This window comes from Ascaphus truei, chromosome 8 (genome assembly GCF_040206685.1).
Source record: "Ascaphus truei isolate aAscTru1 chromosome 8, aAscTru1.hap1, whole genome shotgun sequence".
In the NCBI taxonomy this organism is placed as follows: domain Eukaryota; kingdom Metazoa; phylum Chordata; class Amphibia; order Anura; family Ascaphidae; genus Ascaphus; species Ascaphus truei.
The window spans coordinates 43613814-43721313 of record NC_134490.1 but is presented as its reverse complement, the minus strand read 5'-3'; the positions used below and the strand labels follow the sequence as shown (position 1 = coordinate 43721313).

The 107500-nt window shown below is 44.0% G+C and overlaps 1 protein-coding gene and 1 long non-coding RNA gene across 3 annotated transcripts in view; both read right to left on the bottom strand.

Annotated features, from left to right (window-relative positions):
* Positions 1 to 27512: 27512 nt before the first annotated feature.
* Positions 27513 to 100125, bottom strand: LOC142501622 (alpha-2-macroglobulin-like). 2 transcript variants are annotated; one of them, XM_075611747.1, is made up of 36 exons: positions 99976 to 100125; positions 90030 to 90213; positions 87509 to 87665; positions 85401 to 85453; positions 84400 to 84420; positions 82845 to 83013; positions 80438 to 80522; positions 78942 to 79062; positions 78686 to 78800; positions 78317 to 78426; positions 77935 to 78096; positions 75769 to 76002; positions 75212 to 75275; positions 71174 to 71319; positions 70243 to 70392; positions 69925 to 70095; positions 63178 to 63316; positions 62369 to 62498; positions 59750 to 59978; positions 59542 to 59668; positions 56111 to 56229; positions 55103 to 55154; positions 54288 to 54371; positions 48770 to 48946; positions 48042 to 48123; positions 44566 to 44722; positions 43608 to 43682; positions 43341 to 43503; positions 42243 to 42466; positions 41465 to 41680; positions 40810 to 40934; positions 36123 to 36213; positions 35965 to 36033; positions 35437 to 35539; positions 32767 to 32811; positions 27513 to 28855 (listed from the first exon to the last, which is right to left on the bottom strand). In XM_075611747.1, exons 1-36 carry the CDS (start codon positions 100047 to 100049, stop codon positions 28836 to 28838), a joined length of 4443 nt encoding a protein of 1480 aa, XP_075467862.1. In that variant the 5' UTR covers positions 100050 to 100125; the 3' UTR covers positions 27513 to 28835. The 2 variants fall into 2 exon arrangements, with proteins under 2 accessions (XP_075467862.1, XP_075467863.1); XM_075611748.1 differs by having other exon boundaries at positions 63229 to 63316.
* A 4761-nt stretch (positions 100126 to 104886) lies between these two features.
* Positions 104887 to 107500, bottom strand: part of LOC142500928 (uncharacterized) — a 17927-nt gene continuing 15313 nt past the window's right edge. The window contains exon 3 of the long non-coding RNA XR_012803358.1: positions 104887 to 105135. This is a non-coding gene — a long non-coding RNA (uncharacterized LOC142500928). The remainder of the gene's footprint in view (positions 105136 to 107500) is intronic.

Here is a 107500-nt window from a genome sequence, read left to right as displayed (position 1 = left end):
CTCTACCTAGGACTTGTTCCTACCATGCGAGCTTAAACCTTGCTGTATGTAAGTAGGGCTCCAATTTTTGTGCTCCGGATGACCTGCGGTTCCTTGTATTTGCCATTGTCGGTCTTGGCATAGTTCTTTTTAATAAATAATTATTTTAATAATCGCTAGGATTCTTAACTGTTTGTGTGTATTAGTGCAGTACTGCTTACCCTACAGTGTTGCGCTATGATTTTTGTTTGTTTGTGTTCTTTTCTTTGCATGGTCTGTCGAGCAAGTGTGCGGATCCCTTGAGGAGTACAGGACATTCCACTGACTATTTGGCGCCAGGTTTTTCTTTATTTTGGTTTATTCTGTTAGTACTGGCAGTATCACCGGGCAGCCATCCTTTATTATAAGTTTTTTAATATAACACTGTGTATTACACTTTAGCGCTAGTTCACATTTTTTTTCTTCACCACAGGTTCTCTATTGCTTCACAGCCTTTGCACACCCCACACTTCCCTTGTTTGTCTATGCAGTTTTGGTTTCTTCATATGACTTTGTTCTGGCACCTTGAATAACCTCCCTCTGTTGGCTCTGTTTGTGAAACATGATGAGCCAATAGCTGTCTGACATCTCTCTGCCTTGTACCACTGCCAGGATGGTGGGTGTCGTTGTCAGTACCAGAGTTAAGTAGTGCGCAGGCTGCTTGCCGGCGTCTTACGTTGCCAGGGATACGTTGTATGCTCCCGTGTACTAATGCAGTGTGCGGTGCCCTATCCTGATTGGCGTTCCGGCTCCCGGCGCTTGTAGACTTACTGCGCATGCCTGACAAGCGACGCGACGCCTGATCGATGCTGGTAACTTGGGCGCGAGTGCCAGAGTGGACTACTATGATTGTAGGATTGGCTGCTCCCTGTTCGTGGTTGCAGACGACAAATTGCCTCACAGGTATTGGTTCATGTGGTTCAGAGCACAGCTATGTTGAATGCCATTCCTGATTGTGTGTTGATTAGTTTTCTCTGTAGTAGTGCATCATGGGAGGGGGTATATATGTACGGCCACTATCACTTGTCGGTTGCACGGCCCTGAAGAAGGTCTCCTTGTGGGACCGAAACGTCGACTTACGTGTGTCTGTTTTGAATACAGACTTTTTTTGGATTAACCCCGTACAGTTTGCTGTCTCTTTACTGGTCCTTGGATTGGTTCGTACTGCTGCGGCCGAGTTTATTCGAGCATTTGCCCGTTCTCGGCCGCAGCAGTAACCTGGCGCACGCCGGAGGGTGCCGGGCGCACGCCGAAGACACGGAGGAGCGCCCTACGATCGGGGCTTTCTCCCTCCCGCTGCCAGGTCCGCCGGGTCCCCCGGAACCCCCTGCCGCCGTCCCCCACATCGCGGGACACCAGGGCTCCCTCGGGGAGCCCTGGACGCGCGTGCAGGGGGCGCAGGCCCCCGATGACGCGTGACCGCGCGTCGATGACGCGCGGCACGCCGAGGGAGTGCGGCTAGCATGCCGGGGCATCCCCCAGCTTGCGGAGCTAGCCGCACTCAAATAAAATGTGCCGCCTCTGTATGCTGTATGTAAATATATATCACACACACACACACACACATACACATGTAGTTGTATATTTTTTAATTGCCACCTTTGGCTAGTAGGGCTAATGTCCAGTAATGTAGAGGGGGGCTAGGTTTGTTGGGGGATAGGGGTAGGTGTGGCGGGCTGTAGGGTTAGTTGCCCGGGGAGGGAGGTTAGGTCACCAAGAGGATTATGGGGTGGTGCTTAGTCCCATGTATGCCATGGCAGATATACCGCTATGACATAACCTGGGTAGTAGAGTAGTTAGGCTATTTGTATTAGTTCCTTGGTTACTTTAGTGACAATGAAGGCATGCACAATGCATGCCCTCATGGTTACTATGGCTTCCAAAGGGGTTAATAAATATTTTTTGTTGGTGCTGTCTCATGATGGGAATCTGCAACCATCTGTGAAAATTAGCTACTTGTCCTGACCTGTGGTGTACCTGTTGAACTTGTATAGGGAGCACTTTCTGTGCTACCAGCTCCAACATGTATGAGATTGATTTCCTAATGAGGAACTACTTATCTGTTATTACTTGAATGGCTGGGAAAGTTTATCCTTCTGTCCTCTACTGTATGTTAACCCATTTCGACAGAGTCCAAATAAACCCTTCTTTGCTTAACAAGCCTTTGCTCAGACTGAAATCGGTGATTTTTAATTGTGGGGAAAAAGTAACCTTCACTTAAAAATTAACGTTTGTTTAAGGAGGTACCTGGGCGCTATCTCTGTGGGGCTTGTTGTAGATGTGGAAATGTGAAAAAGAGGGGTGTAATACTGCCTGAAAGTAGTATTCGTTGAATGTCCTCCTGTGACTCGGAACCCCAGCAGGATCTATCCAGGACCCTTGTTGGCAATGAATACAAAAAAGGATGGGGGAGCACAGTTATAGGAAACGGGCAGTGTAATATATCTAGTAATCTATATGAATAGAGTGGTTAGCCCCTCAGCAGAAGTGATGGTTTAGGTGGCTAATACCAAACTTGAAAGGTATACATACATTGATGTGTATGTGTGGGTGGTGAGGTAAAAAGATAATATATAACTTACACGGCCTTGTGTAAGTTCAGTCACATCAAGGTATCTTTGGATTTCCCGTGGTCTTGAAGTGATGTTTTTTTCAGCGATTTGGGCTTTTCTCCTTGATGTGTATTCAGCTTTTGTCGTTCATTCGATGTGCCACTCCAGGGGGATTTCCTCTCATATAAACAAAAAAGAGGGTAGGGTTAGGTCACATATATGTAGAGGCGACAATGAAGGGAAGGATAATGTATTGGTAGACCATTAAAATATAATGGTATGATCTAGCACTCACACGGGCTAATGTGAGTCTACTCCTATCTTGGTATCTTGTTGCTGCCCGTTTAGGGATAATTTTCGATTAGTTGCAGGTGGTGATGAAGGGGGGGGGACAATATTGGAAAATGTATAATAACACAATACTCCCACGGGCCAGTGTGAGTACACACTCCTAGTGGTTTCTTTATACTTCTGTTCCTGGTCTATGTGTGCCTCTGAAGCTGAAGATGGGGTTAACACAGATATATGACACTATGGTCTGCAGGGTAAAAACTAGTATTTATTAAAAAACATGAAAATAAAAATGGTATAAAATACAGAAACCAAAGGCTTCTATGGGGATATAAAAGCAAGGTGAGTAGTGTGGTGAATAGTGGTAGGGGGTCTCGCCTTCCGCGTCCGGATGGGGAGCTACAACTACACCTCTGCCTCCTCTGTGATGTGCTTTAAAATGTCCCAACTGAAAGAAAGAGAGTTAATCCGATGGGTCATTACAGCCTGCTCTGGACTGTGCTGCGGAGTATCCATGATGTTCTCTAGAATTTCCCGTGGACGCTGGGCTATAAGGAAAGGTTACATCTTTAGCTTCCTTTTTAAAAATCCTCCAACGAATTGTGGAATCCATCAGATATTACGCTTACAATCCGCCACTTGATTCCACGGATTGTCCTCTTAGAATTCTTCTGCGGATTGTGGAATACGCGGATTAGATTGGCAGAATCAAAGCAGATTGTATCCAATGGAACTTTTGGAATAATCCGCACGGATTGAAACTGGAACAATCCGCTAACGGAACATTGTGGAACGGTTTTTAAATGGAGAAAGGAAATTTATTTTAAATGGATTTTGTCTGTTTCGCCCATCTCTACTGCTAACAGTCAAGCCCCTTTCTCTGCTGCTACAATCCACTTTTAACTTGCCATGCTGTTACAATGTTGTACACTTAAAGGTACGAGAACCAGGTAGGACACACTGCTCATACATTAAGTGTCATGATTAGAAAATCTTTTCAACAAAATATTTATTTATATTCAGTTGAAGCTTTGAGCAAATTGAGGCAAAATCTTAAATAGTAGCACTCTGAGTGATGCCAGAATATCATTAGAATGCCCTTTCCCTTGTTCATTTGGTTTACAGTATGTAGCATGTTATCCTGTGTGAGACACACCTATTAAGTGCAGTCAATAACCGGTCCCATGGTGTGTTTCCTATCTCTAAGCCTAAAAGATGGATTGGTTTTATTAGAGATGTTGTCATACTGTGGGCGGTAGCCTGGGTGCTACACTATGCACATGTAGCGACATGAGGGAAGCCACGGGGCAGCGGGCACGCTGTCTCCAGTTATCGCACCCTGTTATACATATGTGGATTGTTTATGTATACTGTATATCATTTAAAAAACTAAACTAAACATGAGCGATTAAATCTCTGAGTATATCTCAAATTTCCCTCAGGCGTGGGTACACGGGCAGGGTTATAACAATTGAAATGAATGTGGGCTTTGATTTAGCTCACGGTTATCTTTTGTTTGAAGATTCATGGAGATATGCCAAATTTGAGCTGTGGGATCAGCATGGGTGTGGAGCGGGGTAATTAGAATCACGTTAACAAGTATCTGGGAAGTGGCAATGGGTTCCTCTCAGAAAGGAAGTAAAGAATGCAGTCCCTTAGTTGTAATGTTCTGTGCGTATTCTTACATCTGAATGCTTATATTAATCTAATTCTGCCCGAGGGTCAGCGGTACCAGTGTGCACTACTCATTATTCTCTCCACCTTGCAGGTTTGGAGTTACAGATACAGAGATTGCAATGTGCAATCACGACCCTAGGAGAAACGTCTAACCAGTTTATGGTTCCAGTTGTTAAATGGGAACAGAGAGGAGGAGACTGGTTAGATAGTTACATAGTATTTTCTTGACAATATTATGCTACTGTATGTGTGTTTTTCACCTTTTTCTGATGTTACACATGAGGAATGTAACGCTTAGCTCACCACAAACGAAGCGCGACCGCGGTGCTGAGGTAGGGAATTGGTTAACACCGACCCACAGCCACGCGGGCGCGCCTAGGATGTAGAGTAGTCGTTCAAGCCAGGTCAGGGTTATAGATTGGAGAATAGTATAAGTACTTGCCAGGTCTGGAGTGGAGAGTAGTGGATCGTCGGGGTACGTAGCCAGGTTCAGGATAGGAGAGTATCGGATCGGTTGAGTACTTAGCCAAGGTCAGGACTGGAGACAGGAGAATGGTCGTACAAAGCCGGATCAGGAGAGGAGAGAAGCGGAGTCCAAGAGACAAGCAGAGTCAGGCAACAAGAGGTTAAACAAGCAAGGCAAGGTCACAGGAACTAGAATGCAGCAAGGCACGACGTCACACTAGACTATGCTCAGCAAAGACTGAATTCAGCATGAAGGTATGTATAGGAGGAGAAAAGAGTGATAGTGCGCAGCTAATAACTAGTGACAACAAATATCAAGTGAACAGTGCACTGTGATTAAACAAACAATGTTGTGGACCTTAAGTGTGGATCTGGCACTAATCGTGGGTCTGCAGCCTTTCTTGGGGGTGGCTCGACACCCCAGGAACTAAACAAAAAACAAAAGAACAAGGCGCACAACGCACATAGTGTATTAAAGTATAAAATGTGACTTTATGGTTAAAAGTAAATAGTTCTGCGTACATCAAGTGAGAATAAACAAGCAGTTGGTATATAGGTTTACCACACCAGGAGATGACACTGTGCGACACCCTCGGATGGATCTCAGCATGCAATGGGTCTGGAGTCGTCTCATCTGTCCCTTACAGCGTTCTCCGTTTAGGGGTGGTAGGTGGATAAGTCCCTTGTATGGAAAGCCACACAGCACACAGCTCACAGGGTGGTAAAAAAGCCGCAGGAATCAGCGTTCGTGGATCACTGCACCGTTTGCCGCCACTCCTCGTTATGTGCTCGGCGATGACGTCACAAGTCGCTCCTCCGCTTCCGCAATGCCTCTCGTGGAACGCACAGCGTGCGTGTCAGTCCAGTACTGTTCAGCAGCGGGGAGGAATAAAGCGCTAGGTAGGCGGCTTACAGATAGTGTCCAAAATCACACAAGAAGGGGGGAGAAGAGCATAGACACCTCTCTTCTAACGCGTTTCGTAACACTGGGTTACTTCTTCAGGGAATGTACAAGGTCACTGCTCAAACTTGATCTGAAGACCTTCCTCCTGCTTGTGTTATTTGGGGCTGTGACATGATCTTACCGTTTCTGCACAAGTGATCATGTGGTCAGTTTTGAGAAGGCCTGTGTACTCTGGCACGCAAAAGGCTGAGTGAAAGCTTTAATTGATCTATGATACAATAATTTCAATATCATCTTTTATGGGCTTTTCACTTTGCATCGTCACTAATCTTTATACTGCACCGACACACTTTATTCGAGCAAATACCCGGTATGTACCTGGCAGATACCTGGAATGCGCCGCTCCTAACCTCTGACAAGCCCCGTTGCATTTGCCTTCCCAGCCTGGGTTCATGCCTGGCTGATGGGCGGCTGATCTGTTAAATGATAATGATTAGGATTTAATAGGCTGCAATGCTTCGCGTGTCTACCAGATGGCATAAATTCATGAATTGTAATGCAGTTTATATATATATACTGTGCAGTATTGCAGCCAGCGGGAATAAAATGCTTCAATCCCTGCTTGGAAAATAACTCAATGCACTCGGGCAGAAAACAGTCACAAACCTCAATACACCCGGGTATACCCGAATTCGTGGGACTAGCCAAGCTCGAATAAAGTGTGTCGCCAGTGTATTGGTCCAATAACATTTACTGTATCTCAATCTCTAGCACCAATTGGGTAATTGAATCATGGTATTGATAAACAATGCACTAGTGTCTGTGTTGTTATTTATGATAATTTTGGAAACATTAAAGCATTTTGCTGTGATAGTATCGCTGATATATTTGGACTTGTGTGAAGGTGATAGGACGCCCTGCGGCAAATTCATCAAGCTCTATTATAGGTCAATGCACCCGATGCAAAGTGAACACCCATTGACTTCAACGCTGAATAAAGTGTATTAGCCGTAACAGAGCTTGATGAATCTGGGGGCTCCCAAGTGCCAGCCTTTTCACATGAAACAAAGTAGCCAATCTCAGTTGAATTATTATCACATATTTATCACAATGGCGCAACAGCAGTCCTAGTAGCCTGAGGTTAAAAGTGTTCTCTGTGAGGAGAAGCAGGAAGAAGGGAGGAGACAGCTGCATATGGAATGCAGCCATTCATAATAATATGGTTCCAGCAGTAGCAATTAAATGACAATAAAATAATAGTATGTTTTGTACCTTTCATCTCCGGAGCATTCTGGAGCAACCCTAACCCTCTTTTTTTAACTTTTAGTGGAAAAGCTACAGGGAGCTGATATGGTAGAATAGTGGACCCAATGTTTGGATTATTTATTTATTTATAAAATATTTTACCAGGAAGTAATACATTGAGAGTTACCTCTCGTTTTCAAGTATGTCCTGGGCACAGAGTTAAGACAAATAATACATGTTTACAAATACAGTTACATAATGAGCAGGATATACATTATATACAAGACATTGCATGCACAGTTAAGGATAATTTGTATTATGGGCGTATGAAACAGTTACAGACCAGATTAAAATGTGAGACAGCCTTAGATTTGAAAGAACTTAGACTGGTGGGGGATGTAAGAGTCTCTGGTAGGTTGTTCCAGTTTTGGGGTGCACGGTAAGAGAAGGAAGAGCGGCCGGATACTTTGTTGAGCCTTTGGACCATGAACAGTCTTTTGGAGTCTGATCTTAGGTGATAGGTGCTGCAAGTGGTAGGGGTGAGGAGCTTGTTCAGGTAGCTGGGTAGCTTGCTATAAAGAATTTGAAGGCAAGACATGAAAGGTGAACTTTGCGCCTAGACTCGAGTGATGACCAATCTAGTTCTTTGAGCATTTTGCAGTGATGTGTGTTATAGTTGCATTGGAGAACAAAATGTTGATTCATTTCTGACTTGTTCATTGTTTTAAATTGTATTCTAATATGTTTTTGCTTACAGGACACCATTAATGTTTTTGAAGTGAAACTTCTTTAGTGGCACCTCATTTGTAATGGGACAAAAATGGATTGTGGGGACAGAAAATGAAACGGATGTGACGTCAAAGTGCTGACGTCACTGTGCTGGCAATTGAGGCCAGGCTGTTCTGGTAAATCACATGCGGCGGCGGCGATTGCCGCCGGCGCCGCTCCTAACCGTCTTTGTTCCCCCCCACATGGCTGCTTACACGCTCCCCCCCACCCGCTCAACATTTACTCGCCGCCACAGCTCCTAACGAACGCCGCTCCCCCCACCAGCTGACATGCGGCAGCGCCGCTCCCCCTCAAAATGTAATCGCTGCCGCTCCCCCACATCGGACGCCACGGCTCGGAGACCCGGTGCCGGACCGCATCCCGAGGAGATACAGCCACTCCTAACTGCCGCCATTCCCCGCCCATTGGCATGCCGTACTGACACGGTAGTCATGGCGACGCTCAAGACGCCATGGCTCTCCTCACAGGGACACTGCAGCCCACACTGCTCCCCGGGGCCCTATGCAGGCCCTGATCTCCCGCGGCCTCTCCTCCCGGTGCATGCCCGTGTCCCTGCAGGCCTTCCCCGGCTGAGGCATGGAACGGCTCCTGCTCCGGTAACGTGGGGGGGGGTTTGAGTCCGCTGCGTCCCCCACAGCACCATCAGAAGGGGCATCGCTGCAGCGCTCCCCTCCGAGCCGGCTCCAGCTGACGATGACGCGCTGCCCCCCTCCCCCCGCCACTGCCTCCATCGTCTCTGTGCCGCGATCTGGTAGGAATGATGGGGGGGGGGGCGGACTGCTACAAGGGTGCCGGGGGCAGGAAAAGGGTGCTGGGGACAGGATAAGGGTGCTGCAGGGAAAGGACAAGTGTGCTGGGGGGAGTCAGGAGAGAGGGGGGCAGGACACACGCACACACACACACACACACACACTGACACACACTGACTGACACACATACACACACACACTGACTGACACACACATACACACTGACACACACACACACACTGACTGACACACATACACACATACACACACACACACTGACTGACACACACACACACACACATACTGACTGACACACATACACACACTGACACACATACACACACACACACACACACTGACTGACTGACTGACACACACACATACACACATACTGAGACACTGACACACACACACTGACACGCACACACACACTGACACGCACGCACACTCTGACACACGCACGCACACTGACACACGCACGCACACTCTGACACACGCACGCACACTCTACAACAGGGGTGGGCAACCAATTTTTCAATGTAGCCACAGGTGTGGCGAATTAGATGTGAAAATAGCCACACCATGTAAGAATTGAGGTATTATGTTGCGCATGCGAAAATTTAAAACACACATTGTTTGAACAAGTTTATTGAAAACATGAACACACGGTGGGGTGGTATGTTATTTATATATTCTCGGTACCCCCCACCCCCCATCATCTCATTTCACCCCCCTCATCTCATTCCCTCCCAAATCCATGATCAGGGGCACAGCCAGGACGTTACTGGGTACATAACAAAGATACAAGCATCCATTGCCAGCTGCCCGCACGCAGCCACACACACCCAGCCAGTCACACACACGCCCAGCCAGCCACACACACACCCAGCCAGCCACACACACGCCCAGCCAGCCACGCACATGCCCAGCCAGCCACGCACACGCACAACCAGCCACGCACACGCCCAGCCAGCCACACACACGCCCAGCCAGCCACGCACACGCACACACCCAGCCATACATACACACACACACCCAGCCACACATACACACACCCAGCCCTTCATCTCCCCCCTGCACCCTTCATCTCCCCTCAGCACCCTTCATCTCCCCTCAGCACCCTTCATCTCCCCCAGGACCCTTCATCTCCCCTCAGCACCCTTCATCTCCCCCCTGCACCCTTCATATCCCCTCAGCACCCTTCATCTCCCATCAGCACCCTTCATCTCCCATCAGCACCCTTCATCTCCCCCCTGCACCCTTCATATCCCCCCTGCACCCTTCATATCCCCCCCTGCACTCTTCATCTCCCCCCTGCACCCTTCATCTCCCCTCAGCACCCTTCATCTCTCCCCTGCACCCTTCATCTCCCCCGTGCACCCTTCATATCCCCCCTGCACTCTTCATCTCCCCTCAGCACCCTTCATCTCCCCTCAGCACCCTTCAACTCCCCTCAGCACCCTTCAACTCCCCTCAGCACCCGTCATCTCCCCCCAGCACCCTTCATCTCCCCTCAGCACCCTTCATCTCCCCCCTGCACCCTTCATCTCCCCACTACACCCTTCATCTCCCCTCAGCACGCTTCATCTCCCACCTGCACCCTTCATCTCCCCCCTGCACCCTTCATCTCCCCTCAGCACCCTTCATCTCCCCTCAGCACCCTTCATCTCCCCTCAGCACCCTTCATCTCCCCTCAGCACCCTTCATCTCCCATCAGCACCCTTCATCTCCCATCAGCAACCTTCATCTCCCATCAGCAACCTTCATCTCCCATCAGCAACCTTCATCTCCCCTCATCTCCCCCCAAAATCTCCTCCCAGCACCCTTCATCTCCCCTCAGCACCCTTCATCTCCCCCCAGAATCTCCCCCCCAGCACCCTTGAAAGCACCCCCCGTCCCCCACCAATGCCTACCAGATCGCGACGGCAGCAGTGGTGGCGAGCGGGCAGTGGTTGCAGGCGGACAGGGGGCAGTGGTGGTGAGCGGGCAGTGGTGGCAGGCGGATGGGGGGCAGTGGTGGCGAGCGGGTAGTGGTGGCAGGCGGACAGGGGCAGAGGTGGAGAGCGGGCAGTGGTGGCGAGAGCGGGTAGTGGTGGCAGGCGGACGGGGGGAAGTGGTGGCGAGCGGGCAGTGGTGGCAGGTGGACAGGGGGCAGTGGTGGCATGCGGACGGGGGGCAGTGGTGACGGGCGGCAGTGGTGGCGGGCGGCCGTCAGCGCGTCACGCTGGAGCGTGCTCGGGGGGAGGGAGGAGCACGTCATGGAGCGGCCTCGCAGGGGAGGGAGCGCGTGTCACGCGCCTGCTGGAGCGGGCTGGGGTGTTGGAGGGAGAGGAGCGCGTCAACACACCGCTGAAGCGCGCTCCTTACCACGGAAGGGGAAAGGGGGGGTTGAGTGTCCCGGCGGCCCTGTTCGCCACAGTTTTACTGCCAATTCGCCACAAGTGGCGAATGGCGACAGGGTTGCCCACCCTGGCTCTACAACAACAAAAAAAGGTAGCGCTAATCTGAAACACCTGGAAAAGGCCAGAAGCCTGGGATATAACTCTGACACCCAAGGTCAGATATGGAAAGAAGGAAAGTTATATCTATGGCGCTTGGCCCAAAAGTACACTAAATAAAAAAAAGGATATATACAACCAGATGGAGGGTGAAATCCACTTGGGTTCTCCTTGTGTCAACGATCAATCATGTAAAAGATATAAAAAAAACATAGTGTAATACAGTAACTAACAAAAACATAAAACACCACTAACAAATGCTGAGACAAACAAATGTTGAGACAAACAGATGACTGGAATAAGTAAAAGGCATTTAATACAACAACTAATTGTTCAATAAAAATGAAAACACACAATAATGAAAGTCACAAGTGCACTCCAGCAAAGGCTGGACTGTCTGCTTACCAGACACTAAAAGGTTGAAGGCGGTGGATAATTCAGAGAGTATATCCCCTCTCGTGATGGTATTGATCAGCTCCAGAGCGTCTCGTATTGTCAGCAGGAGCACACACTGACACGCACGCACACTCTGACACACGCACGCACACTCTGACACACGCACGCACACTCTGACACACGCACGCACATTCTGACACACGCACGCACATTCTGACACACGCACGCACATTCTGACACGCACACTCTGACACACGCACACTGACTGACACACACACACCCCAGTGATGTGCCGAACACCGCCCCTGAATGATGTGCCTATTCCCCTCCACCCCCCCCCTGTGAGCTCCCGCCCTCCCCCCCCCCGTGAGCTCCCCCACCCGCTCAACATCCATGATGCTCGTACTGCTGCTGCCAATAAACATAACCCCGCCAATCAAATTTACTCATGCTCTAAGCAGTAATAATATTATTGTTGCTGACAACACACAAAGAAGTTTCACTTACTATGCGCGAGCACAGCACACACAGCTTTTTTTTTTTACTTACAGTACTCCACCAATAAAAATAATGTTGATTGTTGTAGATTGTATTCATACTGTCAATGTTTTTACTTACTGGACACCATTAATGTTTTTTTACTGACTGCGCCCACCAATAAACAAAATTGCTGCTTGTTTTAAATATACCTGTATGTTTTTACTTACTGGACACCATTAATGTTTTTTTACTTACCGCACCCACCAGTAAAAATGGAGTGTACTGTACTATACAGTTCCATGAGGCATACTGCACAGTAGTGTACTGTACAGTATACTGTAGGCATGCGCATTACAGTACATCAAAACAGTATTGAAACGCATTATCGGCATTAGTATTATTATTAGAACACACTTACTGTACTGTAATACATGTACAGAATAAATGCATATTTTTTATTTTTGGGGTTTATTATACAGTACAGTATGTAAAAAAGTATTGTATACTTTATGAAACGCAAAAAAAAGACGGTGCAAAAACAGCGCTAAAATTATATGATACCCCTAATGGGACACACGTGTGAAATATAACAGTAAAGGCAGCCAGACAAATACTGACAGTACAGTCAGTTGGAAAGCATGGGAGAAAAAGAAAAATGTCGGCGCCAAATGTGACAATAATATATAGTCCAAACCATATAAGTGAAAGTCCAAATGTAGTCCTTAGATGATCAATGGATGTGCAGACGGACTGTGAATTCTCTCCAAGGTTTGGTGCAATATATGGAAATAAAAGAAAATAAATTATAGTGCAGTATGTCAGTCAATGCAGACATAAAAACATATAACACTAACAAAACAATACAGACATGACAGACATGACAAACTAACAACAACACAAGCCAGACTAGAAAATAATAAAAAAGCTATTTATTGACAACTATTGTAGGGTTCTGGAGTATGGCTAGCAGACATCAATCCGGGGGGGGGGGGTAAAATCGTTGCCCTACTCACACGATACAGGATAAAATCAGGCAGTAAGGCTGGAGACACTGAAAGTTTTCTCAAAATGGCGACCGGAGCTCTCTTACTAGCGTCCCCACGTGAAGAAGATGCTGTGTGGAGCTGCACGGGTCACAGGAGCTGAAGCACCTCCAAGCGGATGTAGCATCACGCTCTGTCTTCCTCCCGATGCTGTTGTTCTCTCACGTATCTCGTCCCCCACACCTCAGACCGGATGGTTAGCTTCTACTTCCAGGAACCAAAAATTCACTCTAAAATCAAATCTTTCCGACACGTTTCATGCGCATGTGCGCACTTCTTCAAGGGATGTCACTACCCCTGGATCTGGATGGTTTAAATACCCATAGTCCATACTTCTAATTGGCTAATGGCACAAATGGTGATATTAACCACATGTTTAGCAGGGTTGGGGTAGCATACAAGAAAGCCTGGCTGACATACATATATACATAAAAAATGACAAACCTACACAACGTGCAGTCAGCAACTTCCTGCTTTTTAAAGCACTTGTTTCACTGATAGTTCAGCCCCTGTTTAATTAGGCGCAGGTGTGCTTCTTTCTGTCTGAGGAAACACTCTGAGAACTGGCTGCAGCGTCTCTCCATTCACTATTCCAGCCTACTGAGTTAGTGACTCTGTCACAACCTCTATTAGGATTCAAATTCTCATTTACCTCTATTAGGAGGGAGAAAGACCACAGTGGGTCTATATCAAGCAGAATGAGGCACTTGCAAACTAGGGAAGTGGGGAGGGGCGGGCTTAAAACCTGGGAAGGAGGAGCCACCAACCTCCACCAGCTGGAACAGCTGAGAATGGGTTAACAAAACACAGAACCCCAGTAAGCTCTTTTTGGGAACCCCTGAGCCCCCACAAAATATATATATATGTATATGTGTCAAAATGGAGTGCTATTGAGCGTGGCATATGTATACAACAGACGACAGAGAAGCCCAATGCTACATCCAACATGACAGAAATACACAGTAAAATACTTATATATTCTCTTGAAATAGGGTCATTTAGTTTAACCCTTTGGCCAAAGCGTTGTAAGCTTGCGAGCCACGTCAAGGCAGACACCTGTTCGCAAGTCCTAACACTACCAGATAAAATACTAATATACCTCTATTAGGATTAAAATTCTCATTTACCTCTATTAGGAGGGAGAAAGACCACAGTGGGTCTATATCCAGCAGAATGAGGAACTTGCAAACTAGGTAAGTGGGGAGGGGCGGGCTTAAAACCTGGGAAGGAGGAGCCACCAACCTCCACCAGCTGGAACAGCTGAGAATGGGTTAACAAAACACAGAACCCCAGTAAGCTCTTTTTGGGAACCCCTGAGCCCCCACAAAATATATGTATACAACAGACGACAGAGAAGCCCAATGCTACATCCAACATGACAGAAATACACAGTAAAATACTTATATTTACTGTGAATTTCTGTCATGTTGGATGTAGCATTGGGCTTCTCTGTCATATGCCACGCTCAATAGCACTCCATTTTGACACATATACATATATATATTTTGTGGGGGCTCAGGGGTTCCCAAAAAAAGCTTACTGGGGTTCTGTGTTTTGTTAACCCATTCTCAGCTGTTCCAGCTGGTGGACGTTGGTGTCTCCTCCTTCCCAGGTTTTAAGCCCGCCCCTCCCCACTTCCCTAGTTTGCAAGTGCCTCATTCTGCTGGATATAGACCCACTGTGGTCTTTCTCCCTCCTAATAGAGGTAAATGAGAATTTTAATCCTAATAGAGGTATATTAGTATTTTATCTGGTAGTGTTAGGACTTGCGAACAGGTGTCTGCCTTGACGTGGCTCGCAAGCTTACAACGCTTTGGCCAAAGGGTTAAACTAAATGACCCTATTTCAAGAGAATATATAAGTATTTTACTGTGTATTTCTGTCATGTTGGATGTAGCATTGGGCTTCTCTGTCGTCTGTTGTATATGCATTTGGGATGCAAGAATAAAAAGGCGACTTACAAATTAAATGGAGATATATTGGGGGAATCCTTGATGGAGAAGGATTTAGGAGTGCTTGTAGACAGCAGGCTTAGCAATAGTGCCCAATGTCATGCAGTAGCTGCAAAGGCAAACAAGATCTTATCTTGCATCAAACGGGCAATGTATGGAAGGGAAGTAAACATAATTATGCCCCTTTACAAAGCATTAGTAAGACCACACCTTGAATATGGAGTACAATTTTGGGCACCAATCCTAAGAAAAGATATTATGGAACTAGAGAGAGTGCAGAGAAGAGCCACCAAATTAATAAAGGGGATGGACATTCTAACTTATGAGGAGAGGCTAGCTAAATTAGATTTATTTACATTAGAAAAGAGGCGTCTAAGAGGGGATATGATAACTATATACAAATATATTCAGGGACAATACAAGGAGCTTTCAAAAGAACTATTCATCCCACGGGCAGTACAAAAGACTCGGGCCATCCCTAAAGGTTGGAGGAAAGGAAATTTCACCAGCAACAAAGGAAAGGATTCTTTACAGTAAGGGCAGTTAAAATGTGGAATTCATTACCCATGGAGACTGTGATGGCAGATACAATAGATTTGTTTAAAAAAGGTTGGACATCTTTGTAGATGAGAAAGGTATACAGGGATATACCAAATAAGTATACATGGGAAGGATGTTGATCCAGGGATTAATCCGACTGCCAATTCTTGGAGTCGGGAAGGAATTAATTTTTCCCTTAATGGGGTTTTTTGTTTGCCTTCCTCTGGATCAATAAGTAAGTATAGATATAGAATAAAGTATCTGTTGTCGAAATTTAGCATAGGTTGAACTTGATGGACGTACGTCTTTTTTCAACCTCCTCTATTATGTAACTATGTACTATGTAACTATGTAACTATGTAACTATGATACATAACTTTTTTCTTATTGCACGCTTCCACACACAAGCATCTGGTGAAAATTTGTAAAAGTCATAATTGTCGATAAAATATTGATAAATTTGACCAGCTGTGGCCATCTTATCTGTTGCATTAATTGCAGCCCAAATTAAATAAGCGTACGTTATGTCGGGTTTTTTGAACACGGACTGCAGTGGTGCACTCATCTCTGAACTCTCAGGACAATAGAACACCAGACACTGTGCATCTAGTTTTTAATATGAAAAGCCTAAATTGATACATTATTGTAACTTCTTCAGTACAAAGGTCAATTCACAATGGATCACTGTTTTTAAACACCTACAAGTCGACACATTACTGAAGCACATGTACTGTACTGTACACATTAGAATTCATTACAATTCATGAATATCTGCCACCTGGTGGATATGTGAAAAATTGCAACAAATTAAATCCGAACCATTATTATTAAACAGATCAAGCGCGGGTGACGCCGGCATGAATGCGACATGAATACGGCACGAATATCGCATGGACGCCGCATGAACGCGGTGAAGCGCATGGCATTCGGAAAAAGTCATTTCGTTAGCCACAGAACGGTATCGTCTATCTGTTTTTTATTTTATATATATACGATCCCCCCCTCTGATATGGGGCGGGATGTGTTCAATACACTTAAATGTAAACAATTCTGGTTTGCCGTGGGACAAGTAGGAGCATGTTTGGAAACGGGATGATTAAGATCTCCTTTTTTAATTAATCTAAAGTGTTATTGAATCCGTTGTTTGAGAAACCGTATAGTCCTTCCCACATATTGCTTACCACAGCCACAGGTCAGCAGATAAATGACAAACTTTGTTTCACAATCAATAAATGATTGAATACCATAACTTCTGCCTGTGACTGTGCAAGCAAAACGGGCGGATACTTGCATAGCAGGACATGTGATGCAATGATTGCATCGAAAAGTACCTTTCTGTTTGTTAACACCCAACTGATCGATTTGAAACAGACCGGGAGACAAATGGTTGGCCAACGTCTTGGCTTTACGGAAGACAAACCTGGGGCCCGCACTGACAAGAGAAATAATGGGGAATCAAGATGAAGAGTCCTCCAATGCTTCCTCACAATTGTTTTGATTTGTTCTGATTGAGTACTGAACTGTGTGATGAAAAGAGGGAGATCTCCTCCAACCCGGTCCCTTTTCTTTCTCTTCAGGGTACTCACTCTATCAATAGATTGTACTTCCTTAAAGGCTCAATTAAGGTCACCGGAGTTATATCCCCTGGCTAGGAATCTGTCCAAAAATTTGTGGGATTGTAAAAGGAAATCATCCAACTGACAAGCTGACAGCTGCCACCCAAAAAATCCTGTGAGAGGTATTGTAAGGGACAGTTCCTTAGAGCAAAAAGGAACTGTTCCAATCAGGATGATTTCCTTTTACAATACTGTGAACTTTTTGACAGATTCCCATTTCCCCTACCTTTCCCCCTTCCCCCTTCCCCCCCCCCCCGTTCCCTCCGTCCCCTTTTCCTCCCCTCCCCCCTTCCCTTCCCTTTTTTTTATGCATCTCCTTCTATCACTTTCAAGTATATGTAATTTTTGGAACATATATTTTTCTGATCCATAGATTGTTGTATTATGGGTACATTGGTTCTTGACAGTTTGGGTCATTTGTGCATTGTGCGAATTGTCATATGTTTTCTATGGAATTATGGTAAAAGGTGTGATAAATAAAATTACAGCTCAACCTCCTTATAACGCTGTGCTTGAGGTCCATAGCTATAAGCGGATCGCGTTAGAAATAATGTACAATTGTATGCATTGTACAATAAAGTATTTAAGATACCAATAATGGTGTTGTAAAGTTTTCATAAATACGAAAAATGGGAGCCGCGCATGCATCACGTTATAGGCGGTTTCGCGTTGTAATGGATCGCGTTGTAACGGGGTTGATCTGTATTTGGATTACATTCTCCATGTAGGTTTTGTCACACATTTGGACAATCTTTTTTATAGATCATCATAGAAATAGTAGACATGTACAGTTTGCACAATTTCATATATTGACTACATATTGTTCTGAGATGGTTTATGAATTAAAATTTAGATTGTGAATTATTAAGGAATTATTCATATATCATTAATTATAAAAATGTATACATATGTTTTTCAATATTTCAACTGTCCTTCAGGTTAGGGTATGTTTACTCTGGGAATTAGTGTGTATATATGTGTATGTGTATACATATGGATGTGTATATACAGATTTGTATACATGAATCTGGGCATGTACACATGTCTGTTTAACATTATGAAAATTAATTGTTTATGGAATACACACATTCTTGCTTATCTCAGTATAAACAGAGATAATACTCATACTAACATTATCTATAATGTAAACAACATCAGTATATGTTATCGTTTTACTAGGAGTATAAAAAGGTCCAAGTAAGTACAGAAAAATATGAAACCCTCTATAACATCTTTTTTTATTTAGATTTTTACATCAATGCTGTGTGGATAATATTTTTCTTTTCTGTATATGCTAATGTTAGAATCCACATTGACCATTATGATTGTTATTGTTGTTTTGTATAATGTAAGTTTTGTAAGTATAATAAAGTTTGTTTTTAATTACACAGGATAACGAGATGACGCTTTTGACGTCATCACGTCGGTTTGTATGGCGCAAAATCACGGAGTTACTTCCGGGTTCGGCGACAATACAAAAACCTGCCTAGGAGGTAAGATTCTTATACACTTTGATAAAGCTCCACGGAGCGAAACATGTCAGTGTAATTTTCTCCTGTTTTTGCTCTAATAAATCGTTTTATTTTCACCCTCTTCGCTGAATTATTTTAGTGGTGCGGCGTTGTTTTGGCTTCATGACAGTTTTTTCCTTCATTTTCATTCACTCTCAGTGCATCGCACACAGGATTATACCCGACAAGTGAAGACTCCTATTGCATGTGGATTCCACTAAGGAGAGAGAATATTCATTCATTTGTGAGTACTATTCCATTCATTATTGGACTGTCTTGGTTCTAGGAGGTTTGCCCTTAGATGTTTGGACATTTATGGCTTTATTTGCACTCTAAAGTGAGTGGGACCTCTGTTCCATGCTATAACCCTCCACAAGACAATACTCTAGAATTTAATTCGCTATAAGACTTGCCTAGGGTTTATTCCACATTGCACTTATTTGTTATTAAAGGGAACATATTGGAATATTATCCAATCCAGACTGTTTCCCTTTTCAACTAGTGTATCCCATACCTTTGAGTCCATTTATCCCCTTTTGGGGATGATCTATTGTTATCTAGATTAACACTGTATAAGAAACACAATGCTGATAATCAAGTGATGTTAACTAAATTTATGTCACTGTATTATGTTAACAAGTACCAGATACACTGCGGGAGGTTCATGGTCATTAAACAAGAAACAGTAGTTTTTCCTTAGTAGCTCGTAAATGTTTTAAACTGTTTTAATCTAATCTGAAACACTAAGATTAGTATAAATTTTGATTTGAAAGTACAGATGCAGCCACCAGTATCCGATCACTTGCCTGGGTAAAAACGGAGGCATCTCACAGTAAATGCCTCGACATGCCTCAACATTTCTGTGAGATTCCTAATGGCCCATCGGATTAACACAACAGGGGTCCCTGCAGCCCCGTCGGATACAGACTGCATGCTGTAACCACGGAGTCACTCACGGGTTACTGCCTTCCCATCAGAACAGGAGGATTTCATCCCCACTCAGAGGACTACTGAACTGTGAGTCTATATACAACACGATTGGTGCTTAATCCTAAACCAGTTGTCGGTTACTCCAGCAGTTTAAGACCTCCTTCCGGGTTGTCCTTCTATTTACCCCTTCCCCTCTACCTATGGAGTTTAAGGAAGTCATATATGTCTATCAGAGGAACTTACAGCTAATACTTCAGCATTGTATTTTCTTCTGAGCACTGGAATAGGTGACTGGTTTACGGTTCACCATACACTTGCCTGAGTTAAGCAACAGTGTCTTATGTAATCCTGGCATTGTGTTAGGGAGTTGAAGGTGTGGAATCAATGAGGCAATCAGGACTTTGTTTGGATAGATGAAGGAATGGGAGCCAAGAACTAGAGTGCCTGTCATAATTGGACACTGACACCATTTTCATAATTTTGGCTCTGTACGCCACCACAATGGATTTGAAATGAAATAACTGAGATGCAATAGAAGTGCAGACTTTCAGATTTAATTCAAGGAATTGAACAAAAATATTGTATGAAACGTTTAGGAATTGTAACCATTTTCATACACAGTCCCCTTATTTCAGGGGCTCAAATGTAATTGGACAAATTAACACAATCATAAATAAAATGTTAATTTTTAATACTTTGTTGAGAATCCTTTGCAGGCAATGACTGCTTGAAGTCTGGAACGCATGGACATCACCAAATGCTGGGTTTCCTCCTTTGTGATGCTTTGCCAGGCCTTTACTGCAGCTGTCTTCAGTTGTTGTTTGTTCGTGGGTCTTTCTGCCTTAAGTTTTGTCTTCAGCAAGTGAAATGCATGCTCCATCGTGTTGAGATCAGGTGATTGACTCAGCCATTGCAGAATATTCCACTTCTTTGCCTTAAAAAACTCCTGGGTTGCTTTCGCAGTATGTTTTGGGTCATTGTCCATCTGTAAAGTGAAGCGCCGTCCAATCAACGTCGCTGAATTTGAGCAAACAATATATCCCTATACACTTCAGAATTCATCCGGCTGCTTCTGTCTTCTGTCACATCATCAATAATCACTAGTGACCAGTGCCATTGTAAGCCATGCATGCCCATGCCATCACACTACCTCCACCGTGTTTTACAGATGATGTAGTATGCTTCGGATCATGAGCCGTTCTAAGCATTCTCCATACTTTTTTCTTCCCATCATTCTGGTACAGGTTGATCTTGGCCACAGGATTGGTACCACATGCAAGTGGGGACCCGCGGGGACGACCCGAGGGCCCCCAGACACCTGCAGGGTAACTGAGGACCCCCGGATACCCTCGGGGACCACCCGACGGCCCCCAGACACCCAAGGGGACCACCTGTGAGCCCCCAGACACCTGTGGGGACCACCCGAGGAACCCCGGACACCCGCGGGGACCACCTGAGGACCCCCAGACACCCGCGGCCTCTAGTATCAATCATGTGAGGTAGAGGAGGTTGGTATTAGTGTTGTTGTGTTTTTAATGTTTATTGTGGGTAGTGGGGCTGGGTGAAGGGGTGGGCCAAATACCACATTCACCCACCTCCACTACCCACAATAAAGATGGCAGTGGTAGTTAACTCCTTCATTGCCTTAGCGTTTAGCCGCTAAGGTAATCAAGTTGACTGTACTGTAAATGCCTTTATATTGCATGGGATTCATGCCGGGGCCTCCGGTGCTGATTAAAATGGATTTCAGCTCCGGAGACCCCCGGCATCAATCCGATGCAGGAAAAATGCATTTGTTTTTCTATGTCCTGTCTCGCTGCTTCTTAGCAGCTTCTCACCACCTTCACGCCAACTTTTCCTGGCATCAGGATTTTGGGAGAAACTCACCATTCTAGAGCAGCGATTAGCCTCGATAACCTAATCGTGGCTACTAGAATTGCACGAAATTCAGAACCTGCCGATAAGTGGCTTATCGTCGCTCACCCGGGTGAAAAATTTGTCGATTCATGACTTTATCGCCCACTTATCGAGGCTTACTGAATAGCAGTAGGCATTTTGGCCGATATGTGCTCGATAAGTGGCTTATGAATGCTTATCGCATAGGCTCCTCTGTCACTTCACCGCCAGGTTAGGCCACTCACTTGGAGATTATTATTCCAAACATAATACAGGCATACCCCGCTTTAAGTACACTCACTTTAAGTACACTCGCGAGTAAGTACATATCGCCCAATAGGCAAACGGCAGCTCGCGCATGCGCCTGTCATCACGTCCTGAACAGCAATACCGGCTCCCTACCTGTACCGAAGCTGTGCGCAAGCAGGGAGACTATAGAGCCTGTTACAAATGCGTTATTTACATCAGTTAGGCACGTATATATAGATTGCCGTACAGTACATGCATCGATAAGTGGGAAAAGGTAGTGCTTCACTTTAAGTACATTTTCGCTTTACATACATGCTCCGGTCCCATTGCGTACGTTAATGCGGGGTATGCCTGTACTGTAAAAGAAGGAGCAAAATGAATTGTGATGGTTTGCAACACTTAAAGGTGCAGTCCCTCTTAGAACCAATATAAATCAATTACATAATGAGATTTTATATAGGTGACCCAACAGACAAACAGTACAGATCCTAAAATATTATTCTCTTAGTCCTACAGAAAAACACAGCTGCTGCTGCAGTACTAATTATTTTTTGCTGAAAATGAGTTTGTAAGCTTCATACTGTATGCTGAAACATTAGTTCCTCTTTTTCCTGTTCTGCCTTCCCTGTCCTAGGAAAATGTTCTTAATTTGCAAAGAAAACAGGAACTGTGACATCTTTACTTTGTGAGGATATAAAATACACCATGTTGCATGTTCCAGAACTCTTCACTAATTCCCATTTAAATTAGTATAAATGTGTATTGAGACCTTTGCATTCAAACAGGTGTAGCCCCCTGTAAACAGCATGGGCTACTAAACCTTCCTCCTACTGTGGTAAGCCCTGTTAATGACAGGCTCCAGTAGTAATCATGGGTTTTCCCCCTTGAAAGCCCTGCCTGTTTGATTGATGCAAGCCTGTCTCTGCTGTAGGCCTATGCAGAGGGGAGGTCTTGCTGATGTCATGAGGGGCAGGGCTGACCAAACTGAGTTGCAGTTCCTGTGTGCTCTGAGTCAGTTGCTCAGGAGTGAGAGTGTGTTCAGGAGGTCAGAGGAGTGAGTCTAGTTTTGGAGTTGGAGAGTGCTGGAGTGTCTGACTGGAGAATCAGACAGAGAGAGAGAGTTAGCTAGGTTCCTGAGGAGTAGGGCCTAGTGAGTTATAGGTGGACCAAATGCCTCTCAGCCTGCTTAGGGGGTGAGGGAAGAGCTAGCCCCACCCTTAGCGCACTGGGCTGAGGGTGGAGGCAGGGAGCAAAGACATCCTTCAGACCATCCTGAGGAGAATGATCTGGTGGGAGAGGAGAAGGAGGCATATTGTGTACTCTGTACCTGAACTGTGTGCTTTATACTGCTGCTATTGATCGCTGCACGGCTACGAGTGAGTACAATAAAGACCCTGTTGCTTTTACTACCGCCTGTGTGATTCTGGAGCATTCACCCCGGGACCAAGGGGGTTCTTCTATAAGGGTCCTTTCCCATATCCCTGGGAATTATAGGAGATGGAGGCGCTGCACCGACACTAAGATATCATGGAGGCCAATACCCCAGAAGCCTGGTCCTGTCTCCCCAATAACACGCGGGAATCTCCGGCCCTCCTGTTCCTCACAGGTACGCACCACCCACAAGCATGTAATCTGCCCTCACGCACCCTATATACACCAGTTGAGTCTGGGGGGGGGGGAACAAGGGTTACATTTGGAGGCGCTGCTGAGATGCCAGAACAGGTCAGGCTTACAGCGAGGCGGAACGGGAAGAGTGAGATGCACTCTCCGTGCAAGTGCTGGAGAAGGAAGGGCGCAATTGCACAAACCGGGGGTAGTCAGGGGAGCGTAGACTCTCGCACAGTACGCCTTGGGCGCCCTTAGGAGGTGGCATAGGAGGGGTGATTAGTTATAGCTGTCCGAGTCCCTTGAGGCAGATAGCATGAGGCAACTGGGGGGGTCAGCCTGTTAACTAGTCCACACAAACGCACCACAGAGCACTTGCACAGTAGACATCGAGTACAGTGCATGGGAGGAGAGGAGTTCCGCTGAGCCTGGGATAGAAGCCACCTCATATTAGTGGGATACAGTAAGAGAAAGCAGAGCACACATTTGGAGGGCATTCAGTGTCTAGGTACGAGATACGCAGTAGACACGGAGGATAGGGCACATGTACATTTGGCGGGCTTCTCAAAGATGGCGGCCGTCCCTACATGTACTCCGCGGAGCAAGAAAGCCGAGCTAAAATGGCGGTTCCCGCCAAGCCTGGAGCGAGCACATGAGTTGTGCAAAGAGACAGTGAGAGACATGTGTCGGGAAATGTGTAAGAATCTGGCGCCAAGCCCAGATTCCTTGCAAGAGGAGCGGAGCGGCGCGAAAGCCGAAAGCCCACCCACCTGTGCCGTGACTGGTCAGAAAGCCAGGCCACGTCACCGTGAAGGAGAGAAGGCCCTGCCTCTGGATTTTACCAATCAGGAGAGTCCTCCCCAGCGAAGGGAGGGACCGGAAGCCAGAGCGAAGAGCTTCACTTTTGTCATACATTCGAGGAGCAAGGAGCTGAAACACTGAGCTGTTCCAACCCTGAGCGAACTATGTCTGAGATGAATACTTTGATTTTCCAAGTACCAGGTGGCCTGCTGGTAATCGAGATAGCGGAGCAAGAGTACCTGAGGTGCCTGTGCGTCCACTGCGGGGTACCCGGCGAGGTACCCAGCACCAAGGCATGATGTTCCCAGTGTGGCACATTCTACTTGTGGCCTATCGAGCCGGGACCAATGACCGAGACCCCACGGGGTGCCTCTCCGGGAACGATAGCGGAGGTGGCGGAAAGCACAGAGAGAATGGCCCTGGTTCCCCGTTACCAACGGACGGGAAGAACCCAGGCCCCACCGGCTGTCGAGCCGAAAGAACCGTTGAAAGAGAAGAGCGCGACCGCAGTGGAGGTACCGGATCACGCCAGCTTCGTACCTATACCCACTGGTTGTATCGCAGAAGAACCCGGTGACTCCCGAGCGGAGGAGCCGATCGTGATTTCCTCGGAGGAAGAGGTTGGCGTACCATGAGTGGCGATGCGCCTACCGGCGAACCACCCACGCGGCATCAAGGAGGAGAAGCCGAGCGCGGACACCGTCCGACAGCGAGCGCTGGTGCGGCCCGAGGCCCGTAGCAGTCCCACAGCCGTGGTGACTACCAGTGCGGAGGAGATGGCGATCGATGCGACCCTCGAGGAGCCCGATCTCATCAAGCAGCAGCGGAGTGGTAAGGAGACTCCACCACCCCCTTATCCCCGCCAGGAGGAAGCCGTAACCACGGAGGACGAGAAGGAGAGGCTTGAGGCCTACTTGTTCGGCCGTGCACCGGATGCTCTGCCAACGCACATGCCGGTCCTTGACGCACTTCCGGTGCATGACCACGGAGTGGATGGAGATTCTGCGGGCACTAAAGATGACGTTGTTTCCGGTTCCACCGTGAGCGCTGTTCTCCTCACGGAGCATAGATACGGCCCTTGCCCGGGCTAACCTACAGAGTCGAGGCCCATCAAGAGAAGCGAGAAACATGGCGGAGAGAGAGTCAAAGAAAGCGTCCATTGGTCGCGGGATTGCCCGCTTGCTGGACATTGAGTTGGACGTTCCCCCAGCCCCAGCCCATAGCTCCATTGCCCCGGCCACTGCCCCTGCCCGTCACGCGTGGTGCCACCGGGACCTACCAGGGATAAGTTATGTAAATTCCCCAAATACTCCAAGGACTTGCGGGATTGGGAATTGAGTGAGGAGGGATCTGATGGGGAGATACCGTATTCAAGTGTTATACCTGTGCCTAACCCTGTACCGTTTTCTCCTGCAGCTAGAGGGAGGGCCTGTGGGTCACACACTCCAGTAGAGGCTGGGCCTTCCAGAAAGGTGGTTCACAAGATGAACCCTACAGTGTACGTAAATGCCAAGGGAAGGAGAGATTGCTCACGATCTACTGATGCGGATACGTCCGGTGTATCATCTCAGGTAGAGTCAGAGGTAGAACGCACTAGTCATTCCACAGAGTACGAGCACCGTGACAAGTGGTGGGCACCCCTATTCACCGGATACCACGAGGGGATGGACCGTACGCGGTTCCTATTAATTAAGAATAACATTGTTGACAATTGGTGGGCGGCTGGTTCTTTCAATCAACAGGAGGTGGAGGATGCATTAGACCATAGGTACAGGGAGATAGAGCAGAAACTCATTTTACCAAGAGGCCCCAGTATTTTGTATGATGAAGTAGCTCCGGAAGAGCCTGTGTGTTGGGTACTGCCAAGCAGGGCGGGTAACAGAACGCTCACTAAATTGAGTAGAGCCGCCAGGGCTATCGTGGCTAGATACAGACAGTCACATGGCTATGAGTACCCTTATGTGCCTGAGCCTCTCATGAGGGAGATTGAAGAGAACCGAGACAGTTGGCTTAGGGAGGCGGTTCAGGAATATCTTCGAACCAAGTTTGGTAAGGCGGGTTACCATAATGAAGACAAGATCAGTGAACTGGTGCGCATATGGAGCATAGGTAGATGTATCTACATGCATGGTGTAAGCTATCGACCAGAACATGGGTCGGTCCAGTCCTTTGCTGTAACGATCACGGATCACAATGGCAGGAGAGTGAGGAAGCCAGATCCCAAGCATTATTACTAGGTTCTCCACGTTGGGAGTAACTGGTATTCAGTTGTGTAACAATACTACCTCGTAAGATGTTATGATAAGATGTGTGTAACCTGTGTTTGTTCCCCAGGTTGTTCACTGCAGGATGGTACTGCCAAAGCTAGGTCCAAGTGGGGACCATTGGATTCCACCATAGAGAGAATGTAGCCCCCTGTAAACAGCATGGGCTACTAAACCTTCCTCCTACTGTGGTAAGCCCTGTTAATGACAGACTCCAGTAGTAATCATGGGTTTTCCCCCTTGAAAGCCCTGCCTGATTGATTGATGCAAGCCTGTCTCTGCTGTAGGCCTATGCAGAGGGGAGGTCTTGCTGATGTCATGAGGGGCGGGGCTGACCAAACTGAGTTGCAGTTCCTGTGTGCTCTGAGTCAGTTGCTCAGGAGTGAGAGTGTGTTCAGGAGGTCAGAGGAGTGAGTCTAGTTTTGGAGTTGGAGAGTGCTGGAGTGTCTGACTGGAGAATCAGACAGAGAGAGAGTTAGTTAGGTTCCTGAGGAGTAGGGCCTAGTGAGTTATAGGTGGACCAAATGCCTCTCACCCTGCTTAGGGGGTGAGGGAAGAGCTAGCCCCACCCTTAGCGCCCTGGGCTGAGGGTGGAGGCAGGGAGCAAAGACATCATTCAGACCATCCTGAGGAGAATGATCTGGTGGGAGAGGAGAAGGAGGCATATCGTGTACTCTGTACCTGAACTGTGTGCTTTGTACTGCTGCTACAGGCAAATGATATTGTGAAAGTTACATTATAAAATGAGTTTGTGGGAAAATGCAATAAAATTATTTTATTTGTAAAATGTAAGCACAGAGAGACAAGCATTTAGAGCAACAGGGTATTTTGAAAGGGCGAAACCCTAATAAAATAAATTGAGATCTAATTTCCACTCAGATTTTTAAATTAGACATTGCTACAATACTTTAAGGACTGTCACTTTTGTTTAAGAAAGCCAATTATCTTTTAGGCTCTTTACATAATGTTTAGTGTTGATTAGGTTCCGTCTTTGAGTAGCTGTCAGCCTTGGTATGAGTGTTAATGAGTAAACAACACACCTTGTAATGAGTCACAGCGAATTTTATTGTGGCCAAAAAAAAACAGAGAGGAGGTGACACACAGATACAATGACACAAACACACAGTAGCATACACATACACACAAACATGAAAACCTACTTACACATACATTTATGTATTGTATTTGTGGACACATTGATACCTCCACAGACACACACATTAACCAATCCCACTCTCTCCCAGACACACACACAGTTAGGTTTGCCAGATGTCCCATATATACGGGATTGTCCCTTATTTCATTGGCTTGTCCCATTGTCCTGGAAAGGTCTGTCTGTCCCATTGTCCGGGAAAGGTCTGTCTGTCCTGTATTTTAGCACCTTGACATGAAATGCCTGAACTTAACATTATTGTAATAAAATCAGTAATAAAAACATAATGGATTTCTACTTGAGTGTAATAGTTACCTTTTATGATAAATGTTGCTTAATTAAATTATTAAAATAATAACGTTCGGACACTGCCTGGTCATCTCCTAATACCATGACACCCATACCTAGAGGGGTTACTAAGTGCACATCTGTCCCCGAACCGCCAAGCGCTGAGATGATAAAAACCAAACAATATAGCGGTCATGTGGGAGATAGCATGCTTGAAGCATTTGCAAATCATTCATCACTCTTTATGACATCACACTTTCATGTGGGATTTCGGCATCCATTTTATAAAAACTTAAATGTGGTAATCCTACTACATACAGTAACAAACTTTCTCTCAGACACACACAGTAACAAACACCGCTCTCTCTCATACACAGTCACATACACCACTCTCTCCCAGACACAGTAACAAACACCACTCTCTCCCAGACACAGTAACAAACACCACTCTCTCAGACACAGTCACATACACCACTCTCTCCCAGACACAGTCACATACACCACTCTCTCCCAGACACAGTCACTTACACTACTCTCTCTCGGACACAATAACAAACACCACTCTCTCCCAGACACAATAACAAACACCACTCTCTCCCAGACACCGTCACATACACCACTCTCTCCCAGACACAGTCACATACACCACTCTCTCCCAGTCACAATAACAAACACCACTCTCTCCAGACACAGTCACATACACCACTCTCTCCAAGACACAGTAACAAACACCACTCTCTCCAAGACACCGTCACATACACCACTCTCTCCCAGACACAGTCACATACACCACTCTCTCCCAGACACCGTCACATACACCACTCTCTCCCAGACACCGTCACATACACCTCTCTCTCCAGGGTCACAACACTGCTTGCAGGTCCTCCGACTGCTATCAGCTGCAGGAATCCAGCACTGGTTCGTTAGGTGCTCTTACTGTCATCTGGGGATGAAGGAAAGCAGGAGAATCAGAACAGGGCCCAGAAGCTGAGTAACTGACTACCATCCCAGGCAAACTGGCAGTGACAGGATTGGAATATTTGGCAGTGTGGGGGGTTATCTGGGTTAATGGCTTTCAGGGGTATTGAATCAAATAGAATCTGAGATCCCACATTAATCTATGCGATTTGTTATTTATTAAATCTGGTGCTATATTGGGCTATTCGTCAGGGGGTCAGCACGAAATGCATAGAGGTCACGTGAGGGTGTTCAGCGCACCTACCCATTGGCTGGTGCCAGATCCCCGGGAAGTTTGAGAGGACGGGAGATCAGCTGTGAGTTTGTGCAGTCCAGACTGTAGTATCGCACACCCCACGGCAGCTCCGCTCAGAGCCTGACGGTTAGTATCTGTGCACCCCCTACTGTGGTTTTGTTTTGTTTTACAATTGATTTATTGTCCAGTTGCTTGCTCTCACTCACTGTAGTTGTCATTTTATTTTGTGTTGATGTGTCAGTGGCATCACCATCTGACACACTTAAGTGTTGTTATTTAAAAAACAGTTTATATTTAATACATTTTCTTATATATTTTTATTATTGTCACACTTGAGCCTTATTTAATACATAGTTATTTTATTTTCCCTGACATTAGTTCACATTTGGATTTTTATTCCATGTCAACTGCTGCCTAGCATCAATGGTGTTTCTTTTTATTATTAACCCCCGGTGCGCTGTGTGCATTCTCCTTCTTTTCGAACTTTGCCACAGAATTAATGGGGTCTATGTATGAAGGCAAAATTGCAAAAATTCTGTTGCAAACCATCTGCACCATATTTATCAAAGAAAAAACTCCCAGTATGTTGTGATAGTGCCGATCTGGCGCTACTGCATGGAAAGGTAAATTGAAATCAATAGGGCTTTGTGATCTTGTGGTATCGCAGCTTACTAAATACGCCCAATATTTTTACATCGCAAGGTGTTCTTCTTCTGTCTCATAATGGAGACAGAGCTCTAAATGCTGATGAAATAAAGCTCCCCATGATGGTTTAAAATGCCTTGTAGAACAGTATGTAATTATTTCATCCACTGTGACAGAACATTACTTGGTTGTAACAGCAACATTGTTATAATGTAAATCCTTTAATCTCTTGATATATTGTATAAGGTGGATAAACTAGTAAAGAACTGAAAAGCCAACTGGCCGGGATGTTTGTTTTGCATAGTTTAAAACCACATGATTCCCTGCACTATTTATTATTTTTTTTATACTGTTTCTGACTTCACAAAATTCTCTTTCTGGATGATATAGGGACGGTGTTATCTGCCTGGGACTTTTACTTCTCTTTGTCCAAGAGGTTAGACCAAGTGAGATACCTCTGAATAAGAAAATTAAAAAAAACGTATTTCTATGTTTTCTTGGGGTGGAGGTTGTTGTTTTATCTCTTTGGGTGCCCAATATGTAGTCAGAGCCGCAGACAGCTTTCCTAGGGCCCAGAACTACAGTTCATATTGCCCTCCCCTCCCCCCCCTCCCCCACTCCAAACCCCCAACCACCTCCAGTGTTGGCGGCCTTGCGAGACTCCTCGTCTATGTCTCACACCCCCATCTCTTCTCTCTCCCACACCCCCACCAACCCCTTGTGTCGTGGCCTTGCGAGACCCCCCTCGATCTCTACCACCACCTCTCTCTCCCCTATACCTCTATCCCACACGTCCCTCTCTCCATCTTGCCTCAACTCTTTCCCACACCCCACTACCATACACAAAATACTCCCTCCTCCACATCACATACGTCACCCCCACACCCTGCACATCACACACACACACATCAACCCCCCCCCCCCTTCACATCACACACATACTTCTCCCCCCCCCCCCCCCCGGCACATCACACACATCACCCCTCCCTGTACATCACAGACATCATTCCCCCCCCAGCACATAACACACATCATTGCCCCCTCCCCCCCACTGCACATCACACACATCACCCCTCCCCCGCACATCACACACATCACCCCCCTGCACATAACACACATCACCCCCTGTACATATCACACACATCACCCCCCTGCACATAACACACATCACCCCCTGTACATATCACACACATCACCCCCCTGCACATAACACACATCACCCCCTGTACATATCACACACATCACCCCCCTGCACATTACACATATCATCTGCCCCCTGCACATCCCACACATCAGCCCCCCCCCCCCCCCCACACACACACATCACCCCCTGCATATCCCACACATAATACTCCCCTGTACATCACAGACATCACCCCCCCAGCACATAACACACATCATTGCCCCCTCCCCCCACTACACATCACACACATCACCCCCCCCCACACACACACACATCACACACATCACCCCCTTTACATATCACACACATCAACCCCCTGCACATTACACACATAATCTGCCCCCTGCACATCCCACACATCACCCCCCTCCCCCTGCACATCACACACATCACCCCCCTGCACATCACACACACACACACACACACACACATACACACATCACCCCCCCCCCCCCACCCTACACATCACCACCCCCTGCACATCTAGGGTTGCCAGGTGGTTTTTCCAAAAATACTGGACCCAATGATGAAAGGTGTGACATGCTTGAGACAGATACACACACACACCCTTTCTCACCTCTCTCCACTCCTTGCTGTTTCCTCCTCTCCTTGGCCCCACTCCCAGGTTCCCGACACCTCCTCCTGATGGTTGCTGCTAGGTAGTGCTGCCAATCAGGATGGAGGAAGCTGCCCAGCCCCCTAGCAGCAGCCCTGCTCTCTCCTTGCTTGGGGATATCCCACGGCCCTCCAAGCCAGTCAGCTCACTATGCCGGAGAGGTAATACCAGACCCATACATGTCCAGTATTACCTGTAATATTTTACTGGACAGTGTCCAAATACAGGACGGTCAGGTTCAATACTGGACACTATCACATCACCCACATAACCCCCCCCCCCTGCAAATCACACACATCACCCCCCCTGCAAATCACACACATCACCCCCACCCCCTGAACATCACAGACCATATTCCCCTGCACACCCCCTCCTCTCCACACACGCGCACGGGGGAGGAGCCTACATGGGAGGCCGAAACAGCAGCGGAGAGAGGCCTGCGGCAGGGGCTGAGAAGCTTGGGCCCGGCAACCAAACGCGGAACTGCCGGCCATGGGCAGCTGGGGCCCGGCCAGAGGTAAGAGCCAGCCGACCTGGCCCCTGCAGCCCCCAGGCCCGGGACAATTGTCCTGTCTCTCCCCCCCTGTCAGCGGCCCTGGATGTAGTGACTACATTATGGGGTCTGGCACTTCAGGGGCTACGTCATGCCAATGGAGGTTTGTTTTTTAAGCTTAGACCAGGTCCTGCGCTCCATGGGTGCCATGTAGAAAAACAGAAGAGAAGAACTCCCCCTTTTCTGTTTCTGGGATAATGACTGCCGCGGTCATGTGACCACACTATGTCATCACAGTCTGCTACAGGGGGCCGCTACATCTCTCAAATGGTTAATCATAGTGATATGTTTCCCAAATAGCATTGACAATGCATGCTGCACTGTATATAACATGATGCAGGCACAATGATTCGAATGACATAAGATAACTTTGTAATTCTGGTGCCAGAAGCACAGGGAGATAGTGACATGTGAAAGGTCACATGGAGATCTGAAACGGAGTTGAACAAGGATCCCTCAGATCAAAGGCAGTGATGTTACCACTAAGCTGCTGTAGTTCTTCAGCACAGGCTGCGAACGGTAACGTGTTGTAGTTGATGTGTCCTTTATCACCGTTCAGTTAATATCTCGTGGATAAGGCCGCTGTTATGTTGTAGGAGCACCCACCACTACAATAGTTGTCACATGGTCACAATGCGCTGTACCTTTTGAGCTGCAGGGGGCGCTGTACTTGGTCACTGCAAATTCATCTGGAGAGATGAGAGAAATACTTTTACACACAATGCCTGGGTCAGAGCAGTACTTAGTATGTATATACAGTACTGTACATATATTAATATATGTAAATATATATTGCACGTGTATTGCTTTGCAAATGTTTCAACAGACTTTTTTTTTTTAAGCGGCAAAGGTACAACATTTTACTCTGTGCTAAATAGAGAACAACTGCAAACTTTTGTAACATTTATTGAAATGGTACAAAAATGTGTAGAAGTTGCAAAAACGAAGAAGATCTGCTCTGTCTGAAAAATCTCATTATTTTCCAGATAGGTGCAAAAGAGGGAATATTGGACCAAAATGAAAACAAAAAAGAGAAGGAAAGGTCCCTCAAATGACTGCTCTCTTATCCTAATTAAAATAGAAATATAAAACATCATTTTTAGTAAGGGTTAAAAATCTTGTCACGTACTATGCTTAAAAGAAATCTTAACTGGGCAACCCATTTCATACGGTGACCATGATGGACTTGTCTTATAATTAACTGAGGGGAGGTAAGTATAGATATAAATGGGTAGAGCTTACATTGATTTAATTATATAAATGTCTCTCTTTTGTTGATATTTCAGTTTATACTATTTGAAATACGCACACGCAGTCTGCATATCCTGGTGCCCCTATGTAGGAAGGACAGGCACATGCGGTCTGCATATCCTGGTGCCCCTATGTAGGAAGGACAGGCACATGCGGTCTGCATATCCTGGTGCCCCTATGTAGGAAGGACAGGCACATGCGGTCTGCATATCCTGGTGCCCCTATGTAGGAAGGACAGGCACATGCGGTCTGCATGCCCTGGCATTACTTTGTATCAAGGACATACACATAAGGTCTACACACCCCGGTGTCCCCATGTATCAATAATATGTACGTGTGGTCTGCACACCTTGATGTCCCCATGTATCAAAATCACGCACATGTGGTCTGCACACCCTGGTGACATTATGTAGCAAGGACACGCACATTAAGTCTGTACCTAGACCAGGGGAGAGGGACAAACAATTCCCTTTACTGCCTTTTAAATCCTTGCTACACTCAGCTAGGCTCATTAGTAGCCCAGCCATCCTCAAGACAGGGATTAACCATTATTAAGATTACTATACGTCCGTATTTTCCCGGACATATTTTTAATCTAAAGTCGCCATCCGGGAGGAATTTTATAAATAACTAAAAATGTCTGTGATTTCTGGCTCGCACATGTGGTTGGTTTTCATTCGCGCATGCGCAGCCGGTATGACCGCAAGTGCATTTGCGAACAAAATCCGACAGCGCATAGGAGAGCCATCTGCACCGCGCATGCGCAATCAGCACTCATCGCTCTCACATGCACGTTCGGCTTTCTTTCGCACAAGCGCATGGCGAATGTGACTGCACATGCACGCATGAAAGCAAAACACGCATGTGTGAGCGATAAACACCGACTGCCAATGCACAAGCATGGTGCTCATCGCTCACACATGTGCAGTCGGCTTTTGTTCACAAATGTGCTTGCGCGCGATGGGTATTCTGGCTTGGTGTTCTCTTCTTTGAATGGTGAATTATGGTAACTGTAAGAGACATGTGCAGAGATACAACCAGGGAGACAGATTTGGTGGAAATTAAACCATAGCTTTAATTCAGCCCATCACTTTTAACAATGCAGAACCCGCAAAAATAAATCATCGTTCTTTTTGTTTTTCTATATGTAAGGCCTATCTTTTACCTGCAGCAAACTTCTATAGGGAGGTGTGCGGTATTATGTACAGTTTCCTACCCATTTGTAAGGGCTAACTCACTTTCCCAGTCCCTATCTGCAGGGCTGGGAGGATGAGCCTCTTTCCAACCTGTCACACCAAAGTCTAAAGAAGTACTTTTAAGCAGGGGCTCTTTGTGTCAGGCTCTGGGTCTGGGTTGGTGTCCGTTAAGGGGCCAGCCTCTGGCGGGTTCCCGTATCCTCTGTGCTTAGGAATAGGGGTTTGGTTCCTGGGGTCTTGTTAGCCTTGTGCTCAAGACATAATCTCCGTAGGCAGCACAGTTGTGACTGGGCACATACTGTATGAGACCGCAGGAGTCTCATCAAAAGCGGCAGCCAAAGGGTGTCAGGGGTTTGCTGCTATTACTGATGTTAGGGATGCTTTGTTACAATTCCCATAAACATATATTATCTCTTAGTGCCCATGAAATGTCTGAATTGAATGTTTAACCTCTTTTTATTTAATGAAGCCATGTATTGTCACCATAACTCTGTGCCCAGGACATGCTCGAAAATGAGAGAACTTCCTGGTAAAACATTCTATAAATAAATTAAATAAATCTGATTGACATTGTTTTTTTTTGCTCCTCTGTTAAACTTGATTTGCAAATGTAGCACGTGGGTTATTTGTTTGTCTTTTATCACTAGATCAATATAGTTCCAGGGAGAAATCTAATATATTTGTATTATCTCTCCTATAGAAGTATTTTTCTCAGCTTAGCAATAAAGGAAATGTGGAATCCAATCAACATTTGTCTTGTTCAACCTCGGTTATGATGTTATATCATTGTTACTGTGTATAAGGCTGTAAGCCACTCCATCCGTTAGAGGGCCTCTAAGGCACAGCCGGAGCTGGGGAGAAGGTTACCTGTTTCATAGTAGTCGTATACGATGGCGGTGGCCGGCTGCAGGTTGCTGACTGGAATGTCTTGTTCTACCAAGAACCTGAAACTCCGAACTTCTTTGGCCAACTGGGAACAGTGAAAGGAGGAGTAACCATTACACAAGCCATAGAGAAGCCGTGATTCGTACATTGTCACCTGTCCCTGCACAATCTCTGTGTCTTTGAACTCTTCTAGTCCTGTATATGTTAAGATCAGTACAGTATATCTTTTGAGCTATCCAGTTCTATAGACGTGAAGCTCTTTGAGTCACCTTTCACTAAGATATTCAGTCCGAGGAGTACTGAATTTATATATGCCCGACCCAGTCAGCTGCCACATAGTCTTAGAGGGTAATTCCTGATCCATGCAGCCCAATAGGTGCCATCTTCTGTGCACTTAACCCATTCCGAGAGCTGCCTCATATATGTGTCCTAGAGGTAGAAGTCTTTTCATGCCCTACCGTGTGCTGTCATGTCCTAGAGGTATCAGGCCGTAGAAGGTATAAGACTCACCGACTCAAAGTATACAATGACTTTGTTAGTGAGAGTCTCCGTTCTCTTAATTAAATTGTGATTGGTCAGCTGGAAGAGAAGAAACAAATATAGAGTGGGTATCAGGAAGTCTCTGCAGGGTGGGGACTCCAGCGTCAAACTAAGGGGGTGGTTATTACCTGTCTGACCGAAGCTTTTACCGGAATGTACCCTGATGGCAGCTTTATATCCACGATCGCCATGTTTGAGTTCTGTCGCTTGCCAACATAACTGAGAAAAGAGAATAAGCCCCCGTGTCACCGTGCATATATTTCCTGCATTACTGTGTCATTTTGTGTCCGAAAAAACAGACTTAGGCCAATATTTATTAAGCAATGTTAAGTCATTCAATTGAATGGTCTATAAGGTGCTTTACTGCTTAGCACTGTTTAGTACATTTGGTCCTTAATAGGCAATTAATCCCTTCTATTTCTGTCACTGACACTGTACAGTCAGAGAGATGGGTTTAAAAGACCATGGGGCCTTTTCTAGTAGGTTTGATAACCAACTCATCAAGAATTTTGAGCAGCTATCGCCAAATTTAGTTAGGTAGCTATTCAGAAAGCATCGGTGAGTTGGTTAAATAGCGCCGGGCCCCTCTGATGTCAGCGTGCCTCAGCTCCCAGTGCGCGCTGGCTGGAAGCTCGGTGTGGGACACAGACTGAGGAGATTCGGGGCCCGGCCGCCGGACCCCGCAGCCACCGGTCCCGACCATCTCCAAGGTATGTCTACTTTTTTTTATATGTATTGGGGGGGAGTGGGGTCTTTTTATATGTATTGGGGGGAGTGGGGGTCTTTTTATATGTTTTGAGGGGAGTGGGGATCTTGTTATATGTATTGGGGGGAGTGGGGGTCTTTTTATTTGTATTTGGGGGCAGTGGGGGTGTTTTTATTTGTATTTGGGGGTCTTTTATATGTATTGGGAGGGAGTGGGGGCTTCTTTATATGTCGGGGATTTTTTATATGCATTGGGGCTTTTTATATATGCATTGGATTTTTTTTATATATGTACAGTATTGTTTTGTTTTGTTTTTAAATATGTATTGGTGGTCTTTTTTATATGTATTGGGGAGGTGGGGTTTTTTTGTATGAATTTGTGGATGTGAAGTTTTTTTTGCATTAGGAGTGGGTTTTTTGGTATATATTTTATGGGGGGGAATTATGTGAGGGGAGGGAATTGAGTGAGAGTGGTGTAATTGACGGAAGGGGAGAGGAGAGAGGGGGGAGAGGGAGGAAAGAGAGAGTAGGGGAGAGAAATACACGGGAGGTGGGGGGCAGGGATTGAGGGAGAGTGGGGTAATTGATGGAGGGGGGAGAGTGAGAGGTGAGACGAGGGGAGAGAAATACATGGGAAAAGGGAGGGAAATAGAGGGGGCTTGTGAGGTGTAAAATGGAGGGGCTAGCGATGTGTAAAATGGGGGTGCTCGCGAAGTTTGAAATAGGGCTCGCAACATTCCCATCTAAGTAAAAGTTGTGCCCTAAAAAAAATGGCATGGATGTGTGCTATGGGTAGGGGGGGGGCTGCTCCTTGCATTTGTCCTGTGCCCCAAGATTTCTGTTGGCGGCCCTGGGTAAGGTAATGAAGGGGTTAATCCCTCCTGCTACCCACCCAGTAGGCATAAACACCCACCGTGGGCCAAATGTCACCTCCACCCACCCCTGCTGCTCACAATAAACATTACAACAGAATACAAACACAATAATAAACAATACACCCATTCATTGTCTGTGTGGTTATCTATGCCCCCAATGGGAGAAACGATAACCCTAATAAGAATGAATGGGCACCCCTTCTACCCCAAACAATCATAGCATTACAGTACAATAATGAGCAAAATTACAATTATCCAGATATGGATAATAGTGCATTTGCCCATTCAAAATAAAACATTATCCAGTCAGCATAAAGTAAATAAAACTTCTACTTACCCCTGCCAGGATGAAGGCCATCCTCATCACCATCCTCCTCGTCCATGTCCTCCAAGGGCAGCAACAGTACAATAAAAATACAATCTAATGGCCCCAAACCCCTTAATCACCTTAGCGATTAGTAACCGCTATAGTAATTAAGGGGTTAGCCCTCCTCCCCTGCTAGTCAGCCTGGCGGACAACATCCCACCCTGGGACAATGACCCCCACCCTCCACCCATTGATTGACACAGTAGTACACCATGCCCATATGATATGGGCATGATTAGTCACTCTAGCAGTCAATGGTCAACCCAAAAAAAGCAACTGCACCAAAAAGATACAGTAACAACAAAAAATACACAAGCACCTAAACACCACAACATTATAAGAAATCAAAGCTCTAAACAACACAACATTAAAAGAAATTAAACGCCAAAACACCAGAAGAATATAATTAATCAAATGCCTAAACAATCCAAACATTAAATAAAAACAAGCCCTACAAATACATAACAATTAACGCAAAACAATAAACAGAAATACAAAACATAACAATTAATTAAAAACATCTATATGCCAAAAGATGCATTGCCTGTCACTGTATTTATCTATATCCTAAAGGGGCCCATATAAATACATTGGCAGTCAATGGGCAAGCAAAAAAATAAAAATGTAGAAATACCATTAAAAAAAACAGAAAAACATAAATTACATACATTCAATATTTCTCTTACCTTTAAATGTATTCACCCTGCAAATCCCGGTGTATCAGGAAGCTCACTATCCGCGACGGTCCTCCTCCATTCTCCGCATCAGGTAAAATTTTCTTTCTTGAATCTTCTTTCGTTGTAATCCATTGTAATCCATCGGGACATAAAATGTGACATCACACTCCTTATGTAAGGCCTGTTCCATCTCATTTTGTCTTAAGAAGCCGATGAGACAACATCTCCCGATGGATTACAATGGATTACAACGAAAGAAAGAAGATTCAAGAAAGAAGATTTTACATGATGCGGAGGATGGTGTCGCGGATGGTGAGTTTACTGATACACCGGGATTCGGAGGGTGAAGACATCAAAAAGGTAAGAAAAATATTGAATTTATGTAAGTTTTGTTTTTCAGGTTTTTTTATTGCATTTTTACATTTTTATTTTTTTGCTTGCCCATTGACTGCTAATGTATTTATCTGTGCCCCTTTAGGGTACAGGCAGTCCTCGGTTATCCAACGGAATCCGTTCTGGAAGTAGCGTTGGATAGTGAAACCGTTGTAAAGTGAGTCCCATGTTAAACAGTGGCGGTGAGCGTTGGATAACTCATTCCGGTGTCATAAAACGGCCCATAGGGTTGCATCATAAAGCGTTGGATATGCCATTCGTTGTAAAATGAAACGTTGGATAGCGAGGACTACCGGTATAGATAAATACAATGACAGGCAATGCATTGTTTGGCAAATGGTTGTTTTTAATTAATTGTTATGTTTTGTATTTCTGTTGATAGTTTTGAGTTAATTGTTATGTATTTGTAGGGCTTGTTTTTATGAAATGTTTGGATTGTTTAGGCATTTGATTTCTTTTATTGATGTGTTGTTAAGGCTTTTGATTAATTTTATTATTCTTGTGTTTAGATGCTTTTATTGTTGTGTCCTTTTGGTACTGTTGTTTTTTTAGGTTGCCCATTGGCAGCTTTAGTTGCTTATCACACCCATATTATATGGGAATGATCTACCACAGTGACAATAAATGGGTACCGGGTGGGGATAGTTGCCCCAGGGTGGGTGGTTAGGCTGCCCAGGTAGATAGCAGGGGAGGGGGGTTAACCCCTTAATTACTTTAGCGGTTACTAACTGCCAAGGTGATTAAAGGGTTAGGGGCCATTAGATTGTATTTTTTATTGTTCTGTTCCTGCCAAAGGAGGACATGGACGCGGAGGATGGTGATGAGGCTGACCTTCCTCCTGGCAGGGGTAAGTGCAAGTTTTATTTACTTTATGCTGGCTGGATAATGTTTTATTTTGAATGGGCAAATGAGCTATAATCCAGATCTGGATAATAGTAAATTTGCCCATTACTGTACTGTATGTGTTAGGGGGGTTGTTGGGGGTAGAGGAGGTGGGTATTAGGGTTGTTATATTTTTTTTAATGTTTGTTGGGGGTAGAGGGTTTGGGTGAGGGGGGTAGTTTCCCTAAGGGTGGGGGGTAAGGCCTACCAGATGGGTAGTGAGACCCTTCATTACCATAGCAGTTCCCACCACTATGGTAGTGAAGGTGTTAACCACTCCTTCAACCGTCGCGGCAGGCTTTACCACCCACCCTAACCACCCCTTTATCCACCCCGTCTGCCCCCCAATAAACAGGCTATTCAAGTTTAACCTCTTCCTTGCCTTAGCGGCTAGCCGATCGCCATCGAGAGCTGTGCAGGGAGAGGCGGGGCTCCCTGTGCAGCTCAAATTGCGATAAAATCGCAGGTGGGAGAACTTGGAAAAAATCTCAGATGACTTTGCTGCTTCGCCGTACGGTTTGGGCATTTTCCTATCGCACGGCTTGAGAGTGGTTCAGATTCTTTCTGAATACCGTGATAACTCAAATGACAAACCGTCCGGAGGGAGAATGACAAACCTTGTGAGATAGCAGCAAACTCATCGAAGCTACTAGAATAGATCCCCATATGTCTCTTCCAGCTTCTTGTCATGATGTCATCCTGCAGTGGGAGGAAAAGATTTGATGGGGCTATGTGTACTGCTCTTCTGTGAGCCTGTGGACAAACTCAATGGGCTATCGGTTTGTTCTGTATTTGCCAGTTTGCAGTGGGAGGGACAGGCTAAATTGGTCCTTGATCTCTTGTGTCTATTTCTAAGTGTCACCCTCAAGGTCACTGTTGTCACTGGAGTGAGGAAAATAATTTGTGGCGGTCTCACCTTACATTGACTGCAATACCAAATGTTTTTAGGGACCTGTGGTCACAGGTTTCAGGTTCAGGAGTTACAGAGATGAAGAAGGCAGCGTCTCCCTCTGGGTGGGGTATATTATATCGCAGGGTTGTCTGTAACAAATACATTGGGTTATAGCTCCTGCCCTTTGTAGAAACGGCAGCTTTGCAGAGAAGACCTTGTGCCTGACCATTTCATCCAGGAAAAAGAGAGAGAGGGAATGTGACAGAATTGCAGATATCCAAAGATTATCAAAAAGGTACCTGTACTGAAGGGGAGTTCAGAGTAACAAAGACAGCAGAACACTAAATATATAGAGTGGCAGCCTTGGTAGAAATGCAAGCTAGTCCACTGTCACTAGTAGTATATTCATGGAACAGCCTCCCAGCACAGGAGGTGGAGGTGGAAGCATATACAGTATATTAGACAATTTTGAATAAAATAGGGGGGGGGGGACCTTAGGATTCAGTACAGTATAGAGCAAAGAAGAGAGATAACCATAATTGCTATTCATATGGTTCATGTTTCCCAACATATTTACATGTATTGCTTATATTTTATGATATAGTGTGCTCATTTGTAATATGCACTGCAGGTCCTCCACCACTGAATGGGATACAGACCAGGTTCCTTTCTGTCTCACCTGCAGGTACAGACACCCAGCCCCACTGATGCTAGCTGTATAGTCCCCAGGGATCTTGGTCAGAGAGACACGCTGCAGGAGGAGACGGTTAGAGTCCTGCACGTTGAGCGTTGCGATTGGATTACTGTCCAGGGAGAGCGATACAGTGCGCTGACCTTCATGGCTGACAGTGTGGGAGCCAAACACAGAGAGAGCTTGCAGGGCAACCACTGTATCCTGATAGAGGAAGATAATTTAATTAAGAGATGGGAAAAAGAGGGAGTGAGTTAGGACAAGATAGGAAAATAGATAAAGAAAGAAAATAGACATGAGTGGAGAGAAGAGAAACGATGGAAGGACAGAAATAAAGAGAGGTGCGCAATGAAAAGTTCTGCATAAAGATAAAACTAAAGATGAAGAGGAGGAGGAGAGAGAGAGAGAGCAAGAGAGAGAGAGCAGAACAAAGGATTATAAAGAAACAGAGCAAGAGAAGTCTGAGGGGAAAATGAGAAAGAGAGAATAAAGTGAATAAATAAAAGAGAAATAAAAATATAAATGGGGAGTAAGCCAGAAACATTAAAAGAGGGCAAAAGATTGAACAAAAAGATGGAAGAGAGTGACCAGGAGGAAAATGATGCAGGGATTAGGAAAAAGAGAAAGAAAAGATAGAAGGTAGAGGAGAAGCATGTTATGAAGAGAGACGGAAAATGAGGGAAGGAAAGTACCATGTGATTCGGGTGACAAATGGTAAAAAACACTCTTTGCTGGTTGGGGAAGCAGTGTAAGTAGAGTATAGTACCTGCGTGGAGGAGAAGCCACCACTTGGATTCTGCTGTCTTATGATCCAGATGACAATCTTGGTGGCTAAGGTCATTTCTTCATTGGAGATCTTGGGTGTCGACAGAAGGGCAAGCAGCACGTAGGAGGTCATCTCGACTTCCACAGAGGGAGCCCGGCTGTGAGGGAACCTGCTCTGTTTGGACTCATCTGAAAACTCGGGGCGGTGCCAATGGACTGCACTGTCTGGAAGAGGGAGTGGGGATGAGTTGGCCACTGAGGTGTTACTGGGTTCTGAGGGGAAAAAAAAGAGAGATCCAGCGCTCCACGGATTTCAAGATAAATGAATTTATTGTGCCACACGACGTTTCGACCAACAGGTCTTTTTCAAGTGATTAGGCACTGCCTAATCACTTGAAAAAGACCTGTTGGTCGAAACGTCGTGTGGCACAATAAATTCATTTATCTTGAAATCCGTGGAGCGCTGGATCTCTCTTTTTTTTTTCCCTCAGTGTACATTGGAATTTGCCTGGCAGGTACTTCCTTGAACCAGCAGCACCGGTAAACTGTATGTATTTATTATATTGTGGTGTGCAGCCAAAACCCCTTTACATTGGTGTTACTGGGCTCAGCAGCTGAGCTATCTCTAATCCCATATCCACGGAGAGTGAGGAGGTCATGGGATATGAATAGAAAACTCATTGATGTATGAGTATAATGTATCCTTGCAAACACACAAACAGAGATGTCCCTGCTCAGTCTCCCGAAATAGTTAATGTATCCATCCCAAAAAAACAGAGGTTTGATTTACAGTAGTTGATGTTAAAGTGCAGGCATTCAAAAGGGGTCCTACGAAAGTCTATGGGGTATATGGTAGAATTTCTTTATAGAGGACAATCTCATGAGTCTGTGGGGACAAATAATTATAGACTTGAATTTACCATTACCATTCTAAGAGACCAAATCATTAACTTTAGAACTGTATTGCCTATGGAGGCAAATCATTTTGTACATATTTTTCACAGGGCAAGCGGTGAGTGAATGGGTTAAACAGCTATCAATCATTCTGCTATCACTTGAACAAAGTGTGGTCTAATAAGGTAGCTCAGCTATCTCTCACCATCCTTAATGGACTGCTCATCCAGTGACTGAAGAAGTTGGCTGCGCTTGTCCAGCTTTTCAGCGAGAGTAAAAGCATAAGCCATTAATGTCTGTGTGTAGACCCCATTCTGACCCTTCATGGCACTCTCTAAGCAGAACAGAGCATTTCGGACCACTGGATGCTGGGGTAAGAAAGAGAGGGGGGGAGTGAGTAAGGTTATATGTCTGATGTATGTGTATTCATGTGTATATATATATATATATATATATAGCTGTGTATACATACAGTGACCGGCAGGGGATATTCCAGCAGAGCGATGGTTATGTAAGCAGTCAATGCTACTTCGTCATCCACTCCTCCCTAAAGCAAAAGTTAGAGATTAATAAAGAGCTCCTCAGATTTCACTGGACTAAACTGCCTGCTGAAAAACATAGGACATCTGCATCTCCATCCCCCTAGCCCCATATCCTGCTCCTCAAAACATTTCACTATCACTCTCCTCATCTGTATCAACCCAGCCACCTCATCCTCATTTACTTTCTTCACCTTCTCTTCCCATTTCTCTCCTTCTATCAGGAGTATGGAATCCTCTGAGGTAACACGGAACCCCAAAAACAACAAGAGACTGGAATAAAGTAAATTAAATTCATAGTATTTAATGCTCACACCAACGTAGTTACACAAAAAGCAAAACACAAAGGTGTCTGCAAAGTCAGCAGAGCTACATGCAAAAGCAATTGGTAGCCAGGGAAAGACAAAAGAGCAGTGGGCAAGAGAATAGCCATACTGCTGCTCAGAAACCAAACGTTGACAAGCAACCACAAGCAGGCTGGGTGGGGTTTAGTCACACTAAGCTAAGATGGTCACTGACCTCAAGTGAGATGCTAGTTCATACCAGCCCTGGGCCGGCACTTGACTCCTCTGCGCTCCTTCAGGACTATGAAAGGTACTGTAGGAGGGAATCTTGACACCTTCTCTATTTCCTCTGTCTCTGTTTCTTTTTCTCTCATTGCGGTTTTCCTCCACTCCCCTGTCTTTCTTCCCTATTTTTTCTCTCTCTGCCATCTTCTTTCTCATTTCCATATATCCTCCATTTGGTCCTCTATCCTTCCTTCTCTACTCATGTCTTACCCTTTTTCCCTTCCCTCCATTCCCCTTTCTCCTCAATTAAGTTCTTTCTTTACAATGCCCTTCTCTCTTCCTCCTCTCTTCCTCTCCTCTAGTTGTCACTTCCCTCTCTCACCTTCATGGCATTGTTGAAGAGTTTTCCGTCACTACGGAAGCAGCCGTTGTCCTTCTGACGGTGAGACAGCCATAGGAGAGCTCCCGAAAGCAGATTCTGGTCAATGTAAATGTAAGAGCGAGCGCGGGCAAAAGATTTCATCACGAAGGCAGTCAGCCTGGGGAGAGATGCACTGGATAAGAGCAGAGTCCCAAGTGAACTGTCAAGTGGATAATGTGCAATAGATGACATCCACAGGCACTCATGTAGCAGGAAACTGAATTATTGTTTTGGTCACTGAGATCTTGACACTTTATCCCTTGAAGGCTTTATCTCTCAAAGCACCCGTGGTGCATATCTAGATGCATATCTATTTATCTACCTATCTATCTATGTACCTATCTATCTGTGGTTTGTATCTGGGTGGTGCTTTAGTGGTGTTTGTATCTAGGGGGTGCTTTAGTGGTGTTTATATCTGGGGGGTGGTGGTGTAGTGGCGTTTGAATCTGGGTGGTGGCGTTTGTATCTGGGTGGTGTAGTGGTGCTTGTATTAGGGGGTGGTGGTGTAGTGGTGTTTGTATCTGTGGGGGTTTAGTTGTGTTTGTATCAGGGGGGTTTAGTGGTGTTTGTATCTGGGGTGTGTGGGTGTATTTGTATCTGCGGTTGTAGTGATGTTTGTATCTGGGGTGTGTGTGGGTGTATTTGTATCTGCGGTTGTAGTGATGTTTGTATCTGGGGGTAGTGTAGTTGTGTTTGTATATGGGGGTGGTGGTGTAGTGGTGTTTGTGTCTGGGTGGCGGTGTAATGGTGTTTGCGTCTGGGTGGTGGTGGTGTAGTGGTGTTTGTATATCTAAAGTGGTGGTGTAGTGGTGTTTGTAACTGTGGTGTGGTGGTGAAGTGGTGTTTGTATCTGGGTGGTGGTGGTGTAGTGTTGTTTGTATATGAGTGGTGGTGTAGAGGTGTTTGTATCTGGGGGTGGTGTAGATATGCTTCTATATGGGGTTGGTGCGGGGGAGGTGGAGGCTACTATGGGTCTGTGGGCGGAGTAGGAGCCACCAGGTAGAGCCTGCAGGCGAGCTCCCAAGTCGCTGGAGCTCCCAAGTCGCTGGAGCTCCCCGTGGGCGCCATTTTGGTTGCGCGTGTATTCGCAGTGTGGGTCTTGCGCATGCGCATTAAGGGAGAGTTGCGAAGGCCATTACCAGGCTCCGCAAGGGAACTACAATCCCCAGCAGCCTCAGGGGCTGTAGATCACATTGGCGCACATGGCCAATAGGGCCCCTAGAATCTGGGCAGAGATAGAAGGATACATTTGGCGCGCTCATGGGACTACGGCAGTCGGAGCATTGACAACAAGGGGTAAGGTAGCGTCTGGGTGCAGGTGGCTCCGAGACTAGGCCAGATTATCCCCTTAGGTCCCAGCTAGGCCCCTGACACGGTCAGCTTGTGGTGCTATAGGGAAGGCCCCCAGATAGGGACGCTCCCCATTAGCCCTGACAGGCATTGCTTCTGTGATTGGACGGCCACATGGTGAACTATGGCCTGCGGTCTGGACATATAATATCAGAGGCTATTATAGGGACACACTCCACCAGAGGCGTACGCCTGAGGAACGGAGCGGCGTGGTACCACGTCACTGACCAGCGGACCCATCAGCCAAATCGGCCTGGTCTGGACTAAGACCAGGAAGGTATCGCATCTACGTGCACCAACGGCCCTACTGTAAGGATTCGGGGTCACGGCGGTCGCAGCGTGACCCCCCCTTACCTCTCGTTGTGCCCGCTGCCGTGGGACGCCCCCCTGGCCGGCCCCGTCCGGTCCCCGTGGTTGGGGGACTCCCCCTTCATCCCCGGCGGATGGCCATTGTTCCGCGGGCAGCTGGGGCTCCGGCGGCTGTGATGTCTCACGGGCGCTCGCTCCCCCTCGTTGCAGAGCGTGCGCCGGAGCAAGTTAATTTATTCACTGCTCCTGCAGTGAAGCCACGCCCGAGCTCACACACAGGCAGCAATTATACCTCAAAGCTGCTCACCTGCATCTTCCTCAAGGCAGCCTATCCAGGACAGCTCCATGCACTCCTCCGGTCTGCTCCCTCTGCCTTTTCGCCAGCCGCACTATTTAATGCCTGTCTTGTCATTCCCACATCGGTCAACATAGTTTCTTCTAGCGGATGTCTATGCTGGCTCTCTCTCTTCTCTTCGTTATTCAGGTTACGACCAGGCTTGGTGGACTTCACTCTCTGGCTCTGGACCTCGGCTCTCACTTGACCTCGCTGCTTCTCACGCCCCTCGACCTCAGCTTGGACACCGACCTTCCGGATCTCTCCTCTCCCTGACCTTGGCTAACGGCTACACGACATCTCTTCTTGTACCGGTACTGGCAAGTATTGCTACAGCTATTTTCACCTGGCCTGGCACCGCCAAAACACCACACTCGGGACACGCTCCTTCTGCTGCGGGTGCATGCATATATACGTCCCCACCTCAGTATAAGGGACGGGTCTGGTCTGCGGGCAGCACCGGCGTAACACATACACAGGGGTAGCGCTACTCCTCACACACTTTGGGGAGGGCCTGTCTTGTGGACACTTGAGGGTTAGGTGCTCAAGGCACCCTCATAACTTTGCGGAACCTCATTGTGGTGTGGATAAGGTGGTGGCTGGCACTGTGTGTGTACGGCCTTGCATGGCCTTGTTATTGTAGTGTTGCCCGTTTATATGTTAGTAAATACGTTGTTATATACTTGGTGTGTGTTTACTGACTATTGGGTCCTGGAGAGGTAATCCTACTACGTTAGGATCTCTCTCAGGTGGAGGCCCTCATCGAACTTGGTAACCCCAGGCTTCCAGTGGCGGAGGATCAGGCCTTCTGCTAAGCCACGTAGGTAACGTCAGCACGGGTAGTCTCCCTCAGCTATTGGAGAAAGGGGGCTACATATATATATACTGCTTTAACACGTTGTTTATTACCTACACACGATAGTTGATTACCGTATATATATATATATATATATATATATATATATATATATATACATACTGTACATACATATATACACTATTCTGAGAGTGGAGCTTGGGAGAGAGCTATGACCTGGACTCACTTAGCAGAGATGAGGGATATCTGTTCCCCTTGATGATCTGGCACTAATTGTTATTGACTGGAATTACACATATACATAATATATTTAGTGCTCACTCTCTCTCTCTCAAACAACCATGGTGTCGCCCATTGCGACACCGCACGGCGCAAAAAAACAAGTTTCATTCATACGTGATAAGTAGCTAAACCAAATTCATCTGTCTCCCCACTTGCTACTGCAAAGCGGGAGACAGTTGATGCATTTTCAAAATTACCAAAATTACTACATTTTCACTACGGACGACACCACAGGCATTTTTCTGTATAATCGTAGCCTAATATATATCACGCCACACAACTACCACTCAGTCCTGCTCTGCAGGACCCCCATGTGTTCTCTGCAGCACCCCCATGTGTTCATACCAGGTATTCCCCTCATCAAACTGTGGTCCAAATGCACTGTAAGAGCCGTCGCTGTGCTTGTATGACAGCTGCTTCTGGTAACCTGAAATAAAACATGACATTGATAGGAAGTGCAATGATCTGCAGAGCCCAACGAGAGGATAAATGATCTACAAAGGTTTGAAGGCAAAATGTCCATGTCTGAGGTCTCACCATAAAGGAAATGGTTAACTGGTTAGCAGGGAAGACCTCAAATGGAGCAATGTTCTGCAGGTTGAAAGCCTGAAAGTGCTCAATGGCCTAATGCTATGCATGTATAAAGCAGGGGTTGGGTGAATGAAGTAATGCTCTGCACATGTTCAGCAACCTGGGGTGAATAGAGTAATGCTCTGCACATGTTCAGCAGGCAGGGGTGAATGTAGTAATGCTCTGCACATGTTCAGCAGACAGGGGTGATTTGAGTAATGGTTTACAGGCACACATACGTTTATGGGTCAGATAAGAATTTAAAGAAAAAACGTTCCCTATTGCAGGTGTAAAAGAGATGTAATGGAGCAATGCTCAGAAAGAATGGAGTGAGGAGGGGGGTAGTGGGGTAATTTTCAGTTAGAATAATGCAGGGAAGCGGGGGGGGTATTGGGGCAATGCTGTTAGAATAAAGAAGGGAAGGGAGGGTATTGGGGTGATGCTCAGTTAGAATAAAGCAGGGAAGGAGGGGATAATGGAGCGATGCTCAGCAGATATCTCACCACTACTCATGTAGTTCAAGGCTTTTGATTTGACCTCTGGGGTCAGCTGACCGGTGTTGTTTAGATATTCCAAGATGTAGATATTTGGAGTGAAGAGGACCATGTTCTGCTCTCCACATCCGAACGGCATCTGAAGGAGACTCCCCAGGTTCTGCATGGCTGTGCCCAAGACATCCCCTAAGAGGGTGAGACAGAAAGGAGGATTATGGAGGGGAATAGAGAGCAATATATAGAGGGAGGAGGAGGAGAGAAAGGTTTAGGGAGGGGAGAGAGGAGGGATTGAAAGAGGGTAAAGGGAGGGGGAGAGAGGAGGGTTAAGGGAGGAGGGTAAGAGAGGGAGAGAAGGGGTTAGAGGAGGGAGTGAGAGAGTCTTAGAGGGGGGAGAGAAAGTCATTACACTCTGCTCATACTCCTCGACCTCTCTGCAGCCTTTGATAATGTGAACCACCCTCTTCTCCTTCACATTCTCCATACCCTTGTTATCCTTAACAGAGCTCTATCCTGGATTACCTTTCCCATCGTACATTCAGTGTCTCATTTTACAACTGTAACCATGCTGTAAAATGGCTGCAGTCATCTCTCCTGCTGACAGTAAGGCCTGGTAAGTTATGGGCATGCCAGCAGTAATCATGGAGGTTTGCCCTCACACCCTGCTGAGGTGCCCTATGTATGGATGGGAGTGGCCACAGGCTCTGACTCCATGGTTAGTGATGTCAGAGTTGTGTCAGCCCCCAGAGGATACATAAGGCACAGCACTGATCAAAAGTTAGTTCTTCTGGGGATTGATAGTTCAGAGATTGTTGCTAAGTAGTTGGAGGAGTTAAGAGTTGGTACACTACAGGACTAATGAGACTGTGACCAGGGACCTGGCGCAGAATAGATATCCCTACGGGGATAGGGAATCCCTACATTAGGAGGACAATACCTTTCAAAGGGAAGTACGGTGAACAATGGAGGGCTAAATTCACCCATTGTGGAGGACAGCTGGCCCACCGTACTAATAAAGATGACTCTGATAAAAGATACCCTCGTGTGTAAGTGTGGAGTGATTACGCAGGGGGCTGCACCACAGAGGAGTTCCTCACCAGGACCATCCACAAGCTCAAGCTGGGATCCTGATGAGGTGGAGGCGCTGCACTGGATCTAGGTAGGACTCAAGCTCACTACCTCAGCTGCCTGTCTGGGTTGGCAATCCCCAATACAACATCGTGCGGGAGACTCAGGAGTCCTGTTGCCAACAGGTGCACCACCAGACATCACACTGTAATGGGGACTGGTTAGACCACAGGGGCCAATATGAGATTGGGTGGGTCAGGCCGGTCGAGAAAAACCGTTACACAACACATCCTCCTCTTCTTTTGATCTTTCTGTGGGAGTAACCCAGTGGCTTGGCACCTCTTTACTTTTCTCTTTACACACTCTCTCTAGGTGACCTTATCACATCTCTTGGGTTCAAATATCCCCTCTATGATGATGACACACACATTTATTTTTCAACCCTTGACCTGCTGTACGGATTAAAAAGTCTGTGAATATCTCTCCGCTATATCATCCTGGATGTCCCTCCGCTGACTCAAACTAAACATGTCAAAGACAAAGCTCCTCATACTTCCACCCAAGCCTGGCCTAGTGCCTCCTCCTTCATTACTGTTGGCAGAACTATCATATACCCAGTATCACAAGCACACTGCCTAGGTGTCACGTTCACCTCTTATATTCACAAAGTAGCTAAAACTGTATTTTTCCCTCTGTAATATTGCAATGATATACCTTTTCCTGTGTTGCTCTACGGCTAAGGGGCCTATTCAGGTAGCTTCGATAAGTGACTTAACGCTTGTTAAGTCCACTTTACCATGTGATTCCATCAAGTTTGGTATAGAAGTCATTCACTGCCAAATTTGATGTTAGACATATGGTATCTTATATATGGCCTTGCACATCACATGCTGTACTTCAAGCTGAGGATCATTGCTTCATGGGTCAAGAGTGGTGGATAAGGAGGATTAGCCTTTATACTGGCAAAGGTAAGAAACAGTTTTGTTGACTACAGGGTGTCCATTGATAGCCACATTGGCAATCTGTTCCCCCCGTTGAGGGCATAGATAACCACAGTGACAATCAATGCATTTCTTGGATATGGAAGGTCACATTCAAGGACGCAATCAAGAGTCTGGGCTTCTCTGCGAGGGAGGAATTCAGCCTGCTAACCAAATGGTTGGGAAAAGAATCCGCAGAGCATGCAAAGAGGCTCAGGGCAGCAAACGTAAACTGCCCCCAAGTAGGCCTTGACTTAGTATGGGAAAGGCTAGAGAAGTGCTTTGGTAGCCCCGAAGCGTTGGGAAAAGAATCCGCAGAGCATGCAAAGAGGCTCAGGGCAGCAAACGTAAACTGCCCCCAAGTAGGCCTTGACTTAGTATGGGAAAGGCTAGAGAAGTGCTTTGGTAGCCCCGAAGCAGTCGAGGATGCACTCTTCAAGAGACAACTTCCCCAGAATTACAGCCAAAGACTACTCAAAGTTACGGGAGATCGGAGATCGGCTGTAGAAATCGGAGTCTTCAAGAGAAGACCAATCTCTATCAGGTCTCAACGTCTTAGATTCCGCTTGCGGAGTGAAACCCATATTGGAGAAGCTATCTTGACACCTCCAAGAAAAATGAACTTCGCAAGGTTCAAAACACAAAAGGGAGAAGCAAGTCGCCTTCCCTCCCTTCTCATTCTTCTTGAGCTTTATTCGCAAAGTAGCAAGAACAAAAAATTATCCTAGCTTCATCCTAGGTACACCAACTGCACCCAGTGCAAGCAACCTAAAGAATGAAGGACCGGTGACAAGATACGGTAGCACCAAAATGCTTATATCGGTCCACAGGACAGACGTGTCTCCTGAAACATTTACACATCCCAATCATTCTAATGCTCCAAGCAAGGAGACAGGGGACCCAAACAGGGAATGCCCCTACACAAGAAGCAACACCCACTTAACAAGGGTAATGGGTTTAGGATGAAGCCCCTAGAGGAACGCAAGGACCTACTCAGAGAATTTAGAGTTTGCTTCAGGTGCTGCGCTTCCATAACCCATCTAGCCAAAGACTGTAAAGAAGCCATCAAATGTGCAGTGTGCAACAGTGACAAGCACATAACATCTCTCTTCATTCAGGGATACATCAGTATTTTTCCTGCTCTCAGGCCGCCAGGCCTCCCCAGCTAAATTTACATGTTTTTCCCTGCTCTGAAGCAGACAGAGCTGTGTATATTGCAACATAGTTGTTACAAGTACAGCAGGGCCCCGGGTATATGGCGCGTTCCGTTCCAGGGGCCCGCCGTATAGTGAAAATCGCCGGAAAGCGGATCCGGCGATTTTCACTGATTTTACATGCACAGAACGGCGTTTTCGCCATTCTGCACATGCGCGGCCTATGGTCTGTGCATGCAAACTACGGTCTGCGCGCGCAGACAGCGGTCTGCTCATGCGCGCCGGCCGCACCCACCCGTTCTGCGCATGCGCGAACCAAAATCCAAGATGGCGGCCCCCTTCTCGGTGCCGCTGGATAAGCGGATCGCCGGAAAGCGGGGCGCCGAGAAGCGGGGCCCTGCTGTAATCCCCTTTTACACAGCCTCTAGTCAGTTGCCCTGGCAACCTACCAAAACTCACAGTTTGAAATTAGTTTAGTCCTCTCCTCCTGCTTTATCTGCATATTGTTATGCCCCTTAGCCTGTTCCTGTCTGACAGTAATGTGTGCTCTTTCTTTCCAACAAGCAGCCAAAGTGAGTAGACACTTCTTCCACTGCTCCCTCAGAATGGGAAATCCTTTTTACCTTCCCCTTAGAGAATCACTTCCACAGCAGAACACCTTCCTCTCATAGGTTATTCACCTGACAAGAGAAATCTGCTAGCACAATCCACATATAGAGCTTTTATATTTCTGTTAACTCCCCTAAATAAAGTTGAAGAAAATAGAAGGCCTTTGAGTGCTTTAAAAGGGGTCGAGTTAAGATACATGGACTTACTCACATGCTACATGAGCCTGGGTCCAGAATACCTACACCAAAATAACTTATACTGCTTTCTTCCAGATCTGACTCTCAAGCTTCACACGGGAGACATCGGAATCCCCTCTATCTAACCCAGAAGACAGGTAGGGAACACCTTCCCTCCAGTATAGAACATTGCGGGAATGAGGGTACCTGGACATTGAGGGACAGTGGATCAGGTAAGATCCCAGGCAGGATTGCTGCTTTAGAAATTGTGAAGTGGGGGCATCCAGACACTGGTTAAGGGGTTCAGGAAAGTAGTCATTCACATCTGGCTTTTTTTTTCTAGATCAGTGAAGTCATCCAACACACACACACACACAGACACACACACACACACACACACACACACACACAACTATGTAACAAGGACTAATTGTAATTATGTATAAATGTAATACAATAAATAAACTGTTATGTCAAAAATGAATGTTGTTATTAGTTCTTACTAGGAATTTATTCAATTTCTTTTTTACAAGGCGGGCTTAGGGGCGGCGCTAGGTGGCGAGTAGAATTTTTGGTTTGGCGAGTAAATTTTTGGTTGGTTTGTCAAGCACTATATATATATATATATATATATATATATATACAGTACATACATACACACATACATACATACAGGAGGGAAGGAGAGAGAGGTTGAAGGGGAAGAAGAGAGAGGTTAGGTTAAGATGGGAGAGAGGGTTAGAGGAGTAGTGAAAGAGCGTTTTGGGAGGGAGAGAGAGAGGAGGGTTAGAGAGGGGACGGAGATAGAAGAAGAGCGAGAGCAATATGTAGAGTCACAGAAGGAATGAAATAGGAGAGAGAGGGAAAAGGGAACAAGAAAGAGACTTCTATTTAAAATGCTCTGAAAAAAATCTTCTCAGTGCTAGAGAAGAGTTTTGCTTTATTCAAATAAATGAGACATAAATCTTATCCGGAACAGGGAAGCAACTTCACAGCATAATGATGTGGGGCAGAGGGGAGGAAATGAATGGAAAAGAAAACAAAGGGGACAGGAGGTAACTAGAGAAAACTGAGAATGTGCAAAAGGTAGAGGGAGAGAAAAAATATACAAGAAGAGGGGTAATACTAGAGAGAGGAAAAGAGATGAGGAGATGTCAGGAGTAGAAATGGGCACATTTTTTGGCGGATTTGGATCCTCGGCAGTTCGGCCGGTTCCTTAGGTCCGTGGATTTCAGCGGTTCAATCTTAAAAAGGGCGATTCGCATTTTGTGGATTTTTTAGTACAGTATATCACAATACACTCCATGGATTCTGCAACCCGAGGGCATTACATTGAGACACTAACATATTGGGAGATCTTCATTAAACTGCGATAGAGCCAATTGAGGCCCTGTAGCATTTTAACGATAACCCCGATTGAGAGAGTAACCTACAGAAAGTCTTATTGGGGCAGTAACCAAAAGAAAGAGTCTTAATAAGACAATGACCAAGAGAGGTCTCCATTGGGTCTGTGGCCCAGTGAATGTGACATGATATAACTCACCAAGTACAGAGAATGACGCCCGCGCGGATCCCTCCACAACATGGTCCGGGAGTTCCAGAGAAATCTTCTCAGAGATCTCAGAATCTGTATAAATAAAAGAGGGTCAGATGGATGCCAAGCAGAGTGAAGGGTTAAATGTCCTCAAATTCTGTTCCTCTAAGAAGCTCCAACTCTTGCCTGGCTTATTAAATTTATCAGCTGAGTGGTTTCAAACAGGAGCAACTTAAAAACTATTTTGTTTTTAGAAAATCCTTGATAGAAGTAACAGAACAGGGGACAGCACTGAAAGGGTTTTGGGTACTGCTGTATATAATAGAAATATGGGTTGGTCACTGGGCCAGCTTCATGGCAGTGCCCTTAGTGCAGTCACACCTGGCCCGAGGTAGCAGAGGCCCCACACTCTCCCAGGCCCAATTTCCGTAATCACTGTTTAATTGAAACTGTGGTTGCCGGGGGAGAGCACAGGGCCTCTAAGCGCCAGCATCACCTACTGCTGCAATGCATCGCCATGACAATGCCACATTACATGACATGAGGGCAGGCAAGAGGCCCCACACATCACTTGATGTCATTACAAGCTGACGCATTGCAGCAGGAGGAGATACCGGGCTCTGCAGCAGGTAAGAGGGCCCCACCAAACTGCCCCTGCACTAAGCCCTGTCAAACTCCCAGCAGGCCCTGGTCATGTGTGAGGGTCAGTACTGGAAATGCAGAGTGCTCTGCAAGGCATGTTCAAGGGGCACTGAAGGGATTGAGTTGGAGGCGTTCCTAGTGGTAAAGCAGAGTATGCAGCCAGGCAGGGTCAGGTCTCTTACCTTTGCCACATATCATTGCATTCTGGGTCTCCTCCTTTTCTACACCCTCCGGCTGTATTTAGGGATAAATAAAAATAATCCTCATCAGTGGTATTTTTATTTCTTGTACTCTGTACAGTGGAGGATATCTGATGATATGGGAGATCTGATAATGATGATGATTAGGGGGAGATCTGATGATGATGTGGGGACACATGATGATGATGATGATGATGATGATGATGATGATGATGATGGGGAGAGATCTGATGATGATGAGAGGGAGATCTAATGATGGTGATGAGGGGAGAGCGGAGCAGAGATGAGGAGGGATGATGATCTGTATTTAAGAAGTCATTCTTATGTGTCTGAGACTGTGGAGGCTATTAATTAAACCGGGAGTGCAGATGTGGGTACTATGGCACAGACACTCCATATGAGTTGAATAGGAGTTTCTATGCGATTGTGCCCCAAAGTTTCTATTAAAGCCTCCTGCTCTGGTTTAAATCCCACGGTCACATGGGCTAATACGAAGCTTCCTATTGACCCATGTGATGGGACATCTAAATCTGAGCAGGAGATACCGAATATTTTTTTTTGAGGGGGGGACATATTTTTTTTTTGGAGGGTGGGGGGGCATCTTAAATAGTGCTTGCCTAAGGGTGGCACATAACCTAGGGATGGGCCTGTTTACAGTACATGTCATTACCCAGAATACCTGGCTACAGTGGAAGCATTGTATGCTAAAAATAATGGGTTTGTGAACATGTCTGAGACGTGAATGTGCTTATAAGTGGTATTTTTCTTATTAAAAGTAAAATTAGACGTTTGAGTTTAAAGGCTTAGAAACCAATAACAATAATTAATACCGGTGAGAGGAACGGCCTCCTTGAATCATAGAGCCCATCTGTTTGTGCCACACTGCAGTTAAGAGGGCAGATCTCATAGGCTGAGTCTCTGTGTCTGGTACCATTATATGTTAATAGCTGGTGATCTCTGACCTGTCACTCATCTCCACCCGGTTCTTACCTCCACCAGAATATGTTTGGTAATTGTATCCTTCCTCCCTTTGGGGTTTTCTACAATTTCATTGCCACACAGGCCTTCTCCTGGCAGTGTCTGTGCACTCACTGTAAAGTTCACTTCACCTAAAAGAGAAAATGGATCATTGGCATGGGTTAAAAAATATGGGGTACATACAGTATGCTGGCAAAAGACGCGGCTCTGACTTGGGAGGATGAAGGAAGTAAAGTCTATGGGGCCTATTCCCTAAACTTCGATAACTAACTCATGGACCATTTGAGCACTTCTCGAACGAGTTGGCATAGGTACTGTAGCTATTCACAAATCTTCGATAGCATGCCACACTCGCTCGAGAAGTGCTTCTTCCTGAATAGTAGCGCTCCTGCTCAGGCAAACCGAGCGGGAGCTCAAAAAATGCTACAACTCTTTTTTGAGATATCAAGCAATTCAGGTAGCTTTGATAATCACACTGCGGCTGCAACTCACAGTTCTCATCTCGCCACCTCAACGGTGGCGGGTTGGGATCCGCGGTGTGACTTAGAAGAAAAAAAATATTTTTACTGCATCGGATTGACGCCGGGAGTCTCCGGAGCTGACCCACATTAATATCAGCTCCAGAGACCCCTGACTCCATCCTATGTAATAAAAATACATTTACAGGCAGCTTCATTATCTTAGCGGCTAACCGCTAAGCAATGAATGGGTGAACTACTAGTGCCTGGTTTATTGGGGGTAGAGGTGGTGGGTGAAGGTAGTATTTGGCCCATGGTGGGTGTTGAGGCCTACTGGAAGGGTTGTGAGAGGAGTTAACCCCTTCATTACCTTCTACCTACTACCTTCACCTATCCCATCTACCCCCAATAAACATTACAACACAAAACTAGCCAATACATCCATTGATTGCCAGTGTGGTTACCTATGCCCTCAATAGGAGTGAAGAAAATCCCAATGGCAATGAATGGGCACCCTACAACCCATCTCCTCTACCCCCAACAATGCCTCCCTCTCTAATACATACAGTACAGTAATGGGCAAAATCCCTATTATCCAGATCTGGATAATATCTCATTTGACCATTAAAAATAAAACATTATCCAGCCAGCATAAATTAAATAAAAGTTCTACTTACCCTGCCAGGATGAAGGCCGTCCTCTATGGGCAGCAACATTACAATAAAAAAAAACTACAGGCAACTAACCCCTTAATCACCTTAGCGGTTAGTAACTGCTATAGTAATTAAGGGGTTAACCCTCCTCCACCGCTACCCACCCGGGTACGCGTAACCACCCTCACTGGGGAAACTGACCCCATCCCCTCTACCTATTTATTGTCACAGTGGTAAACTATGCCCCCAATATGGACATGGATTGCCACTAATGCAATGAATGGGCAAGCGAAAAAACAAATAGCCACAAAATAAAACACATGACATTTAATTAAAAACAAGCATTTCACAATAAAGCCATATTATCATGGACTTCTTCGCATCGGCTGTTGCGGAGCATTAAGTTGTGGGTCAAGAGATGGTGCCTGAGTAGGACAGGGGTGAAGACAGCAAAGACAAGAAACACATTGATTGTATGTTATTTAATAGTGTATTTTTTTAGGATCCCCATTGACTGCCAATGTGCTTATCTATGCCCCTTTCTGTGTATAGGTAAGCACAGTGACAAGCAATGCATTTTTTAGTAAATTTTTGTTTTAATTTCATTGTAATGTATTGTATTGTGTGTTATGTTTTTGTTTTGCTTGACCATTCATTGTCATTGTGGCAATCCATGCCCATATTGTGGACATGGTTTACCACAGTCACAATCAATGGCTTTATTGTGAAATGCTTGTTTTAATTTCAATGTAATTTGTTTTATTTTGTGGCGTTTTTTGTTTTTTTTAGCTTGCCCATATTGGGGGGCATGGTTTACCACTGTGACAATCAATGGGTGGTGGGGGTTGGGGGTAGTTGCCCTGGGGGGGGTTAGGCCTCCTGGGTTGGTAGCGGGAGAGGGGGGGTTAACCCCTTAATTACTTTAACAGTTACTAACCGCTAAGGTGATTAAATGGTTAGTTGCCAGTAGTTTTTTTTTTTTTTTTTACTGTAATGTTGCTACCCACGGAGCATGAGGAGGAAGACGAGGACGGCCTTCATCCTGGCAGGGGTAAATACAATTTTAATTTACTTTATGCTAGCTGGATACGGTTTTATTTTTAATGGGCAAACATGCTATTTTCCAGATGTGGATAATAGTAATTTGCCCATTATTGTACTGTATATGTTGGGTGGTGGGGGGGAGGTTGAGGTTAGAGGGGTGTGTTAGTGAGTTGTTGTATTTCAATGTTTCTTGGGGGTAGAGGGGGTGGGCAAAGAGGGTAGTTGCCCCAGGGTGGGTGGTTAGGCCTCTCGGGTGGGTAGCGGGAGGGGTTAACCCCTTCATTGCCATAGCGGTGTTAACCGCTATGTTAGTGAAGGGGTTAACCCCTCCAAAAAACCTTCCCGATAGACCTAACCCCCCACCCTGAGGCAACTACCCCCTTCACCTACTCTTTCTACCCCCAAGAAATGAGGTACTCAGGTTTAACCCCTTCATTGTCTTAGTAGCTAGCCGCTAAGGTAATTAAATTGATTTTATTTTAATAACACAGTACAGTATTGAATTAAGGGGTTACCAGAGCTGAAACACTTTCAGCTATGGAGACCTCCCTGCTTCCCAAGTTACAGGCCCCGGTGTAGGGGGACGGTATCTCCCTGTATTGTTTAAATCTCCCATGTCATATGACCGTGACATTTAAATGCACAGGAGACACCGGCACTGCATACCGGGGCCTGTAACTTGGGAAGCAGGGGGTCCCTGGACCTGAAAGTAATGTTGTTCAGCTCTGGAGACCCCCTGCAACAATATTTTATTAATATTATAATAAAAACTGTGTGATTGAATGTAAGATCTGAGCAGGGAGTTGCTGCTCTCTCTGTGGAGCTCTTACAGACTGCAGGAATATCGCAGTGGTAGAACTTAGAAAAAGGCTGAGATAAGGTCACTGCTATCTAGAGTGGTATTGGCATTTTCCTACCTCAAGGTTTGTAACTTGCGATAATTCTTCTTAATTCTTTGTGAATAACGTGATAATGCAACTGTCAGCTCGTGAGGTAAGGTCATACCAAACCGTTCGATTTGGCAGTGATAACATCAGAGTTTAGAGAATAGGCCGATAAGTGTGGTGGAGTACTGTGATACATTTCTGGGTTAGGGAGGAAGCAGGGGATAGATTTATGGGATGGGTGAAAGCAACTTTCTGAATTGGACAGTAGTTGGAGACAGTACAGTTCTGAGATGGGACTCGGCAGGAGTTAGATTTCTCAGTGAGGGGGCAGCAGGTACATTTCAGGATTGGGTTGAAGAAGGATGGATATTTTCATAGTGGGGAGCCATAATATTTCTTACCTAATGACTTTAGGGTCACTATCCAAGACACAGTCACTCTGCTGTTAACTCCCACACAGTAACCTTCTTCTTCTTTGTTTGTGGGATCAGCCAAGAACTGATCAGAATTCTCCAATGAAACGCTCACCTGAAAATATGAGAAGAGGAGGATAGACCAAGACTGAGAGGAGCTGGACAAGTATGAGAGCACGGCTTGGTGACCACTTACCCTGATGGTGTGCGAAAGGTAGTTAAACACGGATGCTTTTAGAGAGAACATCTCACCCCGGATTGCAGAATACGGCATAGTGAGGTCCAGGAAGAAAGGCTGGAATGTTAGGAGGGACATAGGTTCCGAGAGACCAAACCCAGCTATCGGTGATGTACAGAACATGCTGGCTTTCCATGTTGTGATGGAGTCTGGAACAGTTAATTTCAGCTCAGCCTTTCCATGGGAACTACAAGAAATGAAGGGTGTCAGAACATTATTTGTCATTTTTACTGTCTACACAGTGTCTCTGCATCTGTAGATCATTTCTACTATACGGTATACAGATTACATTAGAGATATTGAAAGCTGATGAACAAAATGTAAGAAGGCCATAAAGAATATTTCACAATCTATAAAAAGATGTAGATTTCTTCAGTACATGTAAAACTGTATAACACATAACACAGAAAACATGGATAAGAATTATTAACATCATCGTTTTCAGATAAATGGAGATTTGCTAAGCAGTAGTTATTGTTACTTTTTACAGATCAAACAGACATTTCTTCATAGACGTAATAGTACATACACAGCTTTCCAAAATTGAAATGTTTCTTTGTCAGGTTAAATTGAGGGGACAGGAGGTATGGTTCTGGGTTCGGAGGAGGCAGATTAATGGGTTAGGAGGAGGCTGGTGGAAATTTAATGTGGTAGACTTTCCTTGATCTTTCCTAGATCTTTTGCTATATTTATGTAACACAGCAGGGTCGCCAACAGGGAGGGACAGATGGTACTGCGCAGCCGTGCCCCTCGATAAATCCCGTCACCCGGTCACCACGGGGTGACAGAATTAAGCGCGATCCGCCAGGTAGCGCGCTTGTCTGAACAAAGAAAAAGAAAAAAAAACCTCCCTCCTCTCCTGATTGGCTGGCGCGTGTTGGTACGCTGCCAGGATTTTTTTTTTGGCCCGCAGAAAGCTCTATACGACCTTGCAAAGCGAGGCCCGCCTTTTCCTGCATGGAACAAGTGATAAGTACTGCTCTATGCCTCCCTTGCTTCCCCCTTGCCTCCATGCCCCCAACTGCTCCGATTTACCCCACCGCTCCAATTTACCCCACCCCCCTGTTCCGATTTACCCCCCTGTTCCGATTTACCCCCCTGTTCCGATTTACCCCCCTTGCTCTGATTTCCCCCCCCCCCCCCACGCTCCAATTTCCCAGAGTGTCTGAGAGTGTCTGAGAGTGTCTGAGAGAGTGTCTGAGAGTGTCTGAGAGAGTGTCTGAGTGAGAGTGTGTCTGAGTGAGAGTGTGTCTGAGTGAGAGTGTGTCTGAGTGAGACTGTGTCTGAGTGTGAGGGTGTCTGAGTGTTTGTGAGTGAGAGTGTGTTTGTGAGTGTCTGTGTGTTTGTGAGTGAGAGTGTGTTTGTGAGTGTCTGTGTGTTTGTGAGTGTCTGTGTGTTTGTGAGTGTTTGTGAGTGTCTGTGTGTTTGTGAGTGTCTGTGTGTTTGTAAGTGTGTGAGTGTCTGTGAGTGTCTGTGTGTTTGTGAGTGTCTGTGTGTTTGTCAGTGTATGAATGTCTGTGTGTGTGAGTGTCTGTGTGTGTGTGTGTGTGAGTGTCTGTGTGTGTGTCTGTGTGTGTGTGTGTGTGTCTGTGTGTGTCTGTGTGTGTGTGTGTGTGTGTGTGTGTGTGTGTGTGTGTGTGTGTGTGTGTGTGTGTGTGTGTGTGTGTGTGTGTGTGTGTGTGTGTGTGTGTGTGTGTGTGTGTGTGTGTCTGTGTGTGTCTGTGTGTGTGAGAGTGTCTGTGTGTGAGAGTGTCTGTGTGAGTGTCTGTGTGAGGTGTGAGTGTCTGTGTCTGTGTGTGTGTGTGTGTGTGTGTGTGTGTGTGTGTGTGTGTGTGTGTGTGTGTGTGTGTGTGTGTGTGTGTGTGTGTGTGTGTGTGTGTGTGTGTGTGTGTGTGTGTGTGTGTGTGTGTGAATACAGACACCAACCCAGTCAATCATAGTCACCCACCCGTCATTCAATCACCCAAGTGTCACCCTCTCACCCAAGTGTCAGTGACCCACCCAAGAGTCAGTCACCCACCCACCCCATCACCCACCCCCCACACCCACTCTCTCTCACTCTGTCTCTCTCTTTCACCCACACGCTCTCTGTCTTACCTTAACTGCCCTATACTACACCGAAATAACCTATACTGCTTTCTTCCAGATCTGACTCTCAAGCTTCACACAGGAGATATCGGAATCCCCCCTAACCCAGAAAGACAGGTAGGGAACACCCCAGGCTCATACTCAATCCCCCCCCCCCACCCCCCAGGCCTTTTGTCACATAGGAAGTAGCATTGGGTATCTTTGTCTTTTGTTGAAAATATTAAAATAAACAGATTGGATTGTAATTGTTTTTTTCCGTATTAACAATAACAAGAAAACAGTTAAGTAAAAGTTGTGCGTTAAAAAAATTATTTCCTTGGTAGGTGCACTATGGGGGGGGGGGAGCCCTGCTCCTTTCATTTGTCCTGGGCCCCATGATTTTTGTTGGCGGCCCTGAACACAGCATTGATTTTTATAAGCATTCCCACCAGAGAAAAGCCTGTACAGACAGTAAAAGAACATTATTTATATATATTATAAAACACTCACTCTGTCTCGATCAAGTCCCAAAGCCAGGTCTCTGGGAAATATTTCCTCACGGTCTCAATCATCTCAATGGTGTTAGCGTCCATCTCTGACATATATTGTACATCACCACTATAACTTAAGCGTGCACTAGCTGAGAAAGAGAATAATGGTCAAACTGGACTGAGCCTGGAGACACTGTCACAGTGACAGAGCTCTATGCTAGAGCAGGATTGAGGGGCTGTTAGTACATCTCTACTCATCCTCACTGTGGCCAAGATACACTAAGCGCTGTTAAATCAGGGTAAATAATGTCATGTTACCTAAAACAGTAATGTACATTTAACGCATATTCACAAAGGTGATTATATGCAAAAACTTTTAACTCATTAGCATAGGTTTAATATCATGTTAAGTTATATAATCACATCAGCTACTAATAATGTAGCATTAAGCATGTCTTACCTAAAGGTGGCATTACTCCTACCCAGACACTAATAGGGCATTTGGAGGAGAGAGAGTCCTATTTTACTAGAGTACTAAGAGGCTTGCATGCCTCCCCAAACACTCCTTTATATAATATGTGGAGGGATACCTGGAACAAACTGGAATATACCTAGTGTATAGTCATTACTATTAACCTAGCATTCCTTTAGCTTAACGTTATACTAAATATTCTTATGGACCATCGAGCATCTGGGCTTATGAGAGTGTTACCTCATTTTCACTACACCCTTCATACATACAGATACACAAACCAGTTACCTGCAATAGTTGCACTTAGAAATTTCCCTGAGACGTGAATCCATACACTGACAGCTACGGTACTGTACCTTGAGGAAAAACCACTCTTGCAGAGGTTGGGCTCCCTACTACGTGTATACCTGGAGCACCTACACCGCCTCCCCTCCCAGTCTGGCAGAGTGTTGGAATTCTGATATTGGTGTTTGTGAAAACCTTTAATCCCATATCCTGCAAACACATATAAATCTGGTGTGATGAATAGTAGTGATAGTCGGGGAAGAGACAAGGAGAGAGGCAACAAGAGTATCACAGTAAGAGAGAATAGAATGATAGAAATGAAGGAATGGGAAGAAATAGCATGACACAACATACCAAAATAAAATAAAGAAGTGTACTACCCTCACAAATACTGTAGGTACTACTACATTATTCTGTGCTAGCTGGATCTGGCTCAGAGTGAACGGCCTTGCACCTGTTTTGTGGATAACAAATGTATAGCTTTACATGGACTACAAAGTATCCACAGACTGTGACTTCAGCATCCATCTCAAATGCCTGTCAGTCCAGACTAATAATGTAAGTCACTCAACAGGTCCCCCCTGAAATTGTGTTCTTGGTTTTTTTTTTTAAAGAAGGTTCAAGGAAAGTAAGTAGTCGCGGGAGAGACTTCAGAGACGAGGTCTGCTTCCATGTGTACATGTGAGAGCATCATTCTATGAACCTGGGGCCCCATGTACCATAAAGTGGTGAGCAATAAGGTAAAGATGTGAGAAGATATGCGTGCAGTGGGTCACACAATGGGACAGTAGGGTGCAGAGGGAGAAAGGGGAGCAGTGAGATGCAGAGGGAGAGGAGTGCTGTGATATGCAGGGGGAGAAGAGGGGAGAACAGAGGAGTGCATGGGGAAGAGGAGAGCGCAGTGAAATACAACGGTAGAAGAGAGGAGAGCTGTGATATGCAGGGGAAGACGGCAGAGAAATGGGGTCCTTAGCAAGAAGAGGAGAAAGCATTTAGGGGCTGTTCTAAGGTACAAAATGGGTGGTACTTAATTTTCTCTCTTTAATGGAATTAAATACTGGCATGTACTGTATGGTAAGAGGAGTTGAGAGAGATGTATTCCATCACGGAGTTGAGAGATAGCAGCTCTGCTTCAATGATGGATACAGTATGTGAGAGAGAGTGACACTCGTTACAACAGCCTGACTCATCTGTGCAACTCACTGAGGAGAACAGATCCAGTGAGGCATCACTGCAGCATAGGCTTCTGATAGCAAATTACTGTATAGTGACCGTTAGGACAGGGTTAGAGTGTAATGCTTCAGGTAATATTAGGATACTGTTACTTCAGGTAATAATAGGCAAGTTTTTTTTATCAGCTTTTTCTTCTGCTAAGCGACTCAGCCCATGCACTGAACCTGAGACATCTCCTATGCATCCCAGAGCCCATGCACTGTTACTAAGCTACTAATTTAAAAGACTGTGAGTAACCTATTTATGTTTTACCAATGACGGACAAATATCCCTTATTATATTGCACCTGTGGAGATGGGTGAATTGTTTTGGCGGTTTTTAATCTGCCTTGGATCGGGCAGTTGCTTTGGCTCGCAGATTTTCGCTGAGCAGTTTCAAAAAGGCAAATCCGCCTTTTTAGAATTTTTTGTCTATCACTGACAATCAAAGCGGCGGCTTCAAAATCCATAGGGGCCTATTCACTAAACTTAGATAAGTTCAGTGCATGGCTGAACGGGTTTGCATGTTCTTACCTCACTATAAGAAATATGTGTCACAACGGTATTCACTATGAAAAATCCCATTTTTTATAGTACGGTAAAAAAATGCAACATCGCTCTGTTTTGTGTGTTTCCACCCCGCCCCCCCAACCATACTTATCGCACGACTTGTGTTTGCTTAAACTGCAGCCTGGAAGAGTTGCACGGAGAGAGCTGCATCTCCCTGCACAGCTCTTACAGGCGATCGTGCAGTTTTAATGTTAATTTTAATAACATACAGTAGTATTGCAGCAGGGGGTCTCCTGAGCTGTACCGCATTCATTCCAGCCTCGGGGACCCCCTGCTTCACTACATACAGGCACCGGTATGGGGTGCCGGTAGCTCTTGTGCATTTAATGTCCTGGTCACGTGACGTGGTAGATTTAAACAATGCAAGGAGATACCAGCACCCCACACCAGGGCCTGTAAATCTGGAAGCAGGGGTCCCTGTGGATAAAGTGTAAGTAGTTCAGCTCCGGAGACCCCATGCTTCAATACTCTGTTATTAAAATTAACATTAAAACACCTTCATTACCTTAGCGGCTAGCAGCTAAGGCAATGAAGAGGTTAAGCTACAGTACCTGGTTTATTGGGAGGTGGGTTAATGGGGGTACTTGGCCCAGGGTGGGTGGTTAGGCCTACAAGGAAGCTTGTGGGAGGAGTTAATTTCTTCATTAACATAGCGGTGGTAACAGCTATGGTAATGAAGGGGTTCACTCCTCCCGCTACCCACCCGGTAAGCCTAACCACCCACTCTGGGCCAAGTGCCCCATTCACCCACCCCCTCTACCCCCAATAAACATTAAAATGCAACAACCCTACTACCCACTCAGTGTACCCCCCCCCCCCGCCTCCAAACCTCCGCCCCCAACATATACAGTACAATAATGGGCAACATTCCTATTATCCACATCTGGATAATAGCTGATTTGCCCATTAAAAATAAAACATTAGCCAGCCCTCATAAAGTAAATTAAAGTTCTACTTACCCCTGCCAGGATGAAGACTTCCCTCATCCTCATCACCTTCCTCTGCGTCCTGCTCGTCCTTTGTGGGCAGCAACATTGTTTTTTATTGTAAACTACTGACCACTAACTCCTTAATCACCGTAGCTGTTAGTAACTGCTATAGTAATTAAGGGGTTAACCCCACTCCCCTGCTACCCACCTTGGAGGCCTAACCACCCTCCCCAGGGCAACTACCTCCACCCCCTCTACATTGATTGTGACTGTGGTAAACCATGCCCACAATATGGGCATTGATTGCCATAATAACAATGAATGAGCAACCTAAAAAAAAAAAACACATAAAAAATACAATACATAACAATTAAATAAAAATAAACATTTGCCAAAAAATAGGCAAACAGGAACAAGTTCCAAAAATCGGTGCTCAGTAAACAAAGGGTACATATATCTCAATAAAGTCCTGAACAATGTACTGAGTTAGATGATAGATAAACTATAATGAAGCCTAGTGAGACTCATAAACCTAGTGTGCAATATGATCTCCTCCTATATGGGGACAAGTGTAGCATTCCATGATAGGGTATCAGACAGCCGTCTGGTAGAATGACAGTCCTGTATAGTATACTACTGGGAAAAAGTCACCCTGGAGTAGCACTCATATAGTGGTCACAATCTCCAAATCCGCATAAGTATGAAGAAAAGAGTACTCACAGTTGATAGGCAGTTCATCCAATTGCGTGCATCACGCTAAACGGTCAGTAAAGGAAATCTCCACAAGATACTCTTGCCCAAAACGCGTCAGAGTTTGCCTGTTTGTTCCCCATGTTGGTACCATGGATTAAAGATTACTTTAAACCTCATTTTTGCTGATGTCTAGCCCCACTTTTTCACAGCTGTGCTCCGCTTTGTTCCTTGTGGAGATTTCCTCATTTGCCAAAAAATGCATTGCTTGTCACTGTGCTTATCTATACCCTGAAAGGGGCATAGCTGAGCACTTTGGCAGTCAATGGGCAACCAAAAAAAAAACAACAACAACAAATGCAATTAAATAAAATACAACCAATGTGTTTCTTAAATTTGCTGGATTCACCCTCTGAATCCAACTCCGGCACCATCTCTCGATCCATGAAGAAATGAAGAAATGCTCAAAAGCCTGATGCGCAGAACTCCATGATCATCTGTTGATTGAAGAGGAGTGTACGGTGAGTTCTTTACTTTTCTTTTTTCTTCTGTCTTCTCTTCTTTATAATGCGAAGGGGCCCGGATATGTTGTCCGATTGATGCATATACCATGTGATGGCTTCCATTTTTAAAAAAAAATTTTGCTGAAGGGACATCATCTTAAAGGGAGGGAAGCATATACTACCTGATTGGCTGGCTTCTCTCCCTTTTTGATGATGTCACATCCTTAAAAAAAATGGAAGCTGTCACATGGTACACCAACCAATCAGATTGGGGGTGTACTATTTCACACTCAAATGTGACATCACAGGCCTTACATAAGGCCTGTCTCATCTCATTTGAGCCCAAGAAGCTGTCGGGCAACATCTCCAGGTCCCTTTGGATTATAAAGAAGAGAAGACAGAAGAAAAGAGAAGGAAAGAATTTACCGAAGATGTCTTTTCAATCAACAGAGGACTATGGACTTCTGCACATCAACCTGTTGAGCATTGCATCGAGGGTGAACAGTTGGTGTCAGAGTAGGACCTGGGTGAATCCAGCAAAGGCAAGAAACACATTGATTGTATTTTATTTAATTGTGTATTTTTTTAGGGTGCCCATTTATTGTCATTGTTGCAATCCATGCCCATATTGTGGGCATGGTTTACCACAGTGACAATCAATGGGTAGAGGAGCTGGGGGTAGTTGCCCCAGGAAGGGTGGTTAGGCATCCCAGTGGGTAGCGGACAAGGGAGATTATCCCCTTATAGCAGTTACTAACCGCTAAGGTGATTAAGAGGTTAGTGACTAGTAGTTAGTTTTTTTTATTGTAATTTTGCTGCCGAGGAGAATATGGAGGAAGACAAGGGCAGCCTTTATCCGAGCAGGGGTATGTAGAACTTTAATTTACTTTATGCTGGATGACAAATGTTTTATTTTTAATGGGCAAATGCACTATTATCCAGAACTGGCTAATAGGAATTTTGCCCATTATTGTACTGTGGGTGTTAGGGTGTTGGGGGGGCGGGGGGGGTTGTTTTTGTATTGCATTGTGATGGCATTTTGAATATGGGAAAGCGCTATTAGCCATGTTTGGCTAATAGCCCTTTTGCCCATTCCAGTGTGGAGTTGTTGGTATAGGGAGTGGGTGAAGGCGGTTGTTGCCCCAGGATAGTGTTTACGCCTTATGTGTGGGTAGCGTGAGGGGTTAACCCTTTCATTACCATAGTGGTTGTAACCACTAAGGTAATAAAGGGGTTAACTTCTACTGCAACTTTCATGCAAGGCCTAAACACCCATCCCGGGGCCACTACCACCTCCACCCACACCCTGTACCAACAACAAAGCAGCGCCTACTATTTAATCCCCCTCATTACCTTAGCGGTTAGCTGCTAAGGTAATAAAACTGTCTGTAATTGTATTTTTATTACATAGGATTTAATCCGGGGGTCTCCAGAACTTAAATAAATATGCAGGCCAGCTCCAGAGAGTGCCAGAGACCCCCGATATCAATCCTATGCAGTAAAAGTAAAAGAAACTCCTTGATATGCAAATCGCAATTCTGATCTCGCCACCCTTTGGATTGCGAGAAAAGAATACACGTTTTTATAGTTCGATATGTATATCCGAGTTTAGTGAATAGCAGTTGCTGGAAAAAAATGCGAGTTTGGGCATTTTTTCAGCTAGTGCACTACTTGGTAAAGCCAGTATTATAGCTCGGTAAAAAGCTGTTTTAGTGCGAGATTGCCCTGTTATCGAAACCTTTGTGAATAGCTACACATGCAATATCACTCTAAAAGGGCACTTATAGTTTATTAATGCACTTATCGAAGTTTAGTGAATGAGCCCCATAGAAAGAAAGGGGGGAAAGGGGAGGGAGGGAGTAAGAGAGAGGAAGGGTAGAATGAAGGGGAGCGTAGATTGAGATTGCGAGTGGGAGAGTTAGAAAAGGGGAGGTGAGAGACAGTGGTCTGGAGACAGTACAGTGATTGAGGAGAAATACATGGGGAGAGAGGGGAAGGGGGAGAGAAATAGACTGAAAGTGAGGGGAAGAGGTGAGAGAGCGAGGACATGTTTATGTGAGAAGGGGGGTATAGGAGAAAAAGAGGGGGGGCTCGCAGGGCCACTGATACAGGGGACCCAGGTGGAAACTCTTGTCCTAGGCCCCAGGTACGCAGTTGGCAGCCCTGCTGACAACAAACACACCAACGCAACGAAGGACATCACACGTGACAGGCTTCTCAAATGGACAATGCTAGCTGAATGCACTATAGCTATTTAAGAGAAGTTATTCTGTACGTTTCCTTTTGTTGGTGGTATATTATTTGTTTTAATGTGTACATAAGGTTCATGCTAAGCTGCTTTTAGAGAGAACCATTTACAGTTACAACTCTCGTTTCTTCTGAGTATTCACTACGCATTGCAGCTACAGTACATCCAAGTTATTCAACGTTTTGCCATAGTGGTGGATGTTTCTGCCTCTACATTTAATGAATGAATCTGTTGTGAGAAGGTTACATTGAGTCCATGTCATATATGCAAATTACGTTTCTGCCTACACACGGCATGAAGCGGTTATAGAGCTATCTATTGACTGGAGTCAGACTGCTGAACCTAATGCATAAAAACAAAATACCAGTTATTATATTGATGTGTGTTCATCCTTGACTCCATTTATATTCTGTTTATTTTTTATAAATACTGTGTAGTATTTAAAGCTGAAGTACTCTGGACACTCCACATAAAATCAGGTGCCAGCCAAGTGCTTTGCCAAGGGAGGAAAGCATTACTTGTATACAATTGTACAGCTTGGGTTGGGGTTACATACGGAATTATAGAGGTGAAAGGGGAGAAGAGAAAAAACAAGAAAGGTAGAATTGAAAATGTAAAGACAGATACATGATAAGGAGGTAATATTGGAAGTGGAGCAGGTTCTGACCTTCAAGATCATGTAGGCGTCAGTGTCCCACTCTGGGGTGGTTGGGTTGTAATAGAGACCATTCATGAAGATCGGCTCTATCTTTAGGCAGGGGTCATCTCGTGGCTCCTCCAGGTAGTGGCCCTCATGGTTATATCCACTCAGGTCTTGAACAGGCAGCAGGTTGTATACCTGGGAGGTAAGAGATAAGCAACTGGGACCTGGGCAGACTGCTTGTACTCAGGATCCCCAACCTACAAGTCATCCCACGCTGAGTAAAACAGGTTTACACTGGGTTGATACAGTGATGCTGAGTGACCCTCTAAGTCTAATTCATACCGATTGTGCTGACAGTTCTGCCTCTGGTTTCATCAGCAGAACACTCTTGTCCACAGCTCGCAATGCACACAGGGAATTTGGTTCTGTGAGGAGATTGAGAGCAGCCTCTGAGCCAGGGAGAGCCTCTGTTGGGGAGAAAGAGAGCTTCACCTAAAAGGAGAGAGGGAGCCAAAGAAAGAGCAGTGGTGGTACAAAGTTGTTTAAGATTTCGAATAACAATCACAAAATATTAGCGATACCTGTTTTTCAGCTATAACTAAGAAATGGGAACTGGTGACATATTTAGGTTGCTGGTTTTAGAAAAAAAACTTTCAGTTCTGTGTTACGTTAGTTAAGCCACTTTTACTTCTTATATTTCAGGTACAAAAAAAAATTAATAGACTGTGGGGAAGTGAGTGATGTGCCTGTACAATTTACACTGGCAGAACTAAATAGGAATACAGGCATACCCCGGTTTAAGGACACTCACTTTAAGTACACTCGCGAGTTAGGACATAGCTCCCAATAGGCAAACGGCAGTTCACGCATGCGCCTGTTAGCACATCCTGAACAACAATACCTTTACCGAAGCTGTGCGCAGGCGGGGAGACTATAGAGCCTGTTACAAATGCGTTATTTACATCAGTTATGCGCATATCTGATGACTGCAGTACAGTACATGCATCGATAAGTGGGGGAAAAGGTAGTGCTTCACGTTAAGTACATTTTCGCTTTACATACATGCCCTGGTCCCATTGCGTATGTTAATGCGGGGTATGCCTGTACATTATCCATACTACGTTTTGTTATACATTGCACTTTTCTCATTTACCCATATCCCTTTTCTTTTATGTCATCTGGCAAAGGGCCTTTTTTTATGAAACAACTATACCATGGTGAGCTCTCTGGCATGAATAAGAGGTATATGAGTGTCTTGAAAACTCTGCTTCACCTTGTTCACAAAGCACTTCTCCACCTTCAAGCTGATACTGTCTGCAAGGACCTCTCCACTGTCCAGAATCAAGTAAACCAGTATCTTGACCAAGGGAGCAGTCTTAACACCAATGGGCAGGTCAATTAAAAGTTTTCCATGTGCCTCTGTACAGGAATGGGATTAAAACAAAACTCAACTTTAAGATCCCACAACTTACATTCTTCTTAAGAGCAGAGTATTTGTCTACATATTACATACATAGTAGAAGTTGAGAAAAGACATATGTTCATCAAGCCCAACCTATGCTAACTTTAAACATTAGATACTTATCCTATATTTGTATTTACAGTATTTTTATCCAGAGGAAAGCAAACAAAAAACAACCCAGTGAAATATCATACAATGATGTCTGATAAGAGGAAAAATAAATTCCTTCCTCCTAATAATGAAGATTACTCCCTGGATCAACATCCTTCCCATGTTTACTTATTTGCTATATCCTTGTATAACTTTCCTTTATAAAAAGATGTCCAACTTTTTTGGAACATATCTATTGTATCTGCCATCACAGTCTCCATGGGTAATTAATTCCACATGTCAACTGCGGCATCGTGCCCAAAACTATACTCCATATTCAAGGTGTGGTCCTACTAATGCTTTCTATAGGAGCATAATTATACTTCCCCTCCATCCATTCCCTGTTTAATGCAAGATAAGATCTTATTTGCCTTTGCAGCTACTACATGACGTTTGGCACCATTGCTGCCTACTGTCTACAAGCACTCCTAAATCCTTCTCCATCAAGGATTCTCCTAATTTATCCCCATTTAATTTGTAAGTCACCTGTTTGTTCTTGTTTCCCGAATGCATAACCTTACATTTATCGGTATTAAACTACATCTGCCATTTACCTACCCAATTTCCAGTCTATCCAAATCCTCCTGGAGAGAAATCACATCTTGCTCTGATTTAACTACCTTACACAATTTAGTGTCATCAGCAAATATGGAGATTTTAGTCTTTATGCCAACCTCAAACTCATTAATAAAAAAGTTAAAAAGCAGATGTCCCAATACCGATCCTTGAGATACTCTAGTTACAACTTTAGCCCAACCTGAATATTTAGCTCCTTAGCTAATAAAACTCTGTCACATTTTAATGTGGTCTGTGACTGTTACATACGCCTATAACATATATTATCTTTAACTGTTCATGCAATGTCTTTAAATATAATGTATAACCGTGTTCATTGAATGTAACCATGTATTGTCATCATAACTCTGGGCCCAGGGCATAATTGAAAACAAGAGGTAACTCTCAATCTAAAACATATTATAAATAAATAAATAAGAACGCTTGGATGTATGCCATCGGAGCCAGCTGCTATTTTTACTTGAATTTTATCAAGCCACCTATGCACTTCTTCCTCTGTTAACCAATTTTTGTTAATGTATAGGTTGTGCCTTCCTTTTGCTGCACTAATTTTGCACTTGAAAATTCCTTCCTGGTAAATATACAGTAGAGGTAAATAATTTGATTAATATCACTGCTTTTTCCTTATCTTCAATCATTTGTCTGCCCATCTCACATGGAAAGGGTCTTATATTTTCTTTTCTAATCTGTTTGTTATTAAGGTACTTTAATAACTTTTTAGGGTTGAACTTACTTTCTATTGCAATCCATTTTTCATTTACATTTTTTGCTAATTTGATTGCCCTTTACAACTTTTGTTACATTCCTTATAATTCTGATATTATGCCTCCGTCCTTTCTGATTTTAAGAATCAAAACGCCTTCCTCTTCTTGTCCATTTCCTCCTTTACCTGTTTATTTTGCCCCATTGGTTAAGACTGGTTTCTTTTATATTTATTTCCAAAGGGTATACACTGATAAGTGTGCTTTTCTAACAATGTTTTAAAGACTGCTCATTTATCTTCTACATTTTTCCCTGCAAAAACATAATCCCAATGTATTCTTTGTAGATTAGTCCTCAGTTTATTAAAATCTGCCTTTCTAGTTTAAAGTCTTTGTTGAACCCAAGTAATATGTTTTTTGATCATTTATTTTAAATGAGACCATGTTATTGTCACTGTTACTCAAAAGTTTCCAGACTTGAATATTTGTTATTACTTCTGCAGTGTTTGTTTATTCCAAATCCAGTATTGCCCCTTTCCTGGTTGGTATCTCAATAATTTGGGTCAGGTAATTGCTTTAAGCACCCCTAAAAAACTGTTTCATTTTGTTGTAATGCTAATCTCATTGCTAAAGGGGAAAAAATCCATAATTTGGCCCAACATTTCCTAGATAAACATGAAGGAAGATATGAAGATCTTCGCTTTAGAGACATAGAAGTGAGTCCCAGTGATCCCAGAAGGGGAGATAGAGATCTTAGGTTACTACACAGAGAGCAGTATTGGGTATATACAATATATAAAGCACAATTTGGTCTAAATGAATTAATTGAACTGAATCAATTTGTGAAATTATGAACTATTTGATGTACATATATGCTACTGGATCAACTAGCAAATTGATGTGGTTAAATATTAGAGTGGTGTATCATGGAATAACAACATATATACCATGTAATTGTGTTGTTGTAAAGTGGGAATGTAAGATGTTAGTATTGGAAGAATGGCTAGTTTAGGTAAGTTTTATTGGTGCATTTAAATATAATTTCATCCCTACCATCGAGACATCAATCATTCTCCATGCCAAAATACAATTATTTTGGGTTCATTTTTTACAATTATATACAGTATCAAAAAGATTAGGAATAATGTGATAATTGGTTAATATATTGCATTATCCTATGAATTTCCATGCCATTAATTATTAAATACACTGTTCTTTAGGTTGTTTATTGGGTTCAGGGGGTCATTCATATCTGGCTTTTTTTTTCTTCCGATTAGTGAGCTCATCCGACATACACACACACACACACACACACACACACACACACACACACACACACGCGCGCGCGTAACTATGAAACAAGGACTAATTGTAGTAAAGTATAAATGTAATACAATAAATAAATTGTTATGTATAAACAAATCTTGTTATTAGTTCTTACTAGGAATTTATTCATTTTATTTTTTAAAGGGCGGGGCTTAGGGGTGGGACTAGGTGGCGAGTAGATTTTTGGATGGTTTGTCAAGCACTGCTTATTTGTACTGTAATTTTTGTATCTGTATTACCCTATACTGTTGTGTGTGTACTGTTGTGCGTTGTGTCCCTGTGTGTGTTGTGTCACTGACTGAGCTTCCCCCACCAGCCCAAACTGAGCCTACCTGTGGGACCCCCCACGTGCCATACCACGGGCCCCTCCATAACCAATATCCCCCCCATCACCGGTCCCTAACCGAGCAGGCAACCAAACCACTCCCCACCCCCGTGTCCTACCTTCCCAGCATTCTACCCTGTCCACCGCGGCCCGTCTGGAGCAGGTTCCTCCTCTGCTGCCGTCCCCGGAACAGCAGGCTGCAGGCCCCCTACGTGCCTAACCAAGTAGATCATCCAACTCACCTCCTATCCTCTTGGAGCTGCTACCGGCAAACACGGGTACAGGCTGCATTCCCCCCCACCCCCCCACCCCCCGCCCCCCACGTGCAATACCTGAGGCATCAGGCCCCGGCCCTACCTTCCGGGTTCCTCCTCTGCTGCCGCCCGGTACAGCAGGCTACAGGCCCCCACCTGCCTTCACTCCCCCCTCCAAATCCTCCTGCCCGGGCCCTAACGAAGTTGATCACCCAACTCCCCCCGTCCCCCACCCCCTGGCCCATACTGAATCCCCCCCAGGCCTTTTGTCACATTGGATGTAGCATTGGGTATCTTTGTTTTTTGTTGAAAATATTAAAATAAACAGATTGCATTGTAATGTTTTTATCCGTATTAACAATAACAAGAAAACAGTTAAGTAAAAGTTTTGCGCTAAAAAAAATATTCCGTGGTAGGGGCGCTATATCCCTCCCCCATACTCTATATGTCTATATATGCCACATCCAACTCCTACCATCATTACACAATATCTTTATTTATTCGAAGACCACTTTACCTTCATTGGGAATTAATGCAACTGTATGCTTCCCCGACTTAACAATGCTCCCTTTTGCCATTACCTGTAAAGAGAAGACAATAATTTAGAGGAACATCAGATGGTGCTGCAGGTCAGAATCAGTGTGAAGTACCAGAACGGAGTATTGGGAAAGGAGTCTGAATAATAATACCGTATTTATGTTCTAGAAACAGAAAGGCAGAGATGGTCAGACAATGGGAACTCAAGATAACACACATTTTAAAGGAAGTGGAACTGTATGTTTCTAAAGTAGGGGTACTCCAAGTTTAAGATCAAAAGCAGTTTTACTCTGCACCCCCTAATACCATGGGAATTCCCCCACTGATTGCAAGGATGAGGAGCAATACTAGCTGTATGGCGGAAGATTGATACTGGAATTGCAATGAATATGCAAGGTCAGAGTGCCATAATAAAACTGTTTATGTGTGTGGGTGAGGGGTCAGTGCTTGAATATCATAAGCTGGGGACAGACTGCATTTCAGTGATAGTCATTATTGCAGAGAATATTGAAAAGCAGGGAGGAGATAAGCACTCACCAGGTAATGGTACACTGCATTTTTTGACTCTCTGACACCCTCTGGAGTCAGAATGTAATGCACCGTGATCTTCTCAGGGACCTGACACTCCAGAACCCTGTGTATGGGCTGAATTTGTAGATAGCTTTTGCTCCGAGAGTAAAATTGGTTAATGCTTCGTGAATCCTCCTCATATGTTGGAGTCAGCCACCTCTGTCTGTGGCAGTAGTCTGTTGTAGCTCTTTGGTAACTGGCCTGTGTTAGGAATTAAAGTGTCAGCTCTTGTGATTATGAATTTAAAGGTACACTACACCATCCAATTTCGCAGTCCAACTTTACCATAAAACATCCAAGTATTAATAACAGAAAATATACAGCTTGGAGGATTGAAAGGAAAGGGGGAATAGAATAAATACTTGAAACTACATACTGTACAGTAAGAGAATTCAAGACTGCTGGCTGTTGGGAGAGACGCAAGGGGATCCGAAATTTGAAAGCAAGTCAGGGATGTTATAGGGTGTGAGTTTTTGCAGTAATTGTGAAAATGGGCAGAGTGGGTGGGCCATATTGTTTTTATCTGCCATCTTTTTCTATCTTTCTAGTAGTATCTCTGAGCTGAGATATCCTAAAATCTGTATATCTCCCTGTAACAGGGACTTATCACTGTTGGAGAGAAACTGCCTCTAAATTTAGCAATGTGCTGGTTAATTGCACAGGCAATCAACCAGACTGATTAGGACTGTTAGAAAAAGCCTGCTCTGAGAAACAGGAAGGAGATTCCTTAGCTCACAAGGGGGCTGACAGAAGGAAAAGGAGGGCTGTGTCCTGAGAGAAAGACACAAGGGGACTAGACCTCTATGCCTGGACCCTCAAGCAGACACCAACCCGGACACCACTGACCTGAAGGGTCACCTGCGTTAAGGTACCGCTGAGACTTTGGGATGATAAGTGGGCATTGTATTGTATGTCTTTATTTATATAGTGCCATTAATGTACATAGCGCTTCACAGTAATAATACGCGACAATCGTATAAATAACAAATAATATAAATAACAGGTCATGGGAATAAGTGCTTCAGACATAAAAGTAACATTTAGGAAGAGGAGTCCCTGCTCCAAGGAACTTACAATCTAATTGGTAGGTAGGAAGAACGTACAGAGACAGTAGGAGGGCGTTCTGGTAAGTGCGTCTGCAGGGGCCAAGCTTTATGCATCATGCGTATAGTATTAGCCACGATGCTAGTCATATGCTTCTTTAAGCAAGTGTGTCTTAAAGGTGGATAGAGAGGGTGCTAGTCGGGTATTGAGGGGAAGGGCATTCCATAGGTGCGGGGCAGTCAGTGAGAAAGGTTTAAGGCGGGAGAGGGCTTTAGATACAAAGGGGGTAGAGAGAAGACATAATTGAGAAGAACGCAAGAGTCGGGATGGTACATAGCGAGAAATTAGGGCTGAGATGTAAGGAGGGGTAGAAGAGTGTAAAGCTTTAAAAGTGAGCAGGAGAATTGAGTGTGAGATGTGGGATTTGATCGGAAGTCAGGAAAGTGATTTCAGCATCGGAGACACTGAGACAAATCTAGGAAAGAGTAAAGTGATTCTGGCAGCAGCGTTTAGGATAGATTGTAGGGGAGACAGGTGAGAGGCAGGAAGGCCGGACAGCAGGAGGTTACAGTAATCAAGGTGGGATAGAATGAGGGCCTGAGTCAGAGTTTTAGCAGTCGAGCAACAGAGGAACGGGCGTATGTTTGTGATATTGCGGAGGAAAAAGCGACTGGTTTTAGAAACGTTTTGAATGTGATAGAGGAGTCGAATGTGGCCCCTGGGCAGCGTGTTTGGGCTACTGGGTGAATTATAGTACTTACAACAGTATTGTGGAAGGAGGTAGTAGGGCCAGGTTTGGGAGGAAGTATGAGGAGCTCTGTTTTTGCCATGTTAAGTTTAAGGCGGCAGAGGGCCATCCAGGGCTTTTTCCCCCAGCCTTGCAGAGAGTGACTGGGGAAGTTAACCCTTACACAGGGATAGGCGTTTATTGTTTTATGTATATTTTTGGTTGCTGTATTGTTAAAAGGAACAGGCAATAAAGCCTTATTTTAATTTCACCTTAAAACGGTCTCCATTGCATACCTCTGCACACATCTCTTACACTTCCAAATGTGGATTTTTACAGTGCTAATCCTAGAGGTCTCTCACCCTTATATTAATAGATGATTGCTGGAAGGAAGTGGTGTTGATGGAGAACTCGGCTGTTCCGTCCTTCCCTGTGATGTAGGTGTAATTCGTTCCTTCGTACCCAACGTAAATTACCACTGTCTCATTGCTGATTGGCTTCCCAGCTGCATCCTCCAGAAAAACCTGCAAGTTAAGGGTGTGATGTCATCAGTGCTGTTAGGAAAGACTTAGCATAGTGGAATAAAACTGGTGTAAAACACAGCACCAGGCGCCTCAAGGAAAAATATCGGATTGCTTTCAAAAGGATTGTTTACATTGATCTGATTCTGTTCTCTGCTGACCCCCTCTATGTCAGTAGTTTCTGTTGGCAAGTGATCCTCTCCCAGCCAGCATCTGTACCCACCTGCCCAAATAGGGGGATACCGTGCTTGTAGTGGGAGTCCACTTCTTTGAACGACACCTTAGCAATGGTGCTTCTGATTTCAGAAGAACCCTCACCCGTCAGCTCCACACCTGCCAAAGAGATCCTCATCAACATCCAGCGTCTCTATCTTCTGACCCCCTCTTATATCTGCTGCACCTTATGCCACCGCACCTATTTTTCTCTTCTTCATATCTTCACCTCCCCTCTGTCCTGCCTTTCTCTCATCTGTTATCTTCCCTTTCCTTATTTTACACCTCTCTTATTTTCCTCCCATTCTGATTTCTCTCTTCCTTTGTACTTTTCCTCCTTCCTCTCTCTCGTTCTACAGTATTTGTCTCCCTCTTTCACCTGTCCCATCCTCTGTTATTTTGGCTGATGCTTTGATTTTCATCTCATATCCTGTTCGTTTCATCTGGAAGACTTTTGTTTTCACCACTTCTGAAAAGCAGCCATTACTATCAGCCTGAAAAAATGAGAAAGTTACCAGTCATAGAGGATCCTGTCCATATTCTTACTGTACCTCTGTTCTCTGAGCTGCCCAATGCTAGTGCTCTTAGACTCTGCACGCCTGTGCACTAAGCATTTCACTGCTAGAGGTACTCACTTGATGGGATAGCTCCTCGCACACAGAGTTCTCCTCCCCTGGACATTGAGAATAGCTTTGTGTGAACATTCTGCAGACACGGACATTGATCAAACCTGAGACGGGTTTGCCATATGTGTATCTGGCAAGGAGAACATACATGTTAGCTTTCTCTCTGCAGACACATGCAGAACATTCGTTTTGCAAATCTACCTACTGACTTCCACTATATCAACTCCTTTATTCTAGCATAATTTCTATATATACAACAAAAGACAGGGGTGCCCAATGCTACATCAAATTGACAAAACATATATGGTAATAAGTACCAAGTTCAAATACTTCAATAATAATAATAATTACTTGGTTATTTAGTTAAACCCTTTGTCCAAAGCGTTATAAGCCTGCATACCAAACATCAAGGTATAACCAATAATGCAGGTCCTACACTACACTGGGAACCCTTCCTTTAACCTCTGTATGAGGGGAAAGAACCATAATAGGTCCTGTTCTTGCAGAAAAGTGAAAAGTCCTCCCAAGTTAAAAAGGTGAGGAGGAGTGGCTCTGGGGGGAGGTGCCACCTACCTCCATTACAACTGTTACCAGTCAGAAATTGATTAACACACATTCCCACATTTGGTTATACCTTGACGTTTGGTATGCAGGCTTATAACGCTTTGGCCAAAGCATTTTACTAAATAACCAAGTAATTATTATTATTGAAGTATTTGAACTTTGTGCTTATTACCATATATGTTTTGTCAATTTGATGTAGCATTGGGCACCCCTGTCTTTTGTTGTATACATTTGCCACACCCAGTAGCTCTCTTTTTTGACATAAATATATATTCATGATGTGGTGGGTGTAGGAGTTTGAGCTAGCTGGGAATGTGTGTTAATAATTTGTATATAGTCAGAAAGCTGCTAGTCTGAACTGAAAGCCGCTTTGAACTGAAAACTCCAAAGCCCATAGACTTCAATAGATTTTTGGGGCTGAAAATAACTTGAACGGCGGTTTTTGACAATATAGAATTTACTCCTAAAAGAGGTAAATCTTCAGAGTATCACTACCCAGACCTCCTCTCCAACACCTCCTACAAACCCATCCTGTGCCAGAGAACTGGAGATCATTACTCCATTGTCCCTCAACTGCTAGATTACACCAATTACATTGCTTCTGAAAGTCTCTGCAGGATGTTGCTCTTAACATTTGGGTTTCCTGAGCTGTATCTCTTCTCTGTACGTATGGAGTGTTTAATAGAGAAAGGGTGACTTGGTGTGTTTGGGCTAGGCAGTGTCTGTGGTGAAGGTGATGGTTGACAGTGTTGCTTCCTTCTCTATAGTGACTACAGAATAAATAATATTAAGTATGCATTGTGTATGTGTTATTTGGAGTCTGAAACTGTAAATGCCCACACAATACTGAACAACAGTATATATAATAAATAAGATAATCTATCATGGCCTTGTGTGAGGGGAGACTTACACCACCGACAGCTGCAGTGTATAATACTCACTTGCCACACACTGTCACCTTCACCTCTTCATCCAGGATGGTGAGAATGGGAGGTAAACTGACCTGCACCTCGTATTTGGGCAGCACTGAAAGAAGCAGAGCCGATATCAGGAGGGGGGGCAGCCATTGTGTACATTTGCCCCCAAACTTCCTTGCTCCTATAGAAAACATGACTGAAAGCACCCTCCTGGCATTGACCCTTACAAGGGTCAGGACCAGTATTGATGTTGTGGGGTAAATACTCATTTTCCAGAGTTGGGGTTATTGATGATCAAATTGGATTAGAGTTGGGCAGCCGTGCTCAGAAACTGTAATTGATGAGTGACCGCAATTATTTAGTAGCGTGTTTTGTTAGAAGAAAAAGCTTCAATTAATTTGAAGTGCATGGTCATACTCAGCATTGCAATATGTAGTGAAATGAATTACCACATAGAACTCTAAAAACATAGGACATAATACAAGAACTGCCAATACTGTGCTCAGACCAATTACTTCATCAAGCTCATAATCCTGTGTCTAATAGTAACTGCACTGGGATCTTCTGGGACACAGAAAAGTATCGCTGGAGATTGAAAGATTCTGTCATCTGCTCCCCAAGAAATGAGTAACAATTGAAGTGAACAGACAATAAAATCAATTGAAAAACATATAGGGTATCCCCCTGTTTGGGCAGGTGGGTACAGATGCTGGCTGGGAGAGGATCCCTTGCCTCTGTATCCCCGAGTCTGTTTGCTGTACTTGGTATGCTGCTGGATGGTAATCCCCCACGATAGGTGGAACTGCAAGCGGAGGTGGTTAAAAGCTGACAGTCTTCCCCTCCCACTGCTGGGGGGAAAAATCTTTTACATATCTGGGACTGCCTGCTGCACTTTTCATGCGGGTAACGTTGACATTTTGACCCAACGGTTTGGCAAGTATTATGCCTGCATGGAGCGGAGGGTACTGCTAATTATGACTTACATTTGTGTGATATATGCTACAGTGAGCACCTCAGTATTTAAACAGTGCATAGTTTGAATGCTGTAATCACTTAGGTCTGAGATAGTTTCATCAATATTCAGTGGCAATTACATGGAAGGCCATAAGAAATTTTACTAGAAGTTCCCTGTTAGGTGTTTAACATCTTAGTCACTGTAGAGTTATAATAGATCTAGTTTTTGCTGGTACACGTTCTCTCATGTGCATTCATGCAAGTTTATTACAACTGGGACATCCATGGACAGAGGGAAATACATACATTGTATACAACAGATTGTTTCCTTAAATTGTACTATTGTGGTTTTGATAGAATGGTAGTTTTTCTACCCTCATTTGCAGTAATCTGTATCTTCCACTATGTTTTGATTGATTGTCCGTTTCCAGCTGGATGGCGATCTCCTCACATAGAAGTGGCTAATAATTATCCCATCCTTTGGTGTGGGATCACTGAGACAACAGAACCATCTTTAAAATCTATGTTTGTGTATTTACTTACCAACATTGGATGATATCATTAATTTCTTCCCCTATTTTTTCCCTGGCTTGCCGCACACATGTGCTTGAATTGTAACCATAAGATGCAGAGTTTATATATGTTTTTTAATTGATTTTATTGTCTGTTCAATTCAATTATTATTTTTGACCTCACAATACATTTCCAGATCAGTCAATTGCTATATTCATTTTTGAGTGCCCCTATTATGAGTTTCTGCAGCACCCGTCTTTTGGTGGCTGCATCTCTTCTCTTTTGGTATATAGTAGTTCTTGCTCATTGGGTGCACCACCATTAAGAAATATATATATATATGTTAAAATATTTTTTGGTTTAATTAATTGGCTTATTTAATCATATTTAATCATTAGCTCATCTCTAATTTCTTTTTATCTCCCCAAGAAATGAGTCAGCATCTCGGTCAATCCTGCTAATAGCCAATTCCCCTCCAGGAATACGTTTCACTTACATTACTTGCAGTCACAACACCCAGTGCTAATGAGTCCCACGCATCTTTTCTGTTAGTTTCACATACAAATACTATTCCTAATATTCTGGGACGTGATGAATGACAAATCTCTATAACACGTTTCTTCTTTTTTTGTTCAGTTTCTGTTGTGGATAAATATTCTCATCATTTCATTTTGCCCTTAAAGGATAATTATTATCAATACATTTTTAAAATTATTGTCACTTCTTTTCTGAACGTCCTCCAGCTTTATCATACTTGCCTTTGGGCATTGAAGTGACCATAACTGTGCGCCGTATTCTACATGCCAGAGCACCCTGTGGGTACAGATTAACGCCCCTCGCTCATTCTATAGATATAGCTCAGAGTTTGAACCTCGTTCCCTCCTTCATTCTCCTTCTGACCAGCTGGACCTGCCCTTGTGTCTCTCTGCATCTCTAACCAGGTAAGCTAAGCCATCACACATACCATATTCCTCTACACTGAAGGTGTACTCCACACGAATACCCCTTCCCCTCTCTGCGATGATTCTATACGTTCCCAGCCTGGGCTCAGCGGTGAGGAGGAAGGATTCTTGTGTGATGCCTCTGTGGGTCTCCAAATCCAGCCATTGGCTCAGACGGTTTCCTTGAGGATCCTACAAGGGAACAAGACCTCACTGCCCAAGAGAACTGAAGGATTCTTTTCACATTTTCACCCCAAATAATCGTACTATATGCCAAGATAGCAGCTACCACTTGCTTCCCAATGTAGAGCCAGCAACCAAGCTCAAACAACAAGCAAGAAGGTACTGTTCTTGAATGGGTTGCTGGCTCTGTGAAACCTTAACCTAGTTTTGGCTGTAAACACTGTTTTATGCAGAAGGCTGAAGCTTAAGGGGAAAAAACTGTGAGGATTTGGGACCCAAGAAATTGGACTAGTCATTGGGGTTATTTAGCGGGGTAAAACTAGAAAAATCTGGCACAAAAAACATTTTTTTCTTGTACATCTATTTGTAAATGAGGTTTATGTTTATGCCCCAGTTTTGCAGCTGACAGACTGTGATAAATAATCTTCATGAATATATCTGCCTTTAAATTATAATCTTAATTATAGTGCATGGTACATCAGTATAAAATTGCCTGCCATAGCTTGGCTTCTAATGGGAACAATCTAGAGCTTGGTACTAACCTCGGAACCTCATCCTGCCAGACACACTGGGGGTTATTTATTTCATTGTGATTGTGCCAATCAGGGCAGTGTCGCACAGATACGTTCATTGATTTGAATAGGAGTTTCCACGATTTTGTTCCCAAATCAACACTATCACAGTTTAATAAATAACCTCAATTGTAACCTACCAGTCCCACTAATTTAGACTAACAATGCATGGGGTGAAGAAGCTTCCTCTTAGCCCAATAGGGAATTGAATGGAGGGCTGCCTGTGGTAAGCAGCCTAATATTGTAGGGTCTTGGCCCATATTTACTAAGCAGTCTTCAGCCATAAGAGATGTAAAGACTTAGTAAATACAGCACTTAGTCTCTCAACCCCACTGTAGTATGACATAACAAAATTCAAAAGGGAAATACCTACTGTACCAGTTCCACCATATTGCGATAGTGTTACACTGTGACAGAAGGAACCTACAGCATTATCAAGTGTGCCCCTCTGAATGTAGAATGACACACAGACAATATTCACTTTAAACCACATGATGACATAATGAACTTTACAGAATGGACATACAAGTCTGATCTTACTAAATGTCCTTCCAATGAGTGAGTCTTACTTTCTTTGTACGATTATGCCTGCCAGTGAATGAGACTACCTTATAATGAGTGAGTCTGCCTTCCCAGTGAGTGACCCTGCTCCCCACTGAATGAGATTTGCATTTAATGGATGAGACTGCCTTCCAATTAATTAAAACTACTCTACAATGAGTGAGAGTGCTCTCGAATGATATAGACTGCCTTGTAATGAATGATACTGCAATGCAATGAGCTAGGCGGCCTTTCCAAATATCAGCAGGTTCATGCTTCTTACCTGAATATAAACCACAGGAAACTAAAACAAAGGAGAAAACAGGAAATGTTACCATTCAAAGTAAACATTCAGTACACCATGTAATACTGCAAGAAAATAACAATATCCAGTTTCTCCTAATGACCTAATTTAGATCCAAATTGACAAGTCTTCTGTTTACAATAATACATCAAAATATAACAAGATCCACCGCTCTCCTATTATAACAACTTTGTAAATAAAAGATATCACAGGTGCACAAGGGAATGATTGAATACGACAGTATATACACACATAGGAGGTAGGATTGTAGAAAATCCTATCCCCATAAGAATCCCTCACAATTGCACTCATGTGATGTAATTATTGCTAGGATAACAGTGATCCAGGATAGTATCCTATATAACCAGTCATAGTGAGTAGAAAAAACAAAAAATAATGTATTAATATCTACAAAATAACACACTGGGTGTGGAATATATACAAGGGAATTAAAATATTGGCAGTGGAGTGTGTTCTTTTGCAGATATTAATAAATATTTGTTTTCTCTACTCACTATGACTGGTTACAAAGGATACTATCCAGGATCACTGTTATCCTAGCAATAATTACATCACATGAGTGCAATTGTGAGGGATTCTTGTGGGGATAGGATTTTCTACAATCCTACCTCCTATGTGTGTACATACAATAATACATCACCTTAATTTGCACCACCAAAACCCACACGAGAGACATATGAGGTTTGGACAGCTCTGTACACATATTGAAGTGACATGTGAGGTATGGAAAGCTCTCTACACATTCAATAGGGTTTTGTTTTTTTTTCCACAAATCTGGTGCCATGGCTATTTTGCCATTGTACTGCAGCCATGAGACTTTGGTACACAACTGCCTTATTGTAGATGGAGCACAGTGCTCTGAAGGTCTCTACCAGGAGGGGACACGCTAAGAGGCTAGTGGAGGAATGTTCTGCAGCCTGCAGGTCTCTAGTAAGGTCAAGTTTCTGTGCGGTTCTCACCTTTTCTGATATGGGTAAAAAGTTCTCATCCAGGGATGCAATACGGAACTGAACTACATAATGAATGAGAGAAAATATATGTAACAAACACATACAGATAGACAGACACAGTAATACATATACACAGAAACATACAGATAAAAACAGATGCACAGCAATACACACAAAGACATACAGATAAACACACAGACACAGCCACATATACACAGAGAAATACAGTACAGATAAACATACAGCCACAGCAACATATACACAGAGAAATACAGTACAGATAAACATACAGGCACAGTACATATACTGTACACAGAGACATACAGACACTGCAACACATATACACAGAGATATACAGACACAGCAACAGATACACTAATAGAGACACAGATAAACACACTGTCACAGTAATACATATACATTAAGAGATAAATATAGATTTGAAGGATGCTAGTAGATGTATAGGTCCCAGAAAAAGTAAGATACTTTGTGGGTTGTGATACCTTTTAATGGACTAACATATCAATTATACAAGATTGTCTTGTCCATATGATTGAGACTGCAAAGGGCTCCATATCTGATGAAGAGACCTCTGCAGTCTTGAAAGCATATGCACAAAACAACCTTGTTTCAATTGATTAGAGATGGGCAATTTTTTTCTTCAAATTTGAATCCAGCGCGGATTGCCCAGTTCCTTTCAGTCACGAAATTTCGCAGATCAGTCTCAAAACATTTTTTCAGAAAATCCGTGGTTGGATTTTTTAGAATCCACAATCGGATTAAGTACGAATACAAAATACAAAATATAGTTTTTGTGAGGAGGATGACTTCCAAATTACTAATATCTCCAGCTGTACAGTATATACTATATATCCCCTCTAACTTCCCTCCAAATAAATTAGGGAGAGATGCATGTGCTGAAAAAGTAGTACACCTGAGGTGCCCTGGGAGATATGCTAATGGCTATGCAAAGTATATTTCAATGAGTCCCAACCCATACTTCTTAAAAGGATTTTCATACCAACTATATTGAGTTTAAATCGGGAGCCACGCTCAGACCACGTTATATGCGGATTCGCATTGTAGCGGATCGCGCTATAACAGGGTTGAGCTGTACTTTGTGTTTAAAGACCTTTCAAGGTTACACCCTACAATCTCCCTTGAAGATATTCTAGTAGACTGTTACAGTGGTGCACTGCTAGCCATCAGCTGGTTTAGCTCACACTGCTAAATTTGCTGTCTAGAGAAGCAATGGTTGTGGGTTAAATTCCTGTGGGTTTGACACCAGTGTACCATTCGAATCACTAGGTGCCTTAGGCGTATCAACTCAATATAGTTGGTATGGAAATCCTTTATGGAAGTTAGGGGTGGAACTCATTTAAATATACTTTGCATATCTTTCTCTCTTCCCGTGCCAGAAGGTGTCTCATAGCTGAAGAGTGCTTTTTAGATATGGTTCTTAATCCAAGAATAGGGTAAAGTACCGTGTACAGGTACGAGTACTCAATGAGAAGTAGAGCTCAAAAGTATGCTTTGACATCTGACCAGATTATATCCAATGGCAGATTCTGAGGTATTCGGTAAGATTTTTTGTACCCAATCCGCAAACGGATTTTCATGTAGGGATTGGAGTTGGTCTAAAAAAATCATGGAAGAGGTTACGGATCAGTTCGCCCATCTCTACAATTTGTATGTTGGGCCATTAAAAGATATCATGGCCCATGAATTACCGTATCTTACAGAGACATACAGATAAACACACAGGGGCTTAATCAATAAAGGGTGATTGTGCCGATTCTGCACTACCACACAGTAATTCCCACTAAAGTTGAGTTTCAAGTTAACCTGACTGGGACTTTCTGTGCAGTTGCACCAAACAACACTATTGCATTTTATTGGATAAGCCCCAGAGATACAATAAAACCTATACACTAACATGTGCATACAGATAAACACAATGGCACATCTACACATCAACATGAACATAAAGCTAAACAATACATTACATTTACGAACAGGCAGGGAGATGCACCCACACTAGCAGAGACACAAAGTTTAGTTTAAACAAATAACACACACTTTTACTGAGACACACACACACAGTTCACATCTCTCACCCTTCTGTCCTGGTTTGTAGATAGGTTTGTCAGTCTGGATGAACACAAGGCTTTGCAGGGGTTTGATCAGGACACTCTTCCTGGACTTGAAGTGCAGGGAGTCACCGTCAGCATCCAGTGTGAGGAATCCCACTTCTGTAGAGTTTGTCTGAGGCGTCTGAGGGGAGAAAAGGGAAGCAAAGACCACAGCTAATAAGACCAAGGAGGCTAATGGTCTTATTCTATCTAGTGCAATAGCGCCAATTTGGGGCTAATGTGGTGTAGCGCATTATTGGCACTATCACACTTTATAGATTAACTCCAAAGGTGACTGGGAGGCTTAAACCAGATGTAACTGGAAGATAAAACCAGATATAAATGTGAGTCTAAAAACAGAACTAACTAGGAAACAAATCAGCTCTAACTATTAGACTAAAACCTGAACTAATTTGGATCCTGAAAGCAGATCTAACTGGGAGCCTGAAAGCAGATCTAACTGGGATCCTGAAACCAGATCTACATCAGAGACTGAAACCAGATCTACATCAGAGACTGAAACCCGAACTTATTGTGAGACTCAAACTAAATGTAACTGGGAGACTATCCAGGTTGCCTAAAACCAGATCTCACTTGGATATTGAAACCACATCGAACTGGGAGTCTGATATCAGAGTAAGGGGCCTAGTCCGTTTTGAATACTTTTCAAGTGAGTTTGCATGTGTAGCTATTCAGAGGGCTCCGATAAAATGCCAAACTCACTTGAAAACTGGCCAAGTGAGCGGTAGCTCAAAAAATGCTGCAAATTGATTTTTTGACAAATCGAGCTATTCAGGTTGCTTTGATATGCACATCGTGGCTGCAACTCACAGATTCTGATATTACCACCTTAAGGGTGGCGAGATGGGATCCGCAATGTGCATATGAAGCAGAAAATGTATTGTTACACATCGGATTGAAGCTGGGGGTCTCTGGAGCTGAGCCACATTAATACCAGTTCCAGAGACACCCTACTTCAATCCTCTGTAATAAAAATATATTTACAGCCAACTTCATTACCTTGGTGGCTAACCGCTTAGGGAATGAAGGGTTTAATATCAGTGCCCCGTTTGTTGGTTTTAGAGGGGGTGAGTGAAGCTTGTACTTGCCCCAGGGTGGGTGGTTAGGCCTACTGGGAGGGTTGTGGGAGGAGTTAAGGTATTAAGATTTTAACCCCTCTCACTACCCACCCGATTATCCTAAACACCCACCACGGGCCAAATTACACCTTCATAGTTGCCCCAGGGTGGGTGTTTAGGCCTCCCAAGAGGGATTAACCCCCCCCCCTTTACCTTAGAGGTTACAATCGCTAAGGTAATAAAAGGGTTAACCCCTCCCACAAGGTCTAAACATCCCTCTCCGGGTCAACTACCTCCTTCACCCGCTCTACCACCAACATCACTCAGGAATGGGCAAAAGTACTATTAGCCAAAGATGGTTAATACTGTAGCACTTCTGCCCATTCAAATAATTATTACAGTGCAATACATTCAAATACATTACAATAAAAAGTAAATTACTATAAAACTAAACTGTACACATTTGATCCATTGATTGTTACTGTGGTAATTGATGCCCTCAACAGTTCAAAGATAGCAACAATAGCAATGAATGGGAAACTTAAAAATAAACATTTGCACACAAAAAACCTCAAAGGGGCATAGATAAACACATTGTGAATCAATGGGCATCCTAAAAATAAAGTTAGCAACTAAGGTAATGAACCTGTTTTTATTTAACCCCTGCTTCCTGAGGTACAGGCCTCATTATGGGGTGCTGGTATCTCCTGCAAGTTTAGTTCTTCTGAGTCACATGACACAGCACATTTAAACTTACAGGAGATACCATCACCCACATGGAGGCCTGTAACTCTGGAAGCAAGAGGTTCCCGGACATGAAATTAATGGTGTTCAAGTCCAGAGACCCCCTACTTCAATACAATGTTAATAAAATGTAAATAAAAACATGGCGATCGCCTGTGAGAGGTATGCAGGGAGATGCAATTCTCTCTGCGCAGCTCTTTCAGACTGTAGGATGATCGCAAAAGCAGATCTTAGAAAAAGACACTGCAAACTTGATCGTTATGGCATTTTCCTATCAAACGGTGTCTGGCGTGCGAGAAATCTTTCTGAATACTGTGATAACACAAATGTCATACCGATTAGGAGGAACATGCCAACACGATCGATGTGGCAGTGATGTTATTGGAGCTAACTGAAAAGGCCCCTTAGTTGGGAGACTGAAACCAGATCTAGCTCGGAAACTAAAACCAGATCTACTGTAATATGGTTGCTCAAATCAGATCTAACTGGAAAACTAGAACCAGATCTAACTGAAAGAATAAAACCAGAACAAATTAAACTACATTTTTATTTAAAAAAATAATAGTAAAAAATGAAATACTGTATGATGTTATAATAATTTTACAAACAGGATCCCTGGCTGTGATTCTTGAAAGTACTGCTGGCTGGGCCCATCTCTGGAAACATCCCCCCCCCCTCCTCACCTTGAATGTGACACATTGGTCATCATCATGCTCTGTGACATGCTTCTGTAGTAAGGTCTCATTTTGTCTCTCCAGCTCCAGGGTCACTGTCACTGTGACAGACTCATTGAGGTGGGACAGCTGCAGACAGAACCTATCCTCTCTTCCTCCATGCAGAATAGTGGGAACCAACAGCATATACTGACTGCAGAGTTGAGATACACAGTTACAGACATATATACATGCACATTTGTGTGAGTACAATTAAGTACAAGAATATGAGGAGTCATAATATGTCACAATATTCAACAGTGCAAGTTCTCAGCAATCCTATACTGTATATGAATGTTCGGGAAGAAAAATAACACCAAGATGACTTGTCGTTCTTACAATCTTCAAAATTAGTGTATGATGCAAATACAAAACCGAGCAGCTTACCCCTACTTATTACTAGTAGGGGGTTCTTCAGGATGTGAACAAGTATTTGGTATTATATTCATATAAAACATTTATCGAGATTCAAAAAAATGACTATAAAATCTTATAATAAGTACTTTAGTTGTTTATTTAGAACAAAAATACAAAAATCAGTGAGACATACACACTTATAGGGGCCTATTCAGGTAGCTTCGAGTTATCACTGCAACATCGAACGTGTTTGCATGTTACTACCTCACGGTATGAATTTTGGGAAAACGGTATTGAGTAAGATATATCTCTTGGTAAATACCGTTTGGTAAAAACATACCGCAAAAGTTGGAATTTGCTTTTCAGGCGATAGGCACGTGCCATTTCCCTCCAGTTTGGAAGAGCTGTGCAGAGAGAAACTGCATCTCCCTGCACAGCGCTTACAGGCGATCGCGCTGCTTGTATTTACATTTTTATTAACATAGTATTAAAGCAGGGGGTCTCCGGACCTAAAACGCATTCATTTCAGGTCCGGGGACCCCCTGCTTCCCGAGGTACAGGCCTCTGTATCGGGTGCCTGTATCTCCTGCAAGTTTAAATGTCCCGTTTCACGGCCCACGTGACCGGGGCATTTAAACCTGCAGGAGATACTGGCATGCCATACTGGGGCTTATACCTTGGGAACCAGGGGGTCCCCGGACCTGAAATTAATGCGGTTCAGGTCAGGAGACCCCCTGCTTCAATACTATGTTAATAAAATTTAAATAAAAACAGCTTCATTACCTTAGTGGCTAACCGCTAAAGTAATGAAGGGCTAAAATATCAGTACCCGGTTTGTTGGTGGTAGAGGGAGTGGTGGGTGAAGGTTATAGTTGCCCTAGGGTGGTTGGGTAGGCCTCCTGGAAGGGATTAACCCCTCCATTAACTTAGCGGACAACCGCTAAGGTAATGAAGGGGTTAAACCCTCCCGCGAGGCTTAACCAACCATCCTAGGGCAACAAACACCCACCCTCCACCAACACCACACAGGAATGGGGAAAAGTCCTATTAGCAATATATGGCTAATAGCACTTATGCTCATTCAAATGTACAGTACAGTGCACAAAAATAAAATACTATAAAAAAAACACTAGCCATTTAATCCATTGATCATCACTGTGGTTATATGTGCCCTAGACGGCTATCTATGCCCAATGTGGCTATCAATGGCCACCCACCTACCCACACTCTCTCTACCCTTAACAACCCCCCACCACCACCACCACCATACACCGTAATAAATCAATAGCCATCCACCCTATAGAAAATAAAAGTTGTACTTAACCCTGCCAGGATGAAGGCTGTCCTCATCCTCCTCCTTCTCTTCCATGGCACCAGTATTTACATTAAAACACTAGCTATTGGCCAGTAACCCCTTAATAACCTTAGCAGGTAGTAAACGCTATGGTAATTAAGGGGCTAACACCCACCCACCCGGGAGGGCTAACCACACTCCCCAAGACAACTACCCCCATCCCCACCTTCTCTACCCCCATCATCACACATACACAAATTGGCCAACATTAGCTAAATATGGCCAATAGAGCTGTTGTCCATTTGTTATGCCTAAAAAACAAAAATATACAATAAAATAAAATACACATTACAATACATTACAAAAACAAACAATAGCCAAGAAACCCGTTTGATTGTCAGTGTGGTTACCTATGAGCTCAAAAGGTACCTCAATGGATCACCCTTTAAAAAATAGACATTTAAATAAACAACACATTACAATACAATTACACTAAACACTAGCCAAAAATGCATTCATTGTCACTGTGGTAAGTAACTGTTTTAATGTAAATGCTGGTGCCATGGAAGAGGAGGAGGACGAGGACGGCAAGTAAGTGCAACTTTTATTTACTATAGGGTGGCTGGCTATTGATTTATTTTCAATAGGCCAAAGCGTGATTAGTCATATTTGACTAAAAGGGCTCTTGCCCATTACTGTGTGTGGTGGTGATGTGGGGAAGGGGTTTGTTGGGGTAGAGGGGCTAGGTTGTAGGGTGCCTATTGGTTTCCAATATGACTATCTGTGATGGAGAGGTATGTAGGTGAGCTCAGTTAGGAATCCACACAAAGCATTTTAGGCTGTTCCAAAGGGTGGTTTATTTATCCACAAATACAATATAACATTGGGCACACTGTCACTTTAAGGCAAAACACAACGCATAAAAAGAAATCCTACTCCACTTTGAGAGACTTAGGAGACTTGCTAGACTGGTAAGGATCTAACTGGCTCGCTAGCCCAGTTACAATCCCCAAATCATAGAAAACAATATTTGGGAACAATATAACAAGTCCTTATATGCGTGTGCAAGTCTGGCATCTCCGATTTCTCCAGGAGAACATCAGATGCGGGCGTTGTAGTCCTGCTGCTCCCAGGAAGTTTCTCAGGTCAACTCCTGCCCTGTTTCTGTGCAGGGTTCTCTGTGGTGTTGGGCTTCAGGGTCCTCTTTGTTCCCAGGCAAATCCTTCTGGGAACAGGAAGCCTGGGTCCCTGCAGACTTGGAGCTGCTTCTGACTTTTGGGGTTCAGCTGGTGACAGACAGTCCTTCTGTGACCCTCCTTTGTAGCTGGATCAGAAACACTGGCACACAGTAGTTCCTGCTTTTTAAAGACTTCTCAATCAGGAGTTCTTCACACAGCTCAGGCAGGAAACCTGACACCAATGAGTAGTTTCCTTATCCTTGCAGAGGACATAGTTATGCCATTGATGGCATAGATAACAACAGTGACAACCAATGGATTAAATGGCTATATACAACAAGTGAACCAATGGTTAACCCACCAGGCGCTCAGAAATAACACAGTACTGCTGATTGGTATTGTTGATGTAATCCTGGGACACTGGTTAAGCCAAGCCCCAGTCAAAGTGAGTATATATATAAAGTCTTTCCCAGCAGCTGGCTTATAACAAGCACCAATATAGTTCAGATAAAAAGACTCACTCACGAGTGGGGTTGGTGACACCGTAACTGCCAGGTCCTCCTTTCTTGAACAAAACCGCCGATCCTGCTGCAAGAACTCCTCTTTATTCTGGTAAGTGTTAGATCAGTGTGGCGCCAAAACACCACGAGCAACCAGCATCTCCTTCAGCCGCCAACCCTGCACCCGCTCCGGGTTCAGCAGAGGCACCGCGGGATACCAGCAACAGCTCGGCGTGCTGACGGCGGTCAGCAATGCTATGGAAATCCTCCCAAAGGGGGTATAGACGCCACACAGCCGTAGTAGAAGGATGGAAGAAGGCTGATGTAGTGACTTAGAAAAAACTTTATTGGCACAGCATGCAAACGGATCCTCTGACGCGTTTCAGCCTGTCAGAGGATCCGTTTGCACGCTGTGCCAATAAAGTTTTTTCTAACTCACTACATCAGCTTTCTTCCATCCTTCTCCTACGGCTGTTCGGCGTCTATACCTCCTTTGGGAGGATTTCCATATCATTAAATGGCTAGTTTATTTTTTTTATAGTATTGTAATTTGTATTGTATTTTATTGCAATGTACTATATATTTGAATGGAACAAAAGCTCTATTAACCATATTTGGATAATAGGGCCTTTGCCCATTAGTGTGTGTGGTGCTGTTGGTAGAGGGGGTGGGTGAAGAGGGTAGTTTGCCCTGGGGTGGGTGATTAGGCCTTGCGGGAAGGGTTAACCCCTTCATTACATTAGCGGTTGCAACCACTAAGGCAAGGGAGGGGTTAACTCCTCCCGGGAGGCCTAACTACCCACCCTGGGGCAACTATGAAGTTGGTATTTGGCCTGAGTGGGTGTTTAGGCCACCCAGGTGGGTAGTGGAAGGAGGTAAACTCTTCATTACCTTAATGGCAATAACCACTAAGGTAATGAAGATGTTTACCACTCCCGCAACTCTTCCAGGAGGCCTAAACACCCACCCTTGGCCAACTACCAGCTTCACCCACCCCTCTACCCCCAACAAACCGGTTGCTGCTATTTAACCCCTTCATTAGCTGAGAGGTTAGCCACTAAGGTAATGAAGCTGGGCTGTAATTTTACTTTTATTACATAGGATTTAAGCAGGGGGTTTACGGAGCTGAAATGTATGTGTGTGAGCTCCGGAGACCCCTGGCTTCAATCCTATGTAGTAAAAAAAATATATACTCCTACATATGTACATTGCAAACCTGATATCACCACCCTTCAGGTGGCGGAAACCAAATATGTGGGTTTAAGGTGCGATGTGCATATCAAAGCTACCTGAATAGCTGCGGTTATCTATGCCTTACCCATCACATGGCTTGTCTGAGCAAGAGTGCTATCTTTTTCCAGGCAATTTTTACATATTATCGAAGCTTTCTGAGTAACTACACATGCAAAATCGCTTGTTAAGTGCACTTAACAAGAGTTAAGTCACTTATTGAAGCTACCTGAATAGACCCCACAGTCTGACCAGTTTCGGTGGGACAAGTACACCCTTTTCAATTTCCTGTTGTCTAGCTATCCATTTAAAAAGCCCTTATACATGACATAATCACTCATTAACTTTTTACACATTTGTCACTAAAATAATTTAAAAATTACAGGGAAATACCCCAATTACAATCTGCGTATTAACCGTATTTACCATAGGCTCTTATCTCTTGCACCCAACGCATCTCTCTTCCTTGTAATAACATTTTAACTCTGTCCCCTTCTCTTGGGTTAATGTTGACTTTCTGAATACCTATACATTTTAGCTGAGTAGGTTCTAAACGTCCAGGTTTACAAATACATAGCTACTGTATTTTCTTTTTCACGAACTGTATCTCTAATTTTTTCAGTATTCCTAATGCCTGATTTATGTTGACTAATACATTCGTTTAACATTCTTGTAGTCAACATTACATTTCGAACATGGACAAGTTAGTAGATTTATGATTCACTATGTAGAAGACCAATTTATGAATTGATTAATCTTTACCTGAATATGGATGACTAAATAATTTTGTATTATATGTGTGACTCCTGAGTTACGCTGGTGCAAGTAACTCAGAACACCTGATGAAGTCACACTTGTGACAAAATGCGTAGTTACGTGCACCGACGCCCTGAGTTTACGAATACAGAGGTGAATTGTGTGGTGGATACTATTTGAACCTTCAGGCGGTTCTTTTCCCTTTGGGGAGACTAAACCTCTGCGGATACCATTTCACTGCTGCCTAGGATAAAACCCTGGACAGTTTGGGACTTGCCTCTCTGACCTCCATTGTATCCATGAACTTGTTGCCTTGTGCAGTAAAGTTTGTACACTGTCAAATGCAATCATTCCTACTTAACAGTGAAAGTCCATGGTTGTAAGTAGAGTTGCGTCGCACCACCGATACAAAAACGAGGTAGAGAGGGTGACTCCAAAAAATAAAAATGTATTTGATCATAAAAAGGGTAAAATGGGCCAACATGTTTCATGGGCCAGGCGCTTTATAAAGGGCAAAACAAATATATATTCACTGCGCTTCTCCATGTAAGGAGCATGCTGCTGGTGAAAGGATTGGCCATACAAATGTGCAAAAACAGAAAGTTAATCCATAGGCTTCTCCCATTGGGATAGCAATAAATGGGGAAATAAATATACATAGTGAAAACTAAATCTATAAGATAAAGGAGACTTTTGGTTACATCCTTTGATCAAATAATGCTAAGCCTGCTAACCAACGTCAAGATAAGTCTCAATAGCAGGTCCCTATGCAAAATGCATACAAATTTTTTACGAAATATACCCTGAAGGGGTTAATATACTCAGCATAAGCTATGTAACTTAGTGCAGTTAAAAACTGGTATATACCTGTGAAGCTACTTACCTGTAAGCAAGTTGAGTGAATTTGCAGGGACCTTACTGGGAGTTTAGGGACCTTGATAAAGCTCCTGCCACGCAAAACATATTGGTCCGTTGTACCCTTTTTATGACCAATTAAATTGTTATTTTTTGGAGTCACCCTCTCTACATCGTTTTTGTATCAGTGCTGCAACGCAACTCTCTACTTACTTCTGTGTACTATCTGGCGGACCGCACACCGGAGGGTCCTAACCTTCTACCAGCAGCAGAGGAACACACATACAAACAAGTGAGTTTCCTCTTCAAATATTGGATTTCAATTAATTAAAGGGGGATTGTTATATTTTACATTGAAAGGCTGAGGAGAATATTTAGCATCACACGTGTCCTGGGAGGTCACTCTTGGAGAGAGCTTATCAGGACTAATGCTATCTCTAGGTTATTAGCCTATGAATTAACTCCCCCTCTACAATCAAGCTCTGATTGTGGGTTGGAAAGGATTACCTCTCTAAAAACTGTGAAATATATTTACACTCTGTTCATATACGTCAGCCCCAGAATCCATCTGGACTCTCTTGCTGTGAAAGTCCATGGCCCTGTTTTATTTGTATTACATATTTATACAGAGTTAGGCTATGGAGCTTGCGCTTCTTGTTATATATTCACAGAACCTGAGATAACGTATGTATTGTATATACCAGTGAATATTATATGTATGATGGAATTTATGAGCACAGTTTGGACATTTGCAACTTTCTCTCAAAATTGCCAAACATTGATATGTTATAGAGTGACTCTTCCCCCATCTCCCTCACCCCTTCTCTCCCTGTTGTTTGCAAAACAAAATAGCAACATTTGTGATATTTTTAGGTTTTCATTACAGTGCTCTTTTGCAATGCTTGGCCGAATTCAGTAATGAGCAGTTGTTTTTTTCCTCTCCACATAGCAGCCTGATTGTTGGTGTACAGCAGTGCTGCGGTCCTACCAGTCACACAGTGAATTTGTTGTTCTGAGTCCAAAACTAACAAGAGTCTCTTACTGTAACCCTGTAACCTTCACTTTTCTGGGCACTGGACTTCAACTATGAGCTTGCACAACAAGTATTCGTGTTACACCACTCACCCCAACACACCCCAACCGCCAAGATGATCATATTGGTTTCTTGTAAAATCATTGGCAGTTACAATAAATGGAATGAAAAACTCACTCACTGGGAATCAGTCTCACTCATTGGAAAGCAGTCTCGCTCAAGGTACGACAGTGTCACTCATTGGATGACAGTCTCACTCATTGGAACACAGTCACACTCATTGGATTGCAGTCTCACTCATTGGAAGGTAGGCTCACTCATATTTAGAATCAGCAGCCTCGTAGAGTTCTGTGGAGTCTTACTCTAAAGTTTGAATTTTTCCATTTTTAATATCACTTTTTTGGGGGAGGGGGAGAGGGGGTTCTAAAAACACAAAATGTCACATTTGATCACTCCAATCAGCACGGTAAAGGCACTGCGGTTTCTATGAAATAGGAACTGCACAATCAGGATTTGCCGAGCCTGCCCCAAGTAATAGGTCACCAAATACTCCATGGATTGCTCCACATCCTGAGAGGAATATGAGCCCATGTAACTTCACAATACATTGGGTGCACCTCCATTACAAAAACATCCAATTATAACAGGATGTGAATTTCCTTTGACAGGGCTGAGATTTACAGTAATCCACAAACAATAAAAAAAAGATCTTTCATAACGCATTTGAATGGATTTGATTACATAATCTGGCAATCTTAAACCTGGCTAATACACAAACATCTCCTTAATTACATTAGCTAATATTTACAGACTTTCAGCTGTGTGTGATTTGCCTGTAATCTTTTCATAATCCTCAAATATCTGGACTTTACAATGCACCTCACCTTTCTGCGTAAAACAGGGTTTTAGCCTCATGATTTTTCTAGGCTCAAATAGAGAGGTGGTGCTAGACATCCAGCATAGGAAGGCCATAAATGGGTATCTAGACACATATATCTTGCACATTTATGTTTTCTATTCCCTCCTGCCAGTAAAGGAGTTCATGGAACAATGTGTATTATAGGTAGATAGGAGTGTGAGGAGCACTCAATGCCAGGTAGAATATCCAATAACACCAAAACCACCATCCAGGAGAATAATATAATTCAAGATTAATAAAATTTATTGGTAATATAGCCAGCAATTATGGGTATAAACCCCCTGAAGACGGGTAGTAGGAAGCAAGAACAGCCCCCACCATCAATCTCATTGGAGGATACCCCTGTAGCAAAAAACAATGATTACTCACGACTCCTGGTGTTGCTGGTTGGATGTGCGGCTTCCAAGATGGGATAGTTGGTATGCGGATGATGTAAGGAGCGCACGATCCGGTAGGAGCAAGGAGAGGACCCAGGTAACGAAAAAATATATACATTTATTGAGTCATCAAGACATTAAAATCCACATTCGAAACGCGTTGGATTTTAATGTCTTGATGACTCAATACATTTATTAATTTTATCGTTACCTGGGTCCTCTCCCTGCTCCTACTGGATCGTGCGCTCCTTACATCATCTGCATACCAACAATGTGTATTACAATGCAATTTACAGTTCTGTGTTAGAATTATTGTTTGCCAATCAGTTTATTAGAAAAGGGACAGAGTGGACATAGAGGAATGTGACAGTATCCATCAGAATCATAGGAAGTAAAGAGACGAACTGAGAGAGAGAATGGTACAGACACAGTGAAGACAGACATACGGAATGGAGAAAGGAGGAGAATGTGAATAGGTACAGAGAGAGGGGATTGACCAAGGGGACAGAGGCATATAAAGGGATTGAGACAGGGGAGAGTAACAAAGAGATAGAATATTCACAGTGAAAAGGACCATGGCCGACAGAGACAGAAAAACATGCAAATGGAGCAGAGATGAGCCAAGGGGACAGGGATAGAGGGGACATGTAATAATGTGAGCATCTTAGTTATGTACTTTACTGCCAGAGAAACCTAATACATGACTTGTCCCTCTGCTGTTCTCTGACGTTTACTTTTTAATAAAGATATTGAGTTCAAATGTTCTCTTTCTTTTTTTATTATGAAACCTCTAAGAAAACTGGTCAAATTGAGTTATACCTTTATTTTAAGGATTTTACACTCATGCACTTCAGCTGAGAGACTATGGGGGGTTCTTATGAAAAGTTTCATGGTTGCAAAACTGGAGCAAAAAAATGCACAACATTGATAAAAGAAAAACATTCCCCTTAAACCTACAGAATTTTTTTTAATGCGGTAAATATCTTTAGACTTGGTTTTAAATAGTGATGTTTTATCTTACAGCAGAAAGGCAAAGGAGCTATTAAAATACACTTTTCATTACATAGGAAGTTTAGGTTTGCATAATGCAGAGAGTAATTTGGGATTTGGGACTGAATTCCCTCCCTACTGTACATACTCATCCTGGTCAACTGTCTTGGTTTTTGTAGCAGGTAGAATCCTTAAACTAATTTATGGCAGATAAGTGAAGATGTTTACATTTAACAGCCATAAAAGCAGTGGATTCTCCCCAAGCGAGTCTTCCTCCCAAATCTCCCTGATAGTGTCTTTCTGGAGATGGGAGGCATTTATGCCATAATAATCCCATTACTGTAAAAGAGATACACATAGAGACATGACAAAGACACAGATTATAAGGGTCCTGTTTTCCCCCCATCAACCCAGAGATTATTCTTACGGGTCAGGGGCTGTCAGATCTCCTCCAGGAAGAGCAGTTAGGAGCAGGCACAGGGCAACCGCTGAGCTCCACATGATGATGGCAGGGTCTCTCTTTCAAGATCAATGAATGTTGAAGCAGAGACCTTTATAAGACTGTGCCTGTGTACACACACACACACACACACGCTACCCAATCACTCACCCCCGCTCAGTACAAGGTCTGTACTGTGGGTATGAAAATATGTTTGCCTTGTGTCTATTTGATGTGTCTTATTACTGTGTTTGTATTTGTGTGTGTGTGTGTGTGTCTGTGTGGGTGTGTGTGTGTGTGGCATCCTGCCCAATGCCCAGGTACAGATGCATATTTCTTCACTGTTTGCAGATGGACCTGCAATGCATGGGAAAGCAATCTCCTGGAATGCAAAGCAATACATTTCTCTGGCAGAGTAGGGGCTACAGACTGGCATGCCGATGCTTCTTTTTATTGTTGGTCTGGCTATAGAAACATGTTTGTGACAATCTTCTGAGCTACAGGGAACTGCAGAGCATCACTCGTCTTCCTCTCCTCGAAAGCATCACTCCACTAGCCCATCTCATTTTATGGGCTCCAGAGAAGTGCCAGCATTCACCGGACGGTGCGATAGTGCTACCTTTAAATTGAGATATCTGAAGAGCATAACTACAGTACTGTATGTTATTCCCTTACTGGAGATCCGCAGACCATCCCTCTATGTTTATGTTTACAAATATTAACATTTTTTCACGTTTAGATAAAATATTTAATTATTCTCACTTGTCACAATAGATAAACTGAATCTAATAATTTCGCAAATCAACATGAGTTCGGATATAAAAAGCTTTTTTTTAATTTTTTTAATGAACACGCTGCTTTGTATTTTTTTTATTTATTTAGACACTGAGAATTAATTGGGCTCTATGTATCACATTACGAATTCCACCACAAGTCGTTATTTTATCGCAACCCATGCGAATATTACTTGCAACAGTCATAATCTATGATTTAATCTAGTTTGCCCCAATTTTGGGGACAGCTGTCTGCATTGAAATGAGAGATTTACATCATGCACACACAATATAGGTTCTAAATTAATATGTATGACATTAACATAACATATTTCTTTTTAAATGGCATCCTTTCCAGACAGTATGTATGCAACATTACTTGTTAGTTGTGCTTTACTACAACCCCCCTCCCCTCAACCCCCCCAAAAGAAAAACTTGTGGCCTTTGAACCCAGTGCTACAAAGTCAAATTTGCTTACAAAGCTGCTGTGTTGGTTTAGCTTTAACGCACTGAGCCATGCTGATTCTGTGAATATGCGTAAAATGGCTTTATCATGATGGCCCATTGTTCATTTTCTAGATTACATTTATCATATTTATAACTGGAAATATAACATATAATTAATGTATATACATTTATTGTGAAAATATATAATTGCAATCTTACCATTTTTTTAAATAAAATTGTACAGTTCAATAGTATATGTTGTCTGCATGATACTATATATAATAAGTTCATAAACTTGTTAAGTACGTTCTGTGATGTATACTGTAAATGTGGCATTAGACGTATAATACACATGTAAAGAGTAATTCAATAAAACATTATATATGTAAATAAAACAAATTAGCCACCACCACTATTGTTGGTATATGTTTTCAGCTTTCTCTTTTTCAAGAATACATAATTTTTCACTTGTTAGACACTTGCTGCTTGCTCAACACCACTATTCATACATGTGTGTTAAATAAAATAATAGATTACATTTATGAAACTGTATATTTATTGTATGGCCAAACATTTTAGTTAAATAATTCGTTTTTGTCATCAATAAATTATCTAAATGCTGTTGGAGATCCGATGGGATCAGGCCGGTGGGATGTAGGCGGGCACACTAATCATCTGGAAAAGAGGGCAGATTCATCTGCTGCAGCGGTAGACGAATTGGATGCCAAACTCTCAGAACTCAAGACCTCCATCAATGGCATCCTGGAGAGGCAGGTAGAGACTGAAAACAGGGTCAGGAGGAACAACATACGAGTCATGGCCATTCGTTGAAGAGTTTATACAGTACTTAGCTGGTTCAGCTCCGTGCTGCCAAATCTATTGACAGATACATTTTTGATGCACCATTGCCACAGGGCCCTGTGCCTGAAACCGTGTTCTGGAGAGAAGGCCATAGATGGGGTTCTGCGGCTACACTTCATCAAGGTCAAACTCATGCAGAAAATATGAACCATCCCCAAAATCATAGTGGAGGTCACTCAAATAATGGTGTTCCAGGACGTTGTCCCAACATATAATATGAGCATTCCTCCACATCACAGATCCAGGCACAATAACCTTCACATTAAAAATATCCCAGAGGATGCAGAACATGCAGATATATCCAATTTTATCTTGAATTGTTTTCAGACATTCCTCCCTGACACAGCAAAAGAGGAATTTCTAATGGGCCGTGAACATTGTGTACAGCGATTCAGAGGTCTGAACAAGGACTCAGAGATGCTCTGGTCAAATGCATTATTACAAAACCAAGGAAACAATTCGAAATACTATCTATCAGGATGTATGGAACCTTCAGAGACCATACTGAACCTGAATTATCTGTGCACCCCTACAGGTGTACGAGGAGTACTGCAGTAAGGAACCGTGACAGTACTCACTCTAGGCCTCACTCTACCACCAGGTTTTTGAGGTGTGTAACGTGAAAACTGGAGATCAAGTGTGGAACCTGAGTGGCCAACTCCCATGACTTTCGCTGTAGCCTGTAACCTGCCAAATACACCAAATAAAAAAGTTGTCTCCCCCCTACACTTGGAATCCTGGATGTTCCAAACCTCAAATTCCAAACTAACATTTAAGACCACAGGCTCCGGGGGGGGTGGGGGGGTGGAGGGCGGGAATGGTTATCTTTAGTTCTGTTTGTTTATCAGCACGGTTATTGAAATCCAATCAACTTTGGCCTTGTTCTTCTAATTGAATATAATGTTCATTAGTAGGAGAAACAATGTGGGCATCAAAAACAGGCACTACCTTTGGAGCCATAAGGTCTCTTCCAAGATACTACAGTATTATATTGCTTTCTTTGTTCCAGGGAAAGAAGAACAGAGATACCCGCTCAACCTATGTGGTGCACTCTTTTGTAGATGTAACGTTGCTCATCTCTGAATAGAAAGCGCAGGGCTGAGGTAAGGGTATAAGATCACCGAACAGAGCCAGGGGACAGAGTCCTGTTAGAGTAGTCGTGACCCAGGCAGAGGTGAAAGCAGGCGGCACAGGAGCGGTGGTTGGGGGAACAGGCTGAGGTCAGCAACAGGGAATCCAAAAGAACAGGGAAAATGTCCAATTGTAGAGCGATTATGGAGCTTCTCTTCGAAGTAACATTGCCTAATTAATGTGGGAACTTTCTACTTGTGGGGCTGAGACTTCAATAAGAAACTACTCTATACTCTGATTACCTTGAGAATTAACCAATTAAGAAGCAGTTTTCCATTAAAAGACTCTAATACACTCAAATTATCTAAATTTGTACCAGGGTCCTCCTCATTGTGCCCTAAACAATGTGGAGGAACAGCTGACCTGTTACATATGCTGTGGTCTTGCCCGCTGATATACCCGCTATGGGAAAAGATCAGAAATTGGATCCAGAGAGTATTCGATCTCACTATTCCCCCAGACCCGTGGCTGTTTCTCATGAACAGACCACTAAAGGGCCTATCAAAATCACACAATAAACTAATTGCACATTTTGCTCTAGCTACACGGTGTGAGATCGCAGCACTATGGAAACGCCCCGATATTCCAATTACCCCAAAGATTCGGAAACGTATTTGGTTTATCTGCCAGATGGAAAAGTTAACGAGCTTAGTTAACGACACTGGCGACAATTATCTAAAAGTCTGGCCCCCCTGGCTTGCCCAAACAGACATCCCTGGGGTAGAGCGTAACACAATTTGGCTATAATAGTAGTAAGTGCGTTCTCCTTCGGGGGCATGAAAACCAACTCCACACCTAGAACCTCACACTCCTTACGCCCAATCACCGAAAGGCCTCGCTAGTTGATACACAGTCCTCACGCCGTCCCGGTGTTCCCCGGAGGCAGATGTATTCTTATCCTTGGATACCCCCTCCCTCTCTCCTTCCCCCCCACCCTCTCCTTTACCTCCTCCCCCCCTCCCTTTTTTTTTTTTTTTTAACAATTATTATTTACCCCAGTACCTTACAGTACACATGATGATTCCCACTCACGTGGTTAAGTAGGGCTCAAAAAGCTACGTGAGTTTGTTATGCCTTTGTTATTGTATATGCTATGCTAAATATGCACCTGGTGTCTTTTTTTATGTATATCGTGCATTTATGTATAATAAAATACAAGTTATAAAAAAAAGACTCTAATACTGGATAAATAATGAGATACAATCCAACATGACATTCTAACACTTTATTTATTGTAGAGGTTCCCTTGCATTTTGTATATAATGTACCCACAATCACCATGCAATCTATATAGTAATGATTTATTTATATTCTAGCATAACATCCGTATATAATGGAATCAGACATTTGGTGGCAGCCATCTCACCGTGACCAAGTCACTGGTGGCATTTGGCCACAGTCTCGGCCACAGCCATTTCGCCAATTAGGTCAGTTAACTTAAGGGGTTTTAGCGGTTAGGGTAGAGAGTTAAGGATAGGGGTTTTAGGGTAAGGGGTTAGGTGTTTATGGTAGGGAATTGGGGTAAGGGGTTAAGGTTTTTAGGGTAGGGTTCTAAGGTAAGGGTTTTAAGATAAGGCATTGAGGGTAAGGGCTTAAGGTAAGTGGTTATAGGGTAAGGGGTTAAGGTTTTTAGGGTAGGAGGTAGCGTTATTATTAGGGGTTAAGATTAGAGATTTTTAGGGTAAGGGTAAAGTTTGGTGGCTTACCTGCAGCAAGGTGAGTGGTGGTTAAGCTGTGGCGGTGAGCAAAAAGGTCTCGGCCAAATGTTCTAGACCGCTATATGATGGGTATTCACTTTGATTACTCTCTCCAATTTTTACTTGTGCATGTTCGGTCCTGAGCAGGCCCCTGCGCATTGCCTCAGTGGTGCCTCCTCCCAGTTTTTTGATGCTGGGATATGTAGGCTAATGGGAAACCTCAGGCTAATGTAGTGTGTCTAGGAGGGAGAAGAGATGGGGACAGATTAAGCTGTCCTGATATTAATCTGATACAAAGGTTATCTGCGACAGAGCTGAACATGGTTACATTACTGCTGCACTCTTAATCTTACACGCAATCATTTTCTAAAACTCACATGTAAGATATGTAAATATATGGTTGGAAATATATATGTCTTTATAAGTATGCGGGGGAGGTAATATTACTTAAAAAACTAGGCATTGCTTCAATACTATTTGCATGGTTGAGGTTTTACTGATTGATTCATTCCCTTTCCTGGACCTTCCTTAACCATCTCCTAGACCTGTTATAGAGAAGAAGATAAGCAGAAAAGAAACAAGATCTACTCACCGGGGCCTCCTCCCTAAGCAATTGAGGATCGTGGACTTCTCCGCATCAAACTGATGAGGATTATTGCATTGTGGGTCAAGAGTTGGTGAGCAGTTGGATGAGGAGGAAGAATCTTCGTCCCAGCAAAGGTAAGAAACACATTGCTTGTATTTTATTTAATTGTGTATTTTTTTGTTAGAATGCACATTGATTGGCATTGTGTTTCTGTGCCCTTTTAAGGATATAGATAACCACATTAACAATCAATGCATTGTTTGACAAATGTTTGTTTTTATTTAATTGTAATGTATTTTATTTTTTTTATTGTTTTTTTTATTACAGAATCTGCGAGTTGCAGCCGTGATGTGAATTGCAGAGCAACCTGAATCGCTCTATTTGTTTTTCTAAGCGGGAGAGCTACCGATCAAGAAGAAGCCATTTCGTAGAGAGTTTGGCATGTTATCGAAGCTCTCTGGAAACCGTAGCTACACATGCAAACTCGCTAAAAACTAAGTCACCTATCAAAGTTTACTGAATAGGCCCCCTAAAGTCAGAAGGGATGGAGGCATTCTATCAGAATTATAAGGAATGTAACAAAAGTTGCAAAAGGGCAAACAAATTAGCAAAAATTGATAAAAATGGATAATGAAAAAAGGATTTCAATAGAAAGTAAGATCAACCCTAAAAATGTCTTTGTGTACTGTGACGGATATAAGGGAATTGTAGAGGAGGGTGTATATATTGGCCCTCAATTATTGCAGGAGTTCTGCTATAATTAAGCCACAGGGAGATGCAGTGTATAGTCTGTGGTTTATTGTGCCTCCTATTGGTCCCTGGGGCGGAGCACGTGGAGAGTAGGGTGGGTCAGTGCTCCACTCCACGTTTTGGAGATTTGCCAAGTGGAGTCCAGACCGGGGCTTCTAGCTCCCCCTAGTTTCACTTGGCTGCAGCTGCTGATTGAGAGGTAGCTGTGAGCAGAGCAAGGCAGACCAATATTTTCAAAGAAGCTAGTACTCAGAGAGCTGTTTTGTGCTCAGTGGAGCACAGATTTTTGTTTGTTTGATTTATTCATGTTATCTGCTGTAACATTTGGATGGCAAAATAAACAGGCCAAAGCTTTATTTTTCATCTCTGTGTCAGAAGACTGTCTCGTCTACCTGGAAGGCTGTGTGAAAGTGGTGAGCCCTGGACAAAAGATACACAGTAAAAAGGTACTTTTGTCACAGTACCTTAATAACAAAAAAATATAGGACACTTTCAGTGTGAGATGGGAGGCAGATTAATGGAGATAAGGAAAAAGTAGAGGTATTAAAAAAAAATATTTGCCTCTGTATTTACCAAGGAAGAATCAATTGCAATAGTAGTACCACAGGAGGAAGCTACAACCTCTATATTAACGAACAATTGGTTAAACGAGGAAGAAGTTCATAGGCGGCTTGATAAAATGTAAGTAAATAAGGCACGTGGCCCCAATGGCATACATCCAAGAGTTCTTAAGGAGTTAAGTTCAGTAATAGCCAAACCATTACATTTAATATTCAAGGACTCAATTTCCACAGGCACTGTACAACAAGATTGGCGTAAAGCAGACGAGGTGCCTATATTTAAAAAGTGAGTTAGATCACGACCGGGAAATTATTTGTTTTCTTTTGTATATTTGGTTCTTGTTTTTATTTAATTGTTTTGTATTTTTGATGCTTGTTTTTATTTAATTGTTGTGTATTTTTGGTGCTTGTTTTATTTAATTGTTGTGCATTTTTGGTGCTTGTTTTTTTTAATTATTGTGTATTATTGATGCTTGGTTTTTATTTATTTATTTCTAAGGTAATGTAAGGGTTAAATCCTCCCGCTACCCTCTCGGTATGCACAAACACCCACCATGGGCCAAATACCACCTTCACCCACCCCCACTACACCGGGCACTGCTGTTTAACCCCTTCATTACCTTAGCGGTTAGCTTCTAAGGTAATGAAGGTGCCTGTAAATGTATTTCTATTACATAGGATGTAAGCAGGGGGTCTCCGGAGCTGGTA

Bases quoted from the DNA above. Each gene is read 5' to 3' on its own strand.
- LOC142501622 (XM_075611747.1), bottom strand. From the start codon at position 100,049: ATGTGGAGCTCAGCGGTTGCCCTGTGCCTGCTCCTAACTGCTCTTCCT. The intron at 78,801-78,941 runs GTGAGTACCTCT...TCATTTTTTCAG, and splicing joins GCGAGGAGCTATCCCATCAA to GCTGATAGTAATGGCTGCTT. The intron at 62,499-63,177 runs GTACAGTACCGT...TCTCTTTCTCAG, and splicing joins AAGAGTGGTTTTTCCTCAAG to CTAGTGCACGCTTAAGTTAT.